Raw genomic sequence first — 111,340 nt, 5'->3', positions numbered from 1 at the left:
AGTAAAATAATGTTTCATGTTTTAAAAGCAAAACCAAGCCAAGCTTTCTGATGCACATACATTCTGCCGCTCCTCTCATTTAAAGTGGAACCTGTAGCTTTTATAAAATCGTTCTGCAGAGATGGGCACGCCTTGCCTCTGGCAAAGTCTTAGTGTCCTTTGTGGAAGAGAAACTTTGCTTCAGCCTGGGTTTGTTCAGTAATTGACTTTACCGGGAACCTGGACGTTAACACCACTGTAGTCCACCATGTACATGGGCCACTGCTGCAGGGACAAAATGATAGGACGGTCAGAGGATGAGAAAATGCTGCACACATTAACAGCATCCCATCTCTAAAAGCAGCTTTACTTCTAATCCCTAACCCCGTCTTCTGACTGATGCCTTTGTTTGAGTTTAGTCTGACCCTTTGTAGCCTTCCTGTGAACTCTGGCTAGTATCCAAATGAAAAAAAATGTCCAGCAGACTGAATTTATTACAGCTGAACTTTATTTCAAGTGAATGAGATTTGCTATAGTGATGATGGCAAGTTTAAGCTCAAAAAGACAGAATGCTGAAAATTAATGTTGTTTACCAGCTGATTTATTATTGAAAAATGTCAGAATGTATGTGTAGAAAATAAATCCGACTGTATAAGTACAAAAAAGGATGTTGGGTTAAAGTACCATAACTGGAATCTGATTGGCTGATATCCCTAGGTCAGAGGAGGCGGGTATGCGGCTGCTCTCCTGCACTCTCTTGCGTTTCCGTCGGTTAATCGAGGCGTCTGTTCCTGCTGAAGACACCAAACAGGCGGTTTTAGTTTAAAAAAGTGGAGGTTTTTAATTGTAATTGTAAAAATGCAAACTGAATTGCTCATACCTGTGTTGCAAGCCTGGCTGCAGATTTCTGCAAAAGGCCTGTGAGAGGTAAAAGGTTAACATTAGCCTGCAGGTTACTGAACTTTCTGACACCTAAAAGTAAAAAAACAGACTGAAGCCAGGTTTATTTGAACAATTTCTCCTTTTATCTTTAATGAGCTGCTTTGATGTGAAAATAGACTTTGCTTTGATCCATCCATCCATCCATCCATCCATCCATCCATCCATCCATCCATCCATCCATCCTCTGCACTCACTGGAGCTGGCTCTTGACGTTGAACGTTATTTTGTCCGCAGCTTGAAGGATTTTTTCCAGGCACACAATGTCGTAGGTGTTTGGGTTTCGGAAGGGGACGTCGTCTGGAAAACCGCTTACTTCTATGGACTCCGGACTGCCACGGATCAGTTTGTACGGGACCACGACAGAGCGGTCTAAGCCTAGGGCCTCACCTGGATCGCAGAAACAACAGGAGGCAGTTTTCTGTCAGCTCAGAGAAATTATTGAACACATGAATAAAATCCACTTGGCACTGTCAGGAACAATCATTTTAAATATTTGGAGTAGGAGCCCTTAATATGTTTTAGGGATTCTGATGTGGGAGCATGCAGATGGATAGTGACAAAAGCTGTCAAAAATAATCAACATTCAGATACCCATTGATACCATGTCTGTAGTACTCAGTCATCCTTTATATATTTTTAAACAGTCAACTATTCTTTTTCCTACAGTTCTCCAGGTTTCCTAAAAGGTCTTTTAAACTTTTCTTAGGACTTTGGCTGCTTTTTGGCTCATTATTTTATTAGTTCACTTAACCACTTAATGTGACCCCAGATCATGAGGGTCCATGTTTCACTAAGGGCCTCTTATTTTTGCTTATTTCCAGAGGAATGTTTTGGTTTGTTGAGCCACTCGAGCTAATCTGCTGCTGGTTTTCTCCTGTTAAAGGGGAGTCGGTCCTTTCCGCTGTTGCAAAAGCACTTAGGATGAAAGAGCCTGATGCTATTATCTGTCCACTGCTACCAGATGCTGGCTAAGGATGAGGGACTAAAAATACTTGTGTAGTGTGAGGGATTGCTACAAAGTCAAACTTTCAATGCAATCAACAGTCAATTGTCGCTGCTTGCTAGCTAGGAAGGAGGAATTGCTGCCAAGTCAGTGACTCCTTCCACAGGTTGGGGTTCCTTGCACAGATAATGTTCGGGATCATAAACTGAATTATTTTGTCATTTATTACATTTAGGATCAGACTAAACTGTGCATGTTAAATCTGATCCATTTACATTATGGGTATGAATTTGACTTAAGTATTTTTATATAACTGGAAAGTAATTGGACCCGCTTTTCTTATAAGGTGCCTTTGGATGACATTTGATTTGAACAGTTTTTTTTGGAAGATATTTTTTAGGCACTAGAGGCGTTTATTTTGATAGTAGGTAGACAGGAAAGAGGGGCAAAGAGAGAGGGAGACATTCGGCAAAGGTCGCGAGTCCGGGACTCGAATCCGGGACGGCCGCTTCGAGGACTATAGCCTTTATATGTGGTCGCTAACCCCTACACCAGCGTCACGCCCTGAACAGTTTTAATCATCTTCGTAAATAGTCAGTCAGTCATTTTCTACCGCTTATTCCATAGTGGGTCACGGGGGAGCTGGTGCCTATCTCCAGCAGTCTATGGGCGAGAGGCGGGGTACACCCTGGACAGGTCGCCAGTCCATCGCAGGGCAACACACAAACAACCATGCACACACTCATTCATACACCTAAGGTCAATTTAGAGAGACCAATTAACCTAACAGGCATGTCTTTGGACTGTGGGAGGAAGCCGGAGTACCCGGTGAGAACCCACGCATGCACGGGGAGAACATGCAAACTCCATGCAGAAAGACCCCTGGTTGGGAATCGAACCCAGGACCTTCTTGCTGCAAGGCAACAGTGCCACCAACTGCGCCACCGTGTAAATAAAGAAGGTCAAATCTATGATGTAAACAACTGTTATTTAACTCTTCTCAGTCTTTTGCATCTGAACCTTTCTGTATGTTACATGTAGCCGTGCTGCAGTGAAAAATGAAGCCTACATGAAGGCATCTGTCCGTTGCACAAGACCTTTCTAAATTGGCCCTTCGGATCCCACATCACAGACCTGCTCAGATTCAGATTTAGAGCTTGATTTGATGAACTATTGTAGCCCTTTTACCATATTTCTTGTTGAAAAGTTCCTTGACTTGCTCTCGAAGGACCACTTTCTCCCCCATGCGGTTGATGTCGTCGTCGTCTGTCGGCAGAGAGGCAAAAAGGAACAACATTAAACACGCTAATGCATTTGATGCAGTAGAAAAGAGATCTTCTCCTTACCGCTTATTGAGGCGTAAGCCTTCTTTAGTAAAGTGACTCGACGAGGTGCTGATAAAGGAAAATAAAAACATTAACTTTGTTCTCCACGTCTGGATTATTAAATCTAATCGGGTTCTAAAGTGAAATTTTGTGAATACCTGGTTTGGGAATAAGTCCTTGAAATGGTCTGAAAACACAGATAATGATAATAAAAACTGTTAAAATATGACCAACAGAGATGAAATCATTAAGTTGTAATCCGATACATTTTCCTGAAAGCAGGTCTGAAGGTTGTTATTTTCCATGAATATAAACCAGGAACGTTAGGCGTCCCACCTGGTGATGGTGAAGCTGATTTTATCAGCGACCGCCAGGATCCTCTCCAGGTTCTGGGAGCCAAACGTGCAGGGTTTTCTGAACGGGATGCCGGGGGGGAGGCCTTCGATGATGACTGAGTCCGGGTTGTTCTTTATCCTCTTGTAAGGCACTTGGACGGGGTACTTGATGCCCAATGCCTCCCCGTACTTCCGGTTAAATAGATCCTGGACCTGCTCCCGAAGCGTGTTGGCCAAGTCGATCCTGGAGAGCTTGGACTCCATGCACTCTGGGGACATGAGACGGAGGACACTTTTGATGCTTCGCTTGCCTTTACACGGTTTAGTTTCATGGGAGATGCACAGCTAATTAATGTTTGAACCGACTTCAGCTCCAGATCTAAGCCTCAGATCTGTGACTGAAGATCAAACACGGAACATACCTGAGAATCCGGGTCTCTTGGATATAGCTGCTGTGTCCTCTGCTGGTGCTGCGTCCTTGGCATCTAGCTCTGTGGAAAAACAAGATTTTAGTTTTTTTGTTCATTTTTGTTGTCTCCTCCGACTTACCGAGCACACAAAACGGTCTCAGCAGCGGAGCTTCATTACACATTAAAGCAGAGACAGCTGCAGGAAATCCCTGCAGGACTTTCTGTTTTGTCTTTAGAACAGCGGTTTTAAAACAGAGCCTGAACTGAATGTGACCGGATCCTTCTGATCATAGAGAGGACAGTCCTAATGATATCTGTAAAGGTGCATTAGAAGCTCCTAGATAGAGGACGTCTCTGTACAGGCTGAGAATAAACTGCGATGGATTCAAACCTATAAATATCACAGCATAAAGAACCAAGCTGCAACCCTCAGCTTAAAGTAAAGTTCGTTGTGTTGAAAATCTTAATTACATTTCTTAACATAACATGCATGTGGATGTAAATAACATGCACTTACTGTTACCCACATATTGTTCCAGTTAATTTAAAAACAAACAACTGAATAGCTTCTGCAGAGGGAACCAAAGGTGTTCTCAGCCTAAATGGAGTGAAAGGTTTCTCCTCGGGGTCACCTCTCAGTGGCGCGCAGGTTGAAAAACCTCCAAACATGGAAATCAGACGCCTGAACCATCTCAGCTGAGTCATTTTCATCCAGATCACAGAACTCCTCACAGCTTCTTAAAGGCAGAGGTCCACCACCCCATGGAGGAAACGTATATCAGCTGCTTGTATATGGGATCCCATTCTTTTAGTCATGACCATAGCTGAAATTTGAAATGCAAATGGGCCTATGAACCGAGCTTCCCTGGTTGGCTCAGATTGAAGCACTTCTCTGATTACCACTGATGAAGATGTGTCCATCTAACAGGACACTTGAACTCTTCCGCTTGCAAGAAATCCACCTTATCCAACTTAAAGTTATGGCCTAAAACTTAGAGAGCTGACTCTTATTCTTATTATTTATGAATACATTAATAAAATTAATTATTCTTGGGAAACGGGGGAACTGATGGCTAAAGACTTGTTTTAACATTCACAATTTATAAACCATAGTAATTATTCAAAGATTTTAAATCATGAAAACTGCAGTCCCTGTTCACTGCATCATCTAAGAAGTGAGAGAGACGTACCTGCATCACAAACAGGCATCGAAGGCATCTCTTGTTTGACTTCCTCAGCTAAAAGTTCAGGCCTGAAGATAAAACGTGAAACAGTTCATGACTTAGTAAAGACATCTAGACGCTAAATGTGTCAACAAGAGGAGGTGTGGGCCTCTGGAAGAATTCACAGTATAAAATAAATAAATAAAAATTAAGTGGTTGGAAGTCATTTCTGTTCACGTTCTCTACCTTTTAATAACAAACTGGATCTGACTGCTAACAGCCAGGATCTTGCGTAGCTTGGCCGCTCCGAAACAGTTGGGCCTTCGGAGGGAGATTCCCTCCGGCAGCCCGGTGACGTGCAGGTCCTCTGGGTACATCTGGAATTTGGAGTACGGCACCTTGACTGGTTCAGGAAGACCCAGAGCTTCGGCTGGAGATACAATTTAGTACATTATTACAAAAAACTTGGGCTTTGGACATTTTTATACAAGTAAGGAAAACAACATTTTTAATTAATCAATTAAATAAATTTGGCAGAGTATGTAAAATCAAAACACTAAGTGGTTAAATGTTAACGACACGTCATATTTTCACAGATGATCTGTACTAGGCCTGCGTTTACCAACACTAGTTGTTTACTGCAGCATATAAACAGGTGGTCCAGACATGAGGAAACTATAAACTTAACAGTTTCACTGCCAAATGAGCAATGTTTTCACTGAAAGCTTGTAGTTGAGATGCAAATAATGAATTTATTTATTTTCGAGTAGCGGGATAAAAAGCAGTCTGTTTATTAAATCACTAGTCATGCTGTTATTGTAACGTTCACCAACATTATTGCATGTTTGCCTGATGTCCTGCAGCCCTGTAGAAGCATCAAAGATCAGTATGGAAACCCTGAAGGACAGGTTATGAATTTTTCTACAAAAACAGGGCCAAGGTATGTGTTGGCTTCTAAAGCTTTAAGTCTAAACGTCTGAATGAGCTTTACTACACATTCATTTTAAGACCTGTTACTTGAGAACCACACATTTTCCTTCCACTAAACCTTCCATTAATATGCTTAGATTTAACTCTCTCTGAACATCCAGCTTCTTTAGCAGTTGTGGTTACCCTCCTTGTTGAGGGTGTCAGTTTCCTTATCATTGAGGTTAGACCACACCATAACACTGATGTATTATACATTTTTATTGGCCCTATGGTATAATGTAAGTTTTTAGTTTTTTATAAAATGAATTTTTGGCTTTCATTAGTTGTAAGCCATAATTATCAAATCAGCGGAAACAAACTCTTGAAGTACATCTTTCTGTGAGTAATGAATCTATATGATATATGTTTGAGACTTTGAGCTGAGTAACTAAAACATATGAACTTTTTGACAATATTCTCATTTTTTGGAACATGAGCTCCTGCTTGTTTTTATTCTGGTCTCCATATAATGGATAGATCAGCAGATGGTGCTGATGACATCCTTCATGTACTGTGATCTTCTGATCCAGATCCAGGTTGGATGTCTGGCTTTTGAAAGCTGATTCTGGTTCTTAAATAGGTTTTCATAGAAAACAATCAGGAAACAAACTCCAGCCTCGGTTTGGCTCTAGAACCTGGGCAGGAGCTTGATTTTACTGGTAAAAGCTCTAGTATGTTTTCCTGTTTAATCTGACAAAACTGAATGAATGTAAATGTTGCAGCATTAATATTAGGACATTAAGGCTCTACATGAATTGAGGGATCAGAGTCCTCCTGTGGACGAGGATTACAGGTCGCTTACCGTACTTGATGCTGAAGAGGCTCTCCACTTGTCTCCGGAGCTGAAGGATCATTTCACCGATGTCCTCCACCAGACTCCCCGCTGAACAAGTCCAACAAATCACAATCAGAGGAAGTCATGACAGAGTTAGACTGCTTCCCACATCTGAAAGTTACCTCCACCCTCTTTATTCTAAGACATTTTCGCTGTGCTACCTGGAGATGTCAAATCCACCGTTAAACTACCAGTAAGTGTGGGAGAACATCTTAAATGGATGTAGGGCAGCAGAGAGTTGAAAGTACAAGCCAAGAGTAAACATAACCAGGGCATCTGTCAGGTAAATTGGGTCAACTTTTGGATTCAGATACCAGTGTGACTTGCTGACAAGAATAAACCAGATTAACCCTTGGAAGGAGACCTACCATCAGTGGCTCTCCTGATGCTTTGAGAGGCTCCACTGGGGGACAAAGCTTCAACTGAAAGACGCAAAGAGAAAACTGTGAGCAAAATACAACTTCTTTAGCATCTTCAATGCAGAGAGGTCTTTGAAATTACAGAAAGAAAGTTAATTCACAGACTGAGCACCCTAAAAGACAGAACCATTTCATAACAAAAGGTGAATTCATTTATCTGACAGACAAGTTGATTTCTAACTAGTTTATAGGAGATAAATGTAAGAGCTGCAAAATGGGATTAAAACGATTCAATTTAACAAATCAGCGTATTAGTAGAGATGTTATTTAGTGATGCACCAACTAAGTTTGAATTATTAGTTATTGCTCCGTCTCTTTAAACTGTAACACAGAGGTCCAACTGCTGTCCAGATCTGAACCCAAATACAGTTTTAGGTAGATTTTGGAGACAAAAAGTTTTCTTTACATCTATGTTTTCTTTTGTTTACAGTAATCCATTTTTTTACAGCACTGTACGGCAATCAATGTGATGGAGAGCAGGATTTCTGCTGCAGAGGAAAAACAAGGAAACAATAACGTAGCTTAGAGCTGAAGTTCAACTGGCCCGTCTTTAAAAACAGAAACTTTAGAGAGAATTTAAAAGGTTTCATCCACAGTGGACTGACTCCTGTTTCACAGTTAAAACCCTGCTTATTTCTTACACTCAGAGACAGAATGTTAAATGTTCCTATACATTTAAAAACAACCCATTTGAGCCATTATACCAACTACAAACTGAACTGAGGGCTCAGAATACAAACAATTAAAAACCCAGTTTGAAGATCCTGATGGAAGTGAAAGAAGTAGATCAACCTACAAAAGGAGCCCAACAGTAAAAACCTCTGCTTTATCTGTGGAAAAATACTTAAGGATCACCAAAATGACTAAACATCTCAATAAATATTTTAAATAAAAATCCATATTTGTTTGTCCTTTTTATCCTTTAAGACAGGGGGAAAGAATAAAAAAAAAACACAAACCTAATATCATCTACATACAATAAAGAGAATTATAACCTAATTAAATCAGATAATCAACTGTAACCTGGGTTTCCCTGCAAAGATATTTAGAAATAATAAAACTACATTCAACAGTTTCAGCACTTACCTTTATTTTTCTTCCTTTACTGGTAAATTGTGAAAGAAAAGAAAACTTAAAGAAAGAACAATCAAGTAAACCCAAAAAGTAATCAGCTCTATAAAGCAATGAAAGCCATGACCAAGATCATTTTGAGTAGACTCCTGAATAATCGCCCATCTAAGCGTTAGTTTAGGTTGAAAACATGTTCAGGTTTATTCAGAAATGGGGATTCGGGGCGTCCTCGACACCTCTGGCTGCAGATTCCTGCAGATTATGACTTTAAAGTTTCTGCAGGATTGTTGATCAACCAAAACTTTCCTCATTAAAGATTTCTTGGAATTTCATCCCACACATCCGATTTCTTAGTATTGAACATATTTTTGTCAGATTTATATTGACGCACCCTAAAGTAGAACATGTAAACATCCCTGCTGAAATATCAGATTTATTTTAAATCTCTCCACGAACTCTGGCTTTAGGTAGAAAATTATGTACTGAGTCAATATCAGGAAAACCCTACCAGGACATCTGAACTTCATTTCAGGTTCATCCAACTCACTGTAACCGATGGCCGGTGTAAACTAGAGCTGCAACTAACGATTATTTTGCTAATTGATTAATCTCTCGCCTGTTTTTTCGATCAATCAATTAATAATCGAATAGCAAAAGGTGCTTAATAGGAGATTTTTACAGAATTTGAACCAGGTGAAGCTGAAGGTAACCTTGAGGAGTTCTGGATAGAGAATATTTAGAGACAAAGAAGGTTTTTCATCCTAAATGCAAAAAGTAGATAATTTTTTAACAGTTTTGCCCTAATTACTGCAGTGAGTGATTGAGTCAGTATACTCCAGCTATTGATTATTTGATTACAAAATTATCGATTAATCGATTATCAATTAATCCGATTAATTGTTTCAACCCCAGTGTAAACTCAAGGACACCGAATATGAAATTAAATCAAAAGGAGTTAGTTTCAAGGTGAGCTGCTGTTTGTTTTTTACCCTCAACGAATTTGGAAATATGTCATAATCAAGGTCTCACTTCCATGTCACAAAAACCTGGGTTTTCAGCAGGGGCGTGTACAAAGATCCTCTCTCTGTATGCAGACCTATTTTCTCTGCGAGTTACACCCAAATGAGCGTTATGTGGGCACTAGAAAATACTAATAATAAAAACACCCCTGGAGGAGATCTGGAGCCAGAGATGCCCCACTACATCTGATAATCTAAAACCCCAGGAGGTGCATTTGCAGTAAAGGAGTGTACTCAAATGTTCTTGGTAATGCTACTCAACCTAACGTGTCAGGGAGAAGCCACTTGTAAGTGGAGGGCAAGGATTTGGGAGTGTTGACGAACGTCTTCCTTATGCAACATATAACACTCCAAACCTGCAAAATGCACAATGCACCATTTCTGATCAGGATGAGGTTTAATAGTGACGCAGTGACTCAGTTCAGACACTTGCAGATGATGCATGGTGCTTTTTACAGATAAGAGCTAATCTTCAAAGGAGTGGGGGCTACGGGAGGTTGAATCGGGGATAGGACTATTTTTAGGGTTGGGGTTGAGGCCAGCTAGTGACTGAGGAGGTTTTAGTGAAAAAAGGAACAAAAATGTCTTGAAAATGTGGTTCCATACGTGCTTCGTTTTGTTCTCTACAGAGGGCCAGAGGGTACGGAGGCTGTTGGGAGGAGCTGCACCATGAGGAGGTAGATTATATGAAGGAGTGAACTGATCAGGATGAGTCTACCTGAGTGGTTTTCCTGTGGGTGGTGGGGAGCTGGAGGAGCCGGAGGAGCAGGGGCCACAGAGAGAGCGACAGGCGAGGCCGTGGTCGGACACGGAGCAGCTGAAACCGGCTCGGCCAAAGACTCAACAGGCTCCTCCCCACCTGTGCCAGCATCTGTAAAAAAAAAAGAAAAAGATAAATCCCAATTTTTTATATTATTGCCCATTTTTATATTTTATATTGATTAAACGAAAGCTGATAAACTGTAATTCTGCCCAAAGACACACATTATAATTCTTAACGTAGTATCTTCTTGTTGTCGGGGTATTTCCTCTTGGAAAAGTTGTATTTAATCAACAGGACAAAAACTAAAGTCAAATAAAGCATCTTTGCAGAGGCACTATAAAGTTAATCTTATGTTGTTGGTTTAGTCCGTGGAGCTTCCTAGATGAACACCACCCAATGTGAGGGCCTCCATCTGTCACTCCATCGCGTTATAAATAATTAAGGTTGTCCTAATGCCAAGAAAGAATGACAATGCTTGTTTCTTGTTTGACGAATAGAAAACAGCTTTCAGAAATTCCTAACTGTGTTTAGACAAATCTTTGTTCAAAGCAGAAATACCTAGCTGATGTGTGATCCGTATAAATATTTCAAAGTGTGAATTCGGGATGGTCCAGCACAGTCCAGATTACTGAGAATAGTGATTTGAATTAGCAAAGAATCAGTAGCTTTATTAGATTGTCCCATGGTGTTTACACTGGAGACCACAGAGGGGAAACCATTCATATGACCTGGACATGCAAACAAGCATTAAAAACTGGAACTGACAAATATGTTTTTGTTGACATGGCGCTCCCTCAAGACCATGCCGCCCTGGGCAGGAAGCCCTATCGTCAATATCAACAATCAGCCCGTGCTGACCCATTATTTGCACTAATCCCCCCACTCCCCAAATAATGTAAAGCCCTTAAATGTAGCTGCTGCATTCTGAGACCTTTACTGATTGTTTAATAGCTGATTATTAATTTTTGATTCAACATCTTGGACCAATTGACTTTGTTTTAGCACGTCAACTAAAACAATGCAGTGTTGTCTTATGAAAAGGTCAGGTACTCACAAACATTACTAAATCTAAATCAAATTATCCGAAACATTAAAAGGACACAAAACGTGGTATCTAGATGAGCTACATCGTCTAACATCAGGACGGATGGATGTAATGACAGCACTGTTCTGGTCTGCAGTGGTGAAGATGTACTGGTCTATTCTCATTCCACCTCACTACTATGGTTATTGGATATGGATCATGACTGAAAGGAGGTACTGGTTTCTCCAGGTACTGGTTCAGGCTTAGCCACATTGGATGGGCCAAAAGGTGGTTTGGGCATCTGATCAGGAACCCACCTAGATTCGCCATTAGGTGGTTTTCTGGACACTCCATACTGGGAGGAGACCCCAGGGAGACAGATTTCTGAAGTTCATGCGGCCTTTGCATGAATGTGGGATTTAATAGCTTACTGTATATTATTCGACTTCTCTCAGTTCCTTTTGGAGTGCATCTGGAACATCGGAAGCACAGTTTTTATCCTGTACCACGGCCCATCCATTTTCTATGCTCGCCTAATCCTGTGCAGGGTCACAGGGGTCTGGAGCCAATCCCAGCAGTCAGCAGGATAAACCCTGGACAACTCACCACTCACATCTAGGGTCAGTTTTCCAATCAACCTAAAATACGTGTCGTTGGACAGAGGGAGGACACCGAAGCACCCACAGAAAACAAAGGCATACCCCAAGAGAACACGCAGACTCTGCACAGAAGAGTTCCAGCTCAGATTTGAACCAATAACCTTCATGACCGTGCAGCTGTGCACCAAAGCCACGCGACTTCCTGACATGTTGAACGTATTCAGTTTTGGTATACAGCACACGGAATACGCCAGAGCAATCTGACGTAAAATCAAAGACAATTAAAAGTATTCTAGAAATGATTAACAGAGATTTATATCAGTAAGGAAACAGGCACGTATTTATTTACAGTTCTTCCAAATGATTCACAGAATAGTAGGGAAACGCATAGCTTTGCTTTATATTAATTCTGTGGGTTCAAATTCCAACATGGCGTCATTTAATGAGAGAAATAACTAACAGAAAATTATATTCTTCTTGCAAAACGTGGGAAATGCTGCTGGCCTTTTATGCAAAAAATAAATAAAACATAAAATACCTTTAGTATTTAATTTTCATCACAAGATCCTCTGAAAGAGGAGGAACTTCCTGTTCAAGCAAACTCCGACCTGCGTTGTAAAGTTTTTGTTGATTCAAATAAAAAGTCTTAACAGCAGACAGTTCTCACTCACCTAAAGATGACAAATCAATTTACCAAATCCAATGCTATCATTTTAATTTCCAACCAATAGCCTGTCTGGAAAAGATAGCAACTATTTGTGGACCTGTGATGAAGCAGGTAGACAGGAGCATGATCTATGTAGAAGTCAGGCTTTACAGAGTAACCTGTGGCAGGTGGTTCTGAAGAGGAATCATCTTAGCTCACTTACCAGGCACTGTAACCTGAATGATTTCCCCATCTGGAGGCTCTGTTTTAATCCTTCTCAGAGGAACTCCGTCTCCTGAAGGACCTGCGTGATTTAACAGTTCGATCAATATTTTCAATCGTCGTCGGGGAGTTTAATGATTTTGTGATAAAAGATCTAAAAAGAAAGCATTTCCTTTAACTGGCAGCATTTTTCAAACTTTTTTGATTACTTTAAATAGTATTAAAAAGAGTTGTTCTTATTAAACCAGTACCTGCTTCAGAGTCAGCCTGGGGACTCACACAAGCGCTTGTTGATCTATGAGAAAGTAGAGAAGAAACTGTGTCAGTATTTATTCTACAATAACTAAAGTCGGAGGCAAAATTGAAGAAGTAGTTCAGCAAATGATTCTACAACCTGCTGAACTTTTAGCAGCATGTTCTCTCTGTGTTGGTTATCTGACTTTATAAATATGTCGCATCGTGACGGAGGAATTATGGCCCACTTGTCTTTGCAAAGTCGCTGCAGTTTATTGAGGTTTGGAGACATTTGTTTCTGCACAGTTTTCCAAAGGCCCCACTGCAAGGTTTCTCTCAGGTTGAGGTGTGGGCTTTGAGACTTTTCCTTTTCAGCCTTTCTGTTGTAGATTTGCTGCTGTGTTTTGGATGACTGACCTGTTGATGATCCGGTTTGGGCCAAACGTCAGCTGTCTGACAGATAACCTCACATTTTAACTTTAGAATAATATTGGCATAAAGAGGAGTTCATGGTCAACTCAATGACTGCAAGGTGCCCAGGTGCTGTAGCCCAGATCATCAGCCCTCCCCACCGGGCTTGACAGCTGGTATGAGGTGCCTATAGACTATAAACATATCACATTCGTAAAGGGAAAAGCTTCCAAATAAGCCGTATTTGTTCAGTCCAGCGGTGTACAGAGCCTAAAGTGAAGCTTCTTTGAGCATTGGATGGTCTGATCTTGAGGTGAATTTGCTGTGATGTCCACTCCTTGGAATATGGGCCGATGACCAAAATCTCCAGAATATTTCCAGAATCTTTCTAACACAAATAATGATTCTAGATCATGTTGAACGGGCCTCCTAACCCCACGTTTCCCAACCGTTCTTCCTAGGAGCCCTTCTTATTCACAGAGAAAACAAATTGTGCACCAAATACTGCTGAGCTTGAATGCGTACTGGTGCTGTACTGAATCCACAGTTCGCCACTTCTTATGTTTGGGAGACTTAGTGTAACATCAGTAAAATGAGATTTAACGTCCTGAATGGAACTGCCAAGAATGGATACGTCCTCTATAAATGTTGCACCAGGACACACCCATGAACCACCCATCCGAACCCATACCAGACCCTGGCTTTGTAACCCACACTGTTGCTTTCCCGGAATCTGTGCTACCTGTGCCGATTCTGGTTCTGAAAACCAGCCCGTTTATGTCCCCTAACTCCTCCTGTTGCACGAGCCTGCAGCGATCTGACAACAGATCTCTGCCCATCGACCCAGCAGAGTCCAGAGTGTGATTAGAAACAGAACATTACCCTCCGATTGTTTCCTAGTGGTTATGGTTTAAAAGCCACAGACTGGCATCAAAACTGTGACCCACAACTGGGAGAGAAGGGAAAAAGGAGAGCACTGAAAGAAAGAACAGTAAACTAACTAAAGACACAAGTTTTGACAATTTTATAGGTGTTAAGCTCTGAACCCAATAAAAATCATTTCTAACTCAGAAGAATAATCCACCAACCTTTCATAATTAAAGTCTGTCAAATGTGGTAATGGATTAAACAGCTTTTATTAGCTGCAAGGTGCGGCTTATGTTTAGTTCTCATCGAGGAGACAATGACGGTGTAATACGTTGTGTCCTTGTTGAAGTTGCATTGTCACGATACCCACGGTTATAATAACTTCTGTGAGTACCTAATAGTAGGACCAGTCACCACATTAAGGCTACAAGCCATTATGTTGCATAGTGCATCTCTGTGAGCTGAGAGCCAACCTGCTGCTGTGAGCGTTGCTGAGCAGCTCGGCTGCGGTGGGAGGGATGCCCAGACAGTCGGAGAAGCCGTCTTCAGGCGTGTAGCCCGGGTCAAGCTTGCCCTCCTCCCTGGCAATCTTGCCTGCAGCTTTAACGAACAAGACACGGAGGATAAACAGACAAAGCATCCTGTTAGCAGAGAGCATGTTTGGGGAGTCAATGTAGAAATAAAAACTTGACAGTATTTTCTTTGCTCTCTGCTTACACTGATTAATTGTAAAGACACTGACAAGTATTCCATATTTAACGCCTGGCTTGATTTTATCACAGACAGAAAGCTGCCAAAACCGGTGCAGATGGCCAGACTTTATCGTAAAATAAAAAGTGACTCAACAAATAAATTATTTAATTTATCAGACGTGCAAACCCTAAATTCATACTGCAATAAATCTAACATTTATTAAGCTTTAAAATTAATTTCATTTTTTCTTCATTATCAGTCATGACGAACAAAAGAAATTAACACAAAAGCTAAAAGGTTTCAGTCATTGTTCTGTAGAAACTTTGCCATCCTGGAAATAATTTGCCCCCATTTTCAGCTGCAATTAGCAACACTAATTTTAAGAAGTCATGGAGACAGATTAGCAGTGTTTCAGTAATGAGGACCCAAATAACAGCTCGTTGATTTCAGGGAAAATGGCATTAAAACAGAAACAGAATTAATTACAGCCTTACCAGTAAAAATCCTCTCATCAAACATTCTGCAACAGGAAAACAAAAACAGGCTGTTAGTCACTGAGTTCAGACTGCTTCAGCTTTCAGGACAAAACAAATCAAATCAAATATTCTGATGCAAATGCATTAGATGGGAAGGAGCATGTCATTACAGGCTCTTTAAGTACATTAGCAGCTGTTTAGATGATCAGTCTCACCAAAAAACAATCATGTTCTTTTATTACAGCTGAAACAACCTGATTACTATAGCTCTCTGGATGTAAAATATACTCCTAAATCTCTCTGCCACATGCTGCTCCTCTCCCCTCTTGCGGTGATTATAATTAACTCCAAGGCAGGTATTTCTGTGACTCATGTTTATTTACACCTGTTTGCAAATATTCCAAAGCAGATTTAATGACGCTGTGTTTATTTTACTCATCTATGATTATTTTGCCAGCTGTCTTATTAAAGCTGAATGACACAGATGTTGAACTTTGTGGCATCAAGAAAATGACAAAGAAACAATTAAAAGGTTTAATTCTGAGACAAAAGGATTCACTAAGTTCCTGTAGAACATCAACATAGCAGCAAGGAGAAATCCATCCATCCATCCATCTCTCCATTCTTCCGTCCATCCATCCATCTCTCCATTCTTCCGTCCATCCATCCATCTCTCCATTCTTCCATCCATCCATCCATCCATCTCTCCATTCTTCCGTCCATCCATCCATCCATCCATCCATCCCTCCATTCTTCCGTCCATCCATCCATCCATCCATCCATCGATCTCTCCATCCATCTCTCCATTCTTCCGTCCATCCATCCATCTCTCCATTCTTCCGTCCATCCATCCATCCATCTCTCCATTCTTCCGTCCATCCATCCATCCATCTCTCCATTCTTCCGTCCATCCATCCATCCATCCATCCCTCCATTCTTCCGTCCATCCATCCATCCATCCATCCATCGATCTCTCCATCCATCTCTCCATTCTTCCGTCCATCCATCTATCCATCCATCCATCCATCTCTCCATTCTTCCGTCCATCCATCAATCCGTTCATCCATCCGTTCATCCATCCATCCATCCATCTCTCCATTCTTCCGTCCATCCATCCATCCATCCATCTCTCCATCCATCTCTCCATTCTTCCGTCCATCCATCCATCCATCTCTCCATTCTTCCGTCCATCCATCCATCCATCTCTCCATTCTTCCGTCCATCCATCCATCCGTTCATCCATCCATCCATCCATCCATCCATCCATCCATCTCTCCATTCTTCCGTCCATCCATCCATCCATCCATCCATCTCTCCATCCATCTCTCCATTCTTCCGTCTATCCATCTATCCATCCATCTCTCCATTCTTCCGTCCATCCATCCATCCATCCATCCATCCATCCATCTCTCCATTCTTCCGTCCATCCATCCATCCATCCATCCATCTATCCATCCATCCATCCATCCATCCATCTCTCCATTCTTCCGTCCATCCATCCATCCATCTCTCCATTCTTCCGTCCATCCATCCATCCGTTCATCCATCCATCCATCCATCCATCCATCTCTCCATTCTTCCGTCCATCCATCCATCCATCCATCCATCCATCCATCCATCTCTCCATTCTTCCGTCCATCCATCCATCCATCCATCCATCCATCCATCCATCCATCCATCCATCCATCCATCCATCCACGTGTGAACAGGCAGCTGTGCCGTTCATGTGTGAAAAGGGCTCTAATGTGGTTTAATTATTAGAATCAGAAAGGATTCAAGTTAAAACATTAAACTAAAACTGAGTGAGTAATTTATGTGTTACCATCCAGATCTGTGGCAATAAATAAGAATAAAACTTTGGTTTTAAGTTTAGTGAGCCATCCCTTTAAGCTCACAGTCCATTTGTTTTGGCAAAAACACACATCAGGGCTTGCATCTGAAACATTTCACAGAGGGAGACAATGGGAATGTAATTTAATAGTGAATTAATCACATTTTCAATCTTTGCTAATTATATTAACACTAATGAGCTGCCTGCAGGAGTGGTAAAAAGATGCGTTATCTCAAACAAGGCATGGTGGCTCATTTAAATCAGCTTGAACAAATGGAAGGAAGAACAACCATTAGTGCAGCGTGCTGGTGAGTCCCAGTCGCTCGGGACAGAAATGATTCAGCAGTCAGCGGGACAGAGAGAGCTGAAGGAAGCAGGCATTCACTGGACGGATGACTAAGGCTGGGAGATTCGTTTTACTCAATGCAAACATAGTTTATAATTATACATAATGAAGCTGTCATGAAGGCATGAATGAATAGTTTCTTTAAAAATCTGTTGATTACCGTTTGATGATAAATCGTATCCCGTGGCGTTCGTCCAGGATGCGTTTGAGTTTGGGTACTCCGTATGTACACGGCCTCTTGAATGGGATTTGATCTGGGATGCCGATGATCTCCACGGCTCCCGGATCGCAGGCGATTTTGCGGTAGGGGACAGGCACCATGTGATCGAGACCAAGGGCCTCCGCTGGAGAAAGAACAAAATTAAGTTTAGTGCTTTACCTGTGCTCAAATGTTTGTTTTAGGGCTGCTGTATTTACACAACACTGCAATTTTACTGACGTCGATCAAACTCTCCAGTCCCCTTACTTAAAAATTAGGACCAGCACCCTGATCTTTCACTCCACAGGTGTTGTCCAAGATCTTCATGCAACACTGCAGAGGCGCTTCGACCATGACAAACCAACAACTTCCCGAGCCTTCAGAGTCTTGTCCCTTTCTGATTTGGTGACCTCGGCAATGGGTAGCTATTGACCTGCCTTCACCAGACTTGGTGACTGCATTAAATCAATACTATTACATAGAAACTCATCCAATCAGGGTAGGACTATACAACAGTAAATCCAAATGTTATAAAGCATAGCTTGCCATCTGTTATAACTATTTTTTACTCCCTGATCTAAGACGGTTTAGAAGGCAGAAAAACTGTGAAATAGTCCTTTTTATTCGTTTAACGCACTTGCCAGAATCTCACAAAACAATTCATGAAACGGAGAAAAAGTGATGAAACGTGCTAAACCACAGATAAAAGACACCACTTCAATTCCTAAAGTTCTTAGAGAGTCAGATTTTTGCCTTCTAGGTCACAGTCTGGAAACTCAAACGCTCTAAAAACATTTTTCTTCATTTTCCACATCTGAAAACAATGGTCTGACTTTTCTAGTTTTACTGAAAGAACAGGAGAGATGATCAAACAAAGCACTAAACCCCAAACTATCAACAACAATTTCATCCACAGGCTCACAAAAGAAACTAACTGCATAATATCTGCAATACTAATGACCACTTCTTCTCGAACTGCAAACGGTTTCTTACCGTATCGACTGTTGAAGAGGATCTGAACACACTCCCTCAAAGTGTTGATGTCTTCAGTTTCCCGAATAAATGAGTCCCATTTTTCTGCAGAAGAAAATCCTCTCAATGCTCTACATACAACATCGTGGTTATTTGATGGTTGCTGTTAATTAAACCTTCAGAAGGGGTTTATTATCCCAGAAAGTCAAAGAAAAACCTGGTATTAATCTTTTCCTCGCACCTAATGCCAACTTGGTAAACCAGAGCAATCTTCTTAAAGGATTACTGCTGGCAGCTTAGTAACTGAACACAGGTCCATGATGGTCTCCATGAACAATACATGGTAACTCTACATGTCTGTCTGTAAATCCAGTCAAATACATGAGATTGTTTTCACCAGCACAAATCACAGATTTCATCTATTATCTAAAGCATAGACAACAGGCATAAAATTGCTTAACTGTCACTTTCTTTATTTCTTATAACTGACCAATATGAACTGCAACCAGAGTACTAAGAAATGTGCAAGCTGTAATTTATGTGGAATAAACTGTGAAGCACATCTCCAGTGCGGGTTTTTAGTTTATGCTCTCTTCCACCTACATTTGGTCCTTTTAGTCCTGCAGAATTTCAGAGATTGACAGCACTGTGTCACATCTGAAGATGCTTGGTGGATGGAGAATAAGACACAGTGTGTTTCTGATTAAAGAAAATGTAGACTATTTTTTATGCAGGACGTTTAGACATATCCTCACAAAATCCTTGACAGCCCAGCTTATCAGGTCATCAAATTATGAATGTTAAAGTTTGACATGCAGTGTAAATGTTTCTTTACTGTGACATTGTTCTTCCTGTGCCATTGAAACAGAAGGCAGATGCACCATATTATGAAGAGAGTGTGAGATTGAGGCGAGTCTGGGGAGAAAGAATGTATGGAAACGTGGAAAACCGCATAATGCCCACTGTTAAATACGGTGGAGGATCTATGATGCTGTGACCCTGGGAACATTGTCAGAGCACGTGGCATCATGAAATCTTAAAAATAGCAGTATATTTTACAATAACATCTGGTGGCCTCTGCCAGGAAACTGAAAATGGGTCATCGTTGGGTTCTTCAGAAGGATGATCCAAAAACAGATGGCCAAATCAACTCAGAAATGGTTGTTCTGACATAAAACCAGCCTTCTTCTATGGCCACCTCTGTCTTCAGACCCAGGACTGTACATGATCTCGAAAGATTATATAAAGAGGAGCCTCTTTGTATGCTCCAACTTTGTAAGATGGTATAGGAGAAGACCAAGTACTGATCTATTGGCAAAAAGCTGTAAAAAGTATTGAAACCAGACAGAATGGAACCAGTGATTTTGTTACAGCAGTTATCTCTCAGCAGGATTTTTCTGCACTGAATCAGTGTACTCAAAATATACCTGGTTTAGTTGAAATACAGGAGAAAAATGATAATAACAATGTAATACTGCATGCCATAAATCAGCATGCCTTCCCACATGTACTCAATCAGAAACATGTATGTGGTGCATTTACTTCAACACAAAACAACCGCTTCTTAACAATCATTCATTCATCTTCTATACCGCTTATTCCATAGTGGGTCACGGGTCACAATCAATTAAGACTAACCTGATTTTTCATGCACGATAGAGAAGAGCAGCCTCTTTGAGATGTGAATACCAGGTGGACTCTGACCCTGCTCAGCAGGTAGTCTTGTTGGCTCATCTAAAAGTGCAAGGTAAATTAAATAGATTCAGCTCAATTAATTTAAGGTAGTAATGTTAATTTAGCACCCACATATTCAGCATTCCAACTTTCATTTTCTTAATTACCTTCATTATAAATCTAGAAGTGCACTACTCTGCACTAATAGAAATAATTAAAGCTGTTTTATTGGCAGTTGAGCATTGCTTTCCAGCATCTCAGACACAGACGTCAAAGTGAGGGTTTAAACATATTTGGGCTGTAAGTACAACTAAAAAAGAAGACTGCATTTGAGACATTGGCTTAGTTATCACTATTCACATTGCACAGTCTAAACCCCAAACTAACCAGTGTTGGCACTGTCCTTCCCAGAGAAGCCCTTATCTGTCCAGTTGGCCAGCCTGTCCTTGCCTACGTTGAGGAGAGGTGCAGGTTTGAAGTCTAGCTTGCTGTCAGGGTGGGGTTTGGAGGACATGGGCATCCCGTACAGGAAGTTTGACAGAACAGAGTTGCTGGAGGTGGCAGGACTTGGTGAGGTGACAGCCTGGCAGATTGTTTTTCCTGCATTATGGCTGCTCTGTGTCACGATGGCGGTGGAGGGGTTGTTACTCACTTCCGTGCTTGGCTTGGCTTCTCTGGACAAATCCTCTGCTTGTCTGCACAAAAAGTCAAAAATCACAGCTGTTACTAAGGGAATTTGTAGGTTAGCCTGTATTTAATACCTTTGTTTTAGCTTCCTGCATCTATTTCTGTGCAACACTGCAGTTTCTCTGCATGTATTTTCAGATCATTAAATTTAACTCTATTGTACAGCGGTAGAAACAGGAAACACCCAATTTGTAGTGAGCTGACCATATGAAAGCTCACCTCATTATACATAGAGGGTGAAAACCAGCTCCACACACAACAGAAAGCTGAACAGCCAGAAATATTCATACCCCATACATCTGTTCCCATGTTACAACAACAAACTTTGATGTATTTTAATGGGATTTTATATGATGGACCAACACAAAGCAACTCACAATTATGAAGTTTCTGTAAGCTAGGACTTTTAAAGACCATCATAGTTTAAATTTAGGACATATATGAATTACAAATACCTATGTGTGTATTACATATATGTGTATACAGTGTATTTGTAACTGACAAATACACTGTCAGTTACCCTAATAACTTAGCAACCAAAGTCCGACAGTTTCAAGAGCAGACGTTCATATGGGAATGCTGAATGTCCAGCAGTGAATTCCTGCTGGCAGGAAGGTCTACTTCCCTGGATCAAAGGCCTTGAAGAGTTGTCACAGCATAACAACATCTAAATCTTTATTTTTATTTTGTAGCACCAGTAGTCTTTATTTTGTAAGTTGACCAACAGAAAATGGGGTGGAGAGAGAGAGGGGAAGAAGACATGCAGCAAAGGTGACGGCTGCGTAGAGGACTGTAACCTCCGTACATGGGTCACACGCTTTACCCCTGGACCACCGCCGCACCCCCACCAACATCCAAAATTCACATCACACATGGAAGGATGGACGCCACCAATTTCACAGAAATACATAAGAAAGAAAAGAGACACATTTAAATTGTTAATTAAAATTCACACTGAGTATGGAAAATCTAGAAGACTTTAGGGCCTAAATTTAGAATGAAATGGGGCTGGACGATATATTGCAAAAGTGTCGTCATCGCGATAACGGTACGTGCAATATGTCTATCGCAAACACGTGCGATAACGTCATAATTTTGTTGCACGTGTTTGGTGTTTATCTGTGGTTGACCAATCAGATGAGCTCTTACTCCCATTCATATTATTTTTGGCTAGGGAGGACCCATAGGCTTACAAGCACCTTAGCTGGAGCGTAGAGGGAAAGAAATGGCAGACAGGGGGGAAGAGGAGCCGAATGGGGACGAAAATAACGCACAACTTGTTCTTAAAAAGAATAGCACGTCTGAAATATGGGACTACTTTGGCTTTAAAAGAGAAGACGTAGCACAGACCCAGATACTGTGCTAGTCATGTTGAAAAATAGTGGCTACCTCGAGAGCAAACACCATTAATCTGCACAATCACATGGAGCACAACCACAAGGCGCTATATGAAGTATTCAAGTCTAATACTCTTAAAACTACCAAGGCGAAGGCAAATCCACAGGCAACTATTAATGACAGTTTTGCGAGTGTCAAGATATTACTGCAGCTGTTACACGTTATGTGGCCAAATGCATGATGCCACTTAGTACCGTGGAAAAACGGATCTTATGAAGGAAGTGGACCGCAGATATAAAGTGCCATCGCGAACTTCCTTCTCCCAAGTTGCCATTCCACAGATGTACCATGCATGCGTAGCGACTGTACAGACTGAACCGAGTCAAGTGGATTTTTACGCCAGCACCACAGACCTCGGGTCCAATCGCACAACTGAACCCTTTATGAGCTTTACTGTTCATTTCCTCAACAAAGACTTCAAACTAAGTTGCATATTTCCCCGAATCCCACACAGGGAAAATATAGCCAGCGCTCTGCGGGACGTTGTGGCAAACTGGGACTTGGAAGAAGAGAAACAAGGGGCCATTACAACAGACAATGGCACCAATGTAATAAAAGCTACAGAACTCAACAAATGGGCCAGACTACAGTGCTTTGGCCACTGGTGAGTATTTGTTTTAATCAAAGATGCCCAATTTTAACATAACATTTGTATATTTAATATATTACATTCCATTATATTATATTGCCTACAGCTATTAACATATACAACAACTCGTTGAAAAACATTTAATTTCCCTTTGGGATAAATAAAGTATTTTTGAATTGAATTAGTTTAATTGTATTTCACTGTCAGTTGAAAGTGTGAAATAAATTTGAAAATACCATGTTATTTCAGCCCAAACTAAACCTACAATTACTTTTTTGTTTTTTCCCCCTCTACAGAAAAGGCTGTTTAAGGTGATGGGCGCATTTTGTGAGCTGTGAGACTTTGCAAGAAGTTAGCGGAGCATTTTTCACACAGCTGGAAGGGAAAAACTGCACTGAGAAAGGCCCAGCGAGAACACCACCTCCCAATGCATGCACTCATCATAGAATGTCAGACTAGATGGGGATGCAGACAAAGTATGATTCAAAGAGTTCTTGAGCAGCAGAAGGCCATATGTGATGTTTTGTCAACAGACCAGAAGTCAAGACATTTAGTCGCCACTTGGCAAGACTTAGATGTCCTGGAGTCAATTAACCAGGCACTTCAGCCTCTGCAGGAGTTCACAGATGCCCTTTCTGCTGAAAAATTTGTGACTGTTTCATATGTGAAACCGCTACTTTAGTTGATGAATGCTTCCCTTTTGCTGCAAAGAACGAAGACAGTGACTTAAAGTGCATAAAGAAAAAGATCCTAGAGTACATGAACACAAAATACGACGACCCAGTGACTCAAGAACTCCTTGACATGACCTACCTTGTGGACCCCAGATTCAAAGCTGGCTACATCAGTAGTGACAAGGTGCTCGACATCAAACTCCAAAATTGTAGCACTTCTCCCAAAGGTAAATGTTTATTTGTGATAATGTAAATAAAACAAACAAACACAAAACAACTTTAATTACACATTTTTACCCCATCTTCTAGGCACTAAAATCCTAGGAGTCAAGATGACGGGGTGGAACCCCCAGGAGCCGCTCAAAAGAAGGCCAGAAAATCCTTAGCCCATTTCTTCAAAACCTCTCCAGCTCCAGCATCTATGGTACCATCTCACTCTGTAGAGGCCAAGCTCAACAGCTACCTGGTGTCTCCCACCATAGACGCTGAGGAGAACCCTCTCTCGTGGTGGCAGCTCCATCAGCTCAACTTTCCACACTTGAGCAAACTCGCCAGAAAGTTCCTCTGCATACCCGTAAGTAGCTGACGCTCAGAAAGACTTTTTAGTGCCTCGGGTAACGTAGTTACATGCCAGCGTATTGTTTGAAACCAACCAAAGTGAATATGCTAGTTTTCCAGGCAAAAAACCTGAACTGGTGCTAGGATTCAAGGTTACTGTTTACACATTGTTAAAATATTATTGAAAGGACTTTGTTTTATAAGATTTTTTATTTTATTTACTTTTTATAGAAAAACAAGGCATACTAAAGCACTTGGTTCAATAGGTTTACATTCCTGTTAAGTTAACACTGAAAAGACAAGCTGTAAAACTAAGTTAAGCTTTAGCTTAACTTAGTTTTAACTATGTGTATTTTTATTTTTTTTAAGTGTACAGAAAACCTGGCCTGTTAAAACTCTTGGTTTGAGATTGCTTTACAATTTCATGGTTGTTACCTCATGTTTAAGCAAGAATAATATAATTGTTTAGGAGAAATGTCGTGATTTTTTTGGTTAAGCAGCATTGTAGGGCAACACTTATGTGTAAATGTTTGCTCCACATTATGGTTTAGCATGAATTATAGTAAATCCAGAATACATATAGGCTTCTTATTTTGCCACATAAATAATGTTTTAAATTCATTAGATATTAAAAATATAATTCTATAATTTTATGTTAAATATTACAATATTCAGGACCTATATCGCATATTTTCCCAATATCGCCCAGCCCTACAATGAAACTGAGAAGTTTTAAAGCTTTAAAGCAGGATTAGGTTCTAAAACAAGAACCCAAACTGAACATCTCACATCAACCCATCATCTGAAAACATGGACCAACTGCAGACCTACCAAGGCATGACCATCCACCTAATCTGACAGACTGGATACGGACAGCATTAATCAGAGAAGCAACCAGGAGGCCCCTGGTAACTCTGGAGGAGCTGCAGAGATTCACTGCTAAGCTTGGAAAATCAGTTGACACGACATGGCCTCCATACATCTGTCCTCTATTGAATAGTACCAATGAGAAAGCAATAAGAAGTCACATTTGGCATGTTTGCTGTCATCTGTGGAAGAAGGTGTTCTGGTCAAATGAGACCAAAATTAAAGTTTTTGTCCTACATCATAAACAGCATGTGTGGCAGAAAACTGAGACTCCACGTCACTCTAGAGACACCATCCAACACCATCATGAGTAAATGAAAAACTTAAGGTGTATAAAACATTGTTGCAAGAAGCTGTATCTTGAAAGCGGCTTGATTTTTGCAAATGATTATGACCTAACTGGGCCCAAATAAACAAATAGAATTTGTAGTTTCTGTTCTTATGACATCCTGGACCAGGATTTGTAAAATCCTCTTTCCCAGCATTAGACCTCTGCTGCCGCTGATAATCCTTTAAATTCATGGATCTATTTTTCAAACTTGTGTCACCATAATGGTTGTTCGACTATTTAAAAACTACGTCTATGTCCTAAAAGCGTTCTTGTACAGTAAAACGATACATTACTGCTTCCATTCTAACAGCGTGCTTAAACACCATTAAATATTACTAAATGTGTGCTGCAGACACTAAAAATGTAATGTGAGTGGGAGTTTTTTCCAAACTGACTCTAAATCCTGACCACTCAGGATGAATACCCTGCTGCCTGTTTGCCAAAGCAGCTATCTGGTCCCAGCGACACACGAGTATTCATTTCTGCAAACCATTAGAGGCTGAAATGAGTAATCTGATGTGAAGCAGCTGCTTTCCTCATGTGATACAAGCTTTTAAACAACAATCTGCTCCTCAGAACAGCTGCTTCTGACTGACAGTTATTTTACTCCACAGACTCACCTCTTCACTGTGAAGTGGATGCGGTGGCTGTGCTCCAGGATCTTCATCAGTGTCTTGGTGTCGTACTCCGAGGGCTTCTTCAGGGTGACTCCCTCAGGCAAACCGTGGGCCACAACACACCCGGGGTCCTTCTGGATCCACTCGTAAGGCACAGGGACCAGGCTGCTTTTACCCAAAGCCTCACCTGTATGTCACATGAGGCGGTGTGAGCTGGTTCAAAGACCTAGATCAAACCCTGCTCTTCAACAACGTATAAAACTCTTACTGTAGAGCACAGTGAAGACTTCCTCCACCATCTTCCTCAGAACAAATATGTTGGACTGGGGGTCTGAGGGGCTCCGTTGCTTCCCATGCTCTCCATCTTTACTCGGTTTGCTGAGCTCACCTTCCTGGTCTTTGGTATGGGCATTTACTGTGTTCAGACTCTGCAGACATGGCGTTCCTGAAGCCAGAGAAAAAAGGGAAGATGTAAATAAATACTAAAAACAGCTAACAGAGCTGTCTTTCTGAGGCGTACATAAACTCATCAAATGCATGATGATTTGGAGTTTTTACTGATTTATGTTGGACCATTTGTTTGCTACTATACCTCCCAGTGTCATTTGCTACTATATACCCCAGTATGGTCTGCTACCACAACTCCCAGCAGGCATCACAGCTGATAGGAAGGGGCGTCGCAGCTCTGATGTCACAGTGGACTATATAAGGACATTGGAGACGCCCACCATTGTTTTTTTTTCACGCTGGAAACCGAGACCGGTTACCACGCAATGAGGGCACGCATCCTTCTGGAGAAGAAACTCACACGTGGGTTTTTATCAATTCTCCCCACTGGCCAGAAAACTCAACGAGTTAAGCTTGCAGGGATAGGAAGACTTAGAGGTTTTATTTATCGAAGACGTGGATTTAACACGTAACCAAGCAAAACCCACGGAGGTTTTCCAAGGAGACGAAATTTTCCTCTTTATTTTTGTTCCAGTCGACTGCTGACGTTCCGTCATATTTTTCCACCTTGCCAAAGGAGGAAGGCTGGCCGTCTTTGAGTTTGTTGGACGCGTAACAAACTCCCCTCTCTCCCCCTGCTCCAGAGAAGACGACACCAAGTAATCCCATTTTGTTTTATTTCTATTAGAAATAGCTTGGGCAGGATAGAGTAGGATTTTAGAGCGAATTAGAATCGCCACTTATAGTCCAATGTGTTCTAAGTTGTATGTGCATGCAATGTCTTATTGAAACTTTCATGGCTGTTGGACTCTGAAGCCGCCGCCGCGCTTTGAAGCTGTGCGCGTCTCACTGTTTTTGTACACCTGAGCACAGACTCAGGTGAACTTAAAGTTGGACTGCTAGAACCTCATGGTGAAAACTCACTATTCCTTTGTCTTCACTCTTCGTGTTTTTCCACTGGCTGGCGCCAAAAAGTTTTATGACCCTTTGTGTTTCACTGAGCTCCAACTTTGGGGGTTTATGACTGCAGCCTGGTGGAGGCCGCTCCCAAAGCTTTGCTCAGTACCATATTTTCTATTGTTTTGCCATAACTGCTGGTTTGACTTCATACACACTCAATGTTGTTTTATCTTGTTTAGTTAATTATTTTACCCCTTTTTTTTGTAGAATTGTTGCATGCGTGATTAGGTGAAGATTATTGAATCAGAATAGCGAGGTGTATCAGGGCTGTTGATTTAATAAATATTCACGTCGATAAAGAGAAAGCGTTTGTGTTTATTTTGAGCAAGAGTGATTTGTCTGTCAAAATAAGGTCAAAGTTCCCCCACCTTCGGTGAAGCGGTTAATTACACTGTGACATCTAGTAATAGTTACAGTGCCTTGTGAAAGCACTCGGCTCACTTGAACTGGTCAACTTCTTGTCACATTTCAGGCTTCAAACATAAAGATATAAAATTCTAATTTTTTGTGAAGAATCAACAACAAGTGGGACACAATCGTGAAGTGGAATGAAATTTATTGGATGTGTCAAACGTTTTTAACAAATAAAAAACTTAAAAGTGGGGCGTGCAATATTATTCGGCCCCTTTACTTTCAGTGCAGCAAACTCACTCCAGAAGTTCAGTGAGGATCTCTGAATGATCCAATGTTGTCCCAAATGACTGATGATGATAAATAGACTCCACCTGTGTGTAATCAAGTCTCCGTATAAATGCACCTGCTCTGTGATAGTCTCAGGGTTCTGTTCAAAGCGCAGAGAGCATCATGAAGACCAAGGAACACACCAGGCAGGTCTGAGATACTGTTGTGGAAAAGTTTAAAGCCGGATTTGGATACAAAAAGATTTCCCAAGCTTTGAACATCTGAAGGAGCACTGTGCAAGCAGTCATATTGAAATGGAAGGAGTATCAGACCACTGCAAATCTACCAAGACCCGGCCGTCCCTCTAAACTTTAATCTTGAACAAGGAGAAGACTGATCAGAGATGCAGCCAAGAGGCCCATGATCACTCTGGATGAACTGCAGAGATCTACAGCTGAGGTGGGAGAGTCTGTCCATAGGACAACAATCAGTCGTACACTGCACAAATCTGACCTTTATGGAAGAGTGGCAAGAAGAAAGCCATTTCTCAAAGATATCCATAAAAAGTCTCATTTAAAGTTTGCCACAAGCCACCTGGGAGACACACCAAACATGTGGAAGAAGGTGCTCTGGTCAGATGAAACCAAAATCAAACTGTTTGGCCACAATGCAAAACGATATGTTTGGCATAAATGCAACACAACTCATCATCCTGAACACACCACTGTCAAACATGGTGGTGGCAGCATCATGGTTTGGGCCTGCTTTTTGTCAGGAGGAACAGGGAAGATGGTCAAAATTGATGGGAAGATGAATGGGGTCAAATACAGGACCATTCTGGAAGAAAACCTGTTGGAGTCTGCAAGAGACCTGAGACTGGGACGGAGATTTATCTTCCAACAAGACAATGATCCAAAACATGAAGCCAAATCTACAATGGAATGGTTCACAAATAAACGTATCCAGGTGTTGGAATGGCCTAGTCAAAGACCAGACCTGAATCCAATCGAGAATCTGTGGAAAGAGCTGAAGACTACTGTTCACGAATGCTCTCCATCCAACCTCACTGAGCTCCAGCTGTTTTGCAAGGAAGAATGGGCAAGAATTTCAGTCTCTTTATGTGCAAAACTGATAGAGACAAACCCCAAGAGACTTGCAGCTGTAATTGAAGCAAAGGGTGGCGCTACAAAGTATTAACGCAAGGGGGTCGAATAATATTGAACGCCCCACTTTTCAGTTTTTTATTTGTTAACAATTTTTTGACACATCCAATAAATTTCATTCAACTTCACGATTGTGTCCCACTTGTTGTTGATTCTTCACAAAAAATTTTAATTTTATATCTTTATGTTTGAAGCCTGAAATGTGGCAAGAGGTTGAAAAGTTCAAGGGGGCCAAATACTTTCTCGAGGCACTGTATCAATTATTACTGAGAATTTAATAAGTGTCAGCATTTTAGAGGAAACAGTGACCCACATTCTGTTTATGCTGCTGAGTCAATTATTTTTCAAGACCAACTAAAATGAAAACCTTTCCTTTGGTACTGTATACTTTTCTTTTAACAAGGCAAATGTGTGAGACCCTTTTTATGTTTTGGATCTACAATGATTTTCAGACCCCTTTTCTCCAAGATAACTACTGCACTTTGTTTCATTAAAATAAAAGTTAGAAAAATCATGATAATATTATTATATATATTAATATTATTAGTATAAAAACGATCACACTTTTGGGGCCTGGAAGTAGTTTCAAATTGGCGATTTTGGCCCGCGTGGCAAAACATTTGAACACCACTGCTGTAAAATGTTACTTTAGATTACAGCCCATCAAGAATCACTAACTGTCAAATGAAGGCTACACAACTGCATCTGAATGAACGCTTTGACGTTTTAGGTATCAGAGTGAATCTAACATGGCAGAAATCCACTTTTGTCTTGGCACTGAAGAAAATAAATCTCCAGTTCATGAAAGTGAAGAGTTTTAATAAAATCTCAACTATCCCATTGTGGTGAGGCCCTACTACTTACAAGAACTGCTTTTCTCCAGGTCCCTTCCAAATGTACTCCCAGAAGTTGACATTTCCAGCAACATTCCAGTTTTTGCTCTATACACCTTGGACGTGTGCTCACGTAGATTTCTTAAAGCATTTTTCTGCTTGTGCCCAACCTGGTTCTATAAGTGATCCAAAGTGGAAACCTGCTGTTCTCAGAGATTACGTGAAACATGTAACAGAACAGCCATCAGTTCTAGTGTGGATGTTCTGTTGCTGAAAGCTAAAAGATCGAGATCAGTTCCAAGTCTAGATTTCAAAGTAGCGAGCTTACCGAAGATTTCTTTAAGCTTTGGAGAAACTGACAAATTCATGATAAAATTATGTCCTTTCAGATTGAGATAATCTTATAAACTCTTGGTAATTCTTAGATTTTAATCAGTTTCATTAGTATTTTAAACATTTATTCCCTAATCATAAAACTTTCCCTTTCTAGTTTGTAGAATAGAATTATCATAGTTTAATTTGTAGCCCTTATAAATGTTTCCTTTAGTTAATGAATCTTCAGTGAGTAAATTTTATCTAAAAAAATCCTTTTTGATTCTATTAGTGATTAACTCTTGTATATTCTTCTAACTGAAATGTCAACCGATTCAAAAAAAATTCAAATCGTGAGAAATATACAGAAATCTTCTGATTCTTCTTTAAAATGTGTAACAGAGATCATCCGATCGGAAGCTTGAGAGTTCATCCTTCAGACGAATATTAAATTATGAGGCTGATTTACAAACATTGATATCCTTTAACATGGTGTAATAGTGTAATGGGTGGCTGGTGAAAACCTACCCACACTAAGGCCTAAAACAGGTTGGAAAAACACCATGATAAACTGACGTTAAACTGGCTTGTTGTCACAGTGCTACATCTGTAGTATAGTTTGGTTCACAGCCCTTGTTATATATATATTTTTTTTTTGAAGAGGATAGAAGAAAAAGGCACATGTAAAAAATTTAGTCCAGATTGAATTAAATGTTTGCATGCCCTCTTACATCTGATCCATAACTGTAAATTGCATTATTGGAAACTGCATAATGCATCACATTTCAGAAACACTGTTAAGTTTTAAAGAGATGAAGAGAAAATGTGATTCTATTACTCTACTGTTGATCAGATCGCTTCACACGAAGGTAATCTGACACTGAGCTAAACCTCAAACCGCTGCAGTTACCAAAGCTTTTGGCTGAATCTGGACTTCTGTGATCACAAAACTGTACAACCCAACAGGGGCACCACTGTGCAACTGGCTCACAGCTGTGGATCTAAACAGAACAAGTAAATCTCTAATAAAGAGTCAACAGTGGAAAAAAATGTTCAGATGAGCGCTCACGACAAAACTTGTAGAAGTCTGTTTGGATTTCCCTCCTGGAGTTGAGGAACACTCTGCCCTTCTCAGTTCCGACTGCGATCACGCTGTCTTCGTGCACAGTGACACACGCCACCTCTGCATTGAGTTTAGACATCGCCATGCACTGCAGCACAGGGATAGACAGGATTCATAAACAGACTTTACTGTGTAAGAGAGTTTCAGTTCATTCCTTCATAGTTTCCTTCCAATGAGCCAGAGTTTAAAATAGCTTTAGAAAGCCCACTAGGGCTGCAACCTACGATTATTTTTTTATAGTCGACTAATCTGTCGATTATTTTTCTGATTAGTTGACTAGTCACGATTATTTTTTATGATCAATTGTTTTTAACTCTTCTTCAGTGTAAACCGCGGTCTTCCTTTTGTTCCACCATCATTCAATGTTCTTCAGACACATGAGCTGTGTTCAAATTCAGGGGATGCATCCTCCGAAGGTCGCATTTGTAGGCCGACTACGTCCCAGTGAGGCGACGAAGGCTATCCAAATTCCAAGGCTCCTCTAAATGCGTCCTTCTTTTCCCCAGATTGGAAGCATGGGTCCGGCGTATCCTTCACGGCCCTCCCTATCCCATGATTCATTTCAGCCCCTGAACATGGACACAGTTACAGTTATGATGCTCACCAGGAAATTGAGGCTATATTGCCCTCTGCAGTCCCCTTAGTGAACTGCATATGATATTTAGTGCTTACCACTGAGACTGAAATTATTAATACACTCAGTAATGTCAATTAATCTTTTTTTTTAACGATGCATCGACGTATGAAATTCTGTGTCGACTACTTTTCATAATCAACAAAATCGATTACATAGATGGATGGTTGCAGCCCTGAAGCCTACTATAGCTCACTATAAGATTACAAGATAACAAGAACTCTGGCTCATTAAATGCAAGAAAATAAAGAAAGGAGAGAGGATTGCAGACTTCTGGACAGATAAAATATGCAATAACACTTGTTTATGGGTTGATCTCCCTTTGATAGGATCAAGACAAGGATCTGAAAGGCTAGCACATAGTGATGCTTGATGTAGAGCATACCACTGAATCGAGGGCAGACACCAGACTGGTGAGAATCTCCTGTCTGGGAGACACCAGTGGGACCTGTGTCTCGCCACGGGAGCTTGTCCTGAGGCCGTCACACGCCATCTTCCTCATCTGAGCCATACCTCTGCAAAGATCAGGTGAACATAAGGTGACACGACTGTATTTGGGATTAAAGATGCATTGATGTGAACATACAGTATATATCAAAGGGAGGTCTGCTGACATTTAATAAAAACATGTACTGGAAGCATTGAAATACGATGCCTTTAAAATCTTTTTTTTTACGTCTTGTACTTTTTCATATAATGTCACATCACAACCGCAAACATTCATGTATATTACAGGGATTTTCTGAAAGACAAACACAAAGTAGTGTTTAATTAAACTAAAACTAACAAAAGAAAAGAAAAAGGACACATCAGCTTTCTGAATTACATGCATGCAGGTTGCTGCACTTAATCCTAAACCAGCTGATGACACAAAGGCAGAGGGAGCAGGCAGAGACCAGATGCTTATTCTCAGGCTGCCTTCATCAGATCAAATGGGAGGAAGATCCCGGTGAATCCACAGAGCACAAATATTGTAAAACTAACTTTGCCGCAGTCAGAAGTCCTTTTCCCGTCTCACATCAGAACCCCTGAGCCTTTTTTTAAAGGTTCTGGCTGGGCTGTGGTCCAGATAATTATCCCAATGGATCATATTATACATGAAAAAACATATATAAGACATTCTCGCATATACAATAATACAAACATTATAATTATTTAGTTTATTTATGTTTTTATTTATTCATTATTTATTTATTTTGTATTGTTTCACGCAGATTACTTTAATGTGACAATATTGCACAGTAATAGCAGCACAGTGCACCACACTGACAGCTGGAGGCGGAGCTTTTGTCGCCATGGCTTCAGCTGTCAGTGGAAACACAACGGTTACCGTACCAAGTCGAGAGAGACCGAGTGGACCGGAGCCACGCTGCCTAACCAGAGCCAGTGGAAAAGGGACATAAAGGGAAGTGATTGCACTAGCTTTCATTTTGGGGTAACAGAGTAAAGGGGTCTCCATAACTCCATAGCATGTATCATTTTCCTTTCACTCTAAAATCATGCACCACTTTGTTGCTTTGTAACATTGAATCACTGTAAAATACACTGAAGTTGTAATACAACAACATGTGAAAAGGTTTCAGGAATAGGAACACTTTTTCAAGCCACCTTTTGAAGCATGTTTGTTTGCATGATGCCCAATTATTTCCAGCGCAGAGTGTTTAGGTGTAAGAAAACTAACGACTGCTTCCTCATTTACTCAATTTGCCATCGGCTAGACTATCTCCATCTACTAATGTTCTTCTGTAATCCATGTTAGATCTATCCTCTCACGTTACATCTTTATGACTTCACCACACTGCTCTGGTCTAAGCAGATCCGCCGGGGACCATAAAGACAAAAGAAAAAAAAATTTAAAGAAAGATCACAGTAATTCATTCATCCATCCATCCATTTGACAGACGCCTGTATCCCTAGAGTCAACTTTTTGGAATATCTAAAAGGCAAATCCTTCAAAAAGCTGCCGTTGTCAGTTAAAGATGATTAGAGGGCTCAGAGGATGTCATTTGACACCCTTTACACCGGATTTTCTCTCCTTGACAGATGGTGCAGGAAGAAATATTGACTTAAGATGGACAAGACTCTTTCAAGTTTCTGTCTTAAGTTCATCTGCAGTTAAGATGAGGCAAAAAAAAAAATCATTTCATTAACAACATCCAAGTTGAACCAAGAAAATAAAGGGAAAGGGGCAAATAGTCATGAAGCGTTTAAGAAAAATGCTCGGCACTGGAACCCGTCTCCCTGGAAACTAATCTCAGGGCATTTGAACAATGCAGCTCTGGCCTTTAATCTCTCCAGACACTAGGAACCATTATACTTGCCTCTGGCAAACCCAAACCACTGACTCAATAAAGGCGAGGACAGAGAGACAGAAAGAGGAGGGTGGGCGTGTTGGGATTCAGCTGCACACCAGTCTGAGCGTGCCAAGTCCATCTAAATCTGCCTCCCCTCAGGCAACAGCAAACATCTGACGCCCTCCCTCCCTCCAAAATTATTATGGCCTCAAAATAAATGGCCTGGTTTACTCTCATATTTAGAACGATGGGGCTACGCAAGCAGAGGCTCAGGGTAATGCCATGTCAAGTGCTCTGCAGGAGGAAGCATCAGCTGGAACAGTTCACGATGGGAGGATGGTCATGTTTTAAGGAAACCAACAGCAGGTTTTTGGTAGTCTTTGATCTCAGTTGGTCTGCTAGTGATAGTTGTGCAAACATGATTCACTAATATTTCATCCAGAGAAGAAGCTTATTATCCTTAATCATTCCTGATGCCATATACAAGTTCCATCATCTGACATAATGGACCTGGATAGGGTTGCACAATATTCGAAAAACATGCAAATGGGATGTTTTTGTTTGAATAAAGTGATGATGATGATTTCTGTTACAATTAAACCATATTTTCCTCACTCTTCTTTTTCTTTTTGCCATCTAGACTCTCTCATCGCCTTCCCTGAGTTTTAGCGTCTCAAACACTGAATTCTGTATCAAACACGGCCATCAAAGACAGTGAGAGTCCATGCAACTGATCAAATGTATAGCTGGCTTCACGCTTGCAAAAACAATTTGCCTTCAGCATTTTGCATCCAAATGGTCCTTTATAATTGTGATACTGCACACAATGAGAACACGATAACAACTGTGATGCAATATATTGTGCACATCTAGTCTACTGACAATAGCAGGACTGCACAACATGATCCAAAGGCAGCTTATTGTTGGAGGAATGTACCAATAATCAACATGTTTTGGCCTAAAGATGTAATATGAAAAGCTGCATATTAGTGATCCAAGATTAAGCTGTGAGGGTCACAGGTCCAAAAGCTAAATCCAGACATCCCTTTCTCCAACAGAAGTCTCCAGCTCATTCTGATGGATCTCAAGGGGTTCCCCAGCCAGATAGGAAATATAGTCCCTCCAGCAAGTTCTGGCTCAGGTCTCCTCCCAAGGTTGTGTGCTTGGGCAGCATCCTGATTACATGTCTGAACCATCTCGACTCCTTTCAATAAGGAGGAGCAGGAGCTCTACTCGGAGCTCCTTCTGGATCACAGAGGAGCCCCATTTCAGCCAACTGCATTCAGGATCTCGTTCTGTCAGCCATGGTCCATATCTCATGACCATAAGAAGGGGTCAGAACATAAACAGACCTGTAAATCAAGAGCTTCACGTGACTGGCTCAGCTCCTTCTTCACCATGATAGATCCACATTACTGCAGCCAGAGCCTCAGTTTCTCAGTCTATCTCCCGCTCCATCCTACTGTGGTTATAGTTTATTATTAGTAGTTTTAGACATGTTTTTGACATGTTTTTCTACATGGATCAATAAAGACGTTATAGAAATCTTCCTTTATGCAAAATGTCTTGGCCATAATTGATCACAACTAAAGGATAGACACGGAGTGAGGAAACCCATAAAACATAGTCAGCGATTTCAAAGGTGACTTGATTGTGTCCGTCTTTGTTGAGTTAGGGTTTAGTTGTATTGCTTAACATTTTACAGAGGTGTTTGTATGTTTACATTCCACACGATCCCATCAATTGATTCGGACATAAACACATTTACTCTGCCAGTAAAAGCAAGTCATGTTCATCTATGTTAAATTGGTCTGCAGACAATAAACACTGCATGCTGAGGTAAATCTGTCATTGTCTCCTGCTCAAATAAGACCACATTAAGTGCAGCTTGAATGGGCTGGCACAATCCTCAGAGGCATTCAGAAAGAAAACACCTGAAAATGGAGCAAATGGTTCAATTTTTAAGAGGTAAGGAAACAAAAGCAGCACTCCATTTTCATTCAGGCCTAGTACCATTCAGAAAGGGTGTGGCTGGACAGCTAATATCCAGCTTTTCATAACAAACAGTATAATCTCTATGTTTGCACTCTATGTCTGAAATCACAGTTTTTTATCTTCTGTCATGTCATGATGTTTAATCTCAGTAAATCCCAGAAGGACCAAACAGACAAACTTCAGAATTTCTTTGTCATTCAGCTCAAGGATATGCAAAGAAAGCTTAGGTTGTCATTACCTTAAAAATAGAAAGCTTAAAGTCAAAATGTTGCATTAAAAACCAAAAATCCATTTCAACAAAGAAAAAAACATGGAAAACTAATATTGAACACACTATCCTACTGTGAAACATGGTGGTGGCCGTGTCCAGTTCCTCAGCAGGGACAGAAGCTGTTGATGGGATGGTGGATGGATCTAAATGTAGGATATTCCTGGAAGAGGCAGCAAAAGACTTCAGACCGCGACGGAGGTTCACCTTCGAGCAGGACCACAACCCCTATGACAGCTAGAACTACAATGCAATGGTTTACTTAAAAGCATCTTCAGGTCTTAGAATGACCCAGTCAAAGTTCAGACTGAGAATCTGTGGCAAGACAATCTGACTGAGCTTAAGCTGTTTTGGAGCCAGAAGACTAGGCAAAAAATATCTATTAATGTGCGAAGCCGGTAAAGACACAACCTAAAAGACTTGTAGTCATAATTGTGGTTCTACAAAGTTCTGAGGGGCTGAATACATGTGCATGGCATGCACATGGCATTAAGACAATTAAAGTTTACGGTTTTTACTGAAAATATTTAACAGGTATTAATTCTTTTGTAAGGCCCTGTGTTTAAAAGCGACTATCACGGTTAAAGCTTCGTTGGCTGCATTTTGGAAGGATGCAACCTAATGGCACCATGGAGAAATTGCCCCCTTATATGGGCAAGCGCACTGACCCAGAATGAAGAGCATAAGCAAAGAGCATGATGAGTTGTGCTCTGTTATGTAAAAAGATCTTTGTAGATCAGATACCGATCACAAATAATCTGCACATCCTGTAGGTGCGATCTCCACTCCACAGGGGGAAGCTTCTGGCAGGAAAGGTAATCTATCAGAGTTTGTCCTGTCTGGTTGGTCCATTACCCTCAATGATACCAGAGGACCACATACTTGGCCTTGAGATAGGGCAAGAAGGGGCTTCAGCGCCAACAATACACACTCCTTGGTCTTACTCTCTCAACTATAACGAACCCCAGCAATGGAGAGATCCATTAGTTCACAAAGTTTTGTAGACTGAGCATACACTAACGTGTAACCCTGATTCTGACACGCCCATAAAGACTGTTGTACCCCTACTGCAGGGGACGGAGACGAATCAGCCCAAGAGGTGTTACATCTGAGGGGGAACACACATCAGGAGCCGCAAGACACGTCAGAAAGTCAAAAAGGAAGGAGGCAAGGACAGAAGGGTGGAAGGACACAAGAAAGAAAGTAAAACAGACAGAAGGAAAGAATGCTAGGAATGATGGAGAAAAGAACGAGGAAAGTAAGGAGGGAAGGACACAAGGAATGACAAAGGGATGAGGAATAAAGACTGTAAATACAAATGTTTTTCCATACCACTGATTTTCTTCAAACTTATACCGACCTGGAAAATGGTTAAATAAAATTCCGTACTTTTACATGCCATCCATACGAGTCCTTTAAACATTTGGGCTCAATGCAATTAAAATATTTACAGCTCTATTGCTGCTTTGCATGTGGGCCAAATGACATTCATATCATTGCAGTCATTAGCATTGTTGCCTAGAAGGTCCTGGGATCAAATACTGATGGGGGCTCCTTCTGCATGGAGTGTGCATGTTCTCTCTGGGTATTCCAGCTTCCTCCCACAGTCCAAAAACATGACTGTTAGGTTAACTGGTCTCTAAATTTCCCTTAGGTATGAGTGAGTGTGTATGGTCGTTTGTCCTGCGTGTCTCCTTGTTGCCCTGTGGTGGACTGGCGAGTGGCGACCTGTCCAAAGTGTACCCCGCTACTCGCCCAATGCTCGCTGGAGTTAGACAACAGCCCCCCATGCCTCATTATTGAATGTAGGACTATAAAAACATACATTATATTAATAAATTCAGCTGGAATGTTTCATTTGTGTACGGACAATCTGACTCTAATCATGTTCAGAATGCCCTTAAGGCAATATGAAATACTACATTTTAGCATTTAACAGCAGCTGTTTAGACTATAGCAGCAGACGTACACCATGCAACGAAGCACCAGGAATTCAAGGAAATAAATTGTGATCTGAGTAATAGGTGGCCTGCATTAAAGCCTTTCATCTATCAACTACCCAGCATGGTCTCTGGAGGAGTTGTTGGCTGGAAAAACAATAATGGAGAAAAATGCTTTGAAAAAAAAAACCCATCACCACAGGACTTTAGAAATGGATGGAATAAATAACATAAAAGCTTTTTTGTAAGCTGGAAAAGTTTAACAACCCCGTAAATTGTAGTCACATCCTTGACAAGACGTGCAAATTATATGGACAACTGAAATGGAAATAGTCCAGCTTCATAACAAGGCTCCTATGCAGCTGTAAAAAATATCGAAATTGGTTTTAAATGTTTTCCGGTCCGGATACATTTTGGAATAATGGACGCCTTTCCAGAGTCTAATAGGTTTCCACAAGGTTCCTGCTACTTCTCAAATTTCCATATACTTCGAGAGTCAAATTTTGAAAAGGACTTAGTTGATTTTTGGCCTATTTTTAAAACATTAATACAAATCTGAGTTATACATTTGTTTTATCATAGTCAAGCTTTAGTGCAACCTGCAAACGGTGCGTAAAACCACATACTGAAGACTAAGAAAGCCTTTTACAAATTATCACCTGTTTTCCTCGTGAATTTATGGTCTGGAAATTACCATTTATTCCCTGAGTAACATTATTCACGGAAGCTCTAAAGGAAAAAGCTGGCATTAAACCTGCACATGCAAATGATGCCAGTCTTTATATTGTAGAAAGAAGAGATTGACTATTCAGTCAGCTTCAGGTAGAACTTGGCCAATTTTCCCTTAATCAGCAGCTCAAATATTGAAAGAAATCTTTTCTTTCTGTTCATTAAATACATCAAAATTCCAGCTTTTTCTCCTGTTTATAAATGCATGTTCTCAATGGGCTTTTATTTTATTGTTAGATTGAAACAAAGTCAACTGAAAGGAATTCCTAGGATACATTTTGCTTAATTTATCGTTCTAAACCTTTGTTTAGGGATAGGGAACGATCAATGCAAAACGGGTGCAATATAAAGTCTTTAAAAAAAATAATATACAATCAAATAATACTCAAGATTAGAGCATTTTTATTAAATACGTTTTCAGAATTCATCAAAATGCTTAACTAACAGGCTAAGTTAACTGATACTGTACATAATGGGTAATATTTTGGGGACAAAACGGAAGTAGGTTGTGCCAAAATGGGAAAAGGCATGGTATGAAATGGGGCCAAGAATTGGCGATGGGGAAAATTGACCCGAGATGAAAAGTAACGCGCCACTGGCCAGTTCACAAATTAATGAACTGGCGGGCTAATTTTATCAGTCCACAGTGGTAAATGTCCAATTTGGATAGGAAACCAGCATTCAGTTGTATTTCAACATTTAAAACGTGTTTTTTGACAGATGTTCTGAGGCAATACTATATTCTGAAATTGTAAATCTGGAAAAGTATGTATTTTCAAATGCAAAATATGCAGGAATCCTGTTTATTCTGGGATGTTTTCTGTTGTGTACAGATCTTCTAAAGTGATAAATAAATTCATCATTGAGAAAATGTGAATCAGGAAAAAAATCAGAAATTTAATAATGCAAAACATGTAAAAATCCTGCTTGCTTAGGGGTGTAATGAGGTAAGAAACAAATAAGTTGATTAAAAAATGTGGATCTAGAAAAATTTAATAAAACAGAAAACATGTAGGAACCTGGTGATTTACAGATGCTCAGATGGTTAATAAACAGATCATAAAAATGTGAATCTGGAACAGTATGAAATTCTTTAAGCAAAACATGCATGAACCCTGTTTATTCAGGGATGTTCTCAGGGAATAAATCAACTAAGGAAGATAAAAATGTGAGCCTGGGAAATGTGAGTGTGGCGTTTCACAAATGCAAAACATGTAAGAACTCTTGTTTTACAGATGTTCTGATATATTTAAATTAATTAATATGCAAATATGAAGGTAGCAGAAACAAAGCAGAACACACAGGAACCCAGTTATTTACAGATGTTCGGGTTAAACAAATTAATGAGAAAATATGAGTCTGGAAAAGTTGGGAATTTCAAAACATATAGGAACTCTGTCATGATCTGGAATACAACACACTTAAGTTTCAAGTTTGAATCGGACTTTTTGAACAAGCTGTAACCAATGACAGCTGTATAATATACAGTAACGTGTTCTAAACGGCGTAACGCATTTATTATTAGGCTATTAGTAACACTTTAACTGCGTCGCTTTGGGTTTAAAATGTGCAACCTCCTGTCCAGCCAGCTGGCTTTGTTGTTAGCTGGGTAACCTTCGTGTCAGTGATAGCCAGAATAATTTAAGAGCTGTATTCCAGTCTTAATGACAGAGTTTAGCGCTTTAATCAAATAATTAATCAGGAAACTTCTTTTAAAGTGTTTGAACTTTGTCACTGTGACCGTTACTGGCCGTTAGCTGCCGTTTAACGGTCAAAATAACGACGCTAAGCTAACTAACTAGCTAGCTCCAAGTCGTTAGCCTGCTTGCTAACGCTAGCCTTTCATCTCCTCCCCCAGTCTAGAAATTAGGTTATAATCTGCACATTTTCGCCGTGCTGTCACAACAAAAATCCCCCTACACTAAAATAACCCACCAACACGTTAATAATTATTAAAAGAGAGCGGTAAAATCTCACCTTAATACGCGATTAAATAGCGTTCTTGCTGCTGTCAATCCCGGTTTATTCCCCCGTTTTAATCCATCAGAAACAGCCGCAATTCCCATCCAACAATGTCCACTAAAACACCATAATCCGCATCACTCCCCAGACGACGACTTCGGCTCTTGAGGCCGGATATTTTTCTGTTTTATTTTCTGAGTTTGTTTCTTGTTTATGCCCTTTAACAGAGCAGGGTGTCCCTTTCCCCTTTTCTTTGTTCTGTAATCCAGTAAAATTGAAACTCATTCGTCTCCTGCTAATCCCAGCCCAGCTCAACAGCAGCATCCATTGGCTGCGATTTACATAGAGGATTAACGGGGCAACCTCTGGGCGCAAGCAAAGGGACCAAAGGAGAAAAAATATTCACATAATGCTGTATGAAAATGTGTATTTTATTGCGACTATTTAAATCCTTATCATCCAGTTCATAAACTCATTTATGCTTGACTTGACAGGGGCGGAACCAGCCTGGGGACCCGACGAGGACACGCAATGTGGATTTTACTTTTGTTTTGTGCTGCTAAATTTGTGTTTTTAATGGTGCAACAAAACAGAAATTTAAAATGTGAGTTTTTCTATGTAAAATCTAAATATGTTAATTCTTGACAAGCTTGGACATGAAGCTGTCAAGGCCTCTTTAATGGTCCATGCCGGTTTTCATAAAGTGATCAAAAATAACAACAAAAAAAAGTATTTATTTGATTTTTGTTTTAAAATGCAAAATATAACATTTTAATATTTTTTTCTGTGGTATAAACAAATGAGTAGAAATTTAGATTTTCTTTTCACATCTAATATTTTAAACCTGGATTTAATTTTTTTTCCAATCAGAAGTGATACATTAGGTAATTAGGGTCATTTATGTACAGGGGTTGGACAATGAAACTGAAACACCTGTTTTTAGACCACAATAATTTATTAGTATGGTGTAGGGCCTCCTTTTGCGGCCAATACAGCGTCAATTCATCTTGGGAATGACATATACAAGTCCTGCACAGTGGTCAGAGGGATTTTAAGCCATTCTTCTTGCAGGATAGTGGCCAGGTCACTACGTGATACTGGTGGAGGAAAACGTTTCCTGACTCGCTCCTCCAAAACACCCTAAAGTGGCTCAATAATATTTAAATCTGGTGACTGTGCAGGCCATGGGAGATGTTCAACTTCACTTTCATGTTCATCAAACCAATCTTTCACCAGTCTTGCTGTGTGTATTGGTGCATTGTCATCCTGATACATGGCACCGCCTTCAGGATACAATGTTTGAACCATTGGATGCACATGGTCTTCAAGAATGGTTCGGTAGCCCTTGGCAGTGACGTGCCCATCTAGCGCAAGTATTGGGCCAAGGGAATGCCATGATATGGCAGCCCAAACCATCACTGATCCACCCCCATGCTTCACTCTGGGCATGCAACAGTGTGGGTGGTACGCTTCTTTGGGGCTTCTCCACACCGTAACTCTCCCGGATGTGGGGAAAACAGTAAAGGTGGACTCATCAGAGAACAATACATGTTTCACATTGTCCACAGCCCAAGATTTGCGCTCCTTGCAACATTGAAACCAACGTTTGGCATTGGCATGAATGACCAAAGGTTTGGCTATAGCAGCCCGGCCGTGTATATTGACCCTGTGGAGCTCCCGACGGACAGTTCTGGTGGAAACAGGAGAGTTGAGGTGCACATTTAATTCTGCCAGTGATTTGGGCAGCCGTGGTTTTATGTTTTTTGGATACAATCCGGGTTAGCACCAGAACAACCCTTTCAGACAGCTTCCTCTTGTGTCCACAGTTAATCCTGTTGGATGTGGTTCGTCCTTCTTGGTGGTATGCTGACATTACCCTGGATACCGTGGCTCTTGATACATCACAAAGACTTGCTGTCTTGGTCACAGATGCACCAGCAAGACGTGCACCAACAATTTGTCCTCTTTTGAACTCTGGTATGTCACCCATAATGTTGTGTGCATTTCAATATTTTGAGCAAAACTGTGCTCTTACCCTGCTAATTGAACCTTCCCACTCTGCTCTTACTGGTGCAATGTGCAATCAATGAAGACTGGCTACCAGGCTGGTCCAATTTAGCCATGAAACCTCCCACACTAAAATGACAGGTGTTTCAGTTTCATTGTCCAACCCCTGTATATGTTCCCTTTTAAAAAGGAAAGATAAATATATGGCCCATTGAGACAGCATTTACCACTTTTAAAAGTAATTTTTCCAAAAACGATTTTTTTCTTGATTGTCGGTTTTTACACAAAATGTGTAAAATATATTTAGCTATATGTTTGCATTATATGAAAGGTCAAAATAAGTTATCAAAGCTATCCTTTTTCTAATAGAAGCATGGTAGCGGGTTATTTTCTGCTTGGCAAAGAGTTTGATGATTTTTGTTTTTCATAAAAGGCTAAAATGCTAATTTTTATCTTCATTTAGACAGATGTTCATTTTGTGCAGAAGACATGTGAGACATTACTGCCTCAGTAATGCCTGCATTTCTCATTGCTTTTCTATGATGTTAGTTGATAATGCCGTCCTTTCTCCTATCAGGAGGCACAGCGATGGATTATCTTGTGAGACTGGTGTCTTATGTTCTACAAAGGAAACTGACCTGCTTGCATTAGCAGGGATTTCCTCCTAGTCTGCAGCAGTTTTTGTTCTCTTTTGAAAAGCAACTATTTATTCATGACTGCATCAATGACAGCGTGCCAAGGGATGTGCTATATTCTGGACTTACATTAAAGCTGAATTGTCATGTCAAGAAGGTCAATGCCTCCCATAAATGGATCATTTAATTCAACAATAGCACGTTTTTCCACATTTATTTAATTGTGGATTTTCAATTTTGTTGTTTCACATTTCCCCCTTTTTATTGATCATTTAATCATTGTTATCTGACCCCTCTGTGGTACTTAACAATCCATTATTATCAGCGTTATCTTCGACTCCACCATGTGCGCTTCTGTAATCATATACTAAATGTTTGAAAATAACAACCTGTAAGTAGGTAATAAACATACTTTTCATTAAGCCTACATTTCTGTATTAAAAAAAGCATTTTTATTGGTCTGATGAAATATTTTCATCTTAAATGTTGTGTGAGCAAGAAGGTCCTGGGGTCGACTCCCAGCCAGGGGTCTTTCTGCATGGAGTTTGCATGTTCTCCCTGTGCATGCGTGGGTTCTCGCTGGCTACTCTGGCTTCCTCCCATACTCCATAAACTTGTTAGGTTAATTGGTCTTTCTAAACTGCTCTTAGGTGTGAATGATGTGAATGTGTGTGTATATATACGACCTACGAGTTTAAAAGCTGTTGTTTCCACTAATAAATTACAATCCCCTCACTACACTGTCCTCCTAAACAAAAAAAAATTTTTTTTTTCTTTTTCAAAGAAATTGTTGGAAAATGCACTTTTAAAAATTGAATATGTAAATCCCATTGCCAACTGAATTTAGTTGTAGCTTCTAACAATAATACACCACAAGTACAGGGGTTGGACAATGAAAGTGAAACACCTGGTTTTAGACCACAATAATTTATTAGTATGGTGTAGGGCCTCCTTTTGTGACCAATACAGCGTCAATTCGTCTTGGGAATGACATATACAAGTTCCGCACAAGTGGTCAGAGGGATTTTAAGCCATTCTTCTTGCAGGATAGTGACCAGGTCACTACGTGATACTGGTGGAGGAAAACGTTTCCTGACTCGCTCCTCCAAAACACCCTAAAGTGGCTCAATAATATTTAGATCTGGTGACTGTGCAGGCCATGGGAGATGTTCAACTTCACTTTCATGTTCATCAAACCAATCTGTCACCAGTCTTGATGTGTATATTGGTGCACCGCCTTCAGGATACAATGTTTGAATCATTGGATGCACATGGTCCAAAAGAATGGTTCGGTAGCCCTTGGCAGTGACGTGCCCATCTAGCACAAGTATTGGGCCAAGGGAATGCCATGATATGGCAGCCCAAACCGTCACTGATCCACCCCCATGCTTCACTGTGGGCATGCAACAGTGTGGGTGGTACGCTTCTTTGGGGCTTCTCCACACCGTAACTCTCCTGGATGTGAGGAAAACAGTAAAGGTGGACTCATCAGAGAACAATACGTTTCACATTGTCCACAGCCAAAGATTTGCGCTCCTTGCACCATTGAAACCAACGTTTGGCATTGGCATGAGTGACCAAAGGTTTGGCTATAGCAGCCCAGCCATGTACAGGTCCTTCTCAAAATATTAGCATATTGTGATAAAGTTCATTATTTTCCATAATGTCATGATGAAAATTTAACATTCATATATTTTAGATTCATTGCACACTAACTGAAATATTTCAGGTCTTTTATTGTCTTAATACGGATGATTTTGGCATACAGCTCATGAAAACCCAAAATTCCTATCTCACAAAATTAGCATATTTCATCCGACCAATAAAAGAAAAATGTTTTTAATACAAAAAACATCAACCTTCAAATAATCATGTACAGTTATGCACTCAATACTTGGTCGGGAATCCTTTTGCAGAAATGACTGCTTCAATGCGGCGTGGCATGGAGGCAATCAGCCTGTGGCACTGCTGAGGTCTTATGGAGGCCCAGGATGCTTCGATAGCGGCCTTTAGCTCATCCAGAGTGTTGGGTCTTGAGTCTCTCAACGTTCTCTTCACAATATCCCACAGATTCTCTATGGGGTTCAGGTCAGGAGAGTTGGCAGGCCAATTGAGCACAGTGATACCATGGTCAGTAAACCATTTACCAGTGGTTTTGGCACTGTGAGCAGGTGCCAGGTCGTGCTGAAAAATGAAATCTTCATCTCCATAAAGCTTTTCAGCAGATGGAAGCACAAAGTGCTCCAAAATTTCCTGATAGCTAGCTGCATTGACCCTGCCCTTGATAAAACACAGTGGACCAACACCAGCAGCTGACACGGCACCTCAGACCATCACTGACTGTGGGTACTTGACACTGGACTTCTGGCATTTTAGCATTTCCTTCTCCCCAGTCTTCCTCCAGACTCTGGCACCTTGATTTCCGAATGACATGCAGAATTTGCTTTCATCCGAAAAAAGTACTTTGGACCAATGAGCAACAGTCCAGTGCTGCTTCTCTGTAGCCCAGGTCAGGCGCTTCTGCCGCTGTTTCTGGTTCAAAAGTGGCTTGACCTGGGGAATGCGGCACCTGTAGCCCATTTCCTGCACACGCCTGTGCACGGTGGCTCTGGATGTTTCTACTCCAGACTCAGTCCACTGCCTCCGCAGGTCCCCCAAGGTCTGGAATCGGCCCTTCTCCACAATCTTCCTCAGGGTCCGGTCACCTCTTCTCGTTGTGCAGTGTTTTCTGCCACACTTTTTCCTTCCCACAGACTTCCCACTGAGGTGCCTTGATACAGCACTCTGGGAACAGCCTATTCGTTCAGAAATTTATTTCTGTGTCTTACCCTCTTGCTTGAGGGTGTCAATAGTGGCCTTCTGGACAGCAGTCAGGTCAGGCAGTCTTACCCATGATTGGGGTTTTGAGTGATGAACCAGGCTGGGAGTTTTAAAGGCCTCAGGAATCTTTTGCAGGTGTTTAGAGTTAACTCGTTGATTCAGATGATTAGGTTCATAGCTCGTTTAGAGACCCTTTTAATGATATGCTAATTTTGTGAGATAGGAATTTTGGGTTTTCATGAGCTGTATGCCAAAATCATCCGTATTAAGACAATAAAAGACCTGAAATATTTCAGTTAGTGTGCAATGAATCTAAAATATATGAATGTTAAATTTTCATCATGACATTATGGAAAATAATGAACTTTATCACAATATGCTAATATTTTGAGAAGGACCTGTATATTGACCCTGTGGAGCTCCTGACGGACAGTTCTGGTGGAAACAGGAGAGTTGAGGTGCACATTTAATTCTGCCGTGATTTGGGCAGCCGTGGTTTTATGTTTTTTGGATACAATCCGGGTTAGCACCCGAACATCCCTTTCAGACAGCTTCCTCTTGCGTCCACAGTTAATCCTGTTGGATGTGGTTCATCCTTCTTGGTGGTATGCTGACATTACCCTGGATACCGTGGCTCTTGATACACCACAAAGACTTGCTGTCTTGGTCACAGATGCGCCAGCAAGACGTGCACCAACAATTTGTCCTCTTTTTAACTCTGGTATGTCACCCATAATGTTGTGTGCATTTCAATATTTTGAGCAAAACTGTGCTCTTACCCTGCTAATTGAACCTTCACACTCTGCTCTTACTGGTGCAATGTGCAATCAATGAAGACTGGCCACCAGGCTGGTCCAATTTAGCCATGAAACCTCCCACACTAAAATGACAGGTGTTTCAGTTTCATTGTCCAACCTCTGTAGGTCTTAGGCAAAAATGACAAGAGGGGAAATGGAGGACCTTTGTCTTTTGCTTTTGGCCCCTATCTGAATAAAAATGGCTCTGATTTTGTCCTAGATGTTCAAATTTGAAGCCAGATATGGTAAATTAGCAACATTTAAATTAATAATGGCCTACATTTTGGCAAAAAACAACAGCAGGCAAAGCAAACGTTCGCATATTAAAAACTGTATGTAAAAATTGAAATAACAAGGCTGATGAGGAATGCTGTGCTTATTTGATGGATTAAACCACAGTAGTACATTTTCCTATTTTCCTGTAGATCCATTAATTCATTCATCTTCTATACCGCTTATTCCATAGTGGGTCACGGGGGAGCTGATGATGATGATTTCCTTTATTTGTACAGGGACAGTGCACAGCAATACATTGACCTAAAAACAGGAAATATGCAAGGTGCCAGGTTATAACAAAAGATGCTAATTTCCACCTGTAGTCCCTTGACAGGTTGATATTAATCAAAATGTAACTGTTTTTTTTATTTTATGGAAATGTATGAGAGAAGAGAACCAGTGAACATAAACTAATACAATACAATCGTAACAGACCTCGACCCTCAGTTACACCAGTTATTAAAGACTTCCAGGGATTTATCATTTCTCTATCACACGCTTGCACTTATACAATAAACATACCTATTTGTTCATACACACATTGATAAAAGCCATTTCTTTGTCCAATGTGCAAACATTGAGAAACTTGTACATGTTATAATGTATTCCACTGACTCATGGCAACAACAGAGAAGGCAGATTTAGCAAAAGATGTCTTACATTTTGGAATGCTGCACTCTCCTCTAGAGGTCGCCCTTGTTACTCTAGTTGTTTTTTCTGAGCTCAGTGTGACGTACCTTCTTAGAGGAGGAGCAATAATACCATGAATAATTTTAAAAAGTAAGCAAATGTTTGCATGCATAAAAAGGTTATTAAAATTTAAAAAATTGTATTTTGAAAGAATATGAAAGTGGTGATACTGTCTACATTTCTTGTCATGAATTTTTATTGCACTTTTGAAGGTTGATTCAAGAGGCTTTAAGACTGTTTTGCATGCCTGCGACCAGCTAGTCACACAATACAGAATACGGGAAAAAATCATGGAATTTAAGTACATATGTGATGCTTCAATGGTAAGGGATCCTCGGATGAACCTAAAATTTGCCAGAGTAAATTTTAAAGAGTTGCACAATTTTTTTACACGATTTTTAAAAGTCAAGGTTTGGTCCAGAGTAACACCTAAATAAGTGAAACTGTTAACATTTATTATTTTTTCCTTATTTATATAAATGTCTGGATAATCTAAAGATTTATGTCTATTTGTAAAGTACGTTGCAACAGTCTTTTCTACATTTAAGGTGAGGCAACTTTTTAGCCAGGCAGAGCTGGTGCCTATCTCCAGCAGTCTACGGGCGAGAAGCGGGTTACACCCTGGACAGGTCGCCAATCCATCCTATAGATCCGTGATTTCTATATCTTTCCATAAACTTTACTGTGCATTTAAAGTTATGTTGACGCAAGCCATTTCTAAAAATAATTTAGAAACTCCACAGTCCTCCTGTCATGCAGTAGATAAGAGCTGCTATCTGCCAAGGCCAACAAATAAAAGAGATGCCAGGAGTCTTGAAACATAAAATAAACATCCACTGTCCGGGTTTTTATATTCAACCATCTGGAAAAAATTTAGTTCTTTGCCACATGTAGAAGTTACCGCCTCTTCTGACAAACAACACACATTTGTGATATTATTAATAGCCTCAGATTTGGAGAAATAATCTGCAGCACATGTATCGTTGAACAGAAAGTGTTTGCACATGGCTGAGAAACAGACAAACGGTTGTGGTTTCTGTGAATATTGTGTCAGTAGCTTAAAGTCAGGAAAAACTTGACGGAGCTGTGTAAGTAATAACCCAGAGTGCTGCTCTGTTGCCTCACAAGCAAGCACACAGAACTGACAGCAGGGTAAAATAAAACACCGCAGACTCTTGGCTACATTGTTAATATTTAATGACTCAATCTCCAAAACTGTTGCAGCAATAATCCAAAGGGTCCAACCCCACCACCCCAAGCTGAGAAGGCCATGTACAATAACATCCAATAAAAACTTTACATTGTATCTCCGCCTGCCTTACATGACGTGTTCAGGCTGAACTCCTTCTTGTCATGTCTCCTGCAACCTACAAAACAAAACTTCTGGTTCAGATGAGGCATGGGTAAATCAATATCTGGAAGACTTTACAGCACAAGCACTAAACAAAAGCCTTGTGTTGTTAATCAGAGAGTTGGTGAATTTCAAAATCCCACGTTTGTCTGTTTGGGTTTCAGCTCGTGTGACAGCCCTTCAGCACACTTTAAAAAGCGGGTCAATAAAGCACTGCAGGCATGATTCTTATACAGCAAAAAATGGGCTTATGTAGGCTGCCATTTCATACCAAACATCACGAATTAGGATTGGATGGGGTCTGTGTTGATGCAGAACCACAGTAAATGAAGTAACTTCACTAAAACAGGGTTTTGCAGAAGAACCAGTCGATATAATTGTCTTCTGAAGGTTTTTTAGCATAATCATCACCCATCTTCTGGCCAAGCAGGTTTGATTTTAAGGATATGGACTCAAAAATCACCCCTAGCAGCCACCTCATATCAATGCTGCAGATGTACAGAGCTGTAAAAATGTATTTACCCCCTCACAGATTTCTTCCGTTTTTGCATTTTTGTGACAAAAATGTTTCAGATCATCAAACAGATATTATTGACAAAGATAACATGAGTTTATATAAAAAGCAGTATCCACACGATGATAAGGGAAATAGCTATCTAAACCAACCTGGCCCTACAGGAAAAAGTAATTGCCTCCCAATAACTGATTGCAACTCTTAGCTGATACAACCGCCACACTATCAGTCCTTTCCATCGCAGTGTAGGAATTTTGCCCACTCCTCTTTGCTGAATTGTTTTAGTTTAGCCACACTAGAGAGTTTAAGGCTATGTCACATCATTTAAATTGGAGTTAAAGTTTAGACTTTGACTAGGCCGCTGAAAAACTTTCTTTTTTTGAGAGGTTTAGAAGTGGACTTGCTGGTGTGCTTTGGATTTGTATCCTGTGTGTTATGGTCAGACATTCTCGATCAGGATTTTCCTCCAGGGAGAAGAATTTATGGATCTATCAATTAAGGTAAGCTGTCCAGCTCCTGACGCAGCTAAGCAGTCCCAGATCATAAATCTACTTCCACCACAAGGTTTGACTTCCAGGCTGCTCTTTTTTTTCTGAAATGCTGCATAAGGAAGATATAAGCAGGTACACACCTTCAAAAATGCAACTTTTGTCTCAACAATTCACAGAACATTTCCCCAAAAGTCATTGAGATCATCGAGATTTTTTTTGTCCAATGTTAGGCAGGCTTTTGCGTTTTGTTTGGTCAGCAGTCTATTTCTCATTGCTGAATCATAAACTCTGACCTTAAATGAGGCAACTGAATGGTTCTGGGTTCTTTGTGACCTCCTGGAGGAGTTATAAATACACTCTTAGAGTAATTTTATTTGAGTGGTCACTCCTTGGATGGTTCCATGTTTCTCCATTGTTGGATAATGGCTCTCACTGTGGTTCACTGGAGTCCCCAAGATTTAGAAATAGCTTTGTAACCTTTTTTGAGACAGATGGATGGCTCTGATTTAGTTTCTCATTGGGTGTTGAAGCTGAGCATAATCTGTTGTTTTTTAAGATATTTTAACCTACTTCATGTTGTCAGACAGGTCCTTTTCAAGTTATTTCCTAAATCTGTAGGTGTGGCAGTATTCAGGAAGCTGGTAAAAACAAACTCAGGTTTCCAAAAACATGTAGTTAATTGGTTAATTACACTTAATTCAAGATTTAAACATTTTTTTCACTTTTGGCCAGGTTGGTTTATATAGCTTCCATCCATCCAGTGTCTACCTGATTTTCCTTGCAGAGCCACAGAGGTTGCTGGTGCCTATTTCCAGCAGCCATTGGACGAGAGGTATGGTACACCCTGGACAGGTTGCCAGTCCATAACAGGACAACACAGAGACACAACAGGAATTAAAGAGCTGCAAGTTAACCTAACAGTCATGGTTTTAGACTTTGGGAGGAGGCGTGGGGATTGTATGAACAGGGAGCACATGCCATCACCTCGAAGAAAGAGCCCAGGTCCGGATTTGAACCCATGAACTTCTATCCACAAATTATCAGTTCAAGACTGCAATTTGTATTTACTCAGGTTATCTGTGTCTGATATTAACATTTGTTTGATTATCTGAAACATTTAAATGTGAGAAAAAGACAAAATCAGAAGAAATCTTTAAGGGAGTAAATACTTTTTCACAATCTTAACTGTGAGAGAGAGTTTCAGTCAACTCGTAGTTTCTCTGACTATGTACAGCCACTGACAAAAAGAGTTAGATAGCCATAGGCAGTGGCAGAAATGGGGGAAATGAAATGAAACTGAATGACTATACTGCAATCATTACAATATCTGATCACATGGAAAACTGAGATGGCAACACAAGGTCACGGATGTGAGTAGGGTGTGGCGCTTTTTCAGACCTGAATTCAAGAAATAATTTGATACAAATCAGATTCATACAGTGATTGCTAACTCTCCTGCAGCAAGCGACCCAGAGCTGTTGAAGCTGAACCTTGAGATCCAGCAGATCCACAATGGGTCGGAGTTTATGCTGAGAGGATACCACCCATAATGTTGATGTCTCTCTTTACAACATTAGTAGATAGGTAGAACTTAGTGCTATGTATGCAAATACACAACCTACATTCACCTCTGAGGATATAATGACATTAGTGGTCATAAGTCGATCTCCTCTGAGGGTTGGTGAGTGATCTCTGCTCTGGTGTTAATGTCCAGCGGATGTCAGTTGTTGAGACACGGTGAGGTTTGACACGAGATGTTTAAATCACAAAGTTTTGTCAAACACAAGGATCCTCCCTACCTGTGTTCTGTCTCAAGTAACTGTCCATCCATTGTCTTCTGCTTTGCCGAGATCAGGCTGCAGGTGTAACAGGTCAAGGGGTGAAACCAGACCTCTCTTTCCTGGTGGTACACTCCATCTCATTGCTGGGCATCCCAAGGCATCTCCTCCCAGAGGGACATGCTGATAGAAAGCACTGCGGAAACGTCCCGGCCAGATGTTTCCCGAACCATCTCAACTGACTCCGGTGCATAGGAGCAGCGGCTCTACTCCAAGCTCCCCCAGCTGATTGAGCTCCTCACCCTATCTCAAAGGCTTAACGCAGCCATGCTTTGGAGGAAGCACATTTCAGCTGTTTGTATCCAGAATCAATTGACTAGCTCATTACCAGAGCTCTGCAGAACTTTAATACATGCAGGAGATGGAATTCAGTTAAGTGCTTTAGGTGTGTTGAAGCACGGATCCATCTAAAAGCTGAATGAAGGGGGAGTAGTTCTCGATGTCCAGAGATGTAGATCCCTGGTTTTACAGTACATCGCGGGTGGGTACATTGCTGCAGATGAGGCCCCAAACTGTCTTTCCATGTTCTGCTCCATCCTACCATCACTCATGAACAAAGTTACTTGAAGTCCTCCGCTCGAGGCAGAATATACAAACCCAACACGGAAAGAAGCAGTCCACTCTTTTTCTGGTTGAGAGAAATGGCATCAGACTCAGAGGAGCCGACTCATTCCGGCCAACTCATACTCAGCTGCAAACTGCACAAGTGCACGCTAAAGGACACGGCTTGATGATGTCAGGAGAATCACATCGTCTGCAAAAAGCAAAGATGAGACCCTGGGGCTTCCAAACCAGACACCCTTCTCTCCAGGAATAAAATTAAATTAGTGGCAACTAGACTTCCACAAAATGTGCAGGTATCCACATGCACCGTTTGGCTCCAAAACTGAGACACTGTGACCTCTCCAAAAAAAATGCAACCCCTATAAAAATCAGTTCAGTGCTCCTGCAACTGGTTCACTCATGATGCCAACACTTTGGTGCTGGCTCTGCACCCCCATCACTGGTCTGCATATGCGCCAAATCAGGTCCACATCAGGTCATTCCACTATGGTGTTTAACTAGTTTTGCCAGTGGGTTTATATCAGCAAATTGATAACATCAAGAGTACTGATGCTCTCCACAGCTGTCCTGTAGTTTCATAATAATGCACTGAAAGGATCAAAAAGGCATTTAATGCAATATAACTTCCTTCCTTTTATATTAAGACACATGGTTGCTCCTGGTAACTGTATTTATTTAAGTTAGAGTGACTTGTTGGGTATGTTCTGCACTTTTTTCTGAATGACTTCTAGGGGTATTATAAAATCTAACATTCATAAAATGCATACAACCTGACTACAGTCATGAAGGGATTAAAGAAAACATTTCTGTTGTTTGTGTGTGCGACAGCAGGAGATTGAACTTTACAGTTTGGTGAAAGGTAACAAGTCTGATACCAGTTCTCGTCAGAATAAAATAGAAATGTCAGACGTTGGGCTGTGCTTCAAGCAGTACAAAGGATTATTAGAAAGCAAAATGTCAAAGTAAAAGCAATAAATAAAACAATGAAAGCAACTGAGAGTCAGTCCATCAGGTCTTCATGTTTGTCCATCAAAACAGGGGGAGTTCCCACTAAGCTTCCTAACTAATGTAAAGCATCCAGAGCAGCCATACTCTGAGTTCTCAGCAGTTTGTTTTACTGATAATATCTCTTCATGTCCCATACTTTATAGTACTTTAGGCGACCTTTGTGATTGGCTATTAGGTACATTCTGCAACAACATACAATTCACTGTTTTGGTATTCATTGACTGTAAACTCATGTTTTCAGGCGTCCGACGCAGCATCAGGAGACGTTTCACTCGAGCTTTTTCTGAAGGTCTTTGCATTAGTCTGGGTTCACGTCACAGTCTCCAACTCGTCTCTGCTGCTTCCATCAGTGTTGTTCCTATAAAAGAAGATTAAAAGAGAGCAGATTTACCAACACTGTCCAGGGGTTTGCTCTCCTCAACAGAAAATTAACTCTTTTTTTTCCTTCTCTGAAATTTGTTTGTCTCCTTTCGGTCTTTCAGTCTCATTAAAATTATGCTTGAGTTTCGTTATTTGCTCGTCTTAGACAGGAGATGCTGTGATATCCAATTCAACAGCATTTGGCATCAACCAGAGAACAAAAATGTTAACATTTTCTGAGATGTAGATGTAGGATTGCATTGAGTAACAGGTAAAATATGTATAGGTTTGTCAATGAATCCTTTAGTGCATGTTTCCTGCCCTCTCCTGTTTTATTTTTCAACAGATCCATTCTCCAGCGTGGGAAGGATGTGGTTTTGTGTAAAACATTTTGAGTAAAAACATTTTAGTGGAAAAAACTTCAACAACAACCTCTTGAGTGCTGTTTGATTCCTGGTGATAAATTCCATTCGCTGAATTTGCACCGAGAACCTGAAAAAGACAGAAATGACAAATGTAGACTCATGCCTGGAGTTGAGCCCATTATAGTCAGAAGTTTTAAAGCATGTAAAATTTGCTAACTGTTAACTGTTTTGCTGGTAAATTAGAAGTACTGATCTCTGGTTGTCATCGGCTAGCAGTGCCAACAGCACTATCCAGACCTTTTTCACGTGTCGTTTCACGATGGTGGAACTACGCTACCAGAACCAGCTCTTCAGAGAGCATCTGCTGTCCTAGCATCTACCCTGTATCTCTTTCTGCACCTCCCTCCATGCCTGAACTCCACTTCGAAACCGTCACTTCCGACAGAGCCAGACTAGTGGTCTTCCTTCTAAGTAGCTTATTGTTAGCTGTAGTAACAGCTGCACTGTCATCTCCTCATTTGTGAGTCGCTTTGAACAAAAAAGTCTGCCAAATTCACTTAAACCTGAAAGAAACACCTAAAGGGAGACTGTACAGTACCAGGTGTGATTTCAGTTTAATGAGATAGAAAAATGTAATAAATATCTGTGACGTGGTTTTCAAATTCTTTTACAAATAAAAATCCAACAATGTGGCTTGCATATGTATTTACCCCCTTTGAGTAAAACCCCTTTTGCAGCAAACACAGCTGCAAGTCTTCTGGCGTATGTCTCTACCAGCTATGCAAAGGTAGAGACACATTTGCTCAGTCTAATCAGATGAGGAGCGTTTGTGAACATCAGTTTGACAGTCTATCCACAGATTTACAACTGGATCTAGGTCTGGACTTTGATTGGGCCATTTTAACACTTTTAAACACACTATGACCTTAACTATTCCATTGTGGTTCTGGCTGGGTGTTTAGGGTTGTTGTCCAGCTGACTGATCTCATGTTTTCTGGAACCTCAAAAAGGTTTTCTCGCAGCTTTGCCCTTTATTTAGCTCCTGTCCTCTTCCGTCAACTCTGAACAACTTCCTTGTCCCTGCTGGAGAAAAGCATTCCCCTAGCATGACGCTGCCACCACCTTGTTTTACTCTACAGATGCTGTGTTCAGGCTGATCTGCCATGTTAATTTTACTCCACACATAAACTTTTGCATATTGGCCAAACAGTTCGATCTTGTACAGGGCTTGTGGCAAGGTGTGTGAATACTTTGCAAAGCCCTGAATGTGTCCTTCTTTTGCAACTTTTACTGTTGGAAGTCATAATTTCCAGCTTACATTTACAAAAAAACTGTAAAATCAGTTCGAATGGGGATAACCTTTTAACCAGGTCTTGTAGCACGCCATGGGCTCCCCATTCAAATTGAACACCTGTGTTGAGTATGCGCTCATCATGGTGGTGGCGTATCAGGAACCTGGGTGGCGTGTGGGGGACAGGGTGACAGCATATCCATAAGAAAGGGTCCATGATCATTTGCATGGCTTGGTTATCTGAGAATCTGAGGTAGAAGCAGTCTCACTGCCAAGGCTATGACCTTCATGCACACACCATGCTGGCAGCCTTCTAGGTGAGGTATTGGAACAATTTTGGCAGCAACACTGCTACAGCATTTACATCATGGTCTGCTCTCACCATACACTTGAACACACACCTGCAATGTACAATCTGCTCTCCAGCTCTCAATACAGACCAAATGTCCTTAAAAAAACATGTGGGTGTCTGGCTAGTCACTCATCCTTTTAAATCACTTTACCTGGCTTTTGTCTGGATGTCTACGCATGGCCTGGACAAGCTTGTCGACTTGCTGGTTGTGCTCCAAGGCATTCCTCAGGGCGTCCTCGGTACAGAGCAGACGTTGGCGCAGGCGGCTCACCTCTGAGTCCAGAGCTGAAGGGTCCAGCATGGAGTACCGCCGGTGGTCGGGGGAGGAACGCTCCCGGCCCTGAAAAACAAACGCAGACACAGACAAGGGAGGAGGCTTATCGACAGAGTCTGCAGGAACAGAAGTCAAACTCCCTGTAAATAGCAAGGCTGGTTATAAATATGAGCAGGTTTGCAAACAAAAACTCAGATAAAACGCTTCAAAGATTACTGGGAGCCTAAATTATTGACAATTTCAATTTAATAGTTACAAATAAACTATTTTGTATATTTCAAAATGTCTTTTTCTATGCATTAAGCATTAAATATGACACATGGTAGGGGACACTGAATGAGGGAAACAAGTTATTACGAGTGTCGGTAATTATTTCCAACCTGGAGCTCAAAAGGTAAAAAAATAATAATAGAAACTGCATAATCAACATTAGACCAATCAATGGTGATGCTTTTAGGGAAAGATCATTCAAATAACTTCAAGGAAGAGGCAGCAATACAGCCACTGTCCCAAATCAATCACACATAAACGTCCTTTTGTTCCACTTTTTGAGTTTTCAGAACATGCTTGATGATAGACAGAAGAATAAAGGACCTGCTGAGTAAAAAAAACATGTGAGTGGTTTCTATGGTTTTCTCGCCACTTCTGTGGAGCAGGAAGGAGGTAAAGTTCATAGTAACGATCTTTCATCAAACCGACACACAATCAAAGTGTTTTTCTATCTTTGTAAAGACTAAGGAATCAACTGTTTATCCCTGTCTTCATATTGTCTTCTATGTCATTATATATTACACTAAATCTGGTCTGGAGGGTTTTTGTTAGGTATTATTTAGTCAACTCAGAGGTAAGAACGATACAGTCAGAGTTACTTGCAGCAAGGGTAGCCCACTTTGCAGTGAAACTACAACGTTTTTGACACCCTATCTCTTTATTTATATGCACAGTTCAACAGACAGTTCAGACAGGGTGTGTGTGTGTGAGAAAGAAAGGAGGCTGGTTCACACAGAGATAACAATGATCTCACACACACAGGGAGGAAGGCATAGTGCAGGTGCCTTGCAACACAAAGTTTTTACATGAGTGATAACAAGTTTTTGCACCCATCCAACAGTTTTCTTCTCCTCACTCTGAGCTGCAGACGTTTTGATAATATTGGGAAACCATTTCCTAAATCCACATTTAAAAACTTTGGTCTGAATTCTAAATAGTAAAGCTATTCATATTTCAGGTATAAATTACAACACAACGAATGAAGTAAAGTGTGGTAAGTAAATAAATGAGTGTTAAACGTGTGAATGAAAAGACCAGGAAGTGCTTTTATTTTGATATTTCAGGTAGAAGTGTCCTTGCAATGTTAAAGCTAGCTTAGCAGGAAGAGAATGTTGAAGGTAAGTTAGGTCCAAAGAGCCACTAGTGGGTCTGGCGCGCAGGTTGCAGACCCCTGGTTTAGGAAAAAATGTTGATAAGCCAGTGTGATGTTAAATCACAAAGTTATTATTTGTTCTCACCAGCAGCAGCAGTTTTTCTCTCAGTGTTTGTATGTCGTCCTGCAGCTTCTGCTCCTTGACCTTCCATTCAGCCTTGTGCACCTCTCGGCTCAGGTCTTTCTCCATATCCCGAGAGTGGCGGTGTGAGTCCAAGAGTAACACCCTCAGTTCATTCAGACTCCTGCAGAAAAAAGAAAATCAACAGAAAAAACATTAGATTTAGTTTTTAGTTGGTTTTTTTTTTTTTTTTACAATATAGTAATTTTATTAGAAAACTTATTATAAATTAGAATTAAAGCAACTTTTAATTTCGAGGGCAACATGACTTTTTAGATTCAGGCAACACATCCAGATATTTCTGAAATCTAAGACTACTTTAAAATGAATGCAAGCTGGATAACATTGCTAATCTCAGGGGAAGAGGGATTTCCTGCTAACTAGATAATTTAATTGGAAGGAAACTTTCCAGAATATAAAGATATTCTACATGTGTTCTGTTTAATTTAGTTTTTGTTGTTTTTTTAAATAAAGAAAAACCCCTTATATTCACTGATGATGTCTGTGTCCCCTTCTTTTTTTGTTTGCTATGAGACTACTGATGTACTGAACTTCATTAAAATGGATGCTTATAGTGTATATTTTGTGTTTTGTAATAGAATATGCCAAAATGTTTTAGCTTTGGATCAAACATATATTATTTTCCCCCTATATAATGTCATAATTATTAAATTAGAATATGTGTTTCAATTATGCTCGTTTGTCAGATTAAAATGGAATGGTTGAGGTCATAGCATATTGGAAAATAACAACCTTTAAGCATGTATTAAAAATATATTTCATTAATCCCAAATTTCTGTATTAAAGAAGTTTTTTATTGGTCTGATGTAAAATTCTAATCTTTTTTTTCGACCGGAAGACAGGGTAAAGGAGACCCTCTTGTCCAGACGGGACTCAATGGATTCTTGGCAGTAATGGAAGATTGTATCCCTGACTACGATGTTGGTCGAGGACGTAGAAGATGTGTACATATTTGGACTTTTGATAACAGGATTTCTGCTTTTTGGAGTTGGCGGTTACCTGGCTTATCGAGTGATTCTCAAAACATGGGCGGCTGTTCAAAGCTTTCCAAAACTTCCTGCGATGTTAGATGGAGTCTGTAGAGCGATCAACACTCAGACTGAAATGTTAAGAGAGCAGAATCGCAAGCTGGACACGATTCTTGAACAGAATCGCAACCTGGCAGCGGTTGGACTCAGAGGTTAAAGGATATAATCTTGGAGATGTTGTATGCTCGAGATCTGTGGAAAGTACCAGAAATTTGGCTATTTGGATTCGCAATTGAGTAAAACTCTTAAGGTGGTTGGAAATTCACAACTGCCTGAACAACAGCGTTTATTGTTTCTCTAAATCTGGCGCCCCAATGTGGCCTTGGCAACTTCTGGTAACTGGCTATCGACAAAATATCTCCTGGATGTTATATAAACACGACGCTCTTCCCCAGCACTCCCCTACCAGCTGTGTGCTGATAGGATTATGCAGCCGATTGATAAAACTTCTACCTCTCTTCTCAAAGACAATAGCGTTTCTATCAGTGTTGACAGTCTAATTCTTGCAAACACTCAGACTTACATTCGCACCCTCAAGATTCCACCATACCCTTGCTAAATCTTTACTTATGTGTGTGTTGCTTACCCCTGCTGAGGTTTTATGTACTATTTCACAACTCTATTCTGCTAATAGTCTGAAATATGATTTTTTTTTTCCTCCTATCTTGCTTTACCTAAATGTGTGATTTCATTACTTTTCATAGATTTTCAGATTTCTCAGAAGGATTACCAGCAAAAACCAAATATTATTAGTAATTTGAATATTTGACTACAGCTGTTTTTACACCAATGACCAGAGCTTTTTAGATTTCTTAGAAGGATTCATAGATTTTTCGATTTCTTAGAAGGATTGTATTACAACAATTTCATACCAGTGAAAGCCAAACATTATTAGTATTTAAAAAGTTTGGACCTACCAGTGACCCATCTTCTCTACTTAGAATTCAATGAGTGCCCATGACTGGTACTATTTGAATGATGGGACCACAGCTGCCTCATACCAGCGACCTCAAGGATTAATAATATAATTTTTCTTCTAGCACCGGATTAATTCCTTACCACAGAGGACTTAATGCGCTAATTACCTCTATTAGAAAGATTGGATCAGAACCAGCTCTTACCAGTAAACTCCCAAGGATTATTAATGTCATTTGATTTGTTTTTATGTGTTTGATTGTCTGTATCATTGTAATGTTTTTCCTCATGTACAGCGCTTTGAGGGCCTTGTGGCTGAAAAGCGCTATATAAATAAACTTGACTTGACTAAATATTGTGTTTTTATTAGCCGGAAGCAAATAACTAACAGAAACAAAGGCTTGAAAACAACAACAAACAGCAAATATACATATATACAGGTCCTTCTCAAAATATTAGCATATTGTGATAAAGTTCATTATTTTCCATAATGTCATGATGAAAATTTAACATTCATATATTTTAGATTCATTGCACACTAACTGAAATATTTCAGGTCTTTTATTGTCTTAATACGGATGATTTTGGCATACAGCTCATGAAAACCCAAAATTTCTATCTCACAAAATTAGCATATTTCATCCGAACAATAAAAGAAAAGTGTTTTTAATACAAAAACGTCAACCTTCAAATAATCATGTACAGTTATGCACTCAATACTTGGTCGGGAATCCTTTGGCAGAAATGACTGCTTCAATGCGGCGTGGCATGGAGGCAATCAGCCTGTGGCACTGCTGAGGTCTTATGGAGGCCCAGGATGCTTCGATAGCGGCCATTAGCTCATTCAGAGTGTTGGGTCTTGAGTCTCTCAACGTTCTCTTCACAATATCCCACAGATTCTCTATGGGGTTCAGGTCAGGAGAGTTGGCAGGCCAATTGAGCACAGTGATACCATGGTCAGTAAACCATTTACCAGTGGTTTTGACACTGTGAGCAGGTGCCAGGTCGTGCTGAAAAATGAAATCTTCATCTCCATAACGCTTTTCAGCAGATGGAAGCATGAAGTGCTCCAAAATCTCCTGATAGCTAGCTGCATTGACCCTGCCCTTGATAAAACACAGTGGACCAACACCAGCAGCTGACACGGCAACCCAGACCATCACTGACTGTGGGTACTTGACACTGGACTTCTGGCATTTTGGCATTTCCTTCTCCCCAGTCTTCCTCCAGACTCTGGCACCTTGATTTCCGAATGACATGCAGAATTTGCTTTCATTTGAAAAAAGTACTTTGGACCACTGAGCAACAGTCCAGTGCTGCTTCTCTGTAGCCCAGGTCAGGCGCTTCTGCCGCTGTTTCTGGTTCAAAAGTGGCTTGACCTGGGGAATGCCTGTAGCCCATTTCCTGCACACGCCTGTGCACGGTGGCTCTGGATGTTTCTACTCCAGACTCAGTCCCAAGGTCTGGAATCGGTCCTTCTCCACAATCTTCCTCAGGGTCCGGTCACCTCTTCTCGTTGTGCAGCGTTTTCTGCCACACTTTTTCCTTCCCACAGACTTCCCACTGAGGTGCCTTGATACAGCACTCTGGGAACAGCCTATTCATTCAGAAATTTCTTTCTGTGTCTTACCCTCTTGCTTGAGGGTGTCAATAGTGGCCTTCTGGACAGCTGTCAGGTCGGCAGTCTTACCCATGATTGGGGTTTTGAGTGATGAACCAGGCTGGGAGTTTTAAAGGCCTCAGGAATCTTTTGCAGGTGTTTAGAGTTAACTCGTTGATTCAGATGATTAGGTTCATAGCTCGTTTAGAGACCCTTTTAATGATATGCTAATTTTGTGAGATAGGAATTTTGGGTTTTCATGAGCTGTATGCCAAAATCATCCGTATTAAGACAATAAAAGACCTGAAATATTTCAGTTAGTGTGCAATTAATCTAAAATATATGAATATTAAATTTCCATCATGACATTATGGAAAATAATGAACTTTATCACAATATGCTAATATTTTGAGAAGGACCTGTATATATATACAGTACTGTGCAAAAGTTTTAGGCAGGTGTGAAAAAATGCTGTAAACAAAGAATGCTTTCAGAAATATAAATGCCAAAGTCATTAAGAACTACCTTCAGCGTAAAGAAGAACAAAACTTACGGGAATGATGGTATGGCCCCCAAAGAGCCCTGATCTCAACATCATGGGATTATATGAAGAGACAGAAGGAGGAATCCAACATCCACAGAAGATCTGTGGTTAGTTCTCCAAGATGTTTAGAACAACCTACAAGCCGAGTTCCTTCAAAAACTGTGTGCAAGTGTACCTAGAAGAATTGATGCTGTTTTGAAGGCAAAGGCTGGCCACACCAAATATTGATTTGATTTAGATTTCTCTTTTTTTCATTCACCACATTTTGTTCATTGATGAAAATAAATGATTAACACTTCCCTTTTTGAAAGCATTCTTTGTTTCCAGCATTTTTTCACACCTGCCTAAGTTGTTTGCACAGTACTGTATATATATATATATATATATATATATATATATATGTGTGTGTGTGTGTGTGTGTCCTGTTCCCCAGCTCTGAGACTTACACCACTATACGCCCTGTTTGTACCAATGTCTGTGCGTAAGTGGCCTGAGAGTGACTGGTATGAGACCAGCGTGGCCAGTTCAGTTTTGTTTAGTTTATGTGATGACCAGTCTATGCAGGTTTGTGCCAGGTTCACTGAATGAATACACTGCCATTGTTGCCACAAACCCCTAGGGACTCGGAGTCGTGAAGATAATAAACCACCAAGATCGCTATTAGAAATGTTGTGCATGCTCAAAAACAGCCGGGGAACTCTCATGTGCCGTCACTCAAAGGAGGACCCACCTAACCACAGAGAACCCTGCAAAATACTGTTCAATCTGTTGTGTGTTCTTAAACTGGTTTGAAGCGGCCATCTGGGAACAATTTGATAAAAGAAAACAAACAAAAACACCTGTAAGTTCTTGCAGTCGCTTTAAAGATAATTACCGTATTTTCCGCACTATAAGGCGCACTTAAAAACCTTTAGTTTTTTCAAAAAATGACAGTGCGCCTTGTAATCCGGAGCGCCTTATATATGGATCAATTGGTTAATTGGTTGATCCATACTGGTTGTACACGGCGCTCTGTCAAAATGTTTCAGTACGACTGGTAAACTATAAAGCCGCACCGCTTGCAGCATTACGGCTACCGTAGTCAGGGGCGTCGCCGAAGTAATAGCGGTAAACACCTGTACTGTGCTTACTCCTAGTCCAACACCACTTGTGTGTGTACAACGTTTGAATGTACTGTTGCAGGAATTGCCTGAACTATATGTGATTAGAAGCTCAGTGTGTGGGGTGTATGTTTCGTGTGTGTGTATGGAAGATGTTGACATTACTCCTCCGGACAGAGGTGGCGCTGTGTGCTGCCGTAGCTGAGAATCAAGAGTGAAGGAGTGACGTCGGTATTATTGTGTGTGTGGGGTGGGTAGAGACGGCGACCGGAGCAGCGGTGTATGAGTCTGTAAGCCCTGTGTTTTTACGTGCTGCAAAGTCATTAAAAAGAACCCCAAATCTCGTCAACAACTCGGTGTTTTGATGCTGTTTCTTCATGCTCAACTCAGCAACGTATGAGTGAGGGAGTTAACCCCGAGGAAACTAGTAACTTCAGCCCTGGAGAAAGCGTCTCCCCTGTGTCATCAGACTACGGTCAGGGGACAGAAACAGAAAAGGTTAACAGTACTAACGTTTGATTTAGTGCACCAAACTGTTTCTTTTACGTGTTTACTGAATCAGGGAAAAGTTCCCTTTCACGTTTTAACTAACGTTTGATTTCAACTTCAACTTCATAGACTCCAATGCATTCCTAACGTGCGGTTGGCTCTATTCAATAGAATTCTATGTAGAGGAGACCTTACCATGAGAGTGAATGGAGTTATCAGAACGCTGGTTTGTAGCGTATTAATAAAGTTTGACTGACTGACTTATTTGACTGTTTTGTTGACATTCTCTTTAGCACAGCTCCATCTAGTGGATGCATAACGCAACCCCAGTCAAACATTTGACTGCAGTAGCTTCTATTCTATGCGCCTTATAATCCGGTGCGCCCTTTATATGAAAAAAGTTCTAAAATAGGTCATTCATTGAAGGTGCGCCTTATAGTGCGGAAAATACGGTACTTCCCAGCACTCTTTTAAAAGCATTTAGTGTGTTTTATGATCTACAGAGTGAATTTCCTTTATGAGAAAATTTAGCTTTCAATCAGAAGACCTGGCCCAGGGTTTGGTTGTGGCTTACAATAAATACAATAAAATCAATAAAGTATCTGTTGCAAGAAGATAAAAGTAATTTTCTCCTCATGCCTGTTTGCTCGGGGATATCATTTTTCTGTCTAGTTATCCAGAGGGTCCTGGAGCAGATTGTAAAATCAATGGAGCAGTTACCTTTCTTTCTTCAGCAGGTCCTGGCTGATGCTGACCAGCTGCCCCGATGCATCATGAGATTTCTTGGTCATGGCCTCCAGCTCGGCCTCCACACGCATCTTCTCCTTGGCTAAGGCTTCGGCTTTCTTTTCCCCAGAGTGAACTTTACTTTCCAGAGCTAATGCAGAAGGAGAATGATGTGCACAGAATGATTTACAGAAAAAAACTCGTAGCTCAATCAGGAATCGTGTGTTCAATATTTCAGAAGAGATACAATAACTGGTTTAGAAATTCGCATAAAACTGCAAAAGAAACTCACCAATCAAACATGAAACTTTGCTGCAAGTAATGAAAAAACTGAACTTTCAATGTAGCTCCACTCCTCAGTCATACGTTACGGTAGAAACAACATTTAATCTTCAAGCAGCTCACAGAAAGTTGGGCTTCCCTTTACTAAGTTGGTATGTTAAACACCTTTTATGATTTTTACACAACCACAGTTTGAGTTTCTTTACTGTTTCGAACAGAATTTCTACTTAAATGTGCTAATGTCACTCGAGATTCGGACATTGAAAATATTTAGAAAAACCACAAAATAATTTTCATGGTCATAGTTTTATCTCCACATGGAGAGTTTACACATCAAAACATAGTTTTTTCAGTCTCCAAGTGTGTTTCCCAGTCATGTAGGATGAGCCAGAACCTGTCACTACAAACTACATGAGAACATTCTGCTTATGGGTCAGATGAGTCCAGGGTGGGAGAACCAAATGTAAATTGTGCAACAATCTAGTAATTACAGTCACATTCTCAGAGTTTTATTTTTGCCAGGAAGATAAAATGTAGACCCACCAAATTTTAAAGTTTCAAAAATAATATTATCATTATTATATTTATCCGTTCACCTTTTTTCTCCTGCTGACTAAAATTCTTTCCAGAATATTCTGCTGCCATATGGTTGAATAAAACCCTTAAGAACAATTAACTAAATGTGCTTTCTAAACCAATCAGAACTTCAATCAAAAGCTATTTTTTTTGCTTCAGACATTTAACCATAAGATTTCCTCCTGTTTGTTCCAAAAAGATTATTTGAAGTCATTTTTGACTCAAACCTTAACTTACACTCCAAAAAAAAAAACATGAAAACAATAAAAACATTTTATGCTTTAAAAGACAGCCCTTTAAATCTTTTTTTTTTAATGATTTATGATCCATTCTTCAGAGGTGTCAGTTTGATTATCTGAGCTACATTAAGCTCATCTTAAGTCTGTTTGATGTCACAGAGCTTTTCAAAAGATGACGATGATGATGATGATCAAAGAAAGAAACTGAAGAGGAGCAAAGAACCGCACGGTGAACTCGTCTGCTGGTGGATAGAAACACGTCTACAAAAATTCAATATTTTGTCACTTGTTTTCAGAAAGCAAAACTCAAATTATAAACATTTTTTACACATAGTTTGAAATATTTCGGGCCTTTATTTCTTGTAGTTTTGATCATTATGGCTTACAGATGATCAAAACCCAAAAGTTCAGTGTCCAAGAAAATTTCAATTTTCAATATTTGAAACTTCTGTTGTCTCACCCTAATCAACTACTTAACTCAAAACACCTGCAAAGATGTCCTGAGCCTCTAAATGGTCTGTCAGTCTGGGTGTGTAGGCTACATATTCATGGGGAAGACTGCTAACTGGACAGATGTCCAGAATAGTCAATGACACCCGCCACAAGGAGGGCAGGCTAGAAAAGGTAATTGCTAAAGAAGCTGGTTGTTTACAGACTGCTGTATCCAAGCATATTCATAGAAAGGTTAGTGGATGGAAGAAGTGAGGTAAGAAAAGATGCACCAGCAACAGGGGTAACTGCAGCATTGAGAGGAATGTCAAGCAAAATCCATTCAAGAATTTGAGGGAGCTTCTAAAGGAGTGGACTGAAGCTGGACTCAGGGCATCCAGAACCACTAAGCACAGATGAATCCAACACATGGACTACAAGCCTCTTACCTGGGCTAAGGAGAAAAAGAACTGAACTGTTGCTCAGATGAAAGTAAAGTTTGCATTTAATGCTGCTGGTTCTGGTCCACTGGGTTTTCTGAAGTCCACATTCAACGCAGCCATCTACTAGGATATTTTAGAGCACTTTCCGCCTCCTCCTGCTGACAAGCTTTATGGAGATGATAATTTCATTTTCCAGCAGGTACCGGCCCACACTGCCAAAGGTACCAAAAGCTGGTCCAATGACCATGGTGTTACTGTGCTTGACTGGCCAGCAAACTGGCTTGACCAGAACCCCATAGAGAATCTATAGAGTATGGTCAAGAGGAAGATGAGAGACACCAGAACCAACAATGCAGATGACCTGAAGGTCGATATCAAAGCAACCTGGGCTTCCTGAACAACCTCAGCAGAACCACATGCTGATCGTCTCCATACAACGCCGGATTGATGCAATAATTCATGCAAAAGGAGCCCCAACCAAGTATTGAGTGCACAGAAATGAACATACTTTTCAGAAGCCTCACATTTCTATTATTAATATCTTTTTTATTTTGTAATATTCTCATTTTGTGACACTAAATTTTGGGTTTCCATTATCTGTAAGCCATGATCAACAAAATTACCAGAAATAAAGGCTTGAAATATTTCACTATATGTGTAATAAATCTATACATGAGTTTCTCTTTCTGAAATGAGTGGCAAAAAATGTATTGAACTTTGTCTTGATATTCTAATTATCTGAGTTGTATTTTTACATGAGCAACCTTGAATATGATGACAATATCTAAACAAGATAAAAAAGAAATTAGATTTATTGAGAAATATACTGTAAATTGAATAGTGAAAAATAGTTAAACAAGCATTGGTGTACAATGTATTTATAAATAGGTTTTTACAGAAACCTGCAGGAATGAAGACCATTAGAGTACTCATGATAATTTACCTCCAATCTGTGACTTTAGAGCTTTGATCTGGGAAGTGAGAGTGGAAACTTCTTTTTCCCTTTTCATCGACTTCTCCATTGATTCTGCAGAGGAAACAAAACGACAACTTTGTCCCAAAAGTGCAGTTTGTAACCAAACCACAATAGAGAAAAGACATAAACTGCTCCTTTCGACTAGTTAGAGATCCATTGTTCTGCTTCAAGGACAGGATGGGCTTTCAAACCTTCAGATCAACTGCTCCTCTACGTCACTTTTCTTCAACTACCCAAAACTGAGATATTGAAATTATTATTTCTGCTTTTTTCTCTTATTTTGTTCTGTGGCCATGTTGCAGGAACTTCGTATCTTTATTTTTATTCCCTTGAAACTCATCAGAGTCGAGAAATATTGATTTAGAGGTCTCGGTCTTTGGGTTTTGTTACACTTTGAAAAGACAGTAACTGGTGTACTGTAAGTCTTTGCTGCAAGTCTTCCTTTACAGGGATTTTAAACTAAAATTGAAACAGAGGAACCCCTAGTGTTCTCCTGGATCTAAGAGATGAACTAATATATTATGAAAATAAATTAACATTTAAATACTCATAGAAATTAATTACATCCAACTTTTAATAATTTTTTGCATTTGCATACATTCAGATACAAATATAAACAATAATCTACTGGGATTATTCTGACTCAACATTTCGTTTGACCACTCCTATTGGCTCACGTGGTCAAGTTCATTTAAATTATTTTTTCTTGGCATGGATCAAGCTTTCAAGCATGAAACGCAGAAAAACTGAACCGATGCAGAGACTGGTACCATGGTGTCTCCAATTAGTCCACAAATAAGTGTCTGTGAGTGCGTTTGGGTGAATGTGACTCTAGTGTAAAGCGCTTTGAGTGGTCAGTCCATTTACCACTTTAACATTTGCAAATGTTCAACAGAAGAAGCTTAATGTTATTCTGCTTTATCTGTTCAGAAAACCAGTTTTTATGCGTGTTTGGGATCGCTGTCTTGTTGGAAGACCTTGTTCTGTTCAAGTTTCACCCATCTAGCTGCTGATTCGAGACGAACTGAAAGAGTCCAATGCACCAGTTTCACTGGTAGCAAAACAGACCCACAGTATGACGCAACTACCACCATGGTTGACAGTTGGTTCAGGGTTCCTAGTATTGACAGCTTCTCTAGATGGTACTGGGTTTGTAGGTAAGTAAGAAAGTAAACTTTATTTATATTTAAAAACAGCAATTATCAAACCTCTATTGAAAAAGAGCAACTTGGACAAGCTGCTACTACAGAACTACTGGCCTATATCAAACCTCCCCTTCATCAGTAAGATTATTGAAAAAGCTGTTTTTCAACAGTTAAACAACTTCTTAACAACGACCAACTGCTTCGATGTCTTCCAGTCAGGCTTCCTGCTCACCACAGTACAGAGACTGCTCTTGTCAAGGTGTTCAGTGACATCCGTATAAATGCAGACTGTGGAAGAACCACCGTGCTGGTATTATTGGACCTTAGTGCAGCATTCGACACTGTTGATCACTCCATTTTATTAGAGCGCCTGGAAAACTGGGTCGGCCTTTCTGGTACAGCACTCAACTGGTTTAAATCCTACTTTAAGGACAGGGACTTTTTTGTGTCAGTAGGTAACTTTACATCAGAGAGCACAAAAATCACATGTGGCGTTCCCCAAGGGTCCATCTTAGGGCCCCTCCTATTCAATATCTACATGCTCCCCCTAACTCAGATTTTAATAAACAACAACGTAAGTTATCATAACTATGCAGACGACACACAGCTATACGTTACGATGTCACCAGGTGACCATGAACCCATTCAAGCGCTGGGTAAATGCTTAGAAGAAATCAATGCCTGGATGTGCCAGAATTTTCTTCAGCTGAATCAAAACAAAACTGAAGTAATAATCTTTGGACCAAAGGAAGAGCGTTTAAAAGTTAGCACACAGCCTCAGTTAATAGAGCTAGAAACCACCAGTCAGGCTCGAAAACCTGGGTGTAGTGATGGACTCAGACCTGAACCTTCAGAGACACATAAAGGTAGTAACTAGGTCAGCTTTCTATCACCTAAAGAACATCTCCAGGATTAAAGGACTAATGTCTCAGCAGGACCTTGAAAAACTAATTCATGCGTTCATCTTTAGTAGAATTGATTACTGCAACGGTGTCTTCACAGGTCTGCCTAAAAAGTCGATCAGACAGCGGCAGTTGATCCAGAACGCTGCTGCCCGCGTCCTCACTAGAACTAAGAAAGTGGAGCACATCACCCCGGTTCTAAAGTCCTTACACTGGCTCCCTGTAGCTCAGAGAATAGAGTTTAAAATACTTCTGTTAGTCTATAAATCACTGAATGGCTTAGCACCAAAATACATTACAGACTTGTTGTCAGTGTATCTACCACCCAGACCTCTCAGGTCTTCTGGCTCAAATCTACTCTGCAGAACCAGAACCAGAACCAAACATGGAGAAGCAGCTTTTAGTTCTTATGCTCCACTAATCTGGAATAAACTGCCAGAAAACTGTAAAAGTGCCGAAACCCTAAGTTGCTTTAAATCAAGATTAAAAACTTATTTGTTTAGAGTGGCCTTTGACTGGGCCATTTAGGCATGATTAGTTGTGTTTTCAGTCCAAATTTCCTTTCATTTTCTTGTCCATCATTCTATTCTCTTTATTTTATTTTACTTTTTTAAATTACCTCTGTTTGATTTTATCATTTGATTTGTTTTTCTGTGTCTGTATCTGTGTTTATTTGCTTTGTGATTGTATTGTAATTGTATGTACAGCGCTTTGAGTGTCTCATTGCTGAAAAGCGCTATATAAATAAACTTACCTTACCTTATATAACATCTTTCATGGATAAAAATCACAAAGTGCTTTACAGAGTGCAAATAACATAAATCCAAATATAGCCTTAATATAACACAAAGACAGCAAGAACAGCTTAAACTAAAAGCTTGTCTAAATAAAAGTGTCCTAAACTGCTTTTTAAAGGAGTCCTGTCATGAAGAGACAGAGGCAAGGCATTCCTCGGCCTGCAGGCGTCCGTGTAGACATCTTAAAAGCGATTTTAGAGCAGTTTGGTCTGTCTTTGTAGGAGCCAGGAGACCATTTTTATTTCATCTAAGGGTTAAAGTTCAGGTCTTCTGGACCTTGGGAATGAGGTGACATCTGGACATTTTGTGCTTATGCACATTTGTTTAAAGCGGTGAATTTCAAGTAGTTTAGAAAACTGTTCCAAGTGACTTTTCCAACTTGTGTAAATCTACAGTTCTACTTAGATCTTCACAGAGGCTCTTGGACTTTCCATGTTTTTTGATCAGTGGGCAAGCCAACAAAATCTATCAAACAAATCCTTTTTACCTTCAGGTGGCGCTACAGAGCGCCGTCTGCTAAAACCAGCTGCTTCAGAGACAGTTTCTTCCCCCAGACTGTTTCTCTGATGAACACTTGACAGTCAGAGTCTCAGAACAACAGCATGAATACTTGGACAGATTTCACATTATACTCTATTGAAAAGTCACTTGTGTGTGTATGTACATTTAAAAAGATATTTTCTACTTCCATACCGGTCAAACACAATTCCTGACATTTACATTGTATGTAGATTCTCAATGAAGGCATCAAAACAGTGAATGAACACATATGCAATTATGTAGCAAATCAAAAATTGTAAAATAACTTTAAAAAATAATTTTAAATATTTTAATATGTTATTTTAATCCTTAAAGTAGCCGCCCTATGCTGTGATGACTGAAATATTAACCTTTGGCCGTCTCTCAATGAACCTCTGGGAAGTTCTTTCAAGACTCTTTGGAAAACCATTTCAGGTGACCACCTCATGAAGCTCAGGGAGAAAACGCCAGGAGAGCAAAGCAGTCATCAGAGCAAAGGGTGGCTAATTTGATAAATCTAAAATATAAAAACGAGTTATTTCACACCTTTTTTTATTGCATAATTCCATGTGTGTTCATTCACAGATTTGTTGTCTCTGGTGAGAATCTACAATTTAAATTGTCATGAAAATAAAACGACCAATTAAGATAAACTACCAGAGGAACTAAATCCCAGTTGCTCACAGAGGTTAATAGGCCTTGGTGTTTCCAAGTTAAAACACCAAATTCTTGTTTTTTTAAATCTTTGCAGTGATGAAGAAGTAGGAAACAAAAAAAGGAGATACATCAGAGGTCTGAGATGATATGATACAAATAAATGGATATAAATACCTTCAATATTCTGCTTCAGCTTCATCTTCTCATCTGAAATTTCATTATCTTCTATCATCTGAAGCAGAGCAAAGAGATCTTACAGTAACAACAGTCGACGTGAAGATACAGCAGAGTAACCTTTAGCTCATATCTTCTCCTAAGCTGCTTACATTTGCATCATGAGGTGTGAAGCGGTCTGCTTGCACAGCCTGAAGCTGGTTCACCGTCACCCTCAGCTTCTCCTCTAGTTTCTGGATCTCCTCCTGGCTCTCAGCCTGGGCCTTCTGCAGAGCCTGGTAATCCGCCATCGTCTTCTCTGACAGCTCCAGGCTTTCTCGCAGCTCAGTCGTCGTTTTTTCCCTCTCCACCTGAAGCATCTCCATCTCTGCCAGCCTGGCCTCTGCCTTCTGCAGTTTGTGGGAGACTTCATTCAGCAAAGCCTTGCCTCTCTGAGCCTCCACGTCGGATCTGCCTTCAGCCAGCTGGTCTGTGGCCTCCTGAAGGCGAGCGCGGAGGTCCTCGCGCTCCTTGATCAGAATGGCAGCTTCGATCTTGTGTTTGGCCTTTAAGTTCTCCATCTCCAGCTGGTGCTCCATCTTCAGGCTCTCCATGGTGATCCTCAGCTCCTGGGCATCCTGCTCCTGCCCTTGTGGAGAAGACTGACCTCTACTCAACGATGCCTTCAGCTCCTCCATAGATCGCTGATGGTCACTTACTAAAGTGTCAAACTTAGTCTGTGCACAAAACAAAAAGTCATTTTTTAGGCTGAATTCAGGAAAGCACAGCCACAGCAATAAATAATTCAGACACTGTTGCAACCTAACAATCTTGAAACAATGTTTTAGTTATAAACTAAACTCTGGTAAAGGGATCACCTGTTCTACCTTAAGCTCTACAATCAGATGTGAACACCAAACAGTACAGAGTACCTTCCAGGAGTCCATCATCTCCACGTTCTCCTTGTTGGCTTGCTGGACCTTCTGCTTCATCTTGCTGATCTCAACGTTCTGTTTCTCCACGACCGTCCTCAGCGAGCTGATCTCCTGCTGGCTTGCTGCTAACGCTGTCTCATGCTTCTCTTTGAGCTCGCTGCTCTCCTTGTGGTGCTCGCGGCCTGCCGACAGCAGCTGCTCCCGCAGCAGGAGGGCCTCCGGTTGGATGTTGGCCCCCAGGGCCTCTTGCTGGGAGCTTGCGTCGACTCGTCGGAGCTGACCCTGGAGGTCCTCAACCTGAGCTCTTCGGAGGGTGAGCTCCTCTTCCAGCTGCATGATGCGACTCTGCTCTTCTACTGTGGTTTGCTAAGACAGAAAACAACAGCCATCACTGATTCTGAGAAGTTTCCTGTTACAGATTGAAGTTGAAGAATTTCCTACTGCGACTGGTGAAAAAACCCACAGAACGCTAATGGCAGAGATCAGGCTTTAGAACGGAAATCAAAGAGAAACTGCAGAGGGACAAATAAAATATGGGGACAGCAACAGATTGGTCAGCTTTTGGCTCCTTCTCGTTTTCAAAAAGATCCAATGATTAAAAACATTGTTAGGCTACAGGTTAGGTTTTGGTTACAGAATATCTAACAGTTTTTTGTGTGTGCCGGGCAGGTCCAACACTGAAAAATAATTTTGTTTGTAAATACTTCAAAACTGAAACCCATTTTCTTTCAAATTTCATCAAAATACATAACTACTGAGCAAACTTTAAACAGATGTAAAATGGTTATTTTGATGGTAATGGGTATGAAAGGGAAGTAGGCTGAGCGGAACACACTTGTTACGAAATGGTGGTACAAATTGGTGAACCGACCAATTAAAACTAAACGTAAGGATAGTATTGGGCTCTACTGGTTGGTCTTTATTTGTCTCCTGAAGGGAACTGTTGCTTACTTCGACGTTCTGCTCTTCACAAGGTTAATTAAGACTCCATTTACAGGCTGGAGTCCAAAACAAAGAACCAGGAGGCACTTAAAAGCAGACCAGGTGACAATTTTCTGTGCGTTTATAACCTTAAGCAACAATTTACGCAGCTAAATTTCCTCCCTATTAATGTAAAAGCACTCTTTAAGTGAGCTTTAAGTCTTTTTCAATATTAATGTAACAAATCTTGCTGTTGCGTCCAACGGTCTGTTTCCTGGCAGCCATAACTGGACTCCTTCTTTATTTCAGGAGAGTACCATCAACGTAGTGGCACCAGCAGGACAATAAATGCTGAAAGACATTAACATTAAAATCAATGCTTCGTTTCCAAAATGTTTAAAGGAGCCAAGTGATCAATGTGTCACTGTCCAAATGTGCAAAAGTCCAAAGAAGCAGAAGATGAGAGAGGAATGCTGTTTTTTCATCTAAAAGCAGCCAAGCAAATGTGGGGAAGCCAACAACAAACCTGAACAAAGTGTCAGTTCTGCAAACATCCCTCACACACACACTTGTATCCAAAGAGAACCAGAAGAAAACTGAGGAGAAAGACTTGCTGCACAGCAAGCAGCACAACCGTGTAGGAAAACAATCGAATGCAGAGTTCTACACTGATTCGCCTGAACTGCACCCAGATACAGAAACACAGAAGGAAAACAAGGATAGAGAGGAGTCTACTCGAGGTTAATGTTGCTGAGAGTATCTGAAGTCGAGAGTTGAGACAGCTCAGCAGTGGATCAAAGCCAAAACAAGATGACATCTTTTTTTTTCACCTTGGTTCTGTTGCCCAACCTCAAGGATTCTGCAACATGACCGCGCCTTCCCTGTTGACAGAAGCAGGAATCAAGCATTTCAAAGTGTTTAGTTATCTTTGAAACCTTAAAGAAAAAAAAAACTAAAGGATATATGGAGTGACAACCTGTTTATTATTAAGGAGACTCTCACTGAGAGGTGCAGCACAGCATATTAATGCAGTGCACAGGGTGTCATGCATATTATCTCTATGATTTAGCCCAGTCTTTAAAATTTACACAATTACACAAAAATGAAGGATATTCATCCTCGATATAAAAAGTCAACAGTGAAGCTGTCAGCCTGCTGGTTATGTCAATGGGTCACTTTGTTTTAAAGCATATATCAGTAGTTGTCTCTCTTTAGTCCTAATCTGTCTCTTATTAAAAATGTTACAATGAAGATAATCTGAAGCCAACAACCACAAGCTTAAAAAGAAATGGGAAGAACTTTCATTTTGTGCTTTTATTATCACCTTTCTATTTGCATACGGACTGATAAATAGAAATGGGTTCTGTGTTTTTGACGGTGAGGCTTGGATTAGCTCTTCACATCCTGTTCTTCTTTTAGAAAACATCACATAAGCAAAGGTAACCAAGGTAAGCCAAAAAAAGATAACCTAAGCAATGCTATATTAAACTAAGGTATACCGGGGAAAGCCAAGCTAAGATAAGCTAAACTCAGAAATAACAATAAGACTAGCAAAGACAAAATAACATAAGCTAAATTAATATGAAATAAACATACTGTAGCTGAAGTAAAATAAGTCAACCTAAAATAATCCAAGACAGCACTTTGTTGTCTACTAATGCAGAAACATAGCACATAGAAGATCTGTGAAACACAGTTAAAATCAGGTACCTACTTAGTAGTAGTAAAAAAGAATACTTGCTTTAAAAAGGACTTGTCTAAAATGAACAGCCTCAAAAACATAATTTACATATTTGATTGTTAATAAAAGGAGCCAACAAACCAACAAAACGTCACAACAAGTTTTCTTTCAGTTCAGAAACTACAGTTGGTCAAGATTAGCAAAAACAAGCCAAGCTAATATAAAAGAAGATGAACTAAGTTAAGTTAAAAACTACGGTAAAACAAGCTTAGCAAACCTAAAATAATCTATGTAAGCTAAGATAAGACAAGGTTAACTAAAGTAAGCCATGATAAGCTAAGGTAAGTTAAAATAAGCTAAACTTAGTTTAGTTTTTGCCTTAACTTAGCTTATTTTATTCAGCTAAGATAAGCAAATACTTTATTATGTAAAGTGGTGCAGTTGGAAGAACTGTTGCCTTGCAGCAAGGTGGTCCTGGGTTTGAATCCTGGCCAGGGATCCTTCTGCATGGAGTTTGCATGTTCTCCCCCTGCATGCATGGGTTCACTCTGGGTACTCCAGCTTCCTTCCACAGTCCAAAGACATGACAAATATGACTGGCCACTCTTAATTTTGCCTTTAGGAGTGAGCGTGTGTGAGCATGGCTTTATGTTCGATGTGTCTCCGTGTTGCCCTGTGATGGACTGAGACCTGTAATAATCAGTGAAAACAGGCACCAGAACCCCCCAACCGCTACCCACTCCACTCCTCCCACCCCACCTCCCCACGACCCTGCATGGATACGCAGATATACAGAATGTATGCATGGATAGGAAATAGGATACTAATAAGGTTTTAAAAATCTAAAGTGTTTAAAATCACCTCTTTATCCATATTATGAAGTCCTTCCTTGACCAGAAACACGGACAAAGCACAAAGTTCGACACAGGTTGAGTTTGAAATATGTTTATATTATAGCTACCATAGATGCAGGCTACAACTCTGACAACCCAAAACTCTGACAAACCAGGGTTCAGACCAGGAAGCAGGGTCGTAGTTTAACACTCCTCTCTGCAGCTTCTGTACTGCTACCCACCCATTACCCTATTAAGACAGTGTCTCACCCACGGCCAAAATTGAATAGATTAAAAAATAATTTAAAAGGAGGAAATCAGGAAATTCTCATAGAAATAAACACAACTCAGACCGAAAATAAAAATAAAACAATTGAATGTGGCTTACTGAACATAAGATCTCTCTCTTCAAAGACTTTGCTAGTTAGTGACCTGATTGGTGACAATCAGATTGATTTATTTTGCCTCACAGAAACCTGGCTGCAGCAAGAGGATTATGTTACTATAAATGAGTCAACTTCTACTAATTATTTAAATTTTCACATTCCTCGAAATACTGGGCGAGGAGGAGGAGTAGCAACCATCTTTCAGTCCGATTTATTGACTAGTCCCAGACTCAATTGGCTTTGATCAAAACATTAACAAACCTACCCACCTTTGTCTTCCTTCTCTGGACCTTGTGCTGACATATGGCATTGAGTGTAAAGACATAACAATATTTCCTCATAACCCTGTCCTGTCTGACCATTTTTTAATAACCTTTGAGTTTAATTTAACCGAGTACTCCACACTTGAAAGAAAATTTCATTACAGTAGATCATTATCAGACAATGCTGTAACAACCTTTAAAGAATCTGTTCCACTTTTAATTTCCTCATTATCACAAAAAAACCCAGTGGAGGGCAATAATTTTGTTTCTGCCCCTTCACAAATTGATTCTTTTGTTCATAGTGTTACTTCATCATTGCGTGATGCATTAGACAATGCAGCCCCGTTGAAAAAGAAGGTAATCATTCATAGGAGACAGGCTCCTTGGTTTAATTTAGATCTGCGTACTTTAAAGCACAATGTTAGAAAATTGGAGAGAAAATGGCACTCTACACACCTAGAGGATTCCTACTTAATCTGGAAAAATAGCCTACTGTTGTATAAAAAGACACTTCGCCAAGCCAGAACAGCTTATTTCTCATCATTAATTCTTGAGAAAATAGTTGCTAATCAAAGGTGTGAGCATTTGCACAGCAATTAACCTGCACTTAACTTGCACTTAACCTGGATGGCATTAAATTGACCTCCGGTAATAAAGTAAAAAACCTTGGTGTTACTTTTAACCAGGACATGTCATTTAAATCCCATATTAAACAGGTTTCTAGGATTTCCTTCTTTCATCTCCGGAACATTGCCAAAATTAGAAATATCCTATCCAGGAGTGACGCTGAAAAACTAGTCCATGCATTTGTTACTTCAAGGCTGGACTATTGTAATTCTTTACTATTAGGATGTCCACAAAATGCAGTTAAAAGCCTTCAGCTGATTCAAAATGCTGCAGCAAGAGTTCTGATGAAAATTAAAAAGAGAGGGCGCGGCGCTGATGGTGTAGGGGTTAAGCGCGCGACCATATACAGAGGCTACAGTCCTCGAATGGCGGCTGTCCCGGGTTCAAGTCCCGGACCCGGCAACATTTACTGAATGTCTCTCCCTCTCTCTACCCCTCTTTCCTGTCTACCTACTGTCAAAAATGGGAAAAATAAAGGCCACTAGTGCTGAAAAAATATATATATAAAACAAAAAAGAAGAAAATTAAAAAGAGAGATCATATTTCTCCTATTTTAGCTTCCCTTCATTGGCTCCCTGTTAAATCCAGAATAGAATTTAAAATTCTCCTCCTCACATATAAAGCCCTTAATGATCTAGCTCCATCATACATCAGAGATCTGATTGGTCCATATGTTCCTAACAGAGCACTTTGTTCTCAGACTGCAGGTTTACTGGTGGTTCCTAGAGTCTCTAGAAGTAGAATGGGAGGCAGACCTAAACCGGCTCAGTTATGGTTGAGGTGCAAACACACCCTCCATTTCTGCTACCTGTATGACCCCTTCTCTTTTCCAGTGGTTATAATCAATCTGACAGAGGGAGGTATCCCAATCCTTGTGGTTTTTAGTATAACAATGACCATCAGTGGGATCCTTTGTGGGGTTCCTTGAGACGACATTGTTGTAAATAAGCGCCGTTTAACTAAATAATCTGAACTGAAACTATCTGTGTAGTTATGCTGCTATAGGCTTAGGCTGCTGGAGGACATAATGACCACTTTCACCTCTTCGCTACATTCTCACACTACTCTCCAATTATGCATTATTTGCAGTTATTTCAGCTTTTGACTTTGTTCTCTCTTTTCTCTTCCTAGAAGCTACACCTGGCCTCGCTCTGTGTCTACCTGTGACACCTTTCTGGAGAGGGGCATCGTCCAAGCTTTTGCTGGCAACAACTTAATGCTCACCCTCTACCGATGATCCACATGGCCCTGTCTTTTAGTGTTTAACCCTTTCTCTCTCCTAGACATGGAAATTGACTGAGCTTCTACTGTGACTAACTCTGTGTTCTCTCTTTCAGACTTTATCCTTGAAAACTGGCTCAAAGTTTATCTGTTCTTTCTTTCTAGGTGAAACGACTAAAGGAGCTACATCCATTAACATTTACTTTTCCTTCCCATAGAAAGGACTCCTGGATCAGTGCTTCTTTGTGTCTCTGCTCTGTTCTCTAAAACCCCCAGTCGGTCAGCGGCAGATGGCCGCTCACACTGAGCCTGGTTCTGGTTCTGCTAGAGGTTTCTTCCTGTTAAAAGGGAGTTTTTCCTCTCCACTGTCGTTACATGTATGCTCAGTATGAGGGATTGCTGCAAAGTCAACTCCAGTGACTGTTCACTGTCTCTACATGCTCATCCAGGAGGAGTGAATGCTACAAGTCACTGACTGGATGCAATCTGCTGGGTTTCCTTAGACAGAAAAACATTTTGTCCACTTTGAATAAATAACTAACTTTGACTGAACTGTTCAATGGTTAGGATTAATTGGAATGTATGTACCTGACTTTGTGAAGTGCCTTGAGACAACATGTGTTGTGAATTGGCGCTATATAAATAAACTGCATTGAATTAATTTAAATAAATATTTTGCAGGCATGTAATCCACGTTTTTCAGGATTAAACAAAAATGTGGGCAAACAAAGGCAGACAGGACATGACTTTAATCAGTGCAGCAATTGAAATGCCTTTGACAGAGAAGCAGAACAACACAGGACAGTAAGCACAGGCAGCGGGCTCATGCTTTTTTACCCTTCGCCTCTCTAATTCTTTCTGGAGCGCCTCTGCTCTCGATTTTTCGAGCAGCAGACTCTGCTCAAGCTGACGAATGTGGGCATGTTCCAATTTCGTCTGAGTCTACAGAAAAACACAAAGACACAGACAGAAAAAGGAAAGAGAAAAGGAAAGACTGAAAGGGAAAAAAGACGAATGCAGATCAGAGAGTAATAACCTAAAGAAATGGCAACAGATGATCAGAGTGAAGGTGAAGATCATTCGAGGTTGGATTTCATTCCCTCAGCATTTCCCAGATCCCATTCTGTTTCATAGCCAATTAATACAGAAGAGATGCCAGTCATGCCTCTTTAATGATTTAATGTTTGAAGATTTCATTCACAAACTACAATAAAATATTAACTGAGGGCTTCAGTGATGTGGGAACTTTACCATAAATATTTGAAGATAATTGAGACTCTATGAAATATTTTCTTAAATGTCAGCTCTCTGGATAAACCATTGAATTTTATCGCATTTTCACATTAAATAAAAATATAAAATGTAAAACAATAAACAGACATATTAGCACCGCATATACATCTGAGTCTTATGTGTTCGATTGCTCTCTAAGTGACTCAACTTTTGTCCAAAGTCTAACTAAAGGTAATCTCAGGATGCATGTATTGAGAGTTACTGACATGCAATACCAGTCAACACAAATTATTTATCAAACTATGATGAAGCCAAAATGGAAAGGCAGCATGCTGAAGAGAAAAGACATCAGCAATGACCTTGCTCATCAATCTGGGAAGTGTTATAAAGCCATTTCTAAACTATCTGAAGTTCTACAGAAAGATAATTTACTAATAAAACCTGTTTCAGACTGCAGCCAAAATTCCCAGGACTTCATCTCCCAGGAAATTCACACCATGGTCAGATTGCCAAAACACCCAAGAGCTCCATTTCAGAATCTACATGCTTCAGTTTACATGGGAAAGGTTAAAGTTCATGACAAGACAATTAGAATACAGACTGGACAAGTATGACTTGTTTGCAAAGGGTTACCAGCAGAAAGTTGAATTCTCTAAAGAAATAATTTGGCACTTTTATTTTTGAGAAACCAAAGCAGAGAGGCGGTTTGGGATTGTTCTCCAGCCTGTGCACCTTGGGGGCCATCGACTCGACCACTAACTCGCCTATGTTTAATGCATTCAAGAGTCAAATGTGAAATCATCTGTTCGACGGCTGAAGCTTGATCAAAACCATGTAAGCCATGAAGAATGTTGTAAAGTTAAATTCTTCCACAGCAATATAATAAATTCATAACGTCAAGCAGAAAATAACTGCTGACAGTTATTGCAGCTAAATCTGTTTTTCTACAAGCTGTTGGATAATAAGATGTACTTCCTTCTTGTTTAATAAGGCCTGGCGGTGAGGCATCTGTTGTCTGTTTTAGTACACTTGAGATTATTTTAGAAAAATGGATTTATTATGTCCAGGAATGTAAATCTCTACAGCATATAATATGATTTGTTGTATGTGAATATGATGAGCAGCAGGCTCTTCTATATTTTGGCATGAATTTGTGCAGCTCTTGCAGCGTTTTGCAGGTCTGCATACACATCTCCACTCGTGTCACTCAGGAGAAACATCTCTGAGACAGATAACAAGAAAGCCAACTGACGAAGATTTCGGGTTGCTACATCCTGGATGTCCTGGTTCTACACCAGCGTATTCGTGTAAATGATGTCCTGCTCATCGCAACGGTCATTCAGAAAAATAACATTATCAGTCAACGGAGATTATTAATTAATACTCTTTTCAAACTCAAAATAATCCCAGTGAAACCATTTCTTTTTGTAAAGGAAACAAAACTGGCTTTTTTCTTTTTCACTGGAAGGTTAACAAAGTTCTGAGGAGATTCTGTTTGAGGTCAAGCAAACATTCAGTTTATACTCTCTTCATTGAGGATGATAGCCTTCAAATCACACGTTGAGCCTATTATTAACTGTCTACTTTCCCATTTTCTGTGTAAAAACGGCTCCCACACAATGTGGGGACAATTACAGCAGTGGCTGCATCAGCGTTTTTCTTGTCATTAACAGATAAGATGCCACCTACCTAAGCACCTGCAAATGGTTCTTAAATACAATTCGTTTATCTGATCCACAGACTGGATACTAACATTACGCAGCAGAATTGCCTCTAATTTAAAACCTAAACGGAGCATTAATGGGTTGCACAGGTGTTTTCTACTGATAATTACCTCCAGGTCTCCTTTGGTGATGGACTCTTCTTCCACTCTGAACTGGAGGTCCTCCACTTTCCTGTAAACATTTGAAATTCTAATCATCGTCAGGGAAGCCAAGGAAGAAGTTATGTCAAACAGCAGGACAGAACAATCATGTGAACCGACAGAAAACCAATTTACCCGCTCAGTGTGAATCCATTTTTGTCATTCCTCTGGCTTATGATAAAAAAGAAAACATCTTTTGACCCAGTAAGCATGAAAGCAGACTTTTTTCTCATTGTTTTCACTCTATGAGCAAAGAACAACTTAAAACAATATAATATCAGTGATTTTAATACTTTTTTTTTTTTTTTTTTTGCCAATAACAGTGATTAAAGAGATCAAAACAAAGCTTGGTTGAAAAACAGACATCTCATCTCCTTGTTTGGCCATTTTCTGTCTTCCTACTTCTATTTCATACCCTTAAACAAATCATTGTGTAACGCTGTGCTTCATCATTGCATATTATTTCATTTTTTTCTTGGCAGTTACTTATTTAGACGAATTATGAAGATAACTACTCCTAAAAATCTGCAAATCTCTTTTATAATTTAGTCTATTTTTTTATTTATTTACTTTTTTTAGACAGGTAATCTCATTGAGACTGGTGGTTTCATTTACAAGAGATACCTGCAACACGGACACAAGATATAAGTTACACAAAATAATTGGTGCTATTTCCTCTACATTTTACATTACATCATATTTTATTTATAATACAGATCATGCTTGAGCTAGTCCATTTCTGGAAATATAACAAACTACTGCAGCCTGTAGCTTGTAGATATTTACTAGATTTACATGATCACATTTCCTTTCAGCAGGGGGTCCAAAGTGTGGCCCGGGCACCATTTGTGGCCCTAGGAATGATTTTGTGTGGCCCCAATTTTGCATGTCAGCACATACGATTGATGCAAATGGAGATTTTTTACATTTTTTTAGGGCAAGACTTTTAAAATCTCCTTCAAATGGACAATGTTACATACAGCACAAAGTATGTATCTTTTATTAACCAATTAATATTTTACTTAATTGTATAGTATATAGGACTATACACTTTTACTCAAAGGAAAACTTGAGAACAACAATAAATCAAACTTAGCTAAATAAAGTGAGAATTTTGGAAGAAGAGTGATTCTTGCTACTGTAAAAACTGAAACCTTTTTCTAGGCTGCAAAATAGCAATTACTTGAAAAATGTAGGAACATTGCAGGCCTTTTGATTCCAAAGGCAAATGTGTCAGACCCTTCTTTATGTTTTCAAACTCAAATGGTTTACAGATAAAATTCTACAAAAGACTACTTTGTTCATTTCATTAAAATATTGCATGTTTGGTTCATCGTAAAGCAGGTAAATCACAAAAATTTACAAAATTATTTCAACACTTTTTTGTGGCCTGTGAGAACTTTTAACTTGATGATTTTGGCTTGACATCACTGCCTTTCAGTATTCTATAAGTAGATTATAGAAAATGATAATAAATCATTGGCTTTTAAAGCGGGTACATCTGTACGGCAAATAGGAATGGGCACTTTTGGTACCAAACGTCTGATGGCAGGTGGCTCCGTTTAAAGCTGGACATGAAACAACTAAATGCCAAAGGGGTAAAATAAACAAACTATCTAAAATCAAAAGTTGGAAATTTTAGTTACTCTCCAACGTCAGAATTCAGCATTGGAAATATTTCTTCCCAGATTTGGTTAAAGAAATCCAACATGGCCACCCTGAGTGTAAAAACTGTTGGTATCTACAGGTATAAAATACTCACCTGTACTTCTCCCAGTTTTTACGTCATAAACATACTATATGTTGCTGTTGCAGTGCTTGAAAGTATTAAAGGCCAGCAAGTACATTGTTATCAGCTTATTTCACAAATAATAAAAACTCCAAAGATGGGTAAGTTGGGTGTGACGTCACTCTTGAATCAAACTTCTGACTCCCACAGCAAATTAACACTAAGCTAAACTGACCTCATCCTGACCCATCTGTAACTGAGCTGTTAGCCTGCTCCTTTAACACAAAGCCCATTAACACTGCTTTGGTCTGTTGTTGTTTTGAGAATGAGTAAACTTCTACCAACATAAGAAATGGACCATAAACAGAACAGCTGTGGTTACTCTTTCAGGTCACTTAGTTTGGTACACAGAGAGGTCTGTGAGTGACATCACCTCTTCTCCTCTTCGAGCTGATTGGCCAGTTCCAGCTTGTCTTTCTGTGTGCTAGCCAGCATGGTTTGGACCTGCTGGAGGGCGCTCTCGTTCTCTGTGACATACTGTGGACACAAAGAAGACGACTGATTCTGGTTGAGTGTGTTAAACACACTAGATGTTAGTACATTGCATGGGACAGTAACTCCACCCTTCTCTTCACTGATTGGCTGTTTTTGTACCTGCACGTGCTGTGCCTTGAGGACGCTCATCTCCTTCTCCACCTCGCAGATGTGGCTGTTTGCCTTGGCAACCTCGGCGCGCTCCAGATCCCTCTCAGCCAGCAGCTGCTCGATGTGCTGCTGCTTCTCCTTCAGGGCCTCCTGGAGCGCCGTGGTGCCCGAGATCTTACGGGCGTAGCGGGACGACGTCTCCGTCAGCTTAAAGTGAGAAGGAAGATGGAGCATCAATGAACACCAAGGTGGACATCAGCTCCCTGGACATCTCTTTAGGGTTGGCTGTAATTAAATAGCTCATTGTATATATATGTATTTGACTCACTGATCAACATTTATGGCCAAAAAGGTTCTGGCTTTGAAACAAACATGTTTTACAACTTCTGCTCTGATGTACTGTCGTGAAAGAATTAGGACATATTAGGTACTGAAAATTCCAAGTAATACAAATAAACAGTAACAACTATAGAATAGGCCTTTTAAAGATTTCTGCTGTGCTCCTGACTGTTGCAGTGAGAGTGAACACCATGGGAAGATTAAAGAGCTTCCAAGCAAGTTCACCCCAAAAGCTGACTGCAAAGAAGTCTCCAAAAAAATGTCCTCACGGGACCTACAGCAAGCTCTTGACACTTGTGCAAGGTGGAAACCTTTGTTATGTAAGAAAAACATGAAGGCCCGACTGACGTTTGCCAGAGAACACGTGGACAAAGACCCGGACATCTGGAATTATATTCTTTGGAAAGATGAGTTTAAAACTTAATGTTGATAAAACAAGGTTACGTTTTTGGTTTTACCTGTAATTAAACCATTTTAATTTCTAGAGATATATAAAAAAGATCAGAAAGTTAAAGTGAACATTTCCTTTAAAAGCACTGAATATTGGAGAGTACTAACTTATTCACATGCCTGTATTTGTGTGGTGCAGAAATATCAGCTAACTTCTTTTCACTACAATCACTGTGTCATTGGGTGGGTGCTATAGAATCATGTCGTCACCGGTGCAGAGCTTGCTCTAACTGGCAGCAGGTGGATGTGGTGCATCTAAACGCACAGAGAGGTGAGGAGAAAGGTAACAAAGAAGCTACTTCTCGCCAAGTAAACTATCAAGAGGAGACTGACATTCTGCAGGTAGTAGAAGATGGACAGTAGAAGACTGGTGCAGAGGTATTTTCACTGACTCCTCCTTCTCATTGTTAGGGAGGTCTGGAGAGGAAAAACTGAGAGCTTCCATAATTCCTTCCATCCAGGGGAGTAAGCTTCCTCCTAGTTCTGCCCGAAAAATACAGCTATAAATTAAGAGTGGGATCAAAACATTCTCATCCTCTTCAAAATAATCCAGGGACAATTTCGTGATTAACTGTGGATTGTCCAGCATGACGGAGTATGACAAGGCAAAAGTGACAACAAAGTGTCACAAGGATCACGACACTGAAAGTGTGTAACCTAAAAACTGTGATCAACTCAGTCAGGATTCCACCCTCAAGTTGAATGTCTTTCAATAAAAACTTGTGAAACCTATCAAATGTTTTTTTTATTACTGAGTAAACCACATAAACATGCTAGAAGAAAAAAAAAGCTGAAGATGTAAAACATCAGTCTCAACGCCAAAACCTTTAGAAGTTACCATTTATTTCTTCATTGAGAATATTGCAAAATGCAATATGTTATTTGTCCCCTAGAGGGACCTCTTTACAAAGGTTTCCAGGCATATTATTTGGGTTTCTTCAATTCTGCAGTTGTAATTTAAGCAGAATTACACAAAGAAAATATGTTTTTGTTAAAAAGATTAAATGAGACAACATTTAATCTTAGTTTTTGAAATACCTCCAAAAACTAAGGTTTTTAGAGGTATTCCTTTTCTTGCAAAAACAATATATTTTTTAAAGAAAACTATGGAAAAAAAGTGCTTAGTAAGCAAGGCAATTAGTTAATGATTCTATAATTTTTGTAGGATCTTTATATCTGTACCTAAAAATTTGCCATAAATTGCACATAATGGAAATTCCCTGTTCTTGAGTACTGTGACAGACCAAACATTATGCTTTAAGACTATCTGGTGCAGGGGGATCAGCCAGATAATTTACAAAGCTTGCTTTCAGTACTGTCTGACGCCGCTGCCAACAATTAAGGAAAGTAGAAGGGAGTGTTCTCCGTCCAAGCACTGGCTTGTAACCAGAAGCTAAAATCAATGTGAGATACTCTGATGCCCCTTCTACTTCAGTCTGCTGCCAGGGACCACTCCGAGTCTTAGCCTTAAGGATGCAGTGTGTCTCAAATGTTGCAATGAGATGAGCTCTCTTCTAGGTCGTGGATTCGTTAAGCAGGATTAAAATGAATGCGTTGCTAACATAGAGTAAAAGAAAAACGTTCTTTACATAATTTTACAAATTTATCAACCTCTACTTTGAATTTGCACACTGTTTCAGTAGCAAAAAGGACACTTTCCAATCCAACTTGTCTGTATGTAGTGGTGTGGTACGACATGAACACGCCTAAACCACCCTGGTTCACTATGTTTACTTACTCACTATTTCTCCAGTTAGATGAGGAGATCCCTACAAATCATTTGTGAACAGAAAATATAACTCTTTCACAAGAAATGCTCCATATTAAACCAGAAAGTCTAAAAAACGCTGGCGATTTGACAAAAACAAAACTGTAAACCCTGTATTGGGTAAAAATAGACACAATAGCTACATTTTAAAGTAGAAACTGTATTTGGAGATGAAACTATAAGTACACAGCAATTTAAATCCAAAGGGTTTTCAGCAAATTCACAAGGTCAACATCTAGAGTAAGTAGCATCATCACTCACTAATGTCTGGTTCACACGGCAGGATTTTTATGCCAATTTGTGACCCGACCTTTCCCTTCCAACATGCCTCGATTATAGTGATGACTCTTAAGATAACCCTATGAGATATTTCTGCTGTGTGTGGTGTGTTAAGAATGATCCAGTCTGCTTGTCTAATCTAGTCTGAAGGACGTCGGGATATTCAGCATGTTGGACTGTCTTGGCCCGATATCCTACCGTGTGGGGTGTTCCCTGAGGACAAACGAGCACACAGCCAGTTGAATGTGACGTGTAGCCAATCAGAAAGTAAAGTGACAGAAACACTCTGAACTCACGTTTGAACTTGAGAGGGTTTGCGAGATTTTCCGCCCGACATTTGAATGTCCATGAGTGAAATCTGTTGGTGTGTGGAGGACTGGACCTGTTATACCTACGATTTTCTATCATCATGCGTGGGGTCTCTCAGGTTTTGAAAATCAACTGACAATTTTAAAATCTTCCCATGTGAACCAGACATAAGCAGGAGATTTTGAGGTAAAATCTGAAAAGATTAATGAAAATTAAATTGTAATTGTATAAAAAAGTGAAAAGTATCAAAAGTCCAAATTTCGGTGACCAGTTTACATTTGGTGTTGGAGGTGTAAAATATGTCTTATGTTTTCTCTCTACTTTCATCCAAAGCTGATTTCTGTCTATAATATTGTTAGCTGTCCGTAGTAAAGTTGATAAATACTTTACAATGCAACATCTTTGCACTCTTAATACAGAAGTGAGCAACTTTAAATGATAAAATATGTGCTTTTATGAAGCAGTTTGATGTTTTCATCTTAAAAAAATGAAGCAAACATGACTGACCAAGACATGGGAGAGGTGATCTGCTCATCTAACCTTCTACAAGAGAGCAAACAAACATTCACCACTGAACGTCAACCAGATCCTTTAAGCTGCTCATCACACTCATGCTGAAACAGCCCGTCTGTTATCAGCGTGAGCCTGGAGCACACTGCAGCCGTCTTACCAGTCCAGCTCGGCTCGGACGTCCACCCACAGAGGAGGCCACCGAGCTGACTGAACTGATGGAGGAGCTGCTGGGGCTGTGGGCCAGAGAGGACACCCCCATTGCCACCCGTTTGCTCTTCTTTGCCTTGGCTGGGCTGGTGGAGGGAAAACCGATGCGGATCACCTTGTGGATAGGAGCGAACAGGCCAAACTTTGGAAGGCACTGGAAGTATCTGCAGGAAAAAGGAGGAGAATGGGATGTTTGATCTTTTGATCATATTAGGCAAAAGTAAGATATTATCCAAGCCTGTGCTACAGCTTGTTTCATCTGAAAATGAAATGCTTTAATTTAAGAGGAGCATGAAAAGTTTTAAGGCCTCTCTGAACTGATGAGAACTATCAGGTACCAGATATTATAGTTGTAGGAGTAAAACGTCTTCCCATTCTTCTTTCGGAGGAACGCTGGGGTTCCCAACAGATAGTTAGTGCAACATTCACCCAAAACAGCACAAGAAGAAACATGTTTTTTGCTCTGAGAGTTGAGAATGGAGTGATTTCAGTGGAGTTGGAAAAGAGTGTGATGGAAGAAGAAGCTAAAGTGCATTGTAGCACATTTTTAAGCTCGACTTTTCCCCACTAAATTGTAAAATCCAACCTGAATGGTCTGATCTCATCTGTGTCCTCTACATGCAAATAAATAAGTTACATCTTTTCTGTCTTCTGTCTCGTTCATCCCATAGCTTTAACAACTGGCTCAGAGCGTATCTGTTAAACTGTGTTTCTCTCCTAGATGCAGCCACTAAAGGAGCTACTACTGCCATTAACTCCCTACGTTTTCTTTAACATGGAAAGTACTCCTGGATCAGTGCTTCTGTGTTTTTCTGTGTGTAAGTTGTGTACTAATGTCTCTGTATAATCCTAAAAACTTTCCGTGCATTTTCCATAAACCAATCCATTTTTTCTCAGACATTAAAAAGGTTTAGATTAACACATTTATAATTTTGTGTATTTTATTAAGGACTCAAAACGTCTGATGAACTTATTTATTGAGGAGCAAAAGTACAAGAACCCATCAAAAAGGTCAAAAGAACAACTAGATGGTTTATAATTATACATACCTGGAAATAAATACACAAACATTTTTAAAAATATGGCAATCATTTCTCAAAATGTGTACCCAGTAAATGTATTCACAACTGGAACAAAAGCTGGAGCCAGTCTGATCTGAGGTCAGGCAGCTGAACAGATGGATCTATATTCTTCCCCTTAGTTTCCTTTAAGGAAAACCCAGCAGAGGAATTTGAGGAGTTGGGAGCATATGGTGTAAGTGTAAGCGTGAGCGCATACCTTGTACCAGCGACGGCACCATCGTTCTTCCCCAGGGGCTCATCCAGCTCGACCCCGCACCAGTCACCCTTGGCGAAGTCTGTTTCCCCCATGTAACGTATCACTCCCATCTTAGAGCCTCCCACCTGAAAATAAAGATGGCGGCCAGACTGATAAAATCCACCTGGAGAGTATCAAAAAGGTTTAAAGTGAATAACTTTCGAAGACTTGGTAGAATACGGTGGTAGAATATCATTTCTAATTGTGATAGTGATCTAGAGGCTGTTGTTGATGTCAACTTGCCAAAGTCAGAAGAAATTAGAATCCTTTCAGGGTGGCTTTGGGTTTGAAACAGATAAAACAGACAAATGAAAGTGCTACTCCAAAGATCTGCCTGGGAAAGCGGGTGTGTATAACAAACAAATCTGAAGTAACCAAAGAAATAAAGGTTCAACCTCTGGATCCACGTACTGTAGAAGCATCCCATTCACAGTGAGACAAACTTTAAAACGCTCTCACTGACGCCAAGCTGAGGTTCACATGCAGACCAGAGATCCACATGAGTAAAATACACCCACTATGTCTCATGTGCATCCTAATTCTGGCTGTCATCAAAGTCTTACTTTTTACTGGTAAATGTAAAAACATATTTACAGACGGACCGTGGGAAACAAACGTCTCCGTAAGTGACAGTCAGAGCTGGTTTTTATTTATCTATCCTGTTTTGCAGCTGCAGAGCTCGATCTAACAGGCCGACGACCTTCCGGGGCAGAGCAGAGTCTCAACCAGTGTCTCTTAAGCATAATAAATTAAAGACATAACATAACCATAAGTTAACAGTAATAGTACTATGGAAAGCAAAGTTCAACCTTGAGACATAATAAGATTTTAGCAAGAAACAAATTCTTCAGTCACACCATGGATCCTCTTTCTTCTACCTTCATGTGATACTTTGTGTGGTTCTGCCCAATAAAATCCCAACTGTTCAGAGGGTGCTTGAATTAACGGTCTCTCCTATATCTAACAATCTGTGTAAACCTGTATTTTTAATTGTAGAAATATATATATGTTTCTATCAGTCATTCAGGACATGTTAGAACATTTTGCCAGGTGTCATTAGTTAGGATTTCCTTCTGCATTTTTCTCAGTCTCACTCAGAGTTGCATGTGTGCTTCATATTCAGAGCTGCAAAAACTGATAATGGGTAAGGCCATTTTATTTCAGAAATCTCTCCTTCTTATTAACATGTAGATAGGTCTTGTCAATTTCACCCTCTTATTTAGCAGAAAACAGTAGAAAAATCCTGAGGATGATCCATGCAGGTTTCTAGACAACAATAGGAAAAATATGCAACATTCTGATCTTAGAAAAGCAGCTTTTAGAACTACAGGGGAGGTATTCTGCTGGGTTGCTTCAAACAAACGGTTTCAGATGTGGTCAATAAAGTGATGAAGAGCGTATTGCACAGCTGAACAATGAACTCATTCACAAACTCTGCTGTGATGGTTTTCAGCTAACTCACATGCTGCTCTGGACCCTGCTGACTAAAGCTACTAATATGAGAAGAAAATAATCAGAAAAATGTAAAAAAAAAAAACCTTAAACTTTTTACTCCTTCAGCGTTACTGTTTCAACTTCTTTAGCCTAAATATTCAGGGAAACTGTATTCCAACAAGGCAGCTGCAGCTTTGAAAGATTCATGCGTGAAATCACCAGTCACTCCCAGTACATCCAGTAATGTCACATCACTGAGTGAAAATAATGGTTTCCTGCAGGGAGGACGGTCTAAGCTTCAGCGCAGCTGCTGAATGTCTTTCTGGTGAGCAGCACATGTATGACACACAAGAAAAAAACGCCTGAGCCGCTTCAGACCCCTCGTTTCCTCAGGAAGTGACTTCATGAAGGAAGATCTCCTCAGCAGTGAAGCTCTGCACAGTCCTGGTAATGAGCCATTCATTTGAATCAGCTATGCTGAACCAGGGGAACATCTTCTAAAACAGAGGTGGGCAACTTCAGTCCTTAAAGGGTTGGTGTGCTGCATGTTTTTTGATGCGTTTCTTCTTCTACACACACGAATCTAATGTATGGATGATTACCAGGCTTGTGCAGAACTTGACTGCATACTGAGGAGATAATTCAGCCGTTGGATTCAGGTGTGTTGGACCAAAGACACATCTAAAAGTTGCAGGACACTGCCCCTCGAGGACTGGAGTTGCCCATCCCTGACCTAACTGAATGTTTTCTGCAAGCATCTAATGCAGGGCTCCTGCAGGATGTTATCGGAAGGTACGCACAAGGCCATCATCGCACATGACCCACATAAACACAACCCCGACGCACATCATGCCCGAGGCGCACAAAACCAAACATTACACCTGACCCACACAAAAACAGGCCACCTGCACGCAAAGTGCGTCGCACACAAAAACAGCAACATCGCACCGGGCACCCGAAGGTCAGGTCCTGACCCACACAAACATGTCACAGAAACGCATGTTTGAAAAGAAAATGGCAAAGAAGCGAAAAGACCAGCTTTCTGTTGTAGCAGTCTAAATGAATGGGTGATCATGCCGTGTGTTTACAGAGCAGGAACAGATCTGATTTTAGAGTTTCTGACTGGTCAGAGCCAATCAACATAAAAACCAATCATGGTCACCAGCCGACTCTGTGCATCTCAATGAAAAGGTCATCACATGAACCGCTCTGACAAGTTTAAGCTTCTAGTTATTTTATGATGGTGCGTCAGGTTAATAGATAGTGGACTCCTATAAGTACCTGGATGTTCTCCTCAACACTAAACTGGACTGGAGTCACAACACTGATGCTCTTTAGGAGTGACCCTTAGGAAGGGTCAGAGCAGGTTCTTCCTGATGGGGAGACTGAGATCTTTTGGAGTTGCTCCTGAAAACCTTTCTTGTCTCTGTGGTGGCATCAGTCATCTTGGTGTAGTTTGTTGGAGCGGCAGCTTATCTACAGCCGACAGGAAGCTCAACAGGAAGGCCCGCTCTGTGCTAGATGCCCCTTCAACCCAGAGCAGGTGGTGGGAGACAGAAGAACTCTAGCAAAAATAACATCACCGTTGGACAATATCTCCTACCCCATCCATAAAGCTGCTGCAGAACTGCAAGCTCCTTCAGTGAAAGCCTGATGCATCCTAGGAGCGCAAAAGAGCATCATCGCAGATCCATCGCAGATCAGATTCCACTTGCCTTTCACTTTGCTGCTGATATACCTGAATATCATTGTGGGACAATAAAGGTTATTTCTAGTCTGTTCTAATCTAATTGGAGACTCTAAATTGCCATTGAGTATGTCTGTGTACGCTGTTGTCTCATGTATCTCCTCCTCCTGCAGAAAGCTCCCCATGCAAACCTCAACAGTATTAACTAACATGTTGGTTTTAAACACTTTACAAAAGCATCGGATGTTAAGTTGAACTGACATCTTTGTTTTGTTTTTTGGGAAAATGCCTGACCTCTCAGTATATCTGGGTTTTTATCGTGATAGACTGATCAAATGTTATTCATCCACCAGTCATTAGAACCTTGAGGTGAAAAGGTTAGGTTACATCATAACAAATAAAATTAAAATACATATAAAAGAGAAAAAAATGAATTTGGGGATGTTTTCAAGCCCTGTTGTTGTGTTTTGCGAAACTGCTGAGACGAGAGAGGAAGACTGCGGTGTCACAAGACGTTAGGCAGAGACAGTTACTGTCAGCCTGGCCGGGAGATGTCTCAACGAATCAGGGTTAAAATGTAATGATAAAACTAACTCTGGCTTTCTCAATGTTGAATCCTCAACACTCACACTGTTCTTTTATCAAAAAAAGTTACAATTTCACATCATTCAGAAAGGATCCCACTAAGTGCTGAAAAACTGCCAAATCTCCCTCCTCTTCAGGGTGTCCCTCGACTGCCACCGTTTTATAATTTGATACCAAAACAAGAGAAACGGCTTTGTGTCCACGGCGTGAAATCCGAGTTTGTGCTCATTTCACCTTATATTGAAGGCAGTGTTTCAGAGGAGGCTGAGACGACTGGATCTGAGCCGCCGCAGCCAGATGGTTTACACTGGGAGAGGCTTAGAAATAGCTGGATTCGCTGATCAATGTGTCAGCAGCGGATGCTTCTCTGCTTAAGTGCTGAAAGTATTCCAAAGTGATTTATTGACTGGCGTGGAGGTGCTAGTCATCTCCAGTGGCCATCAGTACACGGAAAGCAAAGTGAGCCGGGGTCAAATTTATCAGAGCAGGAACCCTGTGTACACTAACAGACGCCCATGGGATAAACCGCGACCTTTGAACCAACACTCTAAACAGTTTGGGGAGGGTTTGTGAAGGAGCATAAAAGGTATATAAGCATATGCTACAAATAGGCATGAAATATCACTTTCAGCTATGAAATATGTGGGGCTAAAAACAACTTGCAAATATTAAATAGTAATGTCACTACAGTTCCAGTAAAAAGCTAATTTTTTCGGGCGAAGTAGTGATACAGCAAATACCTTCATTTTATTTCTAAATTAAAAACAAGTCTGATGGGGATTTTCTCCCACTGAAACAGGGTCAAAATTGTACATAAAGGTTCAAATATATGGATTGATTGATTAATTTAGGCCATTTTAATGAGGGCAAAATTACCACAGATTAAAATCTTCCTATTTACAAAATATTAGTAATTCAGCAAATCAAGCTTTAAGCATTTTCTTTAATGTCATAGTAAATAGGACCACATCTACCCAGTGACTTCTATTGGAAGCAGACTTTGGTGCACACAAATCTGCTTTTAATTAATTCATTTGGCTAAATATAAGAAGTGTTTTTAAAACAGCGAAGGGACCCAAATCCTGTTCTTATTGCCCAGGATAGACTATATTTGTTCTAATGTTTTCATTTGGGCCTAAAGAATATGCAAATTGGATGCCTTTCTTTTAATAAGGCAAACATGCAAAATCCTCTTTTAAGTTTTGGTCCACAATTATTGACACACCCCTTTCATTAAAAAATATGACTACTTTATTTATTTAACTTAAATTATTGTATGCTATGTTAAAATGTGCATGCTTGGTTTAATTTTGAGCAGGACCTTGTGGGTTTGTGGGTTTTTTTTATGACTTTTTGGGCTTTTGGATTGACGATATTGGCCCATGAGGTAAAGAATTTGGACACCATTGATTCAAACAACTGGACAAAAAACAGTATCTGGAGAAGCAAATATTTTTTCATAACCAAGTTCCTTTTTTTGTATTTATCACAACTTGAAAATCTTCACCAGGTTCATGATCAGATCCAGTCCAGAAGCTTAATATTAACCTGCTTTGTCCGTTCCAAAACCAGTGTGGATATCTGTTCAGGATTATTGTTTAGTTTTAACCACTTACCAAAAATGTTACCAACAGATAAAAGGAACGTCAGTCAGATGTTCAGGAACAACACAAAAGCTTAAGCCTGCAATGGACTGACAGGGAGCCAATCAAGAAATAAGCCCTGAAATCAACACCTTACTTACTATTACCATTAATTACTCACCAAAACTCGATCTCCAACTCGCAGGTCTTTATCTCCACCTTTTTTCACAGACCCGCTGTCCGACATGTTGGAGCCCGACTCATTGCCTGTTTTCACTGCGCTGTTTAGGAGGCCCTCTCTGAGCGGCACCACCACCCTCTGGCCAGCAGGGGCGCCGGTGCCCCCCTGCTGAGTCTGATTCTGGGCAGAGTCGGTGGAGTGGCTATCGCTTCCCTCACCGACCAGCTGTCGGGTGAGCTTCGAGGGTCGCGTGAAAATGCCCTGCAGGGGCTGGCACTCGAAGTAGCGCACGCCACCCACTGACCCGTCATTCTTGCCAACTAGGTCGTTCAGTATGACTCCGGCCCACTGTCCGGGGGCAAACTGGGTCTCCCCTAGGTAGGCAATGACTCCAGGTTTGACGCCGTTGACCCAGACTTGTTCACCAACAGTGTAGTCTCCTAAAACATCATCGCCTTCCTCTGAGATTTTAGCTGGAGTGATGGGCTTCAGTGGGGTGCCTAAAAAACAGAGACATCATTTATCTGTGCATCTGGTCCTTTTCTTTTTATTGTTCTGCGAAATTACCTCCCCCCATTTCACTGTCATTCCTGCAGGAAAAAAACTGCATGCGTGGCAACATTCAGCACACGGTGCAGTTGGAAGATGAGGTGATACTCTAATTCTTTGTGAAAAGTGGGTCAGAGAGACGGTATCAGTGACATGCTGGTGATTAACCCTGCCATGCTGCCGGGGATGTTGCCTGTTTGACACATAGATGAGCGGCATCTCAGCGTTGTTTTTACACAGCGGTCTGTAAAGGTACCATTAGCATGCGGTCTGGTGCACAGCATTCCCTGTCTAGTGTGTGACCAGAAATAGTGGTTGGTGCCAATCCAGGTTCTATGTAACATCAAGAGGCCCGAGGCTTTTTGGGTCTAAAACGCCTCAGTTGCTTACATATGTTGTTCTAAGAGACAGAAATGGAGATGGGAACAACTCTTGTAAAGAAAGAATGTGATGATATGGTGAGAAATATCTTCAAAGGGGTTAGTCAAATAAACTGGGCCAGAATCTGGAGAAAACATGGGGGCACTCAGGTTCCTTATTAGTCAGTTATTCGTTAAATTACATGCCTTTCAAAATGGGTCACTATGTGGTTTCCCATTATGCAGATGGTTTCTGCAGCCTGAGGGACAGCTGGGTAATGAAGTTTATAAAACGATTTGTCTGTTCTCTGTTAATTAATTACCCTCACCGGCTATTATGTTAGGAACACCTAGCTCAAACCAGGTTGGACCCCCTTTAGCTTTCAGAACTGCCCTAATTCTTTGTGGCATAGATTCAAAAAGGTGTTCTTACTCACACACCCATACAAATAATCCAAAGGGTTAAAGGTCATACAAACACAGGTTCATTTTTTATTAAAGCAACCCATCTACTTGGATGCCAGATGCAACCCTAATTTCATAAAGTCAATCAAGGTATTAAGATACTATGTCCAGATATCCCTTTTGTAGACAAACCTCATCTAGATATTTAGATCCATCCATCCATCCATCCATCCATCCATCCATCCAGGGGAGCTGGTGTCTATCTCAAGCCCTCATTAGGTGTGATATGGGGTACACCCTGTACAGGTTGTCAGTTCATCACAGGGCAACACAGAGACACACAGGACAAACAACTATGCACACACACACACACACACATTCATACCAAAGGGCAATTTAGAGAGACCAATTAACCTGACAGCCATGTTTTTGGACTGTGGGAGGAAGCAGGAGTACCCGGAGAACGCATGCTTGCATGGGGAGAACATGCTAACTCCGTGCAGAAAGACCCTGGGCCAGGATTCGAATCCAGGACCTTCTTGCAGCCAGGCAACAGTGCTACCACCTGTGACACCATGCAGCCCTGACAAAATGTTAATTCACCTTTAGTGTATATCTCAATACTACAAAGATCATTAGGTATATATTTAGATCTCTATCTATAAATTAGGGGTTTCTGTCTCCAGTCCTCCAGAGCTCCTGCAACTTTCAGGTGCAGCCCTGCCCCAACACACCTGAATCAAATAAACATCTCGTTACCAGGCCTCTGCAGAGCTAAATGACTGGGAATTCAGCCGACTGATGACATAAAAAATGTGCTACGTCTGCGCATAGGAATACAGAGGTTATGTTAAGGAGATAGGCTCTTCAAAGAGAGCAGCTATGCCCGCTGTCTACTGAAGGTAAAACGCTTGAAGTAGTGTACCAGCTGTCCCTGTTCTGCAACGTAGTTTCAATTCAATCCATGTTTCAATTTTGTGACTAACTTCAACAAACCTTGATCTAAAGGACAAACATCAACTGTGAACTGAACTGTAATATCGAGAGTCAGGTGTGGCAGAGAAGTGTGTGGCGAAGGTGGAGGAGATGTATAAGAACAGTGAGACAGCAGTGAGGTGTGATGTAGGATGGACAAAAGGGTTCAATAAGGGCTGGGATTACATCAGGGATCAGTTCTGAGCTCCTTCTTGTTTGGAGTGTTGATGGACAGGATGATGGTGGAGGTCAGGGAGCAGTCCCCATGGACACCACTGTGATTCGAAGTGAGATGCGGGGGCAGGTGGAAGAGAGTCTAGAGAGGTGGAGATATGCTCTGGAAAGCAGGACTACTTCAAACTATTGGTATTGTAGTACAGTTTGGATATGCTGCTCTGAAACATACAAGCACAACTCAAAATCCACCTTTTTTGTCTAAGAGCACGATGTTTGTAGGTTAAAATCCAGGCCAGAACAGATTGAGTGGCGTTTAAAACCTGAGCTAACACCATGATCCGGGTTTCTTAGGCAACAGAGAGGCTGGGGCAAAAGGATCCTTGGCAAAGGGTAGACTGGATACACAGCCTTTACTTTCACTATTGTGTTTGGCCACCTCCCACAACCATCTGAATCCCACTATTCATCGACTGTGCACAATGAAACCTCCACAGCTTCCTCCCGGACCTCCTCCTCCTCCTCCCCCCACCAATTATCCCCCTATCTCTCACTGCTTTGGTCTCTCTCACACACACACACACACACACCCTCCTCTCTCTTTAAATCCACATTTTATGATCATTTTCAACAGTGACCACCGCCCTCAGTCATTTAATGTTTGCTTGGACATCTCTATTGGAAAGGCCTGACTGTGTTTTTGCCTTCAGCAGAGGTTGTGGCAGCTGTGGACGGCTCAGCAGCGACAGATGGAGGGGGTGTTGGGTGGCTGAGCCTGAATGTTTTCGACTTTTGATCAATTTGTTGCTTTTAAACGCCCCTCGTCCGGGTCCAGTATCATTTTGCACAAACGTTATGTGTGTCATGACCAACGTTTAAATGACAAATGTGGATATTCAAGGTCTTCTGTTAAAACAATGAGGCTTTTAATTTTTTCTAAAATGTCATGTTTATCGTGCTGTGGGACATTTTGATGTATGAGGAATCAAATGAACGGTGAATATGTGTTATTTTTAGGATCAGAGGAAGCATTGGCCTTTTTAGATGGAAGTATTTGGTTTATTCTGCCACAGGCTATGTGGTTTTTAATTTTTGCATCACATGAGCTCAAGTGGTTTATTAGACTGTCGACCAATAAAACATTTGTAAAGAGCCTTAAAATAAGTGTTTATTTTATTGCAGTAACTAATCAAGCCAAAAATGATCAAAACTTTAATTTCAGTAGATTTATACAGTGGGGAAAATACCATTTTAGGAAATGACTGTTAATAATTTGTACATCTCCATTTGTTTGTTTGGACAGACCTCAGTCAAGGCTGGAGCTTACAGGGAAGGGGATCTTTGACTGTTCCTGTTTGCATAATGTCTCTAGGTCATCCGGACTGCTGGCTTCTCCTGGGTCTTTCCTTCCAAAGAACCAGGTCTGAACATAGAGATGAACATGGAAGAAGGTTGATTCTGTGTCTGGATTTGGCAATACGGTTTGTTATGGATCATTATCCTGCTGAAAGAGCCAATACACTCAGTTTTCTGTCAGATGCGACCAGATTTAAAATATCCAGTTTTTTTTTTAATGTTCGTTTTGCCATGCATGCTGGCAAGGCTTCCAGAGCCTTGGAAGACAAAGAGCATGAGAGCTCCTTCACTATATTTTACAGTGAGCATGAGGAGATTTTTAAAATCCTGTGTTTCATGTCAGACTTGTTCTTGAAAAGCTTAATCTTGAACATGGTCCCAGTGTAAGTCCACCTGTTTACATTTGTGATGGTCAAAGAAAGGAAAGACATAAACATCCAGTGAGCATGTAGATGGCATCAACTGGTAGTTATGGAGACTCGGTGGGAGCAGTTCTCTAACTTTTTAACATCCTTTACCATCCACCTCACTCTACTTGGTGGCATGATAAAGTTGGGTTTTTGCCTTGTTTGTCACACTTCCAACATCATGATGACAGAAAAGAAAGATCAGTGAGGGTGAGTGGGTTAACTGAAATCAATATGATCATCGCTGTAGGTAACGATACTATTGCAGTGACATGTTTTCTGAATGGCTGCATGGTGGTGCAGTTGGTAGTACCACGCAATGTGAATTTGATGTGAGCTGGGCCGGGCCTTCTCCATGTAGTTTGAATGTCGTTCCCATGTGGGCGTGGGCTTTCTCCTGGTAATCCGGCATCCTCTCTCAGTCCAAACACGTGCATGTTAGATTAATTGGTTACCTTCAGTTGCCCTTTGGTGTGAATATGAGTGTGCATGGTTGTATGTCTCTATGCTGCACTCTGATAGACTGGCGTACTGGTGGACCCTCATCAAATGACTGCAGGAGATCTGCAACAGACCTTCTGTCAAATGTTTTCATTTTTGTTCTGACTACAGATATGAGCGAGTAGCTATTTCATTGTGATTACTTCCAGACTTATAAGTATCAACACACATTTGCCTCACTTGAACACTATATTCTCTTGTCTTTCCCATTTTGAAGTGAACCTGTCCTGTGTAACTGCATGTTTATACCCCAGGAAATGTTTGTTTTGTAGAAATATTTAGAGCTTTAGGGTAATTGTAGCCCTGGTGATTTAGCAAAAACAACAATTTCTTGATGGAACCACTGAATAGACATACTCAAATCGAAGGATGTATTTGTCTGATATTTTCAGCGTGAGATTACGCTACAGCAGCAGAAGATTAAATGATTTTGAAGGTTTTTACACATGCTTACCAGAGCTGACAGTAGCTGCTGAGGACACTGTATTTGCCAGGAAAATTGAAGCCATCCTTCCATTTTTCTCAAGGAAATAGCTGAACTTCAGACTGTCAACAAAAGCATCAGTCTACATCTACAGCTGAGATCCTTCTGCTGCAAATCGTCTTTCCAGAGTTTCTGGAGAAGCACAACCACGAGAGGTGGCACAGCTCTGTTATTTGCACATCAAACGCAGCTGAAGGAAAGCCTGAAGCTTCCTCAGGAGGCTGAGCTAGGTCTTTAAATTTAGCAAAGTAAACTCGGCCAGCTTCCGACACAGTGGCCCCTCTGACAGTCACACCGGCTAAAACTAACAAGCAGGGGGTTGAGATTCAGAGCACGAGGCCGGGTTGCTGTGAAGATTATCTGCTGCAGGAAAGACCAATCCCTCTGTGAGTTTTTAGCCAATTCAGGTAGTAAGTAGATAATGAAGGGCACAAGGTCTCATCTCATCACTTATTAGCCTGTAAAACCACTAAAGATCATAGTGCAAACTGCACTATGATTTGTCACGGGGTTGTTCACATAGCTAATAAAGGACAAACTGATGATTTATCTCACAACCCATTTCCACACATAGGGACTGCATTTCGCACTGTCTCAAAACCATCCAAAGCGGCTACACAAGCAAATTTCTGTCTCTAATACAACAGAGGATCTGCTGAGCCAGCTCCCAGCAACAAGTCAGAATAAAGGCTGAATGAACCCCTGTGCAAACACAGCAGGAAATGATGTCTCCATCTAACTGCTCAGCAATAAAAAGTGAAACAGCTTGATTTTCATCATGCGGTGTGAAGTAACCACAGGTGTGCAAAGGCAATAAAAATGATGTTACAGGGCGTTGCGTGGTGTAGCTGTAGAGCGGGCCCCCTTATATACACAGGGTAGTCTTTGACACAGCTGTGGGTTCGATTCCCGACCTTGAGACCATTGCTACCTGTTTCCACCCCTTCTTTCTCTTCCCATTTGCTGTCTGGTACATGTTAATAAAGTCCACTCGTGGCAAAAAAGGGTGTTTATGGCTGTATGCTGCATGACTGTAGAAATATCTCTTAGTTGTAGACAGAGATGTGCCACTGGATCATGTTTTAGTGCTTATTTAGCATATTTGGAACCCTATTCTATCGAACCTTTCACTTTTCAAAAAGAGGAATTCAGGAAAAATAAATCAACACAAAATCCATCATTAATGCACGTTTTCTTTTGTAAACAGGAAGAGAGTAAAGTTTGGGAGTATGGGAGAACTAGAGAGGAGAAGTAAAGTGGGAAAGCAGACAGCCACCTACAGTAACAGCTGGCAGGCCCAGGGCAGCAGGCTTACAATCCTAAAGGATCAGTCTTTTGAGCCAGTAATGGACGCTTGCTGGTTAAATTCAGACACATTTTGGGATCTTGTGGCTTCTGCAGAGAAATCATCTCCAGGCCAAACAAAAGACTTGGATGGATAACTGGAAGCAACGTTGGTTTTTTTCTGCCTTTAAATGCTTTTAGGCGGCTCTAATGAACCAGTGAAAGAATGTGTTTCCTGTGCTCTGATCGCTCACATATTTATAGGCCATGCAGCCTGAAGCCAGACATGTTTGGCTGAAGTCTCCTTTTTTACACCTCAGAACTAAAACAAGAAGGAAGCAACTTAAAACCAGTTAAAGTGAGAACATATCTGCATAATATCGCCTAACATTGCTCAGTTGAGTTTTAGGAAAGCTATAAGCTCCGTGCTCTAATGAAATCCTGGAATCAGCATGAACCCCGACACGCTTGTAGCTGTGGTTGATCTAGAAGAAGCCCCCCATGCACGCTGATGCTAATGAGAGCCGAGCCTCCTGTCAGCCAGAGAAGGGCGGTCGTTCTCCTGCTCTCAGCTTAGGGCTGTAATTTAGCACAGAAATGCATGTGGAGCTGGTGAGAACAGGCCTGTCATGTGACCTACAACTAAACAGGATAAATAGCAGGGTTGCATTTGTGGCTCTGAACAGCTGGGCTTACTTTATGCAGACAGGGGTGTAATTTGGTGTAGCAAATTGAAAGATTTATCCAGTAGCTTCACTGTCGAATTTCTGCTCAGCAAAATCATTTAGGCACATTACAAATCTTTGCTCCTGCTTTGCATTTATTTGTTCTTTTAACGTCCCACCACAGCAATCCATTCAGGTTGAGTTCTGGACACTGACTGGACCGCTGCAGCATTGGGATCATTGTCCTGATGATGACTCAGTTTGGTCCAAGCTTGCAAATCTACAGCCAGGTTAACTAATTAGGACACACAATTAGGTATTTAGTAATATTAAAAAAAAAAAATTTTATCTCTGGAAAAATAAAAAACGATTTAATTGCAGGTGTGTGTGCTGGAGCTCTAGACAACTATGAGAAATTAGAGCAGGGGTCTCAATACTCTGTGCCAGGGGGTCTGGGGTTCTTACGTTGGTACAGCAGCTTTTACAATTCAAATACCCTTTTTACCCTCAGTCTAGATCAATAAAACTCATTGAGAGCAGCAAAGAAAAACAAAACCTTTGCAAAAAGAGGATGAATACATTTTCTTCAATGGGATGTTGTTGTTTGTGGAAAATAATGTTAAAAAAGCACCTAGTTTCCAGCTGACCTTTAGTCGCAATTATGTCATTAAAGATAGCTAAAACCTGCATTTGTTTTTGTATCTATATTTAAAAACATTAGTTGGTTCTTCAGCATTTTTAGCCAAAGTTTTTAAGAGCCACTGTTGAAGGTCCAAAGAGCCACTTGCAGCTCCGGGGCCACAGGTTGGAGACCCCTGGCACAGTCCAACACACATAAATCAAATTACCTCCACAGCATGCAATCACCTTCTACAGAGTCATGCTAATGACCTAATTATTGCATTCAGGCTTGTTGGAGCTAATACACTTCCAAAAATTGCAGGACAGCAGCCCTCTGAGTGAGTAAATCTTTTTTGTATAGAACCCTTTGAGATACAGAGATCACAAAGTGCCTCACAGTCGAAATTAAAACAGGAAAATGTATCTTTTAAAATAGTTTGAAACAGTTTTAACTGGCTTCTAAAAGAAGCCACATATCTCAGGGCCAAAGGCAGAGAGTTCCAGGGTCTGGGAGCCACTGAGGAAAAGGCTCTGTCTCCTTTTGTTTTCACTGTAATATGAGGACTATCAGCAGGCCCTGATCACATGACCTTACCAGACCTGCTGGGGACCTACGTATGCAAAGTAGTCTGACGTAACCTGGTGCCTGCCCATGAAAACCTCTCAAAGTAAGAAAATGAATGAGTGCATCAACAATAACATTGATATCGGCTGATTTTTAACATACTAGTATCGGCCCAGTAAGTTAAACTGTGCCAATATTAATAACCAGTGCTTATGTCCATCTTGTTGCCGTTTGTATATTCATAAGAAATCTCTTCTAAAGACGTTTGTTTTAGGTCACCATTGAGGGCTTTCCCAACAGCCAACAAACAAAAGGCGATGTGCCCCCTGGAAAGCTCACCAGTCAATTGAAGTGGCAAAGTAGAGAGAAACTATGCATCCAGGCAAAACCACAACTAAGGGCAATGTCGGATAAAGATTTTAACCTAACATGCATATTTCTGGACCAAAAGTACCCAGAAAAAGCCTCCAGCGGATGCTTGGGCAGGGCATCCAAACTCCATGTTGTCCTCGCTGTGAGGAGCTAGTGCCTCACTCATTTTAACAATGCATTGCAGGGGTGACTTTATTCTGCAAGAACTTGCTGTTTCTTCTGACTTAACTGACTAAACAATCCATCTGTCTTCTGTAACTAAGAAATAATCTGAAGGTAAACCTGCCTATTTGGTGTTTAATCCTGATGTTGCAGTTTATCAAACTTAAAATCAGTCTACAACTTTTTTAGCAGATGTTGGTTAGTCTGCAATAATCAGATTTTTTAATTTTAGTCTTAATCTCTACCTGGAAAAACCTCCCCTTGTACTCCCAGATTGCTCGGGAGAACAAGTGAGGAAAAGAGATCTACCCTGGGACTAGAAAGTAGACAAGGAGGTGGTAAAGATGTTTCCCATCAGAAAATGCAAAGTGAAGTCCATGAGTGTTTACCCTACAACTGCTGTGTTTGGCTGAGTCCGTCAGAAACACAAATAAAAGCTCAAAGCCACTTCCTGCTGATGAGCAGAAATATTCAGAGAGTCAGGAGAAGGAGGTGACTTACTGTCTTTAGGGGCGACGGGGCTGGAGATTCCACCCACTGAGGTCCTTCCCACCGGGCTGGAATGCTTGGCGCCACGGCCAGGAATTTTCAGTCCACTGGATTTCAGCATGTTCATTCTGTGGCAGCAGGGATACAGCTCGGACCTGGAGTGCTCTTCCCCGGTTGATGACGGTTGTGGATCCGGTACTAGATGAGAGAGCAAAGGTTGTCCTTCTCCATGTTTAGCTAAAGAGATGAGATAGAAAGGATAACATTGTTATTACTATGTAAACAATAGACCAAAATATCAAAAGGAGTGAACTTGTCTTCACATCCTCAAATTTGACAGAACTAAAAAGATTATAGTCCTGAATGAGGTACAGAAAACATATTTTTGTGGAATGGGAAAGATCTGCAGCTGCTTGGACAGAGTCAAGGAAAATGGCACAAAGATATTTTTACAGGATCTCAACACATTTCTTATTTCAGGAATTCAAGCTTTCCATGCATAGATGCCAAACGTGTTGGTCTATATTGTATCCATTTTAAGTACAAGCTTTGACTCTGATTGATTGTAATGTTTGTACAGAAAATACAGCCTGGCAGTAAGCACCAAACAAGATGAAACAGACCAAATTCCACACAAAACCTGATTCATCTTCAGAGACACGACCACCCAGAAAAAAAGCTGTAGGAGGATGTATGTCAGTGAGATCTCAGGGTCCAACAAATCCTTACATGTGAAGCATCAATTTCAATGTGTGATATGGTCTATGGAACCATAGGAACCTTTAGGGTGATTAACCAGTGTGTAGCAAATGTACTCAAACCCCTTGAACTTTTAAAAATGTTGTTAGATGAGTAAACAACCAGCATTATGAAGACCAAGGAGCACATCAGACATCAAAAGGATAAAGTCGTGGAAAAGTTTAAAGCAGGATGAGGTTCTACAACAATATTCTAAACTTTGAAAATCTCAGAGATCTGCTCAATCCGTCATCTAAACATGGGAAAAATATGGCACATATGGCATACTTACTAAGACCATCTAAACCAACAGGACGAGCAAGGAGAGCATTGCTCATGGTAACTCTGGAGGAGCTGCTGAGATCAACAGCTTAGGTAGGAAAATTGGTTGATGGCACAACTATTAGTCGTACACTCCCCAAACCGGGCCTCTATGCTAGAGTAGAAGCAAGACAACCATTGGTTGAAAGAAACCCATAAGTCCTGTTTAAAGCCTGCCATAGGCCAGGTAGGAGACACAAGAAACATGGAGGAAGGTGTTCAGATGAGACCAAAATTATGTTTTTTTTATTTGCCTACATGCAAAACACTATGTGTGACAGAATAAAAACACTACACCTCCCCTTGAACTCACACTCCATACTGCGAAACATGGTGGTGGCAGAATCATGCTGTTGGGGGTGTTTCTCTCCAGTAAGCGCAGCTGGTCAGAGTTAATGGGAAGATATGGGAGGTAACCACAGGAGAATCCAGGAAGCCTCTAAGAGGCTGCAAAAGACCTGACAGTGGCCTGGACATTCACCTTCCAGCAGGACAACGACCCTCAACATGCAGCCGGTGCTACAATGGAATGGTTTAGATCAGGGGTGTCCAACTCCAGTTCACAAGCGCTGCTTTTCTGCGACCTTTAGCTGCATCCCTTCTCATACACACCTGCATCAAATAGCTGAATTACCTCCTCAGCCTGTCATTGTGTTCGGCAGAGGAGTGGTAAAGAGCCATTCATTTCATTCAGGTTGTGTTGGAGAAGGGATGGATCTAAACGTTGCAGGATTGCGGCTGTTGTGGACTGAATTTGGACACCCCTGGTTAAATCAAGAATGGCCCAGTTAAAGTCCCGACCTCAACCGAAGAAAATCTGTGGCAAGACTGGACAATTCATGTTCACAGATGCTTTCCATACAATCCGACTGACTTTGATTAAAAAAACCATACAATCAAAACCATGCATCACTCCTGTTACCGCATAATTGTCAACTATTTTGTCTTGGCCTCTCAAGAAAGAGAAGGAAATGAAATGCATTAGGGTTTGTGGTTTTAACGTTAAAAAAGGTGACAATGTTTACGGGGTATAAATAACTTTGCAAAGCTCTACATATTCAAATTTAAAGAGGTACCTTAATCTCCAAGCTAGAGTATTTGATCTTAGAAATTAAAAGATCAGCTCTTAAAAAACAGGAAATGGAGAAGAGACCTTTTTAATGTCTATATAAACTTGAAAAATACTAAAATAGTAATTACATGTTTTTTTTACACTTGTTGAGATAGCATGGAGCCTGTTTTAAAAACATCTGTGGTGTTGGCAGTTTCTGGTTTTATTTTCACAACCACATAACTGCTGAACTTAGACAGCAACAATTTCAAAGGGATTCCAGAGATCAAAATCAAGATTATTTATGTGGAAACATACATTTTTTCCAGACCACTGTAAATCCACAGAACCACATAATATAGGACCCTTTCCCAGCCTAAGAAGTTAAACGACTCCTGCCCACGTTGGGTCATAGGTCATATGAAACTGTTGGTAACCCGCTAATTAGGAGGAAAGCGACGTCTCCGGGTGTTTGAGAAGAATCCACACGTCTGGTCTTAGCTGGAATTCAAACACATCAAGTTTGTCACAGTAATGTTTTTATTTCCTTTTTTGCTAAAGAATTGTAAATATCACTGTTGATTAAGTTGCTTTGGCTAGTTCTGAATGATCCCCTTCTTAAAAAGCTGAAATATGTCTTACGTAGGTTTTTACCCAGACTTTTTCTTTTTTGACAGACAAATTCAGTCAACTTGGTGATTTCAAAAAGTATTTTTTACATCAGAGCTAAAACACCATAAACTTAAAACAAATGTACATGCATTTTTCAACAGTAATGAGGTATAGAACCTATATGACAACATGAAGTAGGTGAAAAAGGTTTTAAAAATGCAACACATCATGCTCAGATCTGAAGAAATTCAAGAAAAGATTAGAAAAATGTAACCGATATCAATCAGTCTGGAAAAAGACACAAAGTTATTTCTAAGGCTTTGGGACTCTAGTGCACCACAGTGGGATCCATTATCCACAAATGGGGAAAACGTGACACAGTGTTGAACTTCCCAGTCATGGACAGCCCACCTTAATTAATTAATCCAAGATTGCTTCAAAGACTTATCCAGGACGTCATAGAAGATTTCAGACCAACAACTAGAGCACCACAGGTCTTACTTACAGGGGTTGGACAATGAAACTGAAACACCTGTCATTTTAGTGTGGGAGGTTTCATGGCTAAATTGGACCAGCCTGGTAGCCAGTCTTCATTGATTGCACATTGCACCAGTAAGAGCAGAGTGTGAAGGTTCAATTAGCAGGGTAAGAGCACAGTTTTGCTCAAAATATTGAAATGCACACAACATTATGGGTGACATACCAGAGTTCAAAAGAGGACAAATTGTTGGTGCACGTCTTGCTGGTGCATCTGTGACCAAGACAGCAAGTCTTTGTGATGTATCAAGAGCCACGGTATCCAGGGTAATGTCAGCATACCACCAAGAAGGACGAACCACATCCAACAGGATTAACTGTGGACACAAGAGGAAGCTGTCTGAAAGGGATGTTCGGGTGCTAACCCGGATTGTATCCAAAAAACATAAAACCGCGGCTGCCCAAATCACGACAGAATTAAATATGCACCTCAACTCTCCTGTTTCCACCAGAACTGTCCGTCAGGAGCTCCACAGGGTCAATATACACGGCCGGGCTGCTATAGCCAAACCTTTGGTCACTCATGCCAATCCCAAACGTCGGTTTCAATGGTAGAAGGAACGCAAATCTTGGGCTGTGGACAATGTGAAACATGTATTGTTCTCTGATGAGTCCACCTTTACTGTTTTCCCCACATCTGGGAGAGTTACGGTGTGGAGAAGCCCCAAAGAAGCGTACCACCCACACTGTTGCATGCCCAGAGTGAAGCATGGGGTGGATCAGTGATGGTTTGGGCTGCCATATCTTGGCATTCCCTTGGCCCAATGCTTGTGCTAGATGGGCGCGTCACTGCCAAGGACTACCGAACCATTCTTGAAGACCATGTGCATCCAATGGTTCAAACATTGTATCCTGAAGGCGGTGCCATGTATCAGGATGACAATGCCCCAATACACACAGCAAGACTGGTGAAAGATTGGTTTGATGAACATGAAAGTGAAGTTGAACATCTCCCATGGCCTGCACAGTCACCAGATCTAAATATTATTGAGCCACTTTGGGGTGTTTTGGAGGAGCGAGTCAGGAAACGTTTTCCTCCACCAGTATCACGTAGTGACCTGGCCACTATCCTGCAAGAAGAATGGCTTAAAATCTCTCTGACCACTGTGCAGGACTTGTATATGTCATTCCCAAGACGGATTGATGCTGTATTGGCCGCAAAAGGAGGCCCTACACCATACTAATAAATTATTGTGGTCTAAAACCAGGTGTTTCACTTTCATTGTCCAACCCCTGTACTTCAGTTAAGGACAACAAGAAATGGCATCCATGGGACAGTTTTATGTCCAAAAACACTGGTGACCCAAAAGAACATGAAAGCCCCGTCTGACGTTTAGCAAAAACATCACAATGATCACTAAGACTTTTGGGAAAATATTCTGTGGACAGTTTTATATCTGGTGTAAAAATAACATGGCATTTAAAAACGTTCTGAAGTAGCCTAGTCAAAGTCCGGACTTTGACTAGGACTCCAGTGTGGATAGATTAAAACAATTCTGCCAAGAGAAAATATCAATGTAACTAAGTTTGCTGGTTATAAATGTTTTTGCTCCATAAATTTAATTTCCCCCTTGAGGGATGAATAAAATCTTACATTGTCTTATTTGATCTTATGTTAAATAGCTAAAAAATAGAAGGGAGGTTATGTGCTATCATTACAACACATTTTAATCTATTTCTCAAACGTAATAATAATAATAATAGCACAGTTATTTTCTTTATTTTTTATTGTGAAGACATAAGTCTGAGCAGGCTGAAATATGACAGAAAGCCAATGTAGGCCGGTGCCCAAGTGGAGCATGTCCTACAAATCATGGCCCAGAGCCTATTAAGAAGATATAAAGCTGTTATAACCTCAAATAAAGAATATTCATCTTGTTTGGAGCTTTCAAATTCGTGTTTGGAATGAAACTAAGCGGTTTTCATGCATAGGGAAAGATTTTTAATCTTATTTACACTCATCTTTACTCAGAAAAACGGGCATTTTACGCTTAAGATCAGGTCAATCAAATCAAACTGGTCGAGAATAATTATTCGTGGTGGTTTAAAACAAGGCTTTATATGTGCAATAAGCAACAAGGCCTGGATCTATCATTCCTTTTGGAGCCGGGTGGAAGCGTCGGGATGATAATGTAACACAACGCCAGCACTTTGATCTATTGTTGTAGCTACTGCGGCAGGCAGCGTGGTCCACTCTGCCCTTCATTTCCACCCGAAAACAAAAAAACACAGAAAAATGTCTGAAATGAGCCAAAACATGCAAGATAATCCTCACCTTCCTGTGTGAAAATACAGCGTCCTAGAGGGTGTCCGAGAAACGGCTAACTTCTAGGTGCTCAGCGGCGGCGGAGGGGGAAAGACAGGGAGGATTAGTGCCTGCCACTCCCTGGGATGCAAATATGGATGCTGAGCCACAAGTAACTGAAAGGGAGTCAGCGTAGATCGGTGTGGATGATGGAGACTGACCGGTGTGGGCTTAGCAACTGTCAGCCTGCCGGTTTATTTCCCAGTGTGAAAGCTACAACGGCTGCTAAAGGATGCAGAAGACAGGCGGCGGTTAGAGAAGCAGAACTGTTTCTGAAATACTTTAAATCCAAATTTTTTTTTTTCGCCTTTCTGATGATTTTTAATCCTTGTTTATCCGTCGCGGCGTCTCCTCGGTCGGGTTCCCCGGTGCTGGTGGTTTGTTAGGTCCAGCTCAGCCTCCCGTCTCTGACTCAACCCACCGGTCGGATCGAACAAAGGAGCAGGGAAGCAGAGCGTCCTGAGGGGGAGAAAAAATTAGGCTAGACTAGACAGTCTGGGTCATTTTCCTGTTGTTTTCAACTTAAAAGTATGGCGACATCAACCCAAATAAATTCATATTCACACCTCCTTTATCTGTCATCGGTACTACTTTTTTAAACGGATGGAACAAATTCCCAAAAAAAAACCAACCGTTTTTGAACATACTCGGGAATCTCATCCGTTTAGTCTTCACACCCCCTACATTTTATAAATACTCAGTCTTTTACATAAACCAAACAAAATAGTGCTAAAATGGTTTAAATATGTTGCATGTATTTATAACCTGAAATCAATCATTTTTACACAGTATGACATCTTTCCATTACTTCCTTTACAACTTGTCCACCACCATGAACAAGCTAGCGCACGATTTTCAACATAATTTTTAGTGCTAGGGGCGGGGTCACTTGTCGTTTTATGAGTTACATATGCCGTGATTGGTCGGCGGATCAATAAGGACATCTTAAGAGCTTCGTCATTGGGCAATTTTGTTTGTCAAAGGCGTGGCCAGTATGACAGTTTATATTACAAAGACGTCCGCTGCTGCACTGATTTCAGCGAATGAAAAGAGAGCACCGGAAACGCAAGGCATGCCACATGAGCGCATGAGCATTAGGGTAGTATGCCAATGTTGCAGCCATATTGTGGAGGCATTTCTCTTAAGGTTCACACAAATATGATGCACGCCATGTTAGTTTCCAAGGGGTTTAGCCTGCGCTGTGTGACTGGTCTATGTTGATGTCAGTTACTAGTAGCACAAATAAGCACTTTGGGACTTCTCTTTTCCTTAAAGATGCTATAGAAATAGAGTTTTACTTTCTTTCTTATTGCAGTTATCCATGGACCATA

General features: G+C 40.6%; 2 protein-coding genes and 2 long non-coding RNA genes across 9 annotated transcripts in view; 2 read left to right on the top strand and 2 right to left on the bottom strand.

The window, feature by feature from the left end:
* The window catches only part of gtf2ird1 (GTF2I repeat domain containing 1), a 42,168-nt gene extending 547 nt beyond the window's left edge, over positions 1–41,621 (bottom strand). The window contains exons 1-27 of the mRNA XM_047379255.1: positions 41,385–41,621; positions 32,567–32,696; positions 31,494–31,635; positions 26,357–26,533; positions 26,092–26,275; positions 20,755–21,062; positions 20,332–20,427; positions 18,715–18,798; positions 17,683–17,866; positions 15,364–15,389; positions 14,650–14,776; positions 12,916–12,959; positions 12,666–12,746; positions 10,129–10,281; positions 7,270–7,323; positions 6,869–6,949; positions 5,344–5,527; positions 5,125–5,186; positions 3,947–4,015; positions 3,526–3,793; positions 3,348–3,376; positions 3,211–3,258; positions 3,053–3,130; positions 1,116–1,308; positions 860–897; positions 664–773; positions 1–264 (exon numbers count right to left, since the gene is read on the bottom strand). The exon at positions 1–264 is cut by the window's left edge and continues 547 nt beyond it. Coding sequence (XP_047235211.1) covers positions 196–264; positions 664–773; positions 860–897; positions 1,116–1,308; positions 3,053–3,130; positions 3,211–3,258; positions 3,348–3,376; positions 3,526–3,793; positions 3,947–4,015; positions 5,125–5,186; positions 5,344–5,527; positions 6,869–6,949; positions 7,270–7,323; positions 10,129–10,281; positions 12,666–12,746; positions 12,916–12,959; positions 14,650–14,776; positions 15,364–15,389; positions 17,683–17,866; positions 18,715–18,798; positions 20,332–20,427; positions 20,755–21,062; positions 26,092–26,275; positions 26,357–26,533; positions 31,494–31,635; positions 32,567–32,696; positions 41,385–41,473 — 3,108 coding nt within the window. The 5' untranslated portion in view covers positions 41,474–41,621 and the 3' untranslated portion in view covers positions 1–195. The remainder of the gene's footprint in view (positions 265–663; positions 774–859; positions 898–1,115; positions 1,309–3,052; positions 3,131–3,210; positions 3,259–3,347; positions 3,377–3,525; positions 3,794–3,946; positions 4,016–5,124; positions 5,187–5,343; positions 5,528–6,868; positions 6,950–7,269; positions 7,324–10,128; positions 10,282–12,665; positions 12,747–12,915; positions 12,960–14,649; positions 14,777–15,363; positions 15,390–17,682; positions 17,867–18,714; positions 18,799–20,331; positions 20,428–20,754; positions 21,063–26,091; positions 26,276–26,356; positions 26,534–31,493; positions 31,636–32,566; positions 32,697–41,384) is intronic.
* LOC124876462 lies at positions 33,414–35,995 on the top strand. Its single transcript, XR_007040311.1, has 3 exons — positions 33,414–34,848; positions 35,116–35,189; positions 35,534–35,995. It is a non-coding gene; the product is annotated as an uncharacterized LOC124876462 (long non-coding RNA).
* On the top strand, positions 40,505–44,356 carry LOC124876461. 3 transcript variants are annotated; one of them, XR_007040308.1, is made up of 3 exons: positions 40,505–40,621; positions 41,864–41,973; positions 43,954–44,356. It is a non-coding gene; the product is annotated as an uncharacterized LOC124876461 (long non-coding RNA). The 3 variants fall into 3 exon arrangements; XR_007040309.1 differs by having other exon boundaries at positions 40,516–40,590; XR_007040310.1 differs by lacking the exon at positions 40,505–40,621 and adding an exon at positions 41,644–41,783.
* Positions 44,357–49,774: 5,418 nt separating this feature from the next.
* On the bottom strand, positions 49,775–110,684 carry clip2 (CAP-GLY domain containing linker protein 2). 4 transcript variants are annotated; one of them, XM_047378745.1, is made up of 19 exons: positions 110,576–110,684; positions 109,980–110,468; positions 104,458–104,682; positions 95,078–95,577; positions 89,569–89,693; positions 88,241–88,454; positions 84,435–84,632; positions 84,214–84,317; positions 82,022–82,082; positions 79,792–79,896; positions 73,020–73,388; positions 72,261–72,824; positions 72,109–72,166; positions 67,882–67,965; positions 64,964–65,120; positions 58,511–58,670; positions 56,880–57,068; positions 55,153–55,212; positions 49,775–54,718 (listed from the first exon to the last, which is right to left on the bottom strand). In XM_047378745.1, the coding sequence occupies exons 3-19, from the start codon at positions 104,570–104,572 to the stop codon at positions 54,707–54,709; spliced, it is 3,075 nt and encodes a 1,024-aa protein (XP_047234701.1). In that variant the 5' UTR covers positions 104,573–104,682; positions 109,980–110,468; positions 110,576–110,684; the 3' UTR covers positions 49,775–54,706. The 4 variants fall into 4 exon arrangements, with proteins under 4 accessions (XP_047234701.1, XP_047234700.1, XP_047234702.1 ...); XM_047378744.1 differs by lacking the exon at positions 110,576–110,684 and having other exon boundaries at positions 109,980–110,569; XM_047378746.1 differs by lacking the exons at positions 79,792–79,896; positions 110,576–110,684 and adding an exon at positions 74,774–74,824 and having other exon boundaries at positions 109,980–110,569.
* Positions 110,685–111,340: the final 656 nt, after the last annotated feature.

The sequence above is a fragment of the Girardinichthys multiradiatus genome, chromosome 11, assembly GCF_021462225.1.
Source record: "Girardinichthys multiradiatus isolate DD_20200921_A chromosome 11, DD_fGirMul_XY1, whole genome shotgun sequence".
In the NCBI taxonomy this organism is placed as follows: Eukaryota; Metazoa; Chordata; class Actinopteri; order Cyprinodontiformes; family Goodeidae; genus Girardinichthys; species Girardinichthys multiradiatus.
Note: the sequence above shows the minus strand (reverse complement) of the source record. Positions and strands in the feature narration are given on the sequence as shown.

Coding starts and splice junctions, on each gene's coding strand:
- clip2 (XM_047378745.1), bottom strand. CDS start 104,572: ATGAACATGCTGAAATCCAGTGGACTGAAAATTCCTGGCCGTGGCGCC. Junction 95,578..104,457: donor CCCCGTCGCCCCTAAAGACA/GTAAGTCACCTC, acceptor TCTGTTTTTTAG/GCACCCCACTGAAGCCCATC. Junction 79,897..82,021: donor TCACCAAAGGAGACCTGGAG/GTAATTATCAGT, acceptor GTTTTTCTGTAG/ACTCAGACGAAATTGGAACA.